Here is a 144,179-nt window from a genome sequence, read left to right on the forward strand (position 1 = left end):
TGGGCAACCAGAATTTCTTTAGCATTGCTATAAAGAATCGACCCAGCATGGGGTCAAAGCAGGGAAAGCCCACCCAATATCATATGACGGACAACAATGGCAGCCCCCAGGGTCTGCAGATAAAGGACGTTTATTGAAGCAAATAATAATACATTTCTTTAATACTGTATACAGCACTATAATGCTCAATTCCCCTTTGAAATGCCTCACATGATATAGAGTGCAAAGTCTTGTTCCTAGCATTGATGCTTAATATAGTACAGGGTGTGATAAATCTCAAGGCAATGACTGCCTGTTCATGTAGAAAATATGTAAATGGCAGAATATCATTAGAATGAGAAAAGTTAGATAGGGAAAACAAAGATCTAATATATCCAAGCATGCATTGAATAGGAATCCTTATTCACAGGTGTTATTTCACCTTCTCTGCTGATTTTACAATAAATAACTAAATGTAGCAATAGAAACATCATTCCTACTGCTGTTCGACGTCCAACCCTCCCCCAGAAACAGCTCTGTATGGCTGCTATTCCGCCAACTCTTTTAAATTTAGAAGCCTGTTCCTAGAATTTAAAGCAGCAGGTTCTCCTTAAGGTAAGCCCTAACCCCCCCCCCCCCCTAAGGTTTAGAAAATGTTAAAGTATAAACGAAGTTCTTTAACATGCATTGTTCACTGGGGCTGCATGAGACACTGGATTGTCCCCTTATCAAAAAAAAATACACTCAGCTATCATAATGTTTAGAGGAGAAGTCTTGTGGAAAATATACAGTGCTGTATGCAGTGATGCAGGTTAGCACTGACATAAACTTATTTTGTTCCAATAAACTTCGTGTCAGGGTTGGGTGAACAGAGCACAGCGCAGAGAGACGCTTTAAATGAGGACTGGCCAGACAGGGAAACAAATCTCCCAGAAGAGTATTTATTCCAATAGGTTCAGGCAGGTAGTAAATGAACACGCCCCCCCCCCCCCCGCCAGCACTCACTCTCCGCACCTTACTAGAGGCCGGGGATGCAGCCTACACCGCATACACAAGACGCCGAACAGAGGATCTGGCGAATGGCTGGAGTTGTAGGGGAATGGATCTCCCGGGCTGGCGGTATTTTAGGTGACCTTCTCTACTCAACCACCACACTGAGTGGATTCTTTATGGCAATACTGATTCATTCTGTTCCTCAACAGACTTTCATTATTCAGGGTGTTCGACGTGATGATTAAGACTGAGTCATTCTATTATTTACCACAGGTAGTACGATAAGAAGTCAAGGTGTTTGTCCAGTAGAATGAGTTAAGAACAGAGAGCTAGAACACATACAAATGCCTAATATGAATCTGTCTGAAAACTAGAATTGCTAGAACAAAAACAAACAAAAAAACACAATGCTTTTGAAAATATATACTTGGTTTACTATTCAGAGATTAGTAATGCATGCTGAGAGTTTCCCTTTAAAGTGTATGAGGGATGGGGTGCACCTTTAAATACACTCCAGTAAAGTTTTAAAGAGATGCTTTTAGGATTAGAAAAAGATTACCAAGTATTGATTTGTAGAATCAAAAAAGTAGCAGTGAAGCTTGATAAATGGTTCTGCTGGAGATGATACAAGAATGTAAGAGCCTAATAAATAATGGACACGAGAGAACGACTGACTATTTCAAAAGCTATATACATTACTTATCTGTCGGGTTTTGTCCATAAAGACATAGCAACAACTTTTGGTGACACATTTCTGTAATTAATCTCAACCTGTTTTACCTTGTTCTACAAAGAACTCTATCAGATATTTCAAACACAGTCTGGAGGCGTGATGTAGAAGAATCACGAAGACACAAAATTACACAAAAACAATGTCCTGGCTGTGTTGGTTTCTTTTCTGAGCACAAATCTTACAACCGGGACCAGTTTTATGTCCCTGTCCATAACATATGCTTAAATATGAAATAGCTAACTGGCCTATGTATAGCTCTATGGTATAGTGTGCACAACAGTAACAAAAATTATTTAAAAAAAAAAAATAAAATACTTATGGCTGGGTCCTCCCTCTATGTCACAATATGCACTTGTGTAATTACATCCTTTTCAGGTCCTTACTGGCTCTGCTAATCCCATGCCCCTGTCTGTTTTAAGGGTACACACTTCCTATGCGATATCGGTTTATGGTAATCCAGAACACCAGTCTATATTCATATTATTTTCACCGTAACTGGACATGTTATATTTTAGTAAATGTGCAAAGACAATTTTATTTTAAGCCAGGACCCACTTCAATCACCAGTAGACATGTCACATAAAACGAGCATAAGAGTTGATTACATTTTTATAAAAGATTATATAAACTCCTTTAAAATTCTGTAAAGTTATCGGAAATTTGCCTTGAAAATAAGTCGTGTTTGTAAATACATTAAATACTCTTTAGATTCTAAATTAACCCCAAACCTCAAGTAGTATATCCATGGTTATGGAGATCATTGTGCCATTAGCAAAAAAATTTACTGAGTATACGATGCATCCAAATAATAAACCTCTTAGCTTAACACATCGTATATTCAGTACATTTTTTGCTGATGGCACGATGATCTCCATAACACCATGGATATACTACTTGATCACATATCACAGAAATAAGATATTCAATATATAATTTCTGAAAATTAAAGGTCATGAAGCAAAATGCATTCAGATTTGCAAAGGATGATTATTCTTTAACCTCTTGTGTGGCTTCACATTTTAGTATATAACATTCCTCTGTTCCTTAGCAGGTCTAAAAAATAGGTAAATACAACCTCAGATGAACAACACATGACATATTACACCGTATCACGATTTATTAAAGTAAAGCCAAAATGAAGAAGCCATGTGTGAAAAACTAAGTACACCTTATGATTCAATAGCTTGTACAACCACTTTCAACAGCAATAACTTGAAGTAATCCATTTCTGTATTACTTTATCAGTCTCTAACATCGTTGTGGAGGAATTTGGTCGACTCGTCTTTACAACGTTGCTTCAGTTCATTGAGGTTTGCAGGCATTTGGTTATGTACAGGTCTCTTAGGGTCCCTAATTGGTTTGAGAACTGGACTTTTACTGGGCCATTACAACACCTTGATTGTTTTCTTTTTCAGCCGTTCTGTTGTAGATTTACTGGTGTGCTTGGGATCACTGTCCCGTGGTATGTCCCAATTTTGGGCAAGCTTTAACTGTTGGATAGATTGCCTCACATTTAACTACTACTATTAGAATACTTTGGTATACAGAGGAGTTCAAGGGTCCCAGGTCCTGTGGCTGCAAAACAAGCCAAATGATCACCACTCTACCACCATGCATGACAGTTGCTATGCGATGTTTGTGGCTATATGCTGTGTTTAGTTTTCGCCAAACATGGCGCTGTGCATAATGGTCAAACAACTCCACTTTGGTCTCGTCTATCCAAAGGACATTGTTCCAAAAGTCTTGTGGGTTGTTCAGATGCAACCTTACAAACCTAACCTTTTTAGGGACATAGGATGGGTTGCCATGAGAAAGCCTAACAAACCATACTTGATCAGTCTTTTTCTAATTGTACTGTGATGAAATCTTATAGTTAACATGCTAACTAAAGCCTGTAGAACCTGAGATGTAACTCTTGGGTTTTTTTGCAATTTCTCTGAGCATTGCATGGTTTGACCTTGGGGTGAATTTACAGGGACGGCCACCCGTTTTCCACTTTTGAATAATCTCACTGTAGAACGATGGACTTTAAATTGTTTGGCAATGGCCTTATAACCCTTCCCAGATTGATGGGCAACAACAACTGCTTCTCATTGCCGAGGTCTTTCCTCCTTGGCATTGTGTTAACACACAACTTAATTCTCCCACCAGCAAACTGTTAAAACTTTGGCTTTTATAAGGGCGGTCACACTTGCTGTAATGTTTAGACGTGCTAAGGAACAGATAATTGTTATGTCCTGAAATGTAAAAATATTGAATTCAAAGAGGGTGTACTTTTTTCACAAGACTGTAATTCCCACTAGTTTACAATTTGCCTTTACAAGTTTGTAAAATGTTCATGTTTATATTATAGACGCCAGATCCTGTCAAGCTCAATTACTTCAACTTTTAGCAACTGTACTTTAATCCTACCGTATCTGCATTTATCGCCAACACACCGCTAATACAGTACTTGTATTATATTAGCTCATATTATCTTTTATTCACAGTCCCACACAATATTTCACCGTCCTTGTAGCTTTATTGTGCACCTAGGGTGTCAAAGAAATTATACTGCGTACATTTTGATGTGTGAGTGAATACATGAAATAGAACAAAGATAAAGACACATTGCACATTAAGTTTGTAAAGGAAATAAATCAAATTATAAGTTATGATTATATTCACAACGGCAAAAAACTTTAAAATATAAAATAGGAATAAGTAAAAGCTTGTTGACTGCTAAATATTCCTGATTTAAAGAAGAGGGGAAACACACAATGGGAAACGTACAGAACATTTCTGGGATATGAGTGACGTTGTGTACATTGTGGGAGTGCAGGAGGGCAGAAAACAGCGAAATTCGCCTGCGGGATTGTACAGAATCCCTCCCTGCATTCGCAAGGAGGACCGCATGAACGGCCCACACAGATACCATATGCATCAAGGTCTCTTTAAGAGTTGTAGATTGACAGTTGCTGTTGTTGAGCCCTGCTTAAAGGGTTCCTGGTGCCAGATCATATTGCAGATATCACCCAGTAACAATAAACATGCCTTTCAGGCCTCATCTAAATCAGCAAATATCCACACTTAATATTTGTAACGGGCCTGTTTTGACCATGCTAGACAAGACGAATTTGTTCTTTGTACAATGACTACCTTTGCTATAAACTAATGATAGCAACGCGAGGAAAGGATAATCGCTTCCTTTCCTGACATCAAACAATCTATACACCAGCAAAGAAATGTTAAGCTGTTTGATGTGTAGAACACAGGCAGAAACTGCAAAAACCTTTTGCAGGCTCTAGAGAGGTGAATCGGCTTCAAAGTGAACTGGCATCAAACCAGAAAACATTAGCATTAGAAAAAAAAAAACAATTGCTATGGAAGGTTATATGCAAATGTAGAACTGGCATGTCTAGGTAGGAGGAAAGCCACTTGACATGCACAGTAAGAAATTCCCTGGGACTAGCTGTAAGCTGTACCATGTATAAATCTAGAAAACATTACTTCATGCCCCGGTGGCTGCTGGCACAGAAAATAGACCTGTCTGTCTCCCTTTCACGCATAGAATTGACAGAATGGCAGCATAGGTGCAACTGCAAGCAGCAAATCATTGGTGCAAAGGTAACCGGTGCTCTCGGGGACAAGTCTCAAAACGCAAGTAAACAGCAATACATTCGCTGCCGTTCCTAAAGAACACTGCATTCCTACGAAAATGACTGCATGCGCACTAATCCACTTTGACTTTCTTTTGAAGTGCGAATAATGACTAATCGCTCTGGTTTCAGTCTTGTGTCTTGGTTGCAAACCTGTTATTTTCTTTGTCAACTCCATCAAACGTCATGAAAAATTTTAGTAGTTAAGCTCAGCACGAATGAGACACGATACACAATTCTGGCTTCTGCAGCATTGTAAATTAAATATAGATTCATAGGCCAAGTAAAAGGCATCAACGCACAACAGCCTGCTGTTAGGTGCTGAAAGCAACCTCTAGGAGAGAAAGCTTTAGTAGGGTGCCAACCACTGCAGATAACCTGCCCTGCTAACAGGTGTAACAATGTATGTGAATGAGCAGTGTCTTAACATTCTCTTAACATGCTCTCTCTCAATGTCCCCATCTCCTCTTCCATCTGCTTCTTGTCTTGCCTGTTCTTGTTGTTCTGTCTTCTTCATTCTATTTTGGTCCTCTTTTCCCCGCTGCATTACCCAGGCCTCTCGGAGTGCATCCTCAAATGGGTGCAGCCTCCACGCACACTCTCTCACCAACTGGAGGAATAGGGGATAGACTGTCCACCTGGGGCATGCCTTTTCCGGAAGTACTCTAATAGGGCAGAGTAATGCAGGTGGATAAGTGTAGAACGAGAAGGAGCGGCAACGAATTTAGCTCCTGAGTGGAAAATCCCTCCGAATTTCATCTTAACCCAAAACAAATGGACCAAAATGAAATGAAAAATGTGTCTGAATCATTTCCATGTACATGTCTACTGGGTTATGGCATAAAATAAAAAGGAACTCACTATACTATATATACACGTAGTGTGACAGCTGTGGATAGTAACCTTGACCAAGTTAATGGGCAGTAGCCCCTCTGCTGAGAAACTGTAGGCAGACGGCAGGGCAAAGATTTTTCTCAGCTCACTTACACTACGGAGGTGTCTGCCTAGCCAGCACAGCACAGCCTCTATAAGTGCACCAGTTAATATAAATATATACATCTTTTTCACAGAACTGGTCAGACATTTTCAAGCATTGAATTCAGCAAGTTAAGCAGGATGATGACATATAAAACTTAATTCTGACATCATCTGTGATGCACGAGTAAGGAGAATGTGACGGTCAAACTGAATATGCATAGATATGGTGCCCTCTTTTTCTTTTCTAGTTGAAAGCATGCAGAGAAATAGATCTCTGTGAGTGCAGAGGGTTTTACAATAGGCCAAACGCCCAATTCCAATCACAAAACATCTTACCATCTGTATGCTATATCACTCTGGAAAACAAGCACTGTCAGGGTAAGTACTTGCTCAGTTTGAGGGTGGAGGTGGCCATTGCTGAACGCTTGGGTACAACCAGCAACAGCCAACGTCTGTTAGTTCTGTGCATGTACTCGCTCATACAGCAAGCCACGCATGCAGCAAGCAGCATCTGACAAAGACAATGTCAATCTATTCCATGAGAGTGAGGCAGAGGCTTTTCCGCAAGGACCATGTCACCTCCATGCAGTGATCACACGTACTGTTATCAGGAAAGCAGGTCTGCAGAGCCCTGCTTCTTCATCGGCATATGAGTGTCAGGCAAGAATTGACAATAGGGGAAATGTTCTATTTCTAAAGAAATTAAACTAATAATAAAATACATCATATCATCAGGTGTGTCCTATTTTGTGCGTGTTTTAATCGCACTACATCATACAGCCATAGTGATATGTACCATAACAAAATCTTTATTTGCATGAATGGATCATTTCTGTACTTATTTTATGGCTTTCCTATACAGTTTCTTTGAAGGAGAAGTGCTCACTGATCATATTGATTCTAAGCAACACTAACCGGGAAAAAACTAAAATTATATATACACACACACACAATCATGGTCTCACAATTGTTTAGGCTGTAAAATAAGTCTCTAAATATAAATAACAGACCAGTGAAAAATATAGAGCTTTGTGAGCATGTTCAATCATGTGAAGCAATAAATTATGTGTTTGGTTATATAGAATGAGGGTATGGTGCCACGTTACAACCTAAAAGACCATTGGTAAAGCTTCCTGATTCACAGTATTTTGCACCCACAGCTGTAACCCTGGCAACATGTGGGTAGGTGTTAAAGAATCTATTCTTAGGCTATTTCATTTACATTGTGTAGTTTTTAGTCTTTATACTTAGACTTCTGCAGTTACTTCTTTGTGGGGATGCCGGCAAGTAAGTTAGATCGTCTTTGACGATTAATGTTGAATTCATATTATTCTGGGTGTTGACTTGAGCTGTTTCTTTCTTTAAAGGAATGTCTACCTAACCCAAGCATCCTTTTAGTTATATGTAGTGGTGTATATTTCAAGAAAAGTACCAAATGAAGAAAGATGAAAGTAGAGATAAGTGATAAATCATTTCATGATAGCAGATCTTCTGTAAAGCTCTTCCTGCTTACTCTGTGAAGAGCTAATGGGGGCTTGTGCTTTCAATTAGAATGCCAACAAAAAAGCAGCAACAAAACATTCATCCCTAACATTAGAAACGGAGAATTGTTGTGATGTAGTAAAAGTATGGCATCAATGAATATTTTACTGGAAACCATCAGGGGAACAAGTCAAATGCTATGAAGGAGTCCCAAGAGAATACAAGAAACTAATAGTAAGTTCCAAAGCGTTTGCATCATTACTTCCATATTTACTTCCAACTATTGGAGCCTTTGGTAAATATGAGCAAAGAAGGCTGTAAAAAAAAAAAAAAAGGATCAAAAATATTCTGCTCTCATGGATATCAAAGAATTGCAAACACAACACGTTTATAAAAAAAAAATGAAATTATTCCATTTATGTGTGGCACAATTATTGGCACTCCTATGAATTAATTTGAGAAAAATAGAGTTAAAGTATATTCCGAGTGATATTTTACATTTTTAGTACACCTGGGTGACTAGGAACAGGAAATTGTTCAACCATGACTTTCTGTTTAACAGGTATATAAACATTAGGTAACACATAGGCCAAGATCCCATAGACTTATATCACAATAGTTAAGACCAAGGAATATAGCTGTCATGTGTGGCAAAAAAGGTTGTTGAGCTTCACAAAATGTAAAGTGGCTATAAAATAGCAAAAGCATTGAAAAATGCCCATTTCTACCATAAGGGCAATTATTAAGCAGTTCCAGTCAACTGGAAATGTTATAAATGAACCTGGAAGAGGACATGTGTCTGTGTTGTCTCAACATGGTGGTGGCTCCTTAATGTTTTGGGGCTGTTTTTCTGCCAGAGGAACTGGGCATTTTGTTAGGATACATAGAATCATGGACTCAACAGATATTAAATACAGACCTGACTGCCTCTGCCAGAAAGCTTAAATCGGACCGTGGTTGGATCTTCCAGCAGGGCAATAATCCAGAACATATCAACACAAAATTTGTTTACTGACCATAAAATTCAGGTCCTTCCATGGCCATTCCAATCCCCTAGCTTGAAGCCCATAGAAAATGTGGTGTCTACAAGCGTCGACCTTTTAAGGATCTGGAGAGATTCTGTATAGAGGAATAATGGTCTTAGATCCCTGGCCATGTATTCTCCAACCTCATCAGGCATTGCAGGGAGGTAGCATAAAATATTGATAATAATTTTGGCACACATATTTAATTTTATTTTGGATAAACCTTTGTTGTGTTTGCAATTGTTTCATATCCATGAGAACAGAGTATTTTTGTGTACTGTTTGAAGAAAAGATCAAAAGTTTAAATACAATTCTTTGCTCGTATTTATCGAGGGTGCCATTTTTTTTTTTTTTTTATAAATGTGCACGGAAAGGTAACCAATATAATAAATTTGAAAGGTTGAATAGCCTGTCCAAACAAGAAAGGCCATTGACAACCATATTGAATATTCTACACACTTACGTAATCCATCTAATGCTTTTTTGCAGAAGCACCTGCTACCTCTTGTTTCAAGCAGATACTCGGAAACACATTTCCAAAAACTCTTGGTCCACTGAGAAACTGCAGAACACAGAATCAGTCCCACCGAATCCTGGATGGCTGGATGTTTTTATTGGGAAGGACTAAATGCCCCTTTGGGCTAATATTATTAGAACACAAGCTGGTTTTTTTAATTTTTGGAATGCCTCACATTCTTAAAAGGTCTTTCATTTTACTCCCAGGGGATGCAGGAGACCTTGAAACATAGCCTTCTGGCAATGGTCCACGAAGCTAAATGTTTTCTACATAAAGATTTACTCTAGCCATGCCTTGGCCCTTAGTGAATCAGGCTCCTTGCGTCTCTGGAAACTTTGCATGATGTACGCTATGCATGCTATAAGCCTGACTACGTTCAGTTACTGCCGATTTCCACGGCCCTGTAAAATGAGCACTGTTCTGCTTCTCAATCGTCAGGGTAGGGTTTGCCTTTAAGGCACTCGTGAAATTTTACTTGCGTGTTTTAATGAACTGCTGAAGTCCCCCGAGCACCCATATATCCTGCAGAGCAGTTCTATTTTAAACACTCTGTGTCGATGGCCTCTTCGTCCTTCTAGCAGGCTAGATTACCAATGACACAGACAAGAAGACACTAGAGATTAATGCAGTGGGACGGCATGCCCACAGTGCCCATCTACAACCTGCAGAAACAAGATAAACATTTGCCATTTCTGCCTCTTTCATCTGATAATATGTTTGAGTGTAACTGTTTTCACTATTATCTGGTAGTCAACTATGAAATACAGAGAAGCAATTCATCCTATTAGCATTTTATCTGAGCTGTAAATGAAATACAAAGTAAATATTGATCGCAGACCAACAACCGGACCCCTTATTAGAGGATATTTGATAAATAACTATATTTACTACACGTAACTTGACTTAGCACTCTAGAAGGTGTGGTTATCTTATCTAGTACATATGTAATACATAAGCAATTACTCATTCAGCTATGGAAAGTAATGGACAAACAATACCATTGCAGGCTACGATACATAATAAGCTAAAGGTCTACAAAAAACGCATAAACTGAAATCCCAGTCACAAATAAACTACGTTAGTAGGGAATAAACCTGCTAGAAAAAAAGATTGTAATATTAGGTCAACGGGAAAACAGGACGCAATCTACAGAGGTATCGGAGCAGACACAGCATTGGTTCTTTAACAAAGTGCCTTGAGAGTCACAAATTCAACTATTTGGGGGACATATTTAAATGGCAGTCTATCTACAACAAGTGCATCAACACAATTTGGAAAACATTAGTATATGAGGAAGATGGGCACTAGCAGAATCAATGCACGCAATTCCAGTTTCCGACATGGGGGGGGGGATCACTTGGAATTTAAGTTAGTTCAAGCATTCTGAGAATTTCAATTAGTATGTTACATGACACATATATATTTATAGAGAATGCAAACAAGGACTCATACGTACCATGCTCATTAACCTCAATAAGGCTGAAATTGCTTAAAAGGTCAGCTGACTCAAACATAACCATAACTCCTAGCGCTAGCAGAATAAGAGATGCACATTCATGTAGAAAGCAGTTGTGTGCCAGCCACCTTTGCACAGGGATCGCTTCATAGCAGAATGTCAATTCTAATGTGTTGGGAGCAGATGCAGAAACCGAAAAGCAACTCCTCGTTCTTGTGATAGAACACAATCTGTCCCTCCCACATTTATAAGCACTGATGGCAGGACTTTGTAACTAAACATGCATCCGTAACATGTGTAATTATATATACGGTATATATACATAAAGAGAGAGAGAGAGATATTTGTACAGCGCTACCAATGGTGCTATATAAAACAATAATCCTTCTTCTAATTCATTAAGTAAACTAAATTATCGTGAATTAAGTGAGTTTCCAAACATTTACCTACAGTCTACTCTAGAAACAAGTAGTACGCGGGTATTGGTCCAGGGGCCGTCATCTGGTCACAGACCAAACTCATACAATCCTCTAGGCTAACAATGCACAAGGATGCGGCCGGAGAAGAGAAAAGGGACAGGTGGGGGTGGGTGATGGAGAAAGGGGATCGGATTGCTTTAATCAGATACCAGCGCTAGTCTCTGACACAGCACTATTTATATTCTGGGCACACACCTTGCCTGCGCACACAGGGAAATGCAGGTTGATGTTTGCAGTCAATGATGTCATACGCCTTACATATACAGGATGTTTGTATAATTTCAAACAGAATAAACAGGGTGCTTGAATGCGAAATTAAACAAAGTGACACCAAGAGTCATGGTGGGACACACAAGCTATAAATACCATGCTTTAAATAAAGCACAGCAAAGTAAAAATCACAAACATGGTTAGAAGAATAATATTTAGGGGGACATTACAATGTCAATGTTTTGTGTTAATCATTTTAAAAGATTACCGTTTTCACCTTGAATTTATTAGCCTTATTGGCAAAGGAAGACATATCCATCTTAAACGGTGTGACAGTTCAGTGAAACACAAACACACATTACAGGGAACAAACAACACATTATCAATGCTGCACCGCCAGGTCTCATATAGATATATATAATATAATATATATATATATATATATATATATATATATAGATCTATTTATATATAGAGATAGATCTAATATATATATATATATATATATATATATATATATATATATATATAGCTTGTTTCTACTAAATACTTTATTCTTCTTAACAGATCAGAGAGAACCATGCAGAACCATAGCAATGAATCAATATTCATCATATGTTACAAAATGACAAAAAGCATATAAATTCGAACTAGTAGTATGCGTGTGGCCTGTGTAGAGGACAAAATGTTGCTCAATGACCATTAGTCTATATATCCTCTCATTAGCAAGAACGAGGACACCTTTTAGACAGCACATCCTGAGCAATCTGCGTGACAATACTACACTGAAATACACATGAAATATACAAATAATGTGTTCTCTTCTGCGAGAGAAAAGCAGAAATTTCAATTTCTTACACATACTGTTGAATAGCGCTGGATGTATCTATAGCAGCCTTTCCTTTATGCTGATTTCCAAGCAATGCAAATCAGGTATTCTGGCTTTCACGCACGCACCTGTCATAAGTCTAAAGATCATAAGCAGCCTTCGATTGTTATTTTATTGAACTCCTATTGATAAATCTAGATAACTGAGCACACGGCATGGGAAAGAGATCCGGTGCCTAACACGATCCTGTTTCTAGATGTATATTTTTCAGGTATTCATTGGATAACCGCCTTTGCTGACAGATCAAGGACTGCCATTTCGGATTAAAATCCTGCTCGTGCCTCGTAGAACGGCACTGAACCGCTGGAAGTTACACCTACGGACAGCATCCACCCCCTAGATATACACATTAGAATGTAAGCTCCTAGGGCGCAATTGTCTCCAAATTATCAGGCATGCCTTTACATATAGATGTTCTGTCCATTGATATGTTGCGTGTGTGCTATATAACATGCAAATGCAAAAGCCATAGACAGGCGCATACATACACACAGGGATGAATGAAGCTCTCCTCAGCGCTGAGTGCAGCTCATCCTCTGCCTCTCTCACGGGGTACTCGCTCACTCCGTACGTCTCTTATTATTAGTATTATTTTTTTTTTATTAATATTATTATTATTGTGACCGTTTAGCTGCGCCTCACATCCCTGGGCCCGTTGTCAAGCAGCGTTCGGAAAACAAGGACAACACACCGAAGCAGAAACAAGAGCCTGAGCCGCTCGCCTGCCCTGCAGCAAGAGCTTGTGATGGGAGAAGGGGCGGGAACAGGTCAACAATGGGAGGAAGGGGGAGGAGGGCAATCTTCTCATCTCACTGTGTCCCATGCGAACACCAAGCCCCCTCCCTGGGATAACGTGTAATTTGATGGCGCTGGATTTTACGTTTGCCGCATTACGATGCCCTGCTTGTGGAATTTGGATACATACAGAATAATATTGACGAGACTTGGTATCTTCCTCGCCCCCCAAAGCTTCCTGTTGGTTGGTACAACCCACCTATCCGCGGCTGACTTCGGTAGATTCTTTTTTTTTGAAACGCTCTATAATCAGGTTGAAGGGGAGGAAGCTCGCCATGTGACGTCACTGCCGACCCGGTTTCAACCATATTTCATTTAAGGGGTTAAAGTTAGGAAAAAACCACAGTAGGTGTACTTGGCCAATTATGTAACGTGGAAGTTTTTACGATGAGCCTTGTGTAATTGGTGTGTATGTACTATGAACTGAACATATGCATTCCTCTACATAACTCGGTGGGTCTCAATACGAAGCAAAGGTATACAAACCACTTTTTTTTCTCTCCAAACTTTATTTAAAAGTGTATGAACGGACAAACAGTGGTGCGTTTCATGCACTCTTCGTCTCCCAAGCTGCTGCGCGGCGAAGCTTTCTTGACGTACTTCCTGGGAAATAATGGCGGCAGCAAGCGCTCTTGTTTCGTACAGCAGCGGTTCCGAGTCAGAACCAGAGGCTGAGGAGCAAGAAAGCGGTATTCATCTTAAACCGTTGCCGCCAGGAGCTGGTGCTTTAAAGATAGTGGATTCTGCACCCGAGGTGGCAGTAAAGGTGAGTCCAGAGGGGCCGGAGACATGCTGGAAGAGGGTTAGCTGAGTGTAACTCTACAGAACGCTATCCACGTTTTTTAATGTAAAATCAGATCTTGTCTCGTACAAACGTCGTTCCCGGGCTATATATATATATATATATATATATACATACATACATACATACACACACTTTTCATGTTGTTCTTGAATTGGACCTCATGGCCTGTTTTGTACTGTAGACCAGTTAAATTTTTTACCAGTATCCTAGTGCCTGTATGTAGGGGATGAAAAATAACCATTTGCGGCAGGTTCTGAGAGAAAAACAAGGGAGTTCAAAACTTTACTTAGTGCAAGCTTCCATGTCTGTACTCGATAAGTCCTCCCCAGCCTCCCTCACAGCGCTTAGTCTCTTGGGGCATTGGTGTGGCTCTGATGGCTGCACTCTTCTACAGTCATTCAGTAGGTAACTGTAAGCTTTATCAGATAATGTTAAAATGCACCCCATCATTCAGTCATAATATGCCCTGCCAGGAAGAGTTGTTATGAATTATACATTATTATTATTATTATTTTATATAGCACCATCAAATTCTGTAGTGCTGTACAATGGGTAGACAGGACATAACAAGTAGTATGTGACATAACAATTTGAGGAGGGCCCTGCTCAAATCGGCCTACGATCTAGAGGGATTTAGGGCAGGGCTTGACAAATTTGTTGGGAATCTAGGAGCCAGCTAAAAAAGGTAGGAGTCAGGTGTGATTTGATCATCATCAGCCCACTTACTAAACTCACAGCATGTGACCTGGAAGCACCCTGGACTTCCAGGTCAGTGCTGTTTTTTTTTTTTCTTTTACATTTTTTTGATAATTTTTTTTAACTCTTTCAATGCTGATGTTCCATTGGAGCACAGTATAGACTGATATTTAGTCCCCACAAGCTTGTGGGGACAAATGTTAACCCCTGCAATGCCACAAATGTGATAACCCCTTCAATGCCACAATTGTGTAACGCTGCACTGTCACGCTCATGGAGCAATCAGGCAGCAGGGGAGGGTTGGGGCTGGTCTCCACACTCATGTGGAGACCGAAGAACCCTCTCCCCCTGTCCCTGAAGCTGTCTCTGGCAGCTGGGACGCAATTGTTGGTCTATAGACCAGCCATTGCAGGGAGGAGTCTATTTGATGACTCCTGTAGGCTTCCATGCCTACAGGAGTCATCAAAGGGCTTGTGGGGGCTCTTTTTGCTGTTGCTGGTCTGCCTGGTCAAATTTGACCGGGCTCATAGAGCCCTTAGACCGCGATCGGATGACACACAACCGCCTTGCGACATCATTTGCCGGATGCATGACTTCCCTGTCAAAGAATCCATCTTGGCACGCTATCGGCCAATGAATTCAGTCTCCTGGGAAGGCCATAAAATTTAGCTCTTTCCTGACCTATCGCCGCAAACGCTGCAGTTTAGGCGCTATCTGCGTCCCATTACTGACCTACTCCGTATCAGTGGGGATTCCCAGCGGCTCTGTTGGTCAGGAGGGATGGCCGTACTTTCTCTATTCGGCAGGCGTCCGATGTACCGGACTTTCTTGATCGCCTGGACCTCCCTCAGGTACTTGTGGAGGATTGGGAGTACAGCTTTGCAGCACCACCGCGCTTGTCTGATCCTGCCCGGGCCTGGACTCCGGGTCCACAGCGCCGTAAGCGTCAGCGCCATTCGAAGGCTCAGTCACCTGCCTGAATGTCCACGCTCCCATCATCCCATCGGTGAAGCTTCAAGATGTCTCCACAAGCTCCTACCTCATTGACACCGGCATTGCTCGTCTCCTCCTCTCGCCTAACTCTTTGTGCCCAGTGTCTGGATCTGGACTGTCCCCGCGTCGCCATGTTTCTACGGTCTTACCTTATTGAGACGTTTTGCTTTTCAGTTTCGTCCGGGTGCATCGACCGGGTCCCGACTGTCCACCCCTGAGAGGGCAAGTTATGGTTTATGTCGCTGTGGAGGTCTTTTTGTCCTCACCCTTTACGTTGCCTTTTTTTTTCCTTTAATATTTTTTTAATTTTTTTTGGCTTGTTTCCGTGGTTGCGTCATGTCGTACACGTGTCTCATTCTCCACTATAGTTGTTTCTCCTTATTTCTCCTGTTCGGTGGTCTTCATCACCTCTATTACATACCAATGAGGGTATCTGCTCTGAATTTGTTTCTCGTTTTTTGTTTGTTTGTTTTTTTTTTTTTTGTTTGTTTTTTTTGGGGGGGTATGCTTGTTGGCCTCTGCTGCCCTGCCGGAGCCCGCCGTCCCCAGGCGCCCTGCCTGGCGGTCCTGGTCTTAGATCGTATTTTCGATCTACTGGCTCATTCTTCAATGCTATTGCATTTGACGATTGCTTCGTCTTGGTTTGGTTATTTGTTATATTGTTTTGGTTTACTCTTTTTCTTTTTTTTGTTGAGCGGTGTCGACGTCACTACTGAAGGGACCCTGCCGATCTCTCCATGTCTCCTGAGTTGATACGTTTTACCTCTCTCAATGTTAGGGGGCTTAATAAGCCACAGCAGCGCTTCAAATTGTTATATGTCTTACGCTCCCTGAAAACTAAGGTCGCTTACATTCAAGAAACACATTTTCTGGCCTCCAAACAATTTAAGTTGTGTGATAGATATTTCCATTCGGTCTACTATGCCAGTAGTCCGGACTCCAAAACCAAAGGGGTCGCCATCTTGATTCACAAAGACATTCCCTTTAAGGAGCTGGAGGTTTGGCGGGACCCTGAGGGACGCTGTCTCTTTATTAAATGTTTTATTGGTCAACAAAAGGTCACTATGGCTAACCTGTATGCCCCAAATAAGAATCAAGCTGCGTTTATAGTGCAATTCTTAAATAAGTTGTCTACCTTTCAAGAGGGCCTCACCATCCTTGGTGGAGACTTTAATATGGTCCTGAATCCTGCCTTGGACTGCTCGGCCTCGACTTCTCACATTTCCTTTTCTAGCATTAACAAGGTTAAGAGGCACTTGCACCTCAACCAGTTGGTTGATGTGTGGAGGGCGCAGCACCCTAGGGATCGTGACTATACTTACTTTTCGGCTCTCCATAAACGTTACACCAGAATTGATATGTTTTTTTCTCTCCCACCACCACCTGTCTCTTCTTTTTAAGACAGATATTGGGATTCAATCTTTAAGTGGTCATGCCCCTGTCTGTCTGTCCCTCTCCCTCCCCAGCCTGCCTACGAGACTATGGTCTTGGCGCCTAAGTGACAACCTTCTGGGGAATCCTCGGGATGTTGCTGACCTGTCCAGTCACCTTCGCAATTACTTCCAGGAGAACATCTCTCCTGACACCCCCTTCCCTCCTGTCTGGGAGGCCCATAAATCGGTCATCCGGGGCCACCTGATGAAATTGGGTTCTCGAAACAAATAATTGGAATTAGCTTCTATTTTAAGTTTTAACCAACGCATTGCTCAATTGGAAATGCGCCATAAGCGCACTGGTGATGGGGCTCTCCTTCTCCAATTGCAGACATTACGTGATCACCTGGCTTCCCTTTTAAATGATAAAGTTAAGCGCAACTTCCTGCCTGAAACACTTTTATGAGCTGGGGGATAAGCCTGGAAAGTCTCTGGCCAGGGCACTCCGACATAAACGTTCGACCACATACATACCTAAAATACGTGACATGCAAGGGACCCTCCACTATCACTCTGAGAAAATCGCGCAATGCTTTCAGTCCTTTTACCAAAAGTTGTACAATCTGCCATCCTCTTCAGATGGCTCCATACAGGCTGCCATAGACTCATATCTATCCAACTATCAGAAAATTCGTATTTCCAGGGATGATAGGGCGGCATTGGATGCCCCTATTACCTTGGAGGAGCTGGATCAGGCCCTGAAGCTGCTGCCGCGGGGCAAATGCCCGGGGCCGGATGGTTTCACCCTGGTATATTATAGGAAATTCTTCCCTGTGCTGGGCCATCATTTGTTGAAGCTCTTTGGAGTCCTTTCTGATGGCTCACCCTTACACCCTTCTTCTAATACTGCTGTAATCACTGTGGTCCCCAAGCCCGGCAGGGATAATGAATGCTGTGGCAGTTACCAGCCAATTTCGCTCATAAATACCGATCTGAAATTGTTGGCTAAGATACTGGCGCTTAGGCTTCAGCTCCTGATTCCCTCCCTTGTCCACCTTGACCAGGTGGGCTTTGTTCCTGGTAGGGAGGCACGGGATAATACGATTCATCTACTTAATCTCATTGCGCACTCTCAATACCACAAAACTCCCTCTGTCTTACTGCCTATGGACGCGGAGAAGGCCTTTGACAGGGTGGCCTGGCCCTTCTTATTTGCGGTGTTGGCTAAAGTAGTTCTTGGGCCCGTTTTATTTGTCCCTAATTAGGTCTCTGTACACCACTCCGTCGTCAGGGTGAATGGTGTCCTGTCGGGCCGGGTCGCCCTGTCGAATGGCACTTGTCAGGGGTGCCCCCTCTCCCCTTTATTGTTCATCTTGTCCATGGAGCCATTGCTTACTGCTATTCGTCTGAATCCCAACATCTGGGGCTTACGGATAGGGGGCGTGGATCATAAAGTTATGGCCTATGCAGATGATGTGCTCTGCTTCTTTCAAGATCCACCTGCATCCATCTCCCACCTGCTCGCTGAATTGCGTGCATTCCGGACCCTTTCTAATTAAAAGATAAACCTCCAAAAATCCAACGTCCTTGGGCTTAATGTAGACGAATCGCTCCGCGCCCGCTGTATTACTTCCTTTCCCTTTCATTGGCGTGCCGATAACATTAAATACCTTGGTCTTTTTATTTCCCCTGACCTTTCCGACCTCGCCTCTCCATTTCACCAGACTTCTCCGCTCCATTGACTCCGACTTGAGGAGATGGTCGTTCCCCCATCTCTCCTGGTATGGTAGAATGGGTGTCCTTAAAATGAATGTCCTCCCTAGATTGCTTTATCCCATTCAGACCCTCCCCATTTTCTTACCGAGGTTGTTCTTTAGGGCCTGTCATAGGATTTTTACTGGTTATGTTTGGAGAGGTAGGGCCCCTAGGCTCTCTTATTCTCATTTGACTAGACCAAAATTGTCAGGTGGTATGGGGCTCCCTAATATTGAGCTTTATTGGATGGCCTCCCATCTTCGGCGGCTTGTCGAGTGGTCCATCTTTACGCCTAAACTCTGGATCAGTATGGAACATTCGATTTTTGACCAACATATCTCCGTTATACCTTGGGTCCCTGAGCCACTACGCCTCCCGCTCATCCCACATCACCCTACCATTTCACCTACCTTGAAGGTTCTTAAGAGAGTCCTCTCCAGGGGTCATCTCCTTACACATCCTGGCCCCCTCACGCCCATCTCACATAATCCGGCTTTTGTCCCAGGTCTGTCTCTTGCACACCTGAGGGCATTGTTGCCAGCCGGGACCTGTGTGCTCCGGCTGCATCATGTCCTCGCGGGTTCCTCTTTGCGCCCACTTCTTGATCTTTGCAAACTCCGTCCTGTTCCCAAACACTTTAATTTCTTTTATATCCAACTTAGACATTTTGTTTCAGGCTTGCTCAGAGATCCCCGGGTGCTGCGTCCTCTCACGGCCTTTGAATCCCTATGTGATGTTGGCAAGGAGACCCCTCACCTCCTGTCTCTCTTATATTTAGCCCTGCTGGACACCACTTGTAAGACCAAACCGTATTATTATAGTTTCTGGGAGAACGAGCTGGGGGTCCAATTCTCGGACCAGGAGTGGAGTAACATTGCGTACCTTACTCACAAGGGGTCCATTTCTAGTAAAACGCAAGAACTGGCATTTAAGATACTCACCAGATGGTACGGGGTACCAGCGGAACTCCACAAGTTCTTGCCTCAGGTTTCGGCGCAGTGTTGGTGCTGTGAGTCGCACACAGGTTCCTATGTTCACATTTGGCGGGATTGTCCCTTGGTACGTCCATTCTGGTCTACTGTGTTTGCGGTTATCAAAGAGGTTTGTGACCCTGACTACCAGTTGACGCCTCAGCTGCTTCTGCTACAGGCCCCTCCTATTCCGATTGGTCGGTATAAGCGTTCCCTGACCCTACACTTTTTGAACGCAGCCAGGGCCCTAATTCCTCAGCTCTGGAAATCCCATTCCACACCTCCGATTAGGCTCTGGCTACAGAAGATTAACTTTATTTGTCACATGGAGTCCCTGGTTATGGCTTCTAAGGGCTTGTCGCATAAACACGAACTGCGTTGGTTTCGTTGGAAGACCTTCCTCCTGTCTTCGCAGTTCCCTACCATAGTGGGTGTAGATGCTCCACCGTCTCTCTGAGAGCTCAGCTCTCCCTACCTCGCGCACACACACACTCCCCTATACTCTTGGTTACTTATTGCTTTCGACTTTTTCTTTCATTTTTTATATTGCTGTCGATGCCGCTCACGTTTGACGGTGTTGTTTTCTTATTATTTTGTTTCTGGGTCATTTTCGTTTGTTTTATTTTTCACCTCGCTTTTTGTGATTCCACACGCTGAGGCGGTATGCACACGATTACTGCCAGTGCTTATTCGATCCTCACAGACCTTTGCATACACTACTTTTGTTTTCTCTATCGGACCTCATACTGTGCTGCTTACCTGGTGACGCTCTGTCGCTATGGATATGGGTAATTTGTCATGTATGCCTTTTTGCCTATTGTCTTTTGATTTTGTTTCAAGTCATGTATCGTTCACCTCTGTATGATTGTACCTATGTTCCTGGTACGCTCATTCACTTTGTGACTGTGCCGTTGTGGTTCAATAAACGGAATTGAAAAAAAAAAATCTCTGTGGATGGACTGAAATTTGTGAATTAAATATTTTTTATTATTGCTACGAGGTGAATTATTAGGGATATATAAATTAGACAGATATGTGTGCGTGTATAATAAACTGTTCTTGGTGAAGCTGCTTGTAAGTGTGATTTAGAAACACTTACTTTGTATTACATTGCTATTCGGGTTCATGCCATTTTAAAGCTCATGTCATGTTTTTGTGTGTCCATGTTTTGTGTATATTGATACCCTTAACATTTCTTAAAATAACAATGACTGCCATCCTATAAAAGAATAGAATAAAAAATCAAGGTGATGTAGTAAGGAAAAAAGCAATCTTTTAAGACATGACTTTTATTAACAAAAGTTAATCAGCCAGTGTCTTACTGTTCCAGCCAGTGTGCCCAAATATCTACCAATTCACAAGCAGGGACACCGCCGTAATATAAATTCCCTGTTACTGGTAACAGGAATGGGATAAAACCGAAAAGCCTGACTGGGAGAAAAAAGGCCTGGTTGATGTGCTTCCTTGTACCGGACCGGCTTCCGAAAAGTCACCTAACACGCGTTTTGGCGGGAAACGGGATTACATTACTTTGAAATCCAATTATGTTCAGTAAATGGGGGGGGGGGTCATTATTGAAGCGTTGCATCCGAACCATGGCTACCTAATACTTGGGATTTGTCCATTTCTTTTATTTATTATAATTGGTAACTACTGGTTTATGTATCACCAAATAAAGAGCAGCCTAGTGGATTTGTACAATATGGATTCTTGCACCAAGTGGATTAAAATGAAATGCAGTCCAAAGTGCATCTAATAAAATGTAATTTTAAGTTCATTTATTAACCACACTAGTTTAAGAGCTGTTCACATCATACGTGGTCACTAAACTGGCTTCTATGAAGTGTTAGGAACAGCATTTTGTTTTCATGTATGTGGCTTTTGTCCTTGCAGGGAGATTTTGCTAAGGCATGAATTGTTTCAGTATATAGTGCGTGGAAGTTGAGAGAGCGCTCTAGTGTTTTTTATCCTTTGTGCTCGAGGGGGGCCGAGCATTTAGTTTCTCACGACCCCGGCACTCGGAGGTGGAAATGCAAGGCAGCAGGTATTGCTTGACAACCTTTTCCCGCGGCTGCTCCCTGAATTCAGGCTCTTATGTGCCGATACGGACGGGGTTTGTGTTGCGCCGCTAGAGTACTGTGCCCTAGTCGCTGTGCTGTCACCTTAAATTCCCATTCTGAGCTATTTATATAGAGCACTTTTCACTTTACACTATTTTTAAAAAATGTGGATAAATACACTTTAAAAGCCTCTTTACATGTTACCGGAAAATCTATTTTATATAAATATATTATTTCCCGAAGTTCTTTTAAACGTGTCACCTTGGCAACGTGCTGCTAACTTGAAAGCTTGTCTGTTCTCTCCCACGCTTGGCAGTTCACATCTTTCCATTTTGTTGAGGCTGATTTTATTTTTTTACTTCCCTTTTCAGAACATTTAATGTCAATCGGATTTTTCAATAAAGCCTGATTTCTGTTATTGACCTGGGAAAAGAGTAACCGTTGTTAGTGGCATAATGGCCATAAGGTTGTTTTCTCCCGTTAGTCTAGTGAGTAAGATTTCTGAAAGTGATGTGTAAACTGTTGTTAATGTAGGGCCTTTTTCAGTAAATATTCAGGCGTGTGCTTTTATCCACCATGAGCATTATTTGAATGATTGTGTTCCTTATTTCCTGAACCCACACAAACTATACATCCTTTTGCTCGGAAGTTCTTTTAAAATCATAGAAATACATAAAACAACAATTATTGGTGATAATAGATTTAAAAAAAACAAACTCTATACTAACATACAAAAAAATATATATGAAATTTTGCTTAATTCTATTCTGTAGGTGCCACAGCTAAACAGTGACCCACCTCGGGATTGTAAACTTTCAAGCAGGGCCTCTCCACCTAATGTATCAGTTTGTCTTAATCTGTCAATTCTAGTCTTGTCATACCCCTTGAATGTAAGAATAAGTTCAACAACATCTACTGATTACGTTCCAGAGGGCCACATGCATGCTTACAATACAAATTACCCTATATTACATACTTTTTAATACTATTGGCTCAAGTGATGTGTGTGTGTGTGTGTGTGTGTATATATATATATATATATATATATATATACACATATATATATATATATATATATAATTTTTGTTTTTATTTTATTAGCGCTAAAGGGGCAATTAGGGAACAAAATGTATGTATGTCTTTGTTTTTATTTTTGCACTGTTGAGTATGGCTCTCATCTACTTTTTTGATGCCATGGTGACATCACTGTCCCAATAAATATTTTTTAATTATATTTACATTTCGTTTGTTTTTTTCTACAATGTGGGGAAAAGAAGCCAAAAATATGTAATTGTTTAAAGAAACTTGTGAATTGTCTGGTGTACACTCAGCTATATATTTAAAATCCAAAGGACTGCACATATTAATGCATAGTTTGTGTTGCTTTTCAGATGGATCAATAAGCTTGATATGGTTAATGTCACACATTATTTCTGTAAAGCACCAGATGTTGCTTACAAGAACTACTCATTACATGTCATTTTATTTACCAGTCTTTTCCTTCTAGTCTGAGAACACCATAGATATCTTACTACAGGTGTTTATTTGGATCTCTTTCTACACCTCCAGCACCATTCAAAACTCTGTGCCTGGAAATTATAGACCTGTGAGTTTAACTTCTGTGGTTGGGAAAGTATATTAAGGGATAATATTCAGGAATTCATAGGGAAGAACAGTATTGGCAAAAATCAGCATGGTTTTATGAAACATAGGTCCTGTCAAACTAATTTAATTGCATTCCATGAAGAAGTAAGTAGAAGTGTCGATCAGGGGGTTGCAGTGGATGTAATCTACTTGGATTTTGCCAAGGCGTTTGACACGGTTCCACACAATAGGTTAGTATTCAAACTGAAGGAAATTGGTCTAGATGCAAATTCTTGTTCTTGGGTAGAACATTGGCTTAGAGATAGAGAACAGAGAGTTGTTATAAATGGTAAATTTTCAAGCTGGTCAAAAGTGGTAAGTGGTGTCCCTCAGGGTTCTGTTCTGGGACCAATTTTATTCAACATATTTATAGGCGTTGAAAGTCATGTTTCTGTGTTTGCAGATGACACTAAACTAGGTAAAGTTATACAGGGCGAGCAGGATATTACTGTGCTGCAGAGGGATCTAGATAGACTGGGGGACTGGGCACACAAATGGCAGATGAAATTCAATGTAGATAAATGTAACGGAACACACAAGCAACCGACACCCTAATTAGGGGTAACGACAAATGAGAAGGATTTTGGATTTGTTATAGACAACAAACTAGGCAACAATGTGCAATGTCAGTCTGCGGTTGCTAAGGCCAGTATAAATCAATGGTAAGAACACACCTCGAATATGCTGTGCAATTTTGGGCACCTATTCTAAAGAAGGATATCATAGCACTAGAAAGGGTGCAGCGGCTACAAAATTAATAAAAGGAATGGAGTACTATAGTTATGAAGAGAGGTTAAATTTAAATCTATTTAGTTTAGAAAAATGTCGCCTCAGAGGGGATACGATAACATTATATAAATATATTCGGGGCCAATACAAACCATTGTGTGGAAATCTGTTCATAAACAGGACTATGCATAGGACACGTGGTCATGCGTTCAGATTGGAAGAAAGGAGATTTAGTCTAAAGCAGAGGAAAGGGTTTTTTACAGTAAGGACAATAAGGATGTGGAATTCTCTGCCTGCAGAGGTAGTTTTATCGGAGTCTGTACAGACGTTTAAACCGCAACTGGATGGATACTTGGAAAAACATAATATTCAGGGATATAATTTGTCATTATGGGGAAACAGCTTATTGATCCAAGGAGAAATCTGACTGCCATTTTGGGATCAAGAAGGAATTTTTTTTCCCTGGTTAGTGCAAAATTGGAAAGAGCGAAACCAGGGTTTATCGCCTTCTTCAACAGCAACAAATTAACAGATATAGGAAAGGCTGAACATGATGGACGCATGTCTTTTTTCAGCCCATATAACTATGTAACTATATTAACCTCATTACTCTGGGAGAGGGATTTATGTGTTTGTGACATCAGAGTCTCTTATCATCGTGACACTTAATTTAACGGGAACATTACGCAATGACAACTTACAAAACATATTTTTTTAGATAAGAATAACCATTAGTGTATAAGCTGATGACTTGATTTGGTCAGCCAAGTGACCATTTTGAAATTGGCGTCAGTCTTACAATTATGGCTCCTCAAGCCCACAGAATAAAGGCAAGTACAGTATGTACGCAGTGCCAAGTATATCTCTATTTGCATCATAGATTAGTGAAGGGAGAGTAAATCAGCTGCATTGGATCCTTTTCCTATAAGTCCCCAGGAAGCTACTTTTGTATGTGTGTGTGTGGGGGGTGACGTGACATCACATCACGTGACCCTGCAGTAGACGAGGAGTGGGAGATGTGTCCAGTTTGGTCGACCAAGGTATTTTTTTGTGCGTGCGCATTATTTTTGGCAATGAATGTATGATGGTGTGACTGAGAGTGATTTGCATTAGTGACATTTGCATTAGTAGTGACAAAAATATACTTTATACTAGTAAACATAGTTTGCATGCTTTAGACATTACCAGCTGTAATGAGATTCAAGCTAGGGCTGCAACTAACGATTATTTTCATAATCGATTAGTTGGCCGATTATTTTGTCGATTAATCGGATAAAAAAAATGTAAATTTTTCATTTATTTAAAATAATTTAATAAACAAATGATGTTAAATAAAAACAGCAGAATTAAAAAAAACTTTGATAAAATGCATTTCTTGTCTTTATTTCCCAACCAGCCCCCCCAATTGATGCACATTTGAGCCCAGGCTTGCCACGCTGCCTCCCAGACATGCCACGCTGCCTCCCACATATGCCACTCCACGCTGCCTCCCACATATGCCACTCCACGCTGCCTCCCACATATGCCACTCCACGCTGCCTCCCACATATGCCACGCCACGCTGCCTCCCACATATGCCACTCCACGCTGCCTCCCACATATGCCACGCCACGCTGCCTCCGTGGCACGCTCCGTGCCACGCTGGGTCACAGACCCGTTCACAGCACACTGACACCATACTTTTATAAATAAGTACTGGGTGAATCTTCACTGCCCCCAGGATTTAGATTCCCCTTAGTCTGCCCCCCTTTACCTCTAACTGCGCCTTAAGTTAACTTTATTAAATTAATCAAATTAACCCTCAGTCCTCATCATTGAATTAACCCTAAACACCCCATTAACCATAACTACCCCTAAATTAACTCTAAATACCCCATCAAAACAACTACCCTAAATACACCATTAACCACAACTGCCTCAAATTAACCCCAAACACCCCATTAACCACAGCTGCTCCTAAATTAACCCTAAACACCCCATTAACCATAGCTGCCCCTAAACACCCCATTAACCATAACTGCCCCTAAATTAACCCTAAACACTCCATTAACCATAACTGCCCCTAAATTAACCCCTACCTCCCCTAACTTTCAGCAGCCCAAATATTAATGTTATACTTACAGTTAGATGAGTGTCACAGCCATGTGGTTCTGGCCTTCTGGGATAAGGAAGGGGGCGGGGCCAGTTGTCACAGTGATTACAGGGAGGGGCTGGTAAGTAGGAGCTGCTGCTGTGAGTCACTGAAACGGTTTATATAATGAGGGGTATTTTTCAGAGCGTTTGCTCTGAAAAAACCCTCATTTTATAATCAATAAAAATCGATTCAACTAATCGATAATGAAATTCGTTGGCAACGATTTTCATTATCGATTTTATCGATTAGTTGTTGCAGCCCTAATTCAAGCCAAATAGGTCAGTACTCTTGATTTAATGAGCTCAGAAAGACAGGACAACTATTTTCTGTCTAATTTTAGGAGTGCAAGGAAACCAGGAATTAAATTTGCGGATCGTGTGTGTGTCCGTGTGTCCGACCCGCAGAACAGGCTGCTAGTGCGTTGGTCCGTATGGCCGTGACTACCTTAATGGGCAGAGTAACAAAATCCCATGTGTAGTAATGGTTTAGATGATATGTATTTGTTTGTTACGTTCAGCTTTGCTTTACCCTTCATTCTTTATTTTCAGTATTATCATGGCATATATCTTTAGAAAGCCAAATGTTTATTTTCATTGAACAATTTATTTTTTATATATAAAGGCTAACACAATACACACCCCATACTTAGACGGTAGTAAAGAGCACTGTCTAATTGCTGTAACTGGAACCCAAGCTATAATAACCTTTCTCGACAGTACTAATTATGTGCTTCAGTGTTAAATTCACAAACGAAAATGGAGAAATTACTATTTTATTTTTTTCCCCCCTCTGACTTTTCAGACCTCTAGTTTACAGGAGGAAACACATCTTATATCACAATGGAATCACAGAATATAGCCTTCCTTAACCTACTGTTAATGTACAGTATTTTTTTTTTTTTATGTTGATAATGGTGTCCCTTTTTGGCAAGCAGAGTGTAAATAATTGAATGTGTGTGCGCTATTTTGCAGGAAGATGTGGAAGCTGGCGTTCATCTGGACCCTTCCATCAAGGAAGTCCAGTTTAATCCTACCTATGAAACCATGTTTGCACCCGAGGTAAGCCTGTATTACTTTCTTTTTTTGCTGTTTTATCTCTATGCAAACCATCCTTTCCTGGCTCCTAAAAAAAAAAAAAAGCTGTCTTCTAAGATCTCCATATTTTTTGTGCTAAATGAAGTCCCCAGAGTGGTGGTTTCTTGCTAGAATACTTGGTAACCATCCTTCAGAATATAGTGTAACCATCCTTCAGAATTCATGTTTGAGGTGAGCAGTACTACATTCATTAATGCAATGAATACTGATATTTTATATCGTTCTAAATGCAGTTTGGACCCAATAATCCTTTCAAAACACAGCAGATGGCTGCACCAAGAAACATGCTCTCTGGGTACGCGGAACCAGCTCACGTCAATGACTTCATGTTTGAACAGCAGAGGCGAACGTTTGCAACTTATGGTATGAAACAGACGTGTTTAAGTATATGTGTATAGACGTGTGCCTGTGGTTAGGGTTTGTGGGGTGGATTTTAGATTGGTATGTATTCTTACCCAACTTCTAATGAAATCCGCTGAGCTTTTTTTAGTGTCTTTTGTCTTAGTCTAATAAATTTGAAGCAAGCAATATATATTTAAAAAGACTAATTCTGTGAAATTGTCATATTTAGTTAAATCCCAGGCTTGACATCTTATGTGTTGACGTCCACAAGGCGGCTCTTTTTCCCCAGTCAACTTTGTGCTTATACAAAAGTCCTTTGTAGTCTGGATGGCTAGAGTATCATTCTATCGGCATATTGTCCACATTTGTTGTGGAAAAATTGCAAGCAAAGAATGTACTGTTGTGGGCTGCTTCCACTTTTCCATAGTTTCACAGAACAGTTTAATACTGAGGGCCACTTTATTGTTGGACTTCAGTAACATAACATGTTTACTGTCGCAATTGTAAAAATGTAACAACCATGTCTTCTGTTGTAGGCTATGCCCTCGATCCCACGATAGATACTCAAGAAACGGCCAATAAATATATTGGTTCAGTGGATGATGCGGAAAAGAATCAAGGTGACAGTCATGCTTCCCATTTTTTTTCTCTCTGTCAACCGACGCGTGCATCTATACACCTTAAATTGCTCTTACATCATCGCATATCCGTGCTTCTTTGAGTCGAACAAGAGCAGGCTTAATAAACTTTGACATTTCCTGCATACAAATATGTAATTATTCATTGTCCCGCATTGTGAGAATGTCCCAGTCATCTTCAAAGATCTGGCACTGGCCCTATTGTGTGATGTAATATTCTTGCATATCCATTGTCTATAAGAGGACATCTCTTATCTACCCTTCGCTGTGTACATTGTATTACATCTTGCAAGTTTTACTTACATATAAAGCACTTGTCTGAACTTCGGGTCACCTACCACAAGCCTGTAACATTTTGAAGTTAAATAAGCAAAGCATGAGAATGTAATCCAGCAGTTTTTACACAAAGTACTGTCACTGTTGTGCTTGGGGGGGGAAAGGAAATGATTGAGGTTAATTATGTGAACTGAATGTAACATTAGATTAGAATTCCATATTTAGGCCTAAAGATCTCTCATCTAAATTAAGTAATTATCTCTCGTACGTAGCCCTACTTATTCCTTATTGTATTGATTTCTGTAAACTCATGCTTTACGGTCTTTTACTCCTAGGATTAACGGTGTTTGAAACCAATCTGAAGAAATCAGAAAAACGGAAAAAAGTAAAAGGAAGTGATGCGTCAGACATAGATGGCTTCCTTGGTCCTTGGGCTAAATATATCGATGAGAAGGATGTTGCGAAGCCCTCGGAGGTAAATAATGCAAGCGACAACTAATTTGATGTGAAAATCTGTTTACGTGAATTTTTAAAATCAAGGCTTCCGTTGCTTATGGGACGCCATTTATTTTCCCAGTTGATGTTGGGAATCGCGGTTAAATGTCTTATGGGTTATCCAGAAAGCCTTTCGGGTTTTGACTCCTTGATAACAGGTTTGCCCACTCTCTCTTTATTTAAATTTCCAAATTAGGAGCAGCAGAAAGAGCTGGATGAAATCACTGCTAAGAGGCAGAAGAGGGGTAAACAAGAAGAAGAAAAGCCAGCTGACGAGAAGACCATCTTGCATGGTATGGCCACAGTTCTTTGTAACACATTATTCAGTCCAAAACCATCTACCATCTCACATCTGCAAGCGCGTGTCATTCAAAGCTGCTTTTTAATGTGTAAAGTGGGGCTTGGATTTTTTTTCCTACTTTACATTATGAAAGGGATAATACTTGTGATATTATGTAGGGTCAGCTTAGCCCAACTAGCAGGAGAAACGTGTCAGAGCTGGCTCTTCATAATGCATACTGATTTCAGTGAGTTGAAACTGCAACTTCACTACCATGGGTGATATTGTGGTTATGTTTACAAAGTCTTGGCTGCCCTGCATTTCATTACATTTCAAGTCATTATTCATGTTTTTCTGGTCTTCCGTTTATTAGTCAAAGAAATGTATGACTACCAAGGCAGATCTTATATTCATATCCCTCAAGATGTCGACGTCAACTTGCGCTCCACTGAAGCACCTGATAAATGTTATCTTCCTAAGAAACAGATCCATGTTTGGTCTGGACATACTAAGGTTAGTGCACTTCTGTCCCATTGTTGAAAATACTGCTAACCAGGTTGTTATGCATTTATATTTAGTTATTTTGTATAATGCCTAAGAGTTTGCTTGTACATTTAGTGGCTCTTTCAGGTTTATTAATAGTAAATGTTAAGTTATGTTCTAGCTTTAATGCCAGCACTTCTGCCAAGCTAGGAGTTCTAAATCTGATTTTTCAAAGCTGGCCATGCTTCTTTAGTAACAGAAATTTACATTTCTGCTTTGAAGACAAAATGATTATTAAATGTTGGGTCTTTTAAATATTTGTTCTCAGGGTGTTAGTGCTGTGAGATTATTCCCTCATTCTGGACACTTGCTGCTCTCTTGCTCAATGGATTCTAAGATTAAGGTAAGGAACATCTAAATTCCTAAGAGTAAAGGTATGTCAGTAGTAAAATTGTGGTTAGTTTAAAAATGAGATGTTTTATGATACTGCAATTTGGCTGCTAGCTGTGGTATCTGTAATACTCTCTGATCTGGCTGTATTAAGAATATTAGAAGGTAAAGGGTAAGACTTTGAGTATCAAGGGAAGAACCAAGATGTTTGTGGTTTTTTTTTTTTTTTTTTTTTGTTTTGTTTTTTTACAGAAATAAAAATGACTACACAAATTTGTATCCAAAAGGCTGCTTTCATTATACCGAGACTGAGCATAAGAAGCAGCCAGAGAGTTACCTAATGATAACCACAACTGATAGCATTGCTTTCTTCGTTTGAAAAAACAATGCAAATTCTTTTGCCAAATCATTTAGAAATTAGACATCTTAGGTTAGGGCATTGTTTGAAAGGGTGGTTGAGGAGACGGGGGAGAATCCTTAGTAGGATGAGGGAAATACGGAAGAACAACATTTTGAGGTGGATTATTTTACTTTTATTTTCTGTTTCCACAGCTTTGGGAAGTGTACAAAGAACGGAGATGTTTACGGACATTCATAGGTATGGTGCCACATTGAGTCCTTTTGATTGCTTGATTGTTCTTGTTTGCTTTAGTGCACCCAACATTGGAGCAGCCGGGTTTAAAGATTAATAGATAATTTACTTTTTTTTTATTATTTATTAAAGCCTTCTTAAGCCAAATGTTTAGCAGTGATATTAAAAATACCGGCACATTCAATTTATATCCCTCTACAGTATGACTTCTACCCAAATACATCTTTCCTGTTGGCCCACTGCTAAGTTACACAGCATCTTGTGCGTATTAACAATATGCAGATACAAATGTATGCTGTATATTGCTAATTTGTTTCTTTTGATTGTATTATTGCTGTATAAGTTGCATTGCAAACTTATTTTTAATAGCAGTACTATTTTACTAAAATGGATTGATGCATATATGCTCCAAGTTATTTTGGTTTGATTCATAGGTTTCTAACGAATTGCCCCACTTTCAACACAGAGCAAGATAATGTTCCATGCACACTGATCCCCGTGGAGTTTATGCCACGTGTGGAATGTCGACTTTTAGCGTACATTAGCTAGGCTTCTGAAATGTTAATACTGTGCTTAGGATGCCTCTTGGAGAGAGCCGAATTATTTTGATAACATGCCATGTGACTGTGTCACAACAGTAAGTAATTCAGTTGGTTCCTTTTCTTTCTTTGCTCAGGGCACAGTAAAGCCGTTCGAGACATCTGCTTCAACAATGCTGGAACTCAGTTCCTAAGTGCAGCTTACGACCGTTATCTTAAGCTGTGGGATTCTGAAACAGGTAATGTCAAAATCCACTGATCGGAAGCAACATGACGTTCCTGGTATTTTGTGCTCCTGTATCTCGTACGTTTGAGCTTTTCTTGATATCGAATTTTGTGTATTTGTATGCAGTAAGCCACTGTAAATTGCCTTTTTTATCATCTGCTTCCCAATAGACCAAAAACATTGTTCACTGTTATTTGTACTTAGAGCAGGCTTTTCGCTTTCCCCAAATCTTTCATTTTGCAGTTCTATACACCAAGTAAACCCATGCAACTGTTCACAGACTCAAATAATTAACATATTTATGTAATAAATACCATCCCCATATATCTATATAATGGGGATGGCATGATGTTTAACTTAAGCACTCTGAGGCACATATCTATGCGGTGAACTTCTGCACTAATTATCACCAAAACAAGTGCTCTGACTGCCATACAAAAACACAAGGTAGTTTTAATTAATCAGTCTAATTATGATAAAAGTTGTAGTCATGGCATTTTCCCTTTAAGGAGCCTGTTAGGCGTTCATTTATAAGCCTGTGACCGTAAATCTTCTCTTCTGACTTTCCTGCCGTAACACACTTTCTGTGTATAGGATTTAGTCCTTATCTGCTTGGTTCTGCTGTCTGTAGCAACACAGTCTGTTTATTAATGTTATTTTTGAATGATTGCTTGTGTTTAGGTCAATGCATTTCCAGATTTACAAACAGGAAAGTACCTTACTGTGTAAAATTTAACCCGGATGAAGATAAACAGAGTCTGTTTGTGGCTGGCATGTCTGATAAGAAAATAGTGCAGGTGAGTATCTGAATGTCCTACAGTTTTTCCTTTTACATCTTAATTGAAACATCTGTGTAATAAGTATCCTTTTATTTGATAGTGGATCTCAAATAGGGATGAAAGCAATATGTATCCCCTTCCTTTTATAGAGCTTTAACATATTAGTGGCAGGTTGAATACAGAACCTACAAGACCCATTCATTAGAAACACAGCATTGGATTTTAGTTACGGAATGGTTCAGTACCATGGTGACTCTTTGGGGGCAATCCCTGTCAACGGTGCACAGTAGCACACACACACACAGCCCTTGTATGTTGACTGGATCCGTGCCTAAATGAATAGTGAATGGTAGTATACATCAAAAGCAGGAAGTTATTGCAAGTGAATCAAAAATGAGGACCAGGCCAGAGAGCAGATTCAGTCTATCCCCTGAAACTGCTACTGAAATTAGGTACTGTGGCAATAATAGCTGAGAGATAATGGAACATCATCAGTTGAACTGATAAAAACCTCAATGAGCAGCTTAACCATTTACATTCATGTTTTCTTTTATGCAAAGTAGTTTACATTTTTAAAATTTCAAAGATCTGTCTGGCATACCCGGTCATATAGATAATAGCACTGACCGACCCGTTTGTACCATCACTATGCAGACTTGTGATATTACCAATGCCCTTTCATGCCAATGAACATAAGGACAGCTCAGTGAATGAATAGTAATGTACCCTTTAGACCTGATCTAGTCTTTGCTTTAAAATTTCAGTGGGACGTTCGAAGCGGGGAGATCGTTCAGGAATATGACAGGCATCTGGGAGCTGTCAACACCATTACGTTTGTGGATGAGAACAGGCGCTTTGTGAGCACCTCTGATGATAAGAGTTTGAGAGTCTGGGAGTGGTAAGTTACCCGCTGCCACATAAATCATTGGATTTCCTGGTACATGTGTGTGGTTTTTAACATCTCTATCGTGGGGAGAACAGGTTTGTTTTTCATGTTTGTCCTGCAGAAAACCACCTATCTTTCCACTTAACATATGGTCTTATTTAGCAGATGGAAGAATAATTTCATCTTGCAAGCTTTTCTTTTTTTTGCATCCCGGCTCGGCATTTGCATCTTCAATTAAGCTTTAGCAGTTTCAGCCAATTTTGTTGACTGCTTATTTTTATAGCACAATGATTTCTATAGTTCCCATATGAATCTGCTGTTTGCAGAAGTGCTCTTATTTTTGTTATGATTGAGTGAGAGAGCCAAGTGGCTCTGTTGTATTCTATAAAAAGTGATTTCAGATTGATTTTTTTTTTTTATTAAAAACATTTATTCTTATAGAATTTCCTCATTTTTATTATGAAAAAGCATCTTAAGATTTGAAATCTAATTTAAAAAAACAAGTTTAGAACTATTTTATATTAGCCACAGTACATGAAACCTGTAATATTTACTTACCATGCTGCACTTCTGATTTATAGTTCTTTCACCAAACACACACCTCTACCTGCAGTGTTCATAAAGTTCACTTTGGGGGTAATAGACTCCTAAAAGGGGAAAACCCACTTTACTTTTCAACTTTCTAAATTTGGTGTGACCTGACTGACATGCGATTTTCTTTGGAAGGGATATTCCTGTGGACTTTAAGTACATTGCAGAGCCAAGCATGCACTCGATGCCTGCTGTGACCTTGTCACCTAACGGTGAGTAAACAAATAGCCCCGACTGCATATAACAACGTCTCTTTATTGGCTTGCTAATTTGTTCTCTTTGCCATTCATATCTTTTGTTCCAAGCATTCCATCCAAAGAAGTCCCACTGTGACAGAAAATTAAATGTCATGTAGAAGCAGAGACTAAAGGGCTTGCTGTTCTCATGTTGGCCTCCTGAATTCCTTGAGACCTTTTTATCCACAGAAGTGCTAAGGGAGACCTTAAGAGTTTTTGTTTGCATAACAGGGGACTTTTGTGGGAAAATAATGTTTTTCACCATTTTACTTCTTTCATTCCCAGGTAAATGGCTTGCATGCCAATCAATGGACAACCAAATTTTAATATTTGGAGCTCAGAACAGATTCAGACTGAATAAAAAGAAAATTTTCAAAGGTCATATGGTAGCAGGCTATGCTTGCCAGGTTGACTTTTCTCCGGATATGAGGTTAGTAGAAACTTTTGTGGATATTCTTTGTTTCTGAGTTGCTGTTTAGTTATATTTCATGGCGAATTGTCTCCTTACTAATTTGTTTTCTAAAAAAAAAATTGTGACCTAAGTGGTTTGCAGTGGTACCCTGTGATGTTTCTAAAGCAGAAACACATTTTGTATATACAAGTTCAAATGTGATGCATGTTTAACCCCTTCAGTACTGGCGTCCCTTGAAGACCGCAGTTTTATTTAAATATTTTAATTCCGTGCTTGTGATTCGCTTCAAAGCGATCACGTGCACGCAATTGAGGGGGAGTGGCTGCTACGGATCACTGGGGACACCCAGCGGTCAGTTGCAGCTGCCCCTCGCGATCCCAGCATCCATAGCGACGCTGGATCTCCCATCATCGATGACATGCCTGGTACAACCAGGAAGTACCAGGTACGTCACCGGTACGGAAGGGGTTAAATTCCTCCACTACATCTTGGAGACGGTTCCATTTATCTGCTACTCTTTGTAAAGTAGAACTTCCTTACATTACATCTAAGTATCTGACCCTCTAGTTTTAGACCATGGCCTCTTGTTCCAACATTGTTCCTCCTCTGAAATAAGCTTGCCTCCTGTACTTTGTTAAATCGATTTTAAGTATTTAAATGTTTCAATTGCTTCTCCCCTCACTCTTCTTTCATCCAAGCTATACATGCACATCTTTTAGTCTCTATCCTGATCACTTTATCTTGCACACCACTTTCCATTTTTTGTAGCTCTCCTCTGATATCTCTCTAATGTATCAATATCCTTCTGGTGATGGAGGTCTCCAGAACTGTACACAATAGTCTAAGTGAGGCCTGACCAGATCAGAACTGTTTTACATGTCTTCCTATTTCTTTTTGCTCCTTATATATAAAGAAAAAAGATACTGGACAATTTAAGCTACATTACAGAAATATATATATATTTTGTTCTTTCCAGCTATGTGGTCTCTGGTGATGCTGATGGGAAGCTGAACATCTGGGACTGGAAAACCACAAAGCTGTACAGCAGACTGAAGGCTCATGATAAAGTCTGCATCAGTGCTGTTTGGCACCCTCATGAAACATCCAAAGTTATTACATGCGGATGGGATGGTCTTATCAAACTATGGGACTGACGACATCAATCCAGGAGCTGTGTGCTTGTAATCGGATATATAATTACCTGCTCTTAAAGTGACATTGTGGCTGGTTTTCCCAAAATCTATCTGATCTGTGATATTTAAAAATATCATATGACCAAATCTTCATTGTGTATTCAGTTTTATAATCTGCCTACCAGATACCAAACATGGCTGACCAGCTGAAATTAGCATTTAGTGTATCTGTTCTAAATGGTATTAAGAGCTACGCGGTCACAGAATAGCTATTTTCATGGTATTTTTTTACCAATATTTTGTGGGGAGGAAAATGTAAAAATATTTATATGTTCTTTGGAGGCAAAAGGTATATTTGACAGCTGATATTTGCGCCGGTATTTGTTTATTTTTTATTATGTAAATGACTCGTTCTGTTTTGGTCATTTACATAAAACTGTGTGAAATTGTGTATATATGCTTGGACTGGCGCATTACATAATGTAAGTCATCTATGAGCTCTGTGTATAGCTATATTGTCCTTTTTATAAGTACAAATAAACTTTTAATTTTCTTTTTAAAGTATTGTGTAGTACCCATTATATTACTTAAAAATATAAACAAAAAACATAGGCATGCTTTCTATGTAAAGTTTGACTTGGATACTAAATGTGGCCAAGGTTTAGTAGAATGGCTAGTGTGCACACATCTTATTAACCAATCTCACCTGTGTTAGAAATGCTGCTCTTATCGTCTCAACTTGCTGTCTGACAAAAGGAGGCAAACAAGACTTTCTCAGTCACCGTACTACCTAAGGACCAAAGTTTCCATGTACACAGCAATAAGAGGTGGGCATGAGCTCAAACTACAAACTTCTCACTTGTGTTTGACAAGAACACATATTCTGTGAAATTAGCAATGTCACCAATGAATACAAAAATGTTTTTTTTAAAGTTTACTTTAATTTGTACCACCCTGTTGAGTTGCTAAACTGCTGATTAATTTATTAAATACTATATAAAAGCAACCTTTTATTTTAGTATACGCTCGGTCAAGCAAGTAAATAGTATATATTCACATTTTCTGCATGTATGTATGTAAAAAAAAAAAACACAATCCAGTTGTGTTTTTGCATTACCAAATAGAAAATATTACATCAATTTTTAGAATTTTATTAGTGAATTGATCATCAAGGATACTTACCATGCTAACCTATCCTGTAAATAAGGCAAATGTGCCATATTTATCTAAAGGAACAAGGAGTTCGACTGATGGTTTAATTTGTGACACCTCAATTTAGGAATTGATAAATAATGGTGATTCTATTACCTTCTATTTTTCATTATACATAATATAAATGTACCAAATGAAAACCAGTATTGAAAAATGTTCCTTGTCATAAAACATCACTTGAATGCCAAGCTGTGAGGACATTATAGGTCGTGGATACGGTCTGTGATCACACTTCGATATGTTTCCATTATAAATATATATTTCAATGTTCTGTGTGTAATAAATATATCCCTTCACTGTAGGGCCATCTTAATTATCCAGGTTATGTAGACTTGATACTTGATGGTATAATATTGTCTTCACACCAATAAAATGATGAAAAGTGGCTTTTTTTTTCCCTCTAGGCAGACAGTTTCTATGCAGCACACCTCTGTGGTGGTGTCTCATGTCCACCTTGTATTTATCCAACTCAGTATATAGCTGCTGCTTGCATTGAACAGGTCCTTTTTTAATAGCATCTGTGGTTTCATCAAGTCCTTGTAGGTGTAGAAAAGTTTGAAGTCCTTGTGTTCCAGTTCTTTGAACAAGCTGTACCAGTATCTGACAACGGTGCTGTCGTTTCCACTGACCTCAAACCCAGGCCAGTGAAGGTGAATCTCCAGGACCAGCTGCCCTATCTGTTCCACAATGCCTTCTAGAATCAGATTTTCCAAAATCTTCCACTCTGCGCTTTCCATGTCTGCCTTCAGAACATCAACCTGTAAATAGAGGGGAGTTACTTAGGTAAATAGCTATAGCTATCTGTTCACCAACCTAATCTTAACCTAATCTTAAAATTGAAGATATGAATTTAGGATGCCCAAAGTAGTATGTACACAGTACATATGCCATTGCCCTGCATATTGTTAATTCTAGTACACAAACACTTATTTTGGAAGTTAATAGAAATACTTAAGAACAGGCGGCTATGTTCTGTAAGTAAGGAGTCTTGTTTTGAAATGAAAATGGAAATACGATACAATAAGAAACCCTTTGATCTTTACCTTCTTGGGATAGAGCGTCCCAGAAGGGAAAACAAAAACTCAGACATGAAGGCAACAGAGCTCTCTCTGTACTTCCAAGATATGTCCCAGATACCTTTAAGTTCTTGGTATTTCTTCTAAAGACTTAGATTTGAGGGATTTGGAAGTAACTCTTGTTGGGGCAGGACATTATAAAGCTAGTATCTAGGAGAAAGGGGAAGGAGTAATGTGAACAACCAGTAGGTAGAAGAAAATACCTACAGGTAAAGTGACCTAAGTATTTAATAAATACTAGGTTCTCTAAGTACGAGTGTATGGGGTGGGGGAGACAGTTCTACTAATTGAAATAAATTGTGTAAAAATGTCATTTCTATACAGTTTATTTTGTTTTGAGTATTTTCAGTAACCGTACCCCATCTTCCAAAGTAGAAATCCAAAGTCCAAAATATAAAACCAGAAGATTGATCTGACTTGCATACACTTCTTGGATTTGCTACAAACCATATGGTAATTATTATTCACATCCTCCTCATTTGGAACAGTTGATTTTGGCTGCATAAAGTTATAAACAATTATACACTCTGCAAAAATCATGAATCTGCAACATTCTGCTGCAATTTGATTAAACATAAAATTTGTTAATGGTTTTATTTGTTACATATTTTCTGTAATCATATTGTTAGACCTAGGATCATCTACATATTACAATTTCAGCATTCTGGAGTGCTGTTTTCAATTAAAACGAATGTTCTACTAATACCTATTTCTCAATGTTTATGCAACAGTTGAATCCATGAAAAATATTATAGCAACCAAGTAATAATCAGTGTGGACTTCTATGGACGGGTCTGACCATCTGGAAAACTGGGCAAATGCCTTGCAATGCAGTGCCAGAAGGTACAGGTCAAATCTTTAATCCCAGGACCAGGACCAGGACCAGGACCAGAACCTGGTCTACCGTTCCACCACTGTCACATGTACATAAGGACTCAACAGTGTTTATTTACTAAAGAGAAAATACACAGGAGAGTTGCGGTTTTCTCTCTGACTTCAGTTTACATTATAAAGAGTCTGCACCAGCGAGCATCTGCTCCAAGAATAACTTGGATAAAGCGTATTTAAATCGGTGAGAGTTCTTCAAAGCCACCTCACTGACTGAACTATGCATTATGCAGAGCAGATTGTCTAGATGGCCCTTTATAATGCATAATGAATTCATGAAGTTGAAGCCACAACTGACCTGCAAACACCTCTTCCTACTCACACTGCAGTGAGCCAGAGTTTTTGCAAATTTCTTTCAATGTTTATAAAAATGCTAATTAAGTTAAAATGCATGATAAAATTAAGAGAACAGGAAGTTTTGTTTTCTTGCTTGAGAAACTACTATCTCAACTTTAATAACTGTGTACCAACCTGAGAAAGTTACATTTAAAGAGGGGAGTCAAACCTGTTTTTCTTTAAGCATTAAACAGTGCTGTGTATTGTGGTGCAGTTTAGCACTAGAGCTCAGTAGCATACCTAGCGGGGGGCGGGCGGTCCGCACCGGGTGCCGCTCATCAGGGGATGCCAACTTGCTGGCACCGGGCACCCCTCCAGAGACGGACAGTTATGTCTGCCACTGGAGGAGCAGCTCGGTTGGGGAGATCACGGATCTCCCTTTAACCGGCTTAAAATCACTCAAGGGAGCCGGAGGTCTGTTAAAGACATCCAATACCGCTCCCTTGCGATGCGCGCTCAACTGCTGCTGTGTGCCGGGGTTTGTTGTCAAATCCCGGCGCACAGGGGCGGGATGGGCAGGGTAGCGTACCTGGCGGGGGACGGTCCGCCGGGGTGCCGCTCACTGAGGGGTGCCGGCATGTCTCCAAAAACGATGCGCGCAGCAACTGTGTCTGTGTGCCGGGACTTGATGTCAAATCCCAGCGCACAACACTGAAGCCACGCCCACCGTCTTCCGCGCACCGGAAGGACAGGACACAGAAGAAGATGAGGAAGAATGAAGAGGAAGAATGAAGAGGAGGAAAAGTTACAGTGACAGAGGAAAGGTAGGAAAATAGCGGGTTATTAAGTGTGAGAGTGATGGGTGTTATGCTGAATGTTTGTGAATGAGGGTTTCAGATAGCATGGATGTGTAAGTGTGGGGGGGATAGCATGGCATAAGGAGGCTGTAATCACATTCTTATCATGCCCAGATTCCATCATGTACTGGCTGCCTAGGCATTATAGGAGTGTGATTGCTGTTATCAGTTATGTTTTTTGTCCAACTTTGGTGTGTTATCAACACTTTTATTAAAAGTAAATTACACACCAAAATTGGACAGAAAAATGAAATAACACTATTAATATATATATATATATATAATTGCAAACAGCAATCACCTATCATGCTAAGTCAGCCAGCACATGCTAGAACCTGGGCATGATAGGATTGTGATTGCTGTTAATTATATATATGTGTGTGTGTGTGTGTGTGTGTGTGTATATATATATATATATATATTAGTGTTATTGACTTTTTTTGTCCAATTTTGGTGTGTTACTTTTAATAAAGTTTTTTTTGTTTTTGTTTTTTTTTCAGTTTTGGCCAAGTGAATGCTGAATTTTCATTTCGGTGCATCCCTACTATATACTAAGCCAGTCACTGACATGGTAGGCCTACACCACATCAATGTTTGGCTTAGTATATAGTGATAGGGGTTGTACTGCAGTATTGTCTGGCTCAATGTATAGGCACACATTGACGGTGGTACAGCGTAATCCATAAGTCTATAATGAAAACAATTATGTTGTACCCCTGTCAATGTTTGCCTAACCATATAAACTATGCAGTTTTGAAGTGTGTGTGTGGGGTGGGGTGCCACATACAGGATCTGCCATAGGTGCCAAATACTCTAGGTACGCCCCTGCGTTGTGCAGCCATGCCTCAGCTCTTCGTCCCACGTCTTAAAAGGGGTGGGATGAAGAGCTGAGGCACGGCCATTGGGCGGCGTGGTGCGTGCACGTGGAATGACTGCCACACGACGGCCGCTTTCAATGTCTCTCGCAGCCGCTTTGGTGGTGCAATGGGCCACTTGACTAGACTTGCCCCCCAGGCCTTAGGCTGCAAGCCCTCCCCTGCCGGCGCACAACACCGAAGCTGCGCCCACCGCCGTCCGTGCCCCCTGAACCAGAAGGAGACAGAAGAAGAGCGAAGAGGAGGAAAAGAAGCTGACTGCTGTAAGGAGAAAAGTGACAAGAGGAAAGGTAGGAAAGCGTTAAGTGAGAGTGAGGGGGGTAGAAAGTATATTGGAATAAAAAGTGAGAATGAGTGAGAGAATAAATGAATGTGTGGATCCATTGTGAGAGAATGGATGAATTGTCTCAATGAGGGATATAATTAATGAGTTTGTGAGAATGCATTAATGTTAGCAATCATACTCCTATCATGCCAAGTCAGCTAGTACATGCTGGAATCTGGGTATGCCTGGGCATGATAGGAGTGTGATTGCTGTTAACAATCATATGGTGTGTTACTTACTTTTATTTAAAGTGTGAGATTTTTTTTTTATGGTGGGGGGTCATATTTAGTTTCGGACAGGTAAATGCGGCATTTTCGGTTTCAGTCCAGAATTTGTTTCGGTGCATCCCTACTACTAAGCCAGACAATGAAGTGGTAGGCCTACACCACATCAATGTTTGGCTTAGTATATAGTGATAGGAGTTATGCTGCACTATTGTCAATGTCTGGCTCAATGTATAGTGATAGGGATTACGCTGTACCACTGTCAATGTGTGCCTCAGTATATAGTGATAGGTGTTATGCTGTACCCTCGTCAATGTCTGCCTCATTATATAGTGATAGGTGTTATGCTGTACCACCGTCATTGTCTGCCTCAGTATATAGTGATAGGTGTTATGCTGTACCACCGTCATTGTCTGCCTCAGTATATAGTGGTAGGTGTAATGCTGTACCCCCGTCAATGTCTGCCTCAGTATATAGTGATAGGTGTTATGCTGTACCACCTTCAATGTCTGCGCCAGTATATAACAATAGAAGCTATGCAGTTTTAAAGTGTGTGAGGGGGGTGCCACATACAGGATCCGCCCCAGATGCCAAATATTCTAGGTACGCCCCTGCTAGAGCTATATTTTGTTCTAATATATTACATTTATCTGCAGACCTGGTGGTTAGTAAGGTAGACGGTCGTATATACCCCAAATCGGGAACACTTGTTGGGGGGCAGGAAAGAGGGGCAGCTGGGGGTGTGGTTAGAGGTGAGGCGGGGCAGGGCCACCTTTCATTAGTCAGGGTGTCTGGCATTGTTTAAGACTGAGTCTATTCTATCAGGCAATATGATAAGGAATCAGATAGAGCTGAGATAACTGAGCTAGAACGCATACAAAGGACTTATACGCAGCCACCTGACATGATATTATATAAAATCTAGACCTGTTTTAAAAAGGAAAACAGCTCAATATTTACGAAAACTAATTTTTAAAAAAACAAACTATAAATAAAAATGTTGGTTGCCATTCCCCTTTAATTCCTTTACTACCAACACCCTGTACATTTCTCTTGGTGACCAAGATCTCAATAAGATATTTACCACCACTCATCTGCAAATACTGAGACGGAGAAGGGAATATCAACAATGGGACTTAAGCACATTTTGTGAATGGTTTAGATTATCACAGTGGTCGTGACCAGGCCTAACATAAAAATATAGGCATCAGCAAGCTGTTCAGGGTCTGATTTCCATGTTGCTTTACATCATTAATTGTTCGATGGCTACTGTTTCTGCTTTCTTTCAAGTGTTCTATTACCTAAGTGAGCCTCTTAACTCCCAATTATTACAAAACTGTTGGAACATATGCTGACGTTTGGAAAAATAGTGAAAAAGCTACCTAATTGTGTATCATCTGTACCATCAGCAATTGCCTAATGGCAAAACACAACACTTCCGAATATCTGAAAACAAGGTGGCAGAGGATCCAGTCACTTTATGCTTCATGTCAGAGAGTAAAGGAACTGGGTTGTCTGATGGGTTAAAATGCTCCAGTGACATTTAGTTCCAAGTATATCTCAGTGGACAAACAGACATCCAGGCAGTCAAGGTAGGTTGTGATTCATGAAGTTTTCACAGATTACCGCCATGCTGTCATTGTGATTAAAGCGAACAGACATACATCTCACATGAAGTCACAAAATGTAAAAGCCAAGTGCAATAATGGGGTAAATACTGATAGATCTCAAATGTCTTCTTCCAAATAAGCACATTCAGCTCAGAGGTACAAGGTCCTTGGTCCTAGATGACCGTCCTCATGTTCCATAATTCTGCAGGATGTTATGAATGTATTGTAATACTTATAGCTCAGCTCCTACAGATGTCGGCTGTGCTACATATTTCTGAGGCTACAGATAACGTGTGCGTTTTGTGAGCTAAGACTTTCCACTCTTCTGTACACAGCCTGTCAAGTAAAATCTATTTATATCTTATTACAATCCTTTTAAACGTGCAGAGAACTGCTCTGTGCACAATAAATTCCCAATTTATCTGTAACACGTAATTTGTAGAGCTCCAGTATATTGGGTATAAATAATTATGGTATGTTACAGTAAAAAAATAATATTGTTGTAAATATATATTTTCCACTTTCATGCTATTTATATGGTACAAATCATGCGGTGTTCACTTTGTTTGACAGTGTTTTAGCAGTCTTCTGCTACATAGTATATACTTACTACTCCTTTCTATGCAGACAAGTGGATCTGCTCACCAACCGGCATTAAATGTACTAACTTTGTACTATTATTGTCTCAATAACAGTAAAAAGAACATATCTGTCTTTTATCAGCAGTTGTATTAGCTGTTTTAGCACTGTGCTTCTATGGAAAGTACATTTAACGATATACTATGATCATTTCCTATATCCCATCATCAAACTATTTTAGCCTTCCTACATGTTATCTACACGCCTGCTTCTTCTTTACACCTCCACCCAGGACCTTTAAGTGATCAGCTAGCGTGGAGCACAAGATCCCTAAGGGATATTAGGATAAGGAATGTCAGAGGGTAAATTATAGCAAGCATTCCCCATCCTCTGTCACAAGAAACCTTCAGTAGTGTGTAATGTGGAGAAGAGGGCATAGCTCCCTTTTCTGTCATTCTCTCATCCATACAATAGGCCTGCTATTCAATTTATCACGTTTATTAAATAAAACAACGGATGCTCTAGCAACACTTACCTTCCAATGGCCAAACTCATTGATAATGGTGCCCAGTTTCTTAGTATTGCTCTGTAGTTTATGTGTGGCAATGGCAGGATTGGGATCCCTCCAATCAACAGATAAGCGATGGTGCCAAAGACGCTCCCCTTCATGAATATGAGCAGATCTAATACTTGGATCAAACCGATGGACCTCACATCCTCCATTGGCCATGTTGGCTTCAAATATGTAGTCTTCTTCTCCTAGTCTGCAAAAAAACAGCACCTACCTCAATATTACTACCAAAATGATAATATTTCAAAACGCTTAGATAAGAAATGAAAGCTGAGATGTTTTATGATGTTTCTGCTGCTGCATGCTGGGCGGGTTATGGATTGTTATTTTGTTGTTAAAGACTACATATAAATTAATTCTAAGAGACTTCTTAGAGGAAATTTCATTCCAGCTGTTACTTTATGGTCTCACGTGGATTTTTGAGGCCTCCTCTGTATAGTAACAGACAACCACATTATGGATATTTTCCTTATTTATATTTTGTTTTTCTTTCAATGAATACAGTTTCGAGAATAAGATATCTACTATGGTGCCTGGTATATACATAGTGATAGTTGGTCATATAATAACGTTCTTCGGGACTAGATTCTGACGCTTCTACTGTCTTTTCTAGCAAATTAGGTAACAGTGGGATGACTGAATCAAAAGGCTAATATTCTAGGTCCTTGCGCATTTATACGAAAGTATTGTCCAAGCAGCAGAAAGAGCAGCATCCTAAATAAATGCAAACAGTCAAAATAATTATATGTTTCTCAAGTAGCCAAACAACTTTAATAATATGCAACGTTGACACAACCAGTAAATTGGTTATGCCAAGAATTGAGCATCGTAAGAACATATGTTTTCAATAACGTGAAAAATAGGTTACGTAAACTGTCTGTTAGGAGACAGCCAAGTCAGAGAGCAGTGACAGTGCGTACTGAATGGTGCATTCACCCCAAAGATAATGAATGTGCAGCTTGTGTGGTGTAAAGAATGTTGTCATAGTGACACAAAATCTCCGCAGAATTACAAAGTGGAATGTAAGGATTATTAGCACAGTTTTTTTTTTTACAGTTAGGTCTGGAAATATTTGTACACTGATGCAATTTTCATAATTTTGTCTCTGTACACCACAATGGATTTGAAATGAAACAACTGAGATGCAATTGAAGTGCAGACGTTCAGCTTTAATTCAAGGGGTTGGACAAAAATATCCTATGAAACTAAATTATTTGGGAATTGCAACCATTTTTATACACAGTCCCCTTATTCAAGGGGCTTAAATGTAGTTGGACAAATCAACACAATAATAAATAAAGTACCGTATTTGCTCGATTATAAGACAAGGTTTTCTCTGAAAAATATCCCTCGTCTTATATTCAAGGTCGTCTATTAATCAGACCTCAAATAGAGGTCTGACTACAAGACTAAGATCCAGATCCCCCGCAGTATGCAGGGGACTTGCAGCTGAGGGCTGGGATATGACATCATATCCTGGCACTGAAGCAGATGTCTGAAGAAACAGATCTTGCCCCCCCCCCTAACCAGCCCATCGCCCAGCCCCCACAACTGATGATTTCCCAGTACATGTCGGGGGAAAAATGAGACAGTTGGCCACTATGCCTGAACCCGTATGTCACACAAAAGGACACACATTTTTTATTTCTGGTAGCATACTAAACAAACTTTTACCAAAGTGATCCAACAAAAATACTACAGTATGTCTTCAATTTAAGATCCATTAGTAATCACTGAGTTGCAGTTCATTTGATGTTGCTGCACTCTAAAAGAGAAAGGTAAAAAATATATTTATTTCTTCCATGATTTGCATTTACATAAAATACATTTGGATCTGGAATTTCCAAACAAAGGTTTTTGCCAAGTATGAAGACTGGCTGCCAATAAGTAAGTGTGCCAAGCTGCTAGAAGGATAGGACAAAGCCTACAGGGAATTACAACTGCCAGCGAGAAGGAACCTACGGTGCAAGCTTGCTCCACTTTCTGCAGAATCATGCTAGAGACCTCTACAACTTTCATTCTGATTCTGGGGGTATACATGAGGGGAACGTAGAAAGCTAAACATAGAATGTATAATTCAAACACATTGCTGCTTCTTTTATATCCATCCACTGCGACAACATTAACACGCATTAAAATACTGGAATGGAAACAGAAGAGGGACCTGCTCTTGTAAGCTTACAATATTACTGTAAATGTCAATTATTACTATAATAACATTTTTTTACAACTGTATGAATATAGTTTATTTTTTTAATGGAATATGAATAGCCTCATTAAAAAGCCAACAACTTTAAAGGATGTGTCCCACACTGAAAACAAGAATACAATAGCAGAGTCAAGCATTTTTCTCCTTGTCAGAGCAAGACCCTTCTTCTAAAAGCTCCAGTAGAATGTAAAATTGCCTCTTCCATTAATAGGTTTACAAGGGATAAATATGATTCTATCAAAGTAGAAACAAAATTTTCAATTACAGCGCCAGGATTTTTTTCCTTATATTTTACCCTATGACTTGCACCCTTGGGTTATTCAATGTCAATGAGCTGTCAATGTTTAGAACTCTACCTTTGTTCAGTTTGCCCTGCTGGAGGCTTTTTCATAAAGAACAATTAGCGTGACAAGTGCTAAATGCGGCGCAATCAGCAGGAAAAATCTATTAGTTTCCATGGTGGCTGATCTACTTTTAACAATTTGTCCAGAACTGCTCTTATTAAGTATGGCCCATTAACTTCATAGACACCAACAAATGTGAATTGGTCAAGGTTGCCTGCATTTAATTTGTTTGGTACTGTTAGCAAAGTTTCAGGTGCCATGGTTATTTTGTGTTGAAATGGGTGCTGTGCCAGCTCAACATTGTTTAAAGAAATTAAAAAAATAATCAATTACCAAGATATCACACTACTTTACAGCGACGTAACCTATATAATGTAAGTAGATAGTGATACCCACGGGTTTTTTTAGAAGTCAGTGAAGCAAAATTAGTTTGCTTTACTGATTTTTGTTTTTCTACCAATGAGAGATGTTTTGGATACAACAGAAAGCACCAATGCATTCCCCATTAGAGACGTACTGACAGGGGAGAATCACATACGCATACTAACATGCAAACTAACTCTAACACCATACACATGCACACACTATATCCTTCCTCTCCCTTGCACCACTAACATACACTTACGTGGACATAGGTACTGACACTAGTGTAAATAGTAATACAGACTCATGCTAACTCCATACAAATATGTTGACGCATAGACTCATGGTGACACCATACAGTAGCATGCACATGCTAACACAATACACTCATACACACTAACACATGCACACTCTAATGCCATAAAGTAACACACGCTAACACCATGAGCTCACATGCATGTGCTAGTAACATTTAGTAACACACACTGTACTGACATACAGTACCACATACTCATTCTGACGCCATACACACAATCTTCAACACCACACACTAACACACATTAATTTACAATAACACAATACACTTACACATACATACGCACACGCTCTCTCCCATCATTAGTACAGCGTGCCAATTCAACCTCCCATATGCTCTGCTGGCGCCCTCAGTGTCAGGTATGTGACCCTGCTGGGCACCTTGGTTTAAGGGGAGCCTGAGTGCTGCCGAATATATGGCGCTATATAAATCAATAAATAATAAACAATAATACTCATCAGACATTTAGAGCTCCAATACAAAGTCACTTGGAAAGTATGACATTTTATACACAAACCTATTAGATTTATTACAATTCTATGAAATTCTCGGAAAAAACCCTTATAAAGCAGCATAGCTGTAGAAATGTTACTGCAGGAAAATATGTGGAATAACATATTGATGACGTAATAGTGATGGGTCAACGAGTAACAACAACTATTGTTTTACAGGTCCAACTAAAACAGATTACAAAATATTAACCTTTTATAACTGTATAACTTTTAATAATTCCAGTTTAAACTACTTGCCACTTATTGGACATGATTTAACTATTTTAGAAGGCTCTTGCACCCAAGTAGTATTACAGAATAAGGTGTTAGTTACCCCAGTGAGTAAACCCGACATTGCTTGCTTCTGATCTGATGAGATAAATCAAATTTAGCATCCAGGCAGAGGGTCCATGGCTTGATGGTGTTATCCAACTGCTCTGTTATGCCATTTCTTATGATATGAGAACAAGATATCTGTGAGTGGAGAAAAACAATTTAAGAGTTAAGGACGATATAAAGATTATAATTATAATACCATAATCCTCCATGTCAAAAAGATGACAGCATTGCAAAGGTTATTTTTAAAAACCCTAAAATTGATTTGTGTGATGTTGGGTGCCAAATTACAACAAAGTTAGCATGTGAAGGAATCACATCAAAACCCCTTAAAGTGCATAACTACAATATTGTATCCTAGTACAAGATGGTTTCATCGATGAAGATTGACTGAATTCCAGCATGACTGACAACCACATCTTCATAACTGGTGAAAACCCTCTTGTACTTTACATGGATACACTGCATGCAAATATCCTAAATATCAATTATAATGGAAATGCTAAAAAAAAAGATTCTAACACAGTACAATGGTTATAAAAATAACCCCAGCAATTCTGGCACCCTTTTATAGTTTATACATTACATATACTGTATATATATCGAAGTTACTGCTCATACATGTAAGCAGAACATTTTTAAAATCAATGTGATGATGATAATGTGTAGGGTTTTAAATTTCAAATGAATTAACAGATCATTTATCTTAATTAAACCTAATGGTTTGCTTTGATCTGTGGTGATGTTAAAGAGAAAATAGTGTTTGTTAAGAGGTTATTAAGACCTTACTTACCTGAGGTGTTGTGATGTAGCGAAGAAACCTTGTGGCCTCATCATTGAGTGAGTGTGAATAACTAGCCCAGGGCTGCATGTCTATATGCCAACGTACAATCTAAATGACAGAAAAAGAAAGTGTTACAAACAAAAACATGTACGTCCCCTGTATTATCCTCTCTGTGCCAACGATGCTACACGATATGCAACTACACATTGTGATTGGATGACATTATCAATTTTTAGCACACTTTGGAACTTCCCAGCAGGCCTGGATTGGCCATCTGGTGCTACTCCTACACGAGCATAAAAATGTAGCGTGCCGCGGGGCGTATGCAGATGTTGGCCGCCCCATCCTCCCGGTCTGGCCCTACTTCCCAAAGATGGCCCCCAAAGCCCTCCCTCTCATACTCCTTGTTTGATGCAGGAGAGCAGTGCGGAGTTAACATGACTTTCCGGTGCTCCACCATAGAAGCCCCGGCAGCAGTGGAGGTTGTCTGAGCGCATCACGCAGACTTCCCCCGGCTGCCAGAGATGAGAATCCCCTTGCAGGGGACCTGTATGCCCCTCCCTGGCAGCCGGGGAAGGTCTGCACGATGCACCAGGAGCACCGGCATAGAAGCCCTGGCAGATGTGACGAGCAGCAGCAAAGGTTGTCTACGCGCATCGCGCAGATGTACATCAGCTGCCCCCACTAGGCACCAGGGAGTTTGGGGGTGCATTGGTAAGTCAGGGAGGGTCAGAGTGGCATATCTAGTGGGGCAAAAAGCATATCAGGGGAGTAGAGTGGCATATCTAGGGGGGTATAAAGCATATCTGCGGGACAGGGTGTCATATCTGGGGGCATAGTGGCATATCTGGGTGGCAGAGTGGCATATCTATGGGGCATAAAGCATATCAGGGGCAGAGTGGCATATCTAGGGGAGCAGAGTGGCATATCAGGGGAGCATAAAGCATATCTGGAGGGCATAAAGCATATCTGGGGGGGCATAAAGCATATCTGGGGGGCAGAGGGTGATATCTGGGGGGCAGAGTGGCACACTTGTATGTGCTTTTTATGGATGGAAAGACTACCAGGGAAGTTGCAAATATATTTCATTATATTTTAAATTTAATAATAATAGAAGTAAAATGCACAATAAATGTAATGCACTTGGATCAAACCCAAAACACCTGGCCCGCGGTCCGGGGAAAATTGACTTCCACAAAACCGGTCCCTGGTGCGAAAAAGGTTGGGGACCGCTGTTGTAAAGAACTATTTTTTAATGGAACATCTTCATAGGTGTACAGAGGCCCTTTACCAGCAAGCATCACCCCTGTGTTCCAATGGAGCGTTGTGTTCGCTAATTCAAGTATAACCTTAAAAGGCAAATTGATCATTAGAAAACCCTTTAGCAATTATGTTACACAGCTAGAAATTTCCTTGTTTTCCATTAAAACAGCTAAGTGACCTCAAACATTTGAACGGTAGTCTATAGTAATCAAACAAATGAAACTGATAGTTGTATTAAAGATATGCTCCCCTATATCTAATTTGTGACAAGACCTATAAGAAAATGTTCAGCATTCTATATGAAATGATGGTAGGGGGCCATTGAATTTATTCAAAAGCAATGGATTTAGACAAATCTGGATAGGCTGTACAGGCACATGATGGAGGTGAAATTATACTAAGCCAAATTCAATGCTGAACCAATTGTAAGCTTGCGAGCAGGGCCCTATCCACCTAATGTATCGTTTGTCTTAGTCTATCAATTCTCATCTAGTCATACCCCTTTAATATAAGTATTGTGTTAAACGCTGCGTAAATTATTTGAGCTATATAAATAAAACATAATAATAATGGTAAATTGGGCCCCCTCTTTGGCTGATAACCCTCACACGGACATTCTGGTCTACTGAGGGGTTTGGCTCTGCTTGCATCCTGCCTTCGCTGAAACAAAAAAGGCACAGATATGCCTAGATTTATTAAAATCACCATTTTATGGATCTTGTTGACAGAATGCAAAATAATTACATTTGCAACTATAAAGTTACAGATATGGGATTAAAGTGAAATATTTTTATGCAACTGCTAATTATATTTATTGAACGCTACGATCATCAGAGGTTTCCAATGAGAAAAACATTGCATTCGTCACGTCTCATTAAACGCATAGCAATCTTACTGCAAAAGCATTTGCACAAGATATCATCCCACTCATTTACTCTCACAATGAGCCACAGGAATTCAGACTTCAAACACACTAAAGTCCTCTTGCTCCGCTTAAAACATCAGAACCAAGTAAACTAAGTGAATGTCCCCACCTCACTCGCATACCTGAAACCTTCTCCAGCATGTTTGCTCTTAGAACCTTGCAGGTTCACACTCATGCTCTTTCCTATTGAGTTATACTCAGGGTGCATGACCTTGGCCGGAACATATCTGCATCCAAAATAAAAAATCAGAAGGATGTATGTGAAGGTAGAAAATTAGGATATTTCCCTGTTGTCAATAATAATCTTAAAGGAAAGGGTTACTAAAGAGATATGGAACTCTGTATCCAAGCCTGTGTTTCATGCACTCTTTATGGGGTTCACAATAAAGAGTCACAGGTAGGGTTTACTCATTAAAAGGCAAAATGTATAAAAAAAAAACCTCCTGTCTCAAATGGCAAATTGCAATAATTAGGAGCAAATGCTCTGAAAAATACCCCTCGTCTTCGAGGTCGTCTTCTAATCAGACCTCAAAATGTCCGCTGGGGCCAGGCTGCTTACCGATGCTTTGGTCGCGAGCAGCAGAACAGGAAGCTAGAAGAGTGTCACATAACCCCTCCTCCCCCCTCCTTCCTCTGGGGGCGGGGCCAGGGAAGTTGCTCGCACAGCCGGGCCCCTGCAGAAGTCTTGGAGTGAGAGATCTGCAGTTCAGATAAGGGGGTGGGGAGGGTTTTTGTGATTAATGTGTGAAGTATGTGTGATTAATGGAATGAATTAGTATTTAAATGTTTGTGAATGAGTGTGTGTTAGTATGGATGTGTAAGGGGGGTAGTGGTGGTAGCATGGCATAGGGAGGCTGTACTCACACTCCTATCATCCCTAGGTTCCAGCATGTACTGGCTGCCTTGGCTTGATAGGAGTGTGATTGCTGTTAGCAGTTATATATATATATATATACCTCCAGAAATGCCTTTTAACCCCCTATATGCCACTCTGCCCCATGATATGCCTTTTAACCACCTATATGCCACTCTGGCATATAGGGGATTAAAAGGCATATCATGGGGCAGAGTGGCATATAGGAGGGTATAAGGCATTTCTGGGGGCAGAGTGACAACCCTGGGGGCAGATGTGCATAACTGGGTGGGCAGGTTGGCAAATAAAAGGAAATACAAAAATATATATTTTTCTCAATCATAGCTTTTATTAAATATGAAAATATTGTTTACATGAATTAATATTTACTGGTAAAACTTTTTTTCCTATAGGGTCGTCTTATATTCAGGCTTTTTGTTTTTTCCTAAATTAATATTTAGATTTTGGGGGGTCGTCTTATAATCAGGGTTGTCTTATAATCGAGCAAATACGGTAATACTTAGGGACACTTAGCACCAGTTTCATTACAAAGTATAATACTATTGAATAGTAAACAATATGAGGTGCTTGATTAAAGAAATGTATGATTAGCAGCCTCTGTAATTAGTATATATTGAACATATAGAATATATACTGTATGTCCCCTTCAGCATGCCAAAATGTTTTGGACAATGTTATGCTTCTAACTTTGTGGGATCAGTTTGGGGAAGGTCCTTTTCTATACCAACATGATTTTGTGCCCCATAAAAACATGTCTGAATTTGGTGTGGAAGAACCTCAACCCCATCGAACACCTTTGGGATGAACTGGAACAGAGATTGCGAGCCAGCCCTTCTCATCCAACATCAGTGCCTGGCCCCACAAATGCTCTACTGGATGAATGGGCAAAGATTCCCTCAGAAACACTAAAATTTGGTGGAAAGGTGTAATAGCTGCAAAGGGGGGACCACCTACATATTAATGTCTCTGTATTTAGAATGTGATGTCTTACATAAAAGCCTCTGTTTTTGTAATGGTCATGTGCCCCAATACTTTTGTCCATACAGTGTACTTATTAACAATGTATTTGATGCTCTTATATTGAAGCTTTTAAATATCACACTACACAGCTAAATACGAATACAAACTATTTCATTTTATATTTAAGGCAAAATGGGCAAATTCAATCTTCTAATCGAGTGACACATATCAGTTATGATATCTTCTGCAATTTTCTAAATTTAAAGAATTATTCATTAAATAGGCTGGTGACAAATGATACATATACTTGAAATGTAATTGTAACTTGACATTTTCATTGTGTGATGCTGTCATGGTAATGATGGCCTCCACTTGCAGCTATACATCACCGGGGTATATATCTCTTGCAATGTGACAAAGTCTCTTTGTTCTCCGCTGACTCATGACAAACTTCCCGGCATGCAACACCTTGAGCTTATTGCTCTCAAGATGCTTTTGTACCTACAATAGTATTGTGGAGTATAGATTTTTCAAGTTATAAATAGCTTCTTAAACTGTAAGCTGAATTTAAAGAGGATCTGTCACCTTCAACATAACTTAATTCAGTTATTAATAAAATCTATACCTTGTGCATTTTGCTTTGCTATCAGTGTGACTATAGACATTTGGTTTACATGTCAGGGGTTCTATCGCTATAGAAACGGTAAATGCCATGGCTAGAGGTAGAAGTGTTAAATGGTTAATATATGTAGTCTCCAGTAAGGGGTAGTGGTGTTTTGTAACACCTACTCACTGTCCAGGTCCTTTATGTCAATAATCATTTCTTTTTGTGATCATTCGCTAATAACCATACCAGTGAACTTGTCAGTGTTGACTCCTCTGAAGTTTTCTGAGAGGGGAGCCATAGTGCAGGTGAGTGGGCAACTGGTTAAGGGTAATGGAGCCAAATACAACCTCTGCACATCAAGGACTGTTATGCCGCTGCATGAGCAAACTTGGGCTTGGAACAGAATGGGTCAAGGAATTTGACTGCATGGCTCAGTTAATTAACATTTGTTCAGACCTTCCCCTTTGGAGCAAGAGCCCAATATAAATCTTCATTACACATGCTGGGTATTGTCACCTTCGACAAGAAGATGTTATCTGCAGAAGGATGAAGAGCCAGACATCCTGGCTTAATCTCCCTGGTAGGTGGATACAGAGTATCAATGGAAACAGGGTAAAATTATTGAAGATATAATGTCCAAAATATGATGGGTCTATAACTTCTGGTGCCCATCATACATTATATCACTATGCTTGCGATGTGCTGGTTTGAGGGAGACCAAACACAACATGCAGGTATGATAATAACAGGACTTATGGAGGTGTGGAGTTTGGTATGAAAATGGTCACCGGGACCAGAGAATGATGATGGTTCCGGATGTCACAATTATTCCAAGCTCAGCTGGCATCTCATTGCATATTTTGTGATCCGAGGCAAAAGTAGGGCAAACATGAGGCCGTCTTTGGGAAGTCATAATCTGCTGAACCCCCTACTCCCATAGGTCAGGTGACAAGTAAACAGCTGTCTTGAGGGTAAATAGGTGGGTAATTGGTAATCAGAGAAAGCCTATTTTACCATAGAAAAGACGCAACATCAAGGCTCCAAGGATCACAAATATGGTATGATACTTTGTGTTGTGCTTTTTATTTTGAAACGGTTTATGTACTTGCATCTATGTCTTTATCTTTTTATATGCATTTTTGGTGTAACAGCACTGTTACTTATTTTATACTTAGATTTAATACTTTTAATCAGTTCTAGATAATCACCTGTGATAACCAGAGCCTCCAGACCAAACCTATAGTTTCCAGGTATACTAACAACTAAATGAATAAATGGCAATGTGGAATACGGTTAATGTTCCAAACTATGGTAAATACATGGTGCCATCTCTTACATAGAATACATTGGGTTTAAGAATGCAGAATGGGAACATTTTACCCATCCACTATTGGAGAACTACAGCTTCTTTAAGCATCAGCCACTCTTTAGATAGTGGAGATCATGTGTCTTGAATTTCTTACTGATCATAACAACACAGAACATAATAAAACAAATATTATATTTATAAATCTCCACTTCAAAACAACGTTTATGCTTAGTTGCCATGGCAGGGTTTGCAAATAGTACAGACTTTGACAGCATATTGCAGATGTACATGTGAAACAAATACATGAGCCAAAGCGCAAAAGCACCAGTTCATTAAATGATTTCACACATAAATCTCTTGCAAGTTCTTTTCTTTGCCTTGTCCTTTTTATGGTAAACAAGGGACAATTGTGTAAACACTCTTTGCAACATGCAACTTGACATTTCAGTCTGCGGCAACCTAAATGCAGTGTGGACTCTTATCAAAGTCCCTTTCCTTTAACTTATGCCACGGTACGGAAAGGGAACCGTAGCCTTTGTCTTTTTCGTGTTTCAGGAGCGTATGCTGTGATCTATTTAATTTAGTTATTATATAAGGCATGAGTGTGTTATAGGTAAAAATTGTGGTTTTTCATATGAACTAGCTTTATGACAATGGGTTGGGTCAGCACTATTTATTAGACCTGGGCGCCAGCCAAGTCTTCGTGTCCATCTTCGGGGAAAAAACCCTTCGTATTCCAAGAATGTTCACCCGTCCGCATGTTCGTTTTGGGCAAATACTTGTATACATTCTTTGTATTCGTTTTTCCCTTCATTTTCTGACGGTTTTATAGCAGGGGTTAAGATTAAGTTAAATTAACAGTTAGCAGCTGGTTTGCCCTCAGGATTTTATAGGTCCGTAAGAGCGATTCTACTGGCCGGCGGCAGGGGGCTCCTCTGGCATCAACCAATAAAGGGCACCTTCAATCCAGGACAATCGGGGGAGAGCCTGCCTATGTGATACAAGAAGGCTCCACCTTTATGCAGAAGCGTCCTGGAAGGCCTGGTCAACAGAGCTGATACCGAGCAGAAGTGGACAAAGAAATAAAGCAGAAGAAGAAGAGACAAGAGACTGAGAGCATGTGGTTGATTCAGAGATAGCAGCATTTAAATGGTTAATTTGATTATTTATTCACTAAGGGTTGGTTTTTTTTTTTGCATATTACTGACAGCTATTGTTGCTAGAACATGAATGCTAAAATGAGTCATTAGGTTCAGAGACATGCAGAGTTGTTATTTAGACCTGAACATAAATTGTTTAATGCTGTGAAGCTAATTATTATAGGAACTATTGTCAATCAACCAGATGCAAAATGTGTGATAATATATTTTAAAATTCATTCATTCAATAAAAAAACTACATTGGCATGACACGCTTGATGTCAAACACAAGAACATGAAAAGATGTTTTTAAATATTCCACAGGCAAAAGAATGAGTTTAATCCTTTCCGCTGTGTTTATGAACATATAGTTGTGTTGCAATCCCCAAATGATCTGAAAATTCTATCACTTACCACTCCTGACAGCAAGTTGTACACCTGAGGTAGCAAGAGATTAAGGGGGGTTAAAAGGCGTATCATGGGGCATTTAGAGGGTATAAGGCATTTCTGGGGCAGAGTGGCAAACCTGGGGCAGATGTGCATAACTGGGGGGGCAGGTTGAAAAAAATAAAAACAAAAACAACATTTTTCTCAATCATAGCTTTTATTAACAAACAATTGTTCACATAGTTTACATGAACTAACATTTACTGGTAAAACTTTTTTCCTATAGGGTCGTCTTATATTCAGGCTTTTTCTATTTTTCATTAATTAATATTCTGATTTTGGGGGGTCGTCTTATAATCGAGCAAATACGGTATAAGGTAGTGTTTTTGTTGTGATAATATGGGACCTGCTAAACATATTTCTAAAGTGTTCTAAAGTGTTATTATGAGAACAATATTTACCATAGCACTGGAAAAAACTAGAGGAATTTCATAGAGGAAAGCTGATAAAGAACAAAGAAAAGGATAGGATAATCTGCTGGATTTGGAGAATTTGTGAAGAATACAGAAAACAATTTATATGGAAATGCTATAGTTCCAAGAAAAGCAGATTTTTTTGTGAGATCAATAAAATCCAAGAGATAACATTCAAGTGAATATATCAAATATGTCAGTGAAAGATTTTTGAGCCAGCTCCTAGAACTCGGAATTAAAACCAAATGTATAAGAATGCAACGTAATGCTAGTCGCTTAAAACTAGGCTTGTTCAAACTTCACAGAGTTACAGTTTCTGAAATGATTTTAGGGGACAGTTTTTCAAGGAGCTTTAATTACATGTGTAATTTGTCTCATCTTCTGTGCACTAATATTGTGTTAAGTCATATTCTATTAAAAAATAAAAAGGATGCACATCTAAAAAAAACGTGTCCCTCAGCCTATCCCTATAAATTTGTATTGAGAGTCACTTAGAAAATAGATTACTAGTCAACATTTATAACAAGGATGCAAGGATTTTCCCCATTAGCCTCTGCTTCACTCGTTACACATAGTAATTATTTGGGGTGCCGGGTGTAGAAAGGTACGTTTAATTCTATAACATGGTTGGCAAAGAAAAGTAGGATCTACACACTACCACACACTGACAACCAGGAAACATGATGGCAGTTGGACCTCTAAACGTCAATATGATCCTGTCACAAACTGGTGTTAACATTAAACTATGCAGAGGCCTACTATGTTAAAGTGAAGACTACTGCAGCAATTCACATGGCTACTTTGGCCTTTGATATTCACATTGAGTAATATGTGCAACGTAAAAAGAAATTGAAAGAAGGGAACTTAAACTAACTATAGAAAAAGAATATCTGCCCTGCACCATCTGCAGCACAGACAGCACACAAATAATGCCAATTTTGTTACTGCTTCCTTTCAATATTTGCAACAACAGTATTATATCAAATTATGGAAAAAAATGTAACTGTACTTCCTTTAAAGTTCAATTTAATGCTTAACAATTTTAGTATTACAGGGAAATAATAGCAGCATTGGGAACCAAGTCTTACCACCATGACCTGCTTTATGGGAAAACCATGAAAATAGCAGTAGTGGCATTTAATACACACAAGCCGAGTGGTAAAACAGCCTTCTTCCCAAGTGCATTTATTTGATTATTGGGCAACAAAGGGGTAGAGCCTAGAATAGGTCATCATAGCAACCTTGGCAACATTCATCTTGGAGGATGTGCTCAGCCAAGTGAACCAGTAACATAGTATCTTAACCCCTTGACGACAATTGACGTGCCTGGCAAGTCACATAAACGCATCCCATTAACGACAACTGACGTGTCTGGTATATCATGGGGTTAAGCTACCTTTGGTTAGTACAGTATAGTCAAGGTATAGATGCTATCTAAGGTCCTTGTTACTAAACAACATGGTCAGTACGTCTGAAATAAACCAAAAGGCTTCTATCGCCAGATACATCAAACCAGTCATGCTCCCCTTACCAGATCCTCTCTGACATCCATACAAACCAGCACACCATCTGCGTGGCTTAATTTACATGTTATCTGCCACTGCTTCATTAAAGGGACACCCCACCCCTCAAATGCACTTTAAAGCATATGGTGGTTAAGTATCCAATTCAAAGCAACACTTTTCGCCTTTGTAAATGCATGGAGGAATACAGGAGATACAGTCATCTGAACACATTTCTTGTTTGTCAGTGCACATGTTGGCTTCATTGAGAGTTCTATGGGGTCCATCGAGGTGAGGGGTTCTGGAGCTGCAGGTAAGTCTGTTTTCCTATTTCTAGGGTTTGCACAGGGGAACCGGAGTGTCACTTTAACATGCTGTACGCGACTCTTAGCTTGTCCTTCAAGGTCTTAGCTTGTCACAGCTTTTATGAAGGATCTGTACGATGATAAATCATCTAAATTCCTGTTCCCTTTAGATTGTCCAGGTATGGGTTAATAAGAACCACAGGAGGAGCCAATGAGGTCAGAATAAGTACTTTCTAGGTACTGATTAACTCGCTATATTGCACACAAACTGTGTAACTCTGACACCTTGCCATGTTTATTCTAGTGTTAACTTGTTATCTGCCACAATGCATTGAAAGCACTCCCTGCCTTGAAAGCACTGATGTGAGTGCAGGCTTATTTTTAACACCATGCCACTCGGTTATTTATCAAAAGTATAAAAATCCTTAAAGAATCAGCAATCAGCCCTTTACTCATTGCATTCTTGCTATACGGAAATCCAAAGTTGTGAGACATTTTGTCAACTTGACCTTTAAGAAAAAGTAAAGTGTGCAAACGTGAAGTTTTTGATAATAGTACACTATGGACAATATGACTGAACTAAAGCTTCACAATTTTAAAGGCTCATTTGGGCACATGAACTATGAAATCACATGTGTGGGCACTTTCAGCCTTTACAACACTGAATAATGTGAAAACAGGCTGTACATTGTGTTAAAAGATTAACAGGGCTAAGAAAGTGTTTGCTGCATCCCTTATTATTGCAGTATATTTTATTTATAGAGAGCGAGCTGATTCCTAAGTGCTATTTCAATAGGGGACAGTGAGCATTAACAATATTATTAAAATTTAATTGACAATAACATTAATGCATGTTAATAAACACTGGTGCATAAAGAAAAGAGGGCCCTGGTATATCTCAAAATATAACATTTCTTCTGCACAAAGGATAGTTAAACCTGTGAGATCATATTACCATTATACAGGATTTACTCAGCCCTTCTTGTAGGAAAAGAGTCATCAGGGCTGGCTCTTATTGTTTCATCTTGTCTGACATTTTCATGTAATGAATAAGTTCTAATATATAAAAGCAGTGTGTAGAATCCATTCTACTAATACTGCCTTTCTAAGGTCCCACCAGCTTTAACCATTAACTCCTAATCTATTTTTATATAAATAACTCAAAATTCCAGTCCAAATATGTACCTAGTACTGCTTTCCAGTTTTATCAGATTCTTTTAAACATTAGGGAGTATATTTTAGAACTGACTCAGTCTTGTCAGTCAGCCACAATTATGAGCTATCAGTATATTCTCTGTGTTATCATAATGATTGTAAAACTATACTTCCTTTCCAGAAGCATTCTATCCTGGCCCATATGTCCACCATTGGCACAGAAGGTAAGTGAGACCCTTGTGGCAAACTACATGATGAAATTTGGGCATGGGGCCCTGTGATGCTAAGCAGGCTCTCGAATCTATGTTGGATGATGATGCTATTGGGAAAAGACAACCATCACAATGATTATATTTAATAAATATATAAAACCATCACTTGTTTATTAATCATTTATTAATGTTTATAGCCTATTAGCTTACTAGGTTTTACACCCCTCTATTTCAGAACTGAACTTTTAAATTCCAAAGTCAAATTCCAATCCCCACACGTTTCGTCATATATCCAAAAGACCATTAATCCACAATCGTCACATTGATACTAGTCCGGTATTCACAGGTATTCGATTTACAGATTTAGAAATCAACAGTATCTTAGCCTTGTCAATTTGCTAGAAGTTCATCTCTTGGTTGGTATTAATGATGCACATAGAATTGTTTCTGGCTAGGATATATAGTGCTAATTGTGCCAAGATAGTCATGCCAGTTAGGAATAATCCCCAGTAGTAACCCACAAAGCATCTTTCTCATATTGTACATCATCAAAATTGTATTCCAAATATAGGATTCCAAATAATATTCATGTAATAGGCAGAAAGCACATAAACTGATTATAAAGAGGATTTTGGCTTTGTTTTCCTGTCCCCTCTTGTTTACTAGACACCATTGTTATATTTCATGAGGTTAAATGACTGCATAGTGATGCAAATGCTGTGTGTTAACAAACAATTATATTTCAAAAAATATAACGGGATCTAAAAAAAAATAATAATGGGGCAGAGGACATCAAAGAGTATTCTTTGCCAGAGGTGCTATCTGGTCTAAGACCAGCCCTGCTTAATATTCCATGACTTTGCCCTTTTACTTCTGAATTTAGCTAATAAATGTCACAGGTACAAAAATGGAAACCAGTAAATGTGGATATTTATCAGCGTGTTTGATAAACGTGTGTCACAAAGACTTACAGTGAGACAATGACAGGCAGATGGTCTTCCTGCTACAAGCAACATAGGACAGGTTCCATAATATGTTGAAATGGTTAGGAAGAACACACACTTGATCATACACATCATTCAAACTCATCACAGACAATCACAAACCCATCTTCTGTTAGATTATGTACTTCTCCAGCACTCAGGTGCCTCACTAAATATTGGGATCACTAGCGTCACATTTGTACTCCTTCCATGTATTTAGGAGGGACAGTCCCTCTGTGTCACCTGAATCCTTCTGTTCTGGTTTCCTCACCTCATGTCTCTGAGTTTATGACAATATTCTAGAATATAAATCCTAGCATCTGAACATATATATATATATATATATATATATATATATATATATATATATATATATATATATGTGTGTGTATATATATAAGCATCATAATAAATATTTTTCTAATTAAATTAATATAAAACAGATTAAACCCCTGCTTGATTTAATCCAAATAAATCTTCACCTCCTGATGTTTTTTTTTTTTAATTGTTAATACTTACAAATGTAAAGAAGCTGTTGCACTGAGCATTCCTGCTCTATACCTTAGATGACTGTATTTCAACTGGGCAAGGTCAGAGGTAGCATTCTACATCCAGAAGCAGAGGGATGCACAAGGAGCCACAGCGGGCCCCTTGCCCCAAGTTATGACCCTGAAGCATTACACAGCTGGGGTCATGTTTTTTTTTTTTAATATAATCTATTAATCAGTGGTAATGTTTGGTTAGAAATGTTGCAAAATGCTGAGCAATAAACTGGATTTGGTATAAATATTTGCTTTTCAGCCCTTGTTTTCTATACACATTTCCTTGCTAGATAAAACTTATTTGTACACTGAAATGGTGGCCAGCTGTGGCATCTTGTCTATGTTCAGAAAAGATAAGCTATATTGGGACAGTGACTTAGCCTTGTAATCCTTGTAAATATTGTTCTCCTGAAATAAAAAATATACCAATTTGTTCTGTTTTTGATGGTATGAATACAAATATCTACATACTATGATAGCAGTAAACAAGCTCTGCCTCCTCCGTGATATAAAAAAGTATGATAGACTACTGCATATGTGTATAAATATATACATTTCCTACTCATTTGGTTTGGACGAAAATCAGAGAGCATTTTTAATTTGTTGCCTGAAGCCCACATTCACTCTTATTCACTTTCGGCAAAAGTGCAAGTGGTGAGCAGAAGCTGTAAGTGTGATGGTAGGGAGGCATTTAGAGAGTGTGAGAGAGTGAACGAGAATGTGAGGGAGTGTGAGTGAATGGGTCTGCAAATTTTAGACAAAACTCAGAGCTTTTTGCTTCATTTTCCTCCGCTTTCTGGGGGGGGGGTCTTGCCTCATTTTCGTGGCTTCGTACCAATTGCTGAAATTGCCAAAGTTTGGTAAATTTGCAATTCGCACAAATCTAAATGCACAGGTCTAATATATAGTAACTCAATGCACCAACACACGAACAGCTGATATTCTTCCTTTTGGTACAACTAAATATCAGTCCACACTGTTAACCAAATTACTGGCACATGTATACATTTTTCTCTCTTTTGTTATGCACACCCTTTATCTTTTCCGTGTAGTGCACAAATACATAGTTTAGAACTCTATGCCCTACACCGCTTGCTTATAAAAGACATGGTAACTGTTTTCTATAACGGTTTTCTATAACTACAATTTGAAATGCAGTGATTCTGGTTAAAAATTAACAATTTAGATTCTTCCCATGACTTCAAAGCCTGTGAAAATTCAATCGGATTACAAGAAGATTAGTTATTGGCTGTAATCTGGGTAAAAATAGTTCAGTAACATATTTTAACTAAGGTATGCCTTTTGTTACTGAGATGCCATAATTCTGACTTCTTCTGTGACATCGGTCTAACCCCTGTGAAAGCTGCACCCGAAAGCTGAAAACCCAGAAACAGTGGGACATGTAAACCAGTTTGGCATTTCCCTGCATTGCAGGTGAATTTGTGATATTGTCAGTACTCGTAATTTCTAAATAAGAAATAAGTAAGTACCTATTAAGTAATTAAATGTGTGCAAATTTGGTAAAGATGATACCTTTATTGGCTAGCTGTATTCTATTTCATTGTTACGGCCTCTTCTTAAGGCATATTATACCTATAAATAAATGATCAGCCAGTCACTATTTGGTAACTAGAATTCTACCTATAAGCACACCATTAAATCTTAGGGTATACATTTGAATTTGTACATACTGTACTTGCTCGATTATAAGACGACCCTGATTATAAGACGACTCCCCAAAATCTGAATATTAATTTAGGAAAAAAAGAAAAAGCCTGAATATAAGTTGACCCTATAGGAAAAAAATATTGTTTTTAATAAAAGCTATGATTGAGAAAAATATTTTGTTTTTAATTCCTTTTATTTTCCAACCTGCCCCTCCCCCCATTATGCACATCTGCCCCCAGGCTTGTCACTCTGCCCCATAAATGCCTTAAACCCCCTATATGCCACTGTGCCCCATGATTTGTCTTTTAACCCTCTAAATGCCACTGTGTCCCATGATATGCCTTTTAACCCTCTATATGCCACTGTGCCCCATGATATGCCTTTTGACCCCCTATGTCTTGCACACGACCTTGTCTAAAGTATATTTTATACATCAAATGTTGATAATAACAGTAGAAATGAAGGTCATTATTGAGACATGAGTCGCAACCCGATGCTGTTAAGGGATAAGTACCGTATTTGCTCGATTATAAGACGACCCTGATTATAAGACGACCCCCCAAATCTTAATATTATTTTAGGAAAAAAAGAAAAAGCCTGAATATATGACGACCCTATAGGAAAAAAGTTTTACCAGTAAATGTTAATTCATTTAAGCTATTTTTTTAATAAAAGCTATGATTGAGAAAAATATTTTGGTTTTATTTCCTTCTATTTTCCAAACTGCCCCCAGTTATGCACATCTGCCCCAGAAATGCCTTATACCCCCTATATGCCACTGTGCCCCATGATATGCCTTTTAACCCTCTAAATGCCACTGTGCCCCATGATATGCCTTTTAACCCTATATGCCACTGTGCCCCATGATATGCCTTTTAACCCTATATGCCACTCTGGCACTTAGAGGGTTAAAAGGCATATTATGGGGAAGAGTGGCATATAGGGAGGTTTAAGGCATTTCAGGAGGCAGAGTGGCATATAGAGGTTTAAAAAGGCATTTCTGGAGGCAGAGTGGCATTAAGGGGGTTAAAAGGCATTTCACAGAGCACCCTGCCTCCAGAAATGCCTTATGCCCCCCATTTAACACTCCCCCCCCGCCCCACTTACCGGTACTTCTGAGTCTCCTGTCATGTAGCTGGGGCAGCGTGTAGACTCACTCTGCAGCCGGAAGGAGGCGTGGCTAGCAGCGGGGGTTGTCTGCGTGCATCGCGCAGACATTCCCCGGCTGTCAGATATCAGAGTTCCCCGTACCGGTGCGGGGAACTCTGATCTTTGACAGCCGGGGAATGTCTGCGCAATGCACGCACACAACCCCTGCTGCTAGCCACGCCTCCTTCCGGCTGCAGCGTGAGTCTACACGCTGCCCCAGCTACATGACAGCTGCACACCGGGGACTCTGAAGTACCGGTAAGTGGAGCGGGGGGGGGGGGTTGAGACAGGAGGATCCAGGTCCCCTGCAGACGACCCCGATTATAAAACCTAATCCTATAATCGAGCAAATACGGTAATACAAAAGGTCATGCTGCTAATTCTCCTAACAGTATCAGTATATCTTTTCTAAAGAGGTGATGTCCACGAACTCCAGCATACAATTGTGGTTCATTGAGCTATTCAGAAGACACAGGCATCAACGTGTTAAAACAACAGCAGGGTGTTTTCACCAACAATAAACGTGCTATTACACTTAAACAAAACATTACCCCCCTAGGATATTAAGTTAAGAAACCACAGCAGATCTGTAATTTTATTGTTTCATATTACAGTTTCATAACACACAAAATGACATACCGTATAAACACGTAAGAAGACGTTACTGATTCTGTGTTCCTGATTTTAAGTCAAAATAGGGAGACTTTTTGTACACAATAAATTTGTGAACCACAACATCTTTGCCTTAGAAACCACTTAATGAGAAACTATTTGAAATATTTCTTGGGGCGATTTCATTGAACCTTCCTTGATAAACTAAAACCTGAGAACGGATGAATTCCGTCTTGAAATAATAAATCATCTACAGACTGGAAATCAGATCAATCCATCTTTTCCAATGAGAGATTGTCTTTCACAGCAGGATTACTTGTAACTAAAGCCACATGGCAGAATTTTACATATATTACTTGTTACACCCGTATTGGAGCAAAATATTTTTTCTCTCACATAAAAGAAGCTCGGGAAGTGGTCGAGTTGAGAGAGATTCTAACAGAAATGTTTTACAAAGCAGAGCAACTGAAAGTAAATAACAAAAAAAAATTTATTTTATTAATTTAAATAGTTGTCTCTTGAATCTGCTAAATGGAATAATATAATTGAGTTCCATTAGTTTACGAAACCAAAATAATATTGATATGTTTATCTCATACCCCAACATTGCAGGTGTCATATCAGACACCATCGTTGGGTGAGTGCGGCCAAAGGCATGGAGGAGTGAGGCTCGAGGTGGGTAGGCAGAGGCAGAAGTGGGAAGGCAGTTGTTGGAGGCAGGGTGGGACCAGAAGAAAAATGTGTCAGTTGGGAGGTATGCTGTCTTTATATTTGACACACTGCTGGAGAATATGATGGTGCTAAATAATAATACTTTATAGAAACCCCAAACACTTCAGGTGCCCTGAGAAACATTTCATGGGATGTAGCCAGAGGCATTTGGTTGACATGGCTAGAGGCAGGGCCAGTGACAGGACAATCCAGGACAATCCATTTTCCATACACTTGGAATGCCAGAATATGATGTCATATTACAGAGCTCTGCTTCACTAAATTTTGAGAGGGCCATGCAGAACCTAAAGCACAGACCTAAATCAATTGACAAACAGCACATAACAAATAACACACAACATCATTTGGGCATACAGAACAAGGAGAACGCTACTTAAACTCACTTATAATCTATTCAAAGCAAATCCTACAACTCAGTTTTGAACACTAAGTAAACCTATGTAATGGTTAATGTCAGGACCGAATTTTTCACTGCCTGAACCATGGCTTTTTTATACCTGTGGCGTTTACATCTGCGACCACTAGTGGCCACCCTCCGCCCTCTGGAGCACTCAGAACTCAGGTGTGCCTTGTTACCTGGGTTGAGCCCTAGTCCATACATCCAGCTGGGCCTTGTTATCTGGATTGCCCTGCCTTTATGAACCTGCCCTGCCCTTCAGTGAGGGCCTTTGTATTGAAGTCTATGGACCTTCCTGCTGTGGCTCTGCACCTGTACTGTTCCTGGTTCCCTGCTATTGTGTCCTTCCAAGTGGACTCCCTGCTATTGTGTCCTTCCAAGTGGACTCCCTGCTATTGTGTCCTTCCAAGTGGACTCCCTGCTATTGTGTCCTTCCAAGTGGACTCCCTGCTATTGTGTCCTTCCAAGTGGACTCCCTGTTATTGTGTCCTTCCAAGCGGACTGCGTGCCTTTTGTACCCTTCCAAGCGGGCTGCGTGCCTTTTGTACCCTTCCAAGCGGGCTGCGTGCCTTTTGTACCCTTCCAAGCGGGCTGTGTGCCTTTTGTGCCCTTCCAAGCGGGCTCTCTGTCTGTCGTGCCCTTCCAAGCGGGCTCTCTGTCTGTCGTGCCCTTCCAAGCGGGCTCTCTGTCTGTCGTGCCCTTCCAAGCGGGCTCTCTGTCTGTCGTGCCCTTCCAAGTGGGCTCTCTGTCTATCGTGCCCTTCCAAGCGGGCTCTCTGTCGTGCCCTTCCAAGCGGGCTCCCTGCCAAAAGACTTATTACCTGTATTTTATTTTGCCATACGTCCGGTTACTTGCTTAGACTATATTACCCTTATTTGCTGGTCCTGTTATATACATGAAATACACTGCATTACCTGGATTTCTGTTTGTGGTGTCTTTGTTTGCATAATCATGCACCGTGGGTTACATACTGAACCCCAAGTATCCCCTGCGCATGGGCTCCTACCTGACCTGATCACCCGAGTCCTGACAGTTAAACATAAACAATATATCTATAGTAGAAACCCATCATAATGTGTACCATTGACACAGACATCTCAGCTGCCGGTTCTGCATGGTTATTGTCTCACACCGATCGTTGCATTGATGATTGGTTTGCACAGCCTTTAAGAACAGGTGGGCCTTCAGGACGGAAGATTGCTAATCCATTACTTTTAAACTAATTATTTCGAAAACAATTACATTGATTGCCAAAACGAAAAGCACAAGCTACTGATACTTTTCACAAAGTTAATTCGTTATACTGAGACATCTAACAATCAACAGCTTGTAAGCACACATGCAGTTTTAGCAAATGCATCAATCCGTCTTAAATATATAGAACACCAAATATATATTATGAGCTTCTTGTGGGATACTGTAGTCTAGAGTTGTATTTATCAATGAAAAAAAAGGCATTTAATGAATTCTTTAGTAATAACTAGCTCTAGAAAACTTAACATGGAAAAAGCTCCATTGCTGCCAGTATGGAGTTACTGAATCTCAACATTTCTTTAGTTCATGCCAAGATACTCTATTTAATAGTGTGCTGGTGATAAATGGGGATCTTATGCCAAGCGTAATGTTGTTAACTATTTGTGTCGGAGGAGTTAGTAATACATTCCAATGTCACCCCTCTGGCATGTTTTGTTTCTAAAGACCAACACATGTGTAGGCTTTTTTTTGACCTTGGCTATTATTATGTCTGTGTTCTGATATAACTGTCGGGTATGTGGAGATATTTCCAGCTAAACATCCAGCTGAATAGACAAAACTGCCATACCTTTGATAAATAGGATTTTGTATGTTAATTCTTAAAGATTGATATCATACAATTTAATATTTTTTTTCTTTTTGTTACCAATATTTTCTAAAAAGGTATATAACATTCGTATTACATACTCTTCATACACTATATGACCAAAAATGGACATCCCTCATAATTACTGACTTTCATCCACACCCATTGCAAACAGGAGCATAAAATCAAGCACATTGACAGCCACAAACATTGGCAGTAGAATGGGTCGCACTGAAGAGCTCAGTGACTTTAAACATGGCATTGTCATAAGATGTCACGTTTGCCACGAGTCAGTTCGTGAAATTTCTGCCCTCCAAGATCTGCCCAACCACTGTGAGTGTTATTATTGCGGAGTGGAAGCATATAGGAGTAATAACAGCTCAGCCACGAAGCAGTAGGCCGTGCACACTCACACAGTGGGGCAGCTGAGTCCTGAAGCGTGTAGCATGTGAAAATCGCCTGTCCTGTGCAGCATCACTAAGTACAAACTGCTTCTGAAAGCAACATCACCGCAAGCACTGTCTGTCGGGAGTTTCCATGGCAGCTACATACAAGCTGAAGATCAGTATGCACAATACCAAGCGTCGGCTGCAGTGGTGTAAAGCACATCGCCACCAGAAAAGGTGTTCTGTGGAGTGATGAGTCTGGAAGTCTGATGGACGTATCTGGGTTTGGCGGATGCCAGGAGAACGTTACCTACCCGAGTGCATAGTGTCTACTGTAAAGTTTAGTGGAGGAAGGATAATGGTCTGGGGCTGTTTTTCAGGGTTTGGACTAGACCCCTTAGTTTCAGTTTACATTTAATGATGGTGCTATAGCATACAAAGAAATTTTTAGACAATTTAATGCTTCCAACTTAATGACAACAGTTTGAGGAAGACCTTTTCCTCCTTTAGTAGGACTGTGTCCCTGTGCACAAAGCAAGATCCATTAAAGACAAGGTCTGACAAGTCTGATCGACTGATCTTCACAGAACTGAATGGGCAAAAAATTCCACAGACACACTCCAAAGTTCTGTGGGGTCAATTTTGCATAGACTCTAATGTATTCTGCACTCAGATCAGTGCTTCAATCCCTGCCTACTAGCAAGGAGCATACTTAGGTACATTTCCTGCAAATGCATTATAACACGCACATTGAGCGCCCGCTGAAATTAATGGCTATTCAACTCACATACTGAGTGACACTCACAAGTTCAGCTAGAATACATGTGGTTTGACTCAAAAGCGTACACGCTGCTCCTGTAGAAGCAGACTGGGGAAAGAAAAGTAAGACAGAAGTCTCATTTTCTTACTCCCAGAAAAACACAATGCCTTGCACTAAAGGCAAGGAAAATGGACTTCAATATGCACTTAAAAAACACAAATAGGGAATGAAGTGTACTTTGAATTCATTTGTCCGTGGCCTGAGGGCAAAGCATTATTGAGAGTTGAGCGGCGGTGCCCTCTCCCCAGGCACCATTTTTTTTAAAACAGACTAGAGAACAGATTAGAATCTGGAAGTATGTGTGTCTTTGCTCAAAACCTGTCACCATTTTTCTTTTGTATTTAATGCAAGAAGATACTGAGATGTCATTAAACATGTAGATTTTTACTTTTTACTATTTTTTGATGGGAACTGCACAGTACATCCTAAGAGCTGAAAATAATCCTTATTAAAATAAGTTATAGGGACCAAATGGCTCAAGATAAAATCTTGGCTTATATTCAGTCACTCATTGTATCATATTAAAAAAAATATATTGGTTTGAACACGTTCTTAGTTGTATTTTATCCATTTTTTTGTAAAGCTGGCAAAAGTGAGGTGCCCTTTTGTAATTCTTTTTTTACGGGTGCTGTTCCACTTAGACAAAGCATTATTTGTGCTCTCCTGTGTGTTTAGCAAATAACCATAGCGTATTTGTCATGTAATTCTTCCGAGCTGAATGTTTACTCATAGGAACAGAGAAACTTTTAGGATGCTTCTTCCCGTTTCTATGGCAACAACCTTTCAGTTCATGACAAGTTGGTGTTGTCAGGCAAACATTTTCCTTGATTATAGAATAAATACTGGAGTCAAGCTATCAGACAGTTTCAAATCAGTGGTCATGCCATCAGACGCTTTTTCTTAAGATTAGCAAAATGTGCCTTAGACCTGGAAATGTGATAATAATCATATAATGTTACAATTTTTAGTGGATTTTGCAGAGTTCTTACACAAATATATCTCCCTGCAAAATTAGATACGTTTATTAAACAAATTAAAGGTAAATATCCGCTCATTTCTAGCAAATTACCTTTTATAACATTTCTGCATATATTACAAAATTCCACCGTTGGACCAACACATTTACACTGCACATATCTCACACACACACCCCTATATAATATCTTACAATATGGTGCATTTTTACTGTGGCAATTTAAAGATATAGCACCCCAAATAGCAGTGCAGTACTTGATAAATGTCATATTTCAACATTCTACATGGAATTAAAAAAAATTCCCCCATTGGACCAATACAGTTACACTGCAGATATCTCAAACACAACCCCCTCTATTATTTCTGAGAATATGGTGCATTTTTACTGTGGAAATTTAAAGCTATAGCGCCCCAAATATCATCCCAGTACACAGCAACTGGCATTTTTCAGCATTCTACAGAGGGTTAAAAAAAAATTCCCCATTGGACCAATACAGTTACACTGCACATATCTCAAACACAACCCCCTCTATTATTTCTGAGAATATGGTGCATTTTTACTGTGGAAATTTAAAGCTATAGCGCCCCAAATATCATCCCAGTAGACAGCAACTGGCATTTTTCAGCATTCTACAGAGGGTTAAAAAAAATTCCCCCATTGGACCAATACAGTTACACTGCAGATATCTCAAACACATGCCCCTCTATTATTTCTGAGAATATGGTGCATTTTTACTGTGGAAATTTAAAGCTATAGCTCCCCAAATATCATCCCAGGAGACAGCAACTGGCATTTTTCAGCATTCTATAGAGGGTTAAAAAAAAAATCCCCATTGGACCAATACAGTTACACTGCACATATCTCAAACACATGCCCCTCTATTATTTCTGAGAATATGGTGCATTTTTACTGTGGAAATTTAAAGCTATAGCGCCCCAAATATCCTCCCAGTAGACAGCAACTGGCATTTTTCAGCATTCTACAGAGGGTTAAAAAAAAATTCCCCATTGGACCAATACAGTTACACTGCACATATCTCAAACACAACCCCCTCTATTATTTCTGAGAATATGGTGCATTTTTACTGTGGAAATTTAAAGCTATAGCGCCCCAAATATCATCCCAGTAGACAGCAACTGGCATTTTTCAGCATTCTACAGAGGGTTAAAAAAAATTCCCCCATTGGACCAATACAGTTACACTGCAGATATCTCAAACACATGCCCCTCTATTATTTCTGAGAATATGGTGCATTTTTACTGTGGAAATTTAAAGCTATAGCACCCCAAATATCATCCCAGTAGACAGCAACTGGCATTTTTCAGCATTCTACAGAGGGTTAAAAAAAAATTCCCCATTGGACCAATACAGTTACACTGCAGATATCTCAAACACATGCCCCTCTATTATTTCTAAGAATATGGTGCATGTTTACTGTGGAAATTTAAAGCTATAGCGCCCCAAATATCCCAGGAGAAAGCAACTGGCATTTTTCAGCATTCTATAGAAGGTTAAAAAAAAAATCCCCATTGGACCAATACAGTTACACTGCACATATCTCAAACACATGCCCCTCTATTATTTCTGAGAATATGGTGCATTTTTACTGTGGAAATTTAAAGCTATAGCGCCCCAAATATCATCCCAGTAGACAGCAACTGGCATTTTTCAGCATTCTACAGAGGGTTAAAAAAAATTCCCCCATTGGACCAATACAGTTACACTGCACATATCTCAAACACAACCCCCTCTATTATTTCTGAGAATATGGTGCATTTTTACTGTGGAAATTTAAAGCTATAGTGCCCAAAATATCATCCCAGTAGACAGCAACTGGCATTTTTCAGCATTCTACAGAGGGTTAAAAAAAATTCCCCCATTGGACCAATACAGTTACACTGCAGATATCTCATACACATGCCCCTCTATTATTTCTGAGAATATGGTGCATTTTTACTGTGGAAATTTAAAGCTATAGCGCCCCAAATATCATCCCAGTAGACAGCAACTGGCATTTTTCAGCATTCTACAGAGGGTTAAAAAAAATTCCCCCATTGGACCAATACAGTTACACTGCAGATATCTCAAACACATTCCCCTCTATTATTTCTGAGAATATGATGCATTTTTACTGTGGAAATTTAAAGCTATAGTGCCCCAAATATCATCCCAGTAGACAGCAACTGGCATTTTTCAGCATTCTACAGAGGGTTAAAAAAAATTCCCCCATTGGACCAATACAGTTACACTGCAGATATCTCAAACACATTCCCCTCTATTATTTCTGAGAATATGATGCATTTTTACTGTGGAAATTTAAAGCTATAGTGCCCCAAATATCATCCCAGTACACAGCAACTGGCATTTTTCAGCATTCTACAGAGGGTTAAAAAAAAATTCCCCATTGGACCACTACAGTTACACTGCAGATATCTCAAACACAACCCCCTCTATTATTTCTGAGAATATGGTGCATTTTTACTGTGGAAATTTAAAGCTATAGTGCCCCAAATATCATCCCAGTAGACAGCAACTGGCATTTTTCAGCATTCTACAGAGGGTTAAAAAAAATTCCCCCATTGGACCAATACAGTTACACTGCAGATATCACAAACACATGACCCTCTATTATTTCTGAGAATATGGTGCATTTTTACTGTGGAAATTTAAAGCTATAGCGCCCCAAATATCATCCCAGTAGACAGCAACTGGCATTTTTCAGCATTCTACAGAGGGTTAAAAAAAATTCCCCCATTGGACCAATACAGTTACACTGCAGATATCTCAAACACATGCCCCTCTATTATTTCTGAGAATATGGTGCAATTTTACTGTGGAAATTTAAAGCTATAGTGCCCCAAATATCATCCCAGTACACAGCAACTGGCATTTTTCAGCATTCTACAGAGGGTTAAAAAAAATTTCCCCATTGGACCAATACAGTTACACTGCACATATCTCAAACACAACCCCCTCTATTATTTCTGAGAATATGGTGCATTTTTACTGTGGAAATTTAAAGCTATAGCGCCCCAAATATCATCCCAGTAGACAGCAACTGGCATTTTTCAGCATTCTACAGAGGGTTAAAAAAAAATTCCCCATTGGACCAATAGAGTTACACTGCAGATATCTCAAACACATGCCCCTCTATTATTTCTGAGAATATGGTGCATTTTTACTGTGGAAATTTAAAGCTATAGCGCCCCAAATATTAGCCCAATTCATAGCAAATGGGATTTTTCTAAAATCTACAGAGGGTTAAAAAAAATTCCTCCATTGGACCAATTTAGTTACAGTGCAAATATCTCAAACACACCATTCTCTATGATTTCTGAGAATATGGTGCATTTTTACTGTGAAAATTTAAAGCTATGGCGCCCCAAATATCATCCCAGTGGACAGCTAATGGGATTTTTCAACATTCTACAGAGGGTTAAAAAAAAATCCCCCATTGTACCAATACAGTTACACTGCAGATATCTCAAACACATGCCCCTCTATTATTTCTGAGAATATGGTGCATTTTTACTGTGGAAATATAAAGCTATAGTGTAATTTAGTTATAAATATAAAGGTCCTGGTATATGTCACTGTCAAACAACCCCCCAATATGTGTTCAGCAACATCTCCTGAGTATGGTGATACCCCACATGTATAGGTTTGCCAGATTGTTTGGCTGGTAAAAGGCTACTTTTGGGACATGCGTAATTCAGGTAGTCTTTTGGTCATTCTGCCTCTATATCCTCTTTGGATCATCTTTGAAGCAGACTACTTCAATTTACCCCATCAAACCATATATTTTTGAAAACTAGACACCACAAAGTATTTCAAATGCTGGTATTTTAACCCTTTTATGCATGAGATTCTACTACCTGTCTTTCCCAAAATTTTATTTTGTATTTTTTTCCACACACATTGTACTTCAGGAATGAATTCATAGCTCCTGGTATGCGTCACTATCAAACAACCCCCCAATGTGTGTTCAGCAACATCTCCCGAGTGCAGTGATACCCCACATGCATGGGTTTGTCGGGTTGTTTGAGATTTAAAATCCCACATTTGGGAAGTGCGCTTTTTTTCTCTATTTTGGTCAGTCTGTACCTATGCCCTATTTTTGAGACAGGCCACTCCAATTTACCCCATCAAGCCATTTTTTATTAAATTAGACACCCCTTGGTTATTTGAAGTGCTTTTATTTTAACTCTTTGTATGTTGAGATTTTAGGACTTGCTCAAAATAATAAACTTTTTATTTTTTTATTTTTATTTATTTATTTTTTTTACACATTTTGCTGGTACTGGATGGTTCCTCTGGTGACATCACTGCATAATTATTTTTAAATGTTTTTTTTAAGCTTTTATTTTCCTTTTTTTTTTATATTTTACTAATCACATTGTGATTAGAAAGCTGGGCTCCATTGACTTGCATGGTTGAGTGCAGTACCTGTATTCAACCTGCAAGTGGAGCCAGAGTTCTCTAGAGGGTCTGGAGACCATCTAGCGAAATTTTTCGTCTTTATTATTTTTTTTTCAGGACGGTCGCCATCTTGCCGATGGTGAAGATCACCGGCAGCGGCGGCTGTGACCGCTCTCCTGAGCGGTCACAGTCCATCCCAGGGTAAGTGTTTGGTGTCCCTGAATGCCTCCTGATCGAGGCATTCTGGCGACACCATTGAAGTTTAGGAGGTGGACCGTCAAAGGTCGTTAAGTGACCGTCTTTCCGTGACGGTCCTGAACCGGCAAAGGTCGTTAATGGGTTAAATAATATAAATATTTTTTTTAACCCTCCGTAGAATGCTGAAAAATGCCAGTTGCTGTCTACTGGGATGATATTTGGGGCACTATAGCTTTAAATTTCCACAGTAAAAATGCACCATATTCTCAGAAATAATAGAGGATTGTGTGTTTGAGATATTTGTACTGTAACTGAATTGGTCCAATGGAGGAATTTTTTTTAACCGTCTAGATTTTTTAAAAATCCCATTTTCTATATATTGGGCTAATATTTGGGGCACTATAGCTTTAAATTTCCACAGTAAAAATGCACCATATTCTCAGAAATAATAGAGGGGCATGTGTTTGAGATATCTGCAGTGTAACTGTATTGGTCCAATGGGGAAATTTTTTTTAACCCCCTGTAGAATGTTGAAAAATGACGGTTGCTGTCTACTGGGCTGATATTTGGGGCCCTATAAGCTTTAAATTTCCACAGTAAAAATGCACCATATTCTCAGAAATAATAGAGGGGCATGTGTTTGAGATATCTGCAGTGTAACTGTATTGGTCCAATGGGGAATTTTTTTTTAACCCCTTGTAGAATGTTGAAAAATGACGGTTGCTGTCTACTGGGCCGATATTTGGGGCCCTATAGCTTTAAATTTCCACAGTAAAAATGCACCCTATTCTCAGAAATAATAGAGGGGAATGTGTTTGAGATATCTGCAGTGTAACTGTATTGGTCCAATGGGGACATTTTTTTTAACCCCCTGTAGAATGTTGAAAAATGACGGTTCCTGTGTACTGGGCTGATATTTGGGGCACTATAGCTTTAAATTTCCACAGTAAAAATGCACCATATTCTCAGAAATAATAGAGGGGCATGTGTTTGAGATATCTGCAGTGTAACTGTATTGGTCCAATGGGGAATTTTTTTTTAACCCCATGTAGAATGTTGAAAAATGACGGTTGCTGTCTACTGGGCTGATATTTGGGGCCCTATAGCTTTAAATTTCCACAGTAAAAATGCACCATATTCTCAGAAATAATAGAGGGTTATGTGTTTGAGATATATACAGTGTAACTGTATTGTTCCAATGGGGGAATTTTTTTTAACCCCATGTAGAATGTTGAAAAATTACGGTTGCTGTGTACTGGGCTGATATTTGGGGCCCTATAGCTTTAAATTTCCACAGTAAAAATGCACCATATTCTCAGAAATAATAGAGGGGCATGTGTTTGAGATATCTGCAGTGTAACTGTATTGGTCCAATGGGGACATTTTTTTTAACCCTCTGTAGAATGCTGAAAAATGCCAGTTGCTGTCTACTGGGATGATATTTGGGGCGCTATAGCTTTAAATTTCCACAGTAAAAATGCACCATATTCTCAGAAATAATAGAGGGGCATGTGTTTGAGATATCTGCAGTGTAACTGTATTGGTCCAATGGGGGAATTTTTTTTAACCCTCTGTAGAATGCTGAAAAATGCCAGTTGCTGTCTACTGGGATGATATTTGGGGCGTTATAGCTTTAAATTTCCACAGTAAAAATGCACCATATTCTCATAAATAATAGAGGGGGTTGTGTTTGAGATATCTACAGTGTAACTGTATTGGTCCAATGGGGGAATTTTTTTTAACCCTCTGTAGAATGCTGAAAAATGCCAGTTGCTGTCTACTGGGATGATATTTGGGGCGCTATAGCTTTAAATTTCCACAGTAAAAATGCACCATATTCTCAGAAATAATAGAGGGGCATGTGTTTGAGATATGTGCAGTGTAACTGTATTGGTCCAATGGGGAATTTTTTTTTAACCCTCTGTAGAATGCTGAAAAATGCCAGTTGCTGTCTACTGGGATGATATTTGGGGCACTATAGCTTTAAATTTCCACAGTAAAAATGCACCATATTCTCAGAAATAATATAGGGGGTTGTGTTTGAGATATGTGCAGTGTAACTGTATTGGTCCAATGGGGAATTTTTTTTTAACCCTCTGTAGAATGCTGAAAAATGCCAGTTGCTGTCTACTGGGATGATATTTGGGGCGCTATAGCTTTAAATTTCCACAGTAAAAATGCACCATATTCTCAGAAATAATAGAGGGGCATGTGTTTGAGATATCTGCAGTGTAACTGTATTGGTCCAATGGGGAAATTATTTTTAACCCCCTGTAGAATGTTGAAAAATGACGGTTGCTGTCTACTGGGCTGATATTTGGGGCCCTATAGCTTTAAATTTCCACAGTAAAAATGCACCATATTCTCAGAAATAATAGAGGGGCATGTGTTTGAGATATCTGCAGTGTAACTGTATTGGTCCAATGGGGAATTTTTTTTTAACCCCCTGTAGAATGTTGAAAAATGACGGTTCCTGTGTACTGGGCTGATATTTGGGGCACTAAAGCTTTAAATTTCCACAGTAAAAATGCACCATATTCTCAGAAATAATAGAGGGTTATGTGTTTGAGATATATACAGTGTAACTGTATTGGTCCAATGGGGGAATTTTTTTTAACCCCATGTAGAATGTTGAAAAATTACGGTTGCTGTGTACTGGGCTGATATTTGGGGCCCTATAGCTTTAAATTTCCACAGTAAAAATGCACCATATTCTCAGAAATAATAGAGGGGGTTGTGTTTGAGATATGTGCAGTGTAACTGTATTGGTCCAATGGGGGGAATTTTTTTTAACCCTCTGTAGAATGCTGAAAAATGCCAGTTGCTGTCTACTGGGATGATATTTGGGGCGCTATAGCTTTAAATTTCCACAGTAAAAATGCACCATATTCTCAGAAATAATAGAGGGGGTTGTGTTTGAGATATGTGCAGTGTAACTGTATTGGTCCAATGGGGAATTTTTTTTTAACCCTCTGTAGAATGCTGAAAAATGCCAGTTGCTGTCTACTGGGAGGATATTTGGGGCGCTATAGCTTTAAATTTCCACAGTAAAAATGCACCATAGTCTCAGAAATAATAGAGGGGCATGTGTTTGAGATATGTGCAGTGTAACTGTATTGGTCCAATGGGGAATTTTTTTTTAACCCTCTATAGAATGCTGAAAAATGCCAGTTGCTGTTTCCTGGGATGATATTTGGGGAGCTATAGCTTTAAATTTCCACAGTAAAAATGCACCATATTCTCAGAAATAATAGAGGGGCATGTGTTTGAGATATCTGCAGTGTAACTGTATTGGTCCAATGGGGGAATTTTTTTTAACCCTCTGTAGAATGCTGAAAAATGCCAGTTGCTGTCTACTGGGATGATATTTGGGGCGCTATAGCTTTACATTTCCACAGTAAAAATGCACCATATTCTCAGAAATAATAGAGGGGGTTGTGTTTGAGATATGTGCAGTGTAACTGTATTGGTCCAAATGGGAATTTTTTTTTAACCCTCTGTAGAATGCTGAAAAATGCCAGTTGCTGTGTACTGGGATGATATTTGGGGCGCTATAGCTTTAAATTTCCACAGTAAAAATGCACCATATTCTCAGAAATAATAGAGGGGGTTGTGTTTGAGATATCTGCAGTGTAACTGTATTGGTCCAATGGGGGAATTTTTTTTAATTCCATGTAGAATGTTGAAATATGACATTTATCAAGTACTGCACTGCTATTTGGGGTGCTATATCTTGAAATTTCCACAGTAAAAATGCACCATATTGTAAGATATTATATAGGGGTGTGTGTGTGAGATATGTGCAGTGTAAATGTGTTGGTCCAACGGTGGAATTTTGTAATATATGCAGAAATGTTATAAAAGGTAATTTGCTAGAAATGAGCGGATATTTACCTTTAATTTGTTTAATAAACGTATCTAATTTTGCAGGGAGATATATTTGTGTGAGAACTCTGCAAAATCCACTAAAAATTGTAACATTATATGATTATTATCACATTTCCAGGTCTAAGGCACATTTTGCTAATCTTAAGAAAAAGCGTCTGATGGCATGACCACTGATTTGAAACTGTCTGATAGCTTGACTCCAGTGAATAAATGATGGGTTACTATAATAGTATTATAATGCTGTTTTGAATGCTGCTGTTAAAATCAACAAATGCTTTATTTATTTATTCATTTATTTTTGGAAGACCTAGTCCAGACTTTACCACCCACATTTAAGATTGCCAATATTGGTCCCCACACCCATATACTTTATGGTGTTCGGCCCATTTCAACATCTTCCAGGTTATATGCAATCTACAAGAATATCAACAATTAAAGAAGCTGGGCCACTATTTTACTAAATGATGATTATTATTTTTTTATTATTACCTTTTTTTTATTAAGAGTCAACAAATTATATCCAAGGCACAAATGCAATAATGAATAAAAAATTTACCAATGGCCTAGGAGAGAATTTGTAAAGATACATATATTTTTGGGGAAAACAATACCTTATTATTTTACGCTTTAGGTTGGCTAAATTCTTAGCCCAAACACTAATCCAGTAGCATGAAGGTGATGAGTAAACCATTGGACACATGAGAACATGGAAATTGGCTCCATGTAACACAAAACTAGGTGTTGGCACCCAGAGGAGATGACGAGCAAACCTGCATTGCCTACCTTCCAGGCATGTTATAAATATGTGCCAGCCTCACCTACTGGGAAATTCAACCCTGAACAGAGGTGAGTCAGAGTTACTGATTAAACCGCAGACTGACTCACCTACCTTCAAGCATGTATATCCTCAAGCCCTGGCCTGCTAAGATTGCTTGAAGACACACAGGTAATCTTCCCCACATGCACCAGACGCTGTTTGCCGCTGTCTACCCTGTCTGTGCCAACTCTAACAGCCAATGCGAATGCTAAGTATAAGGAATAGGTCCTCATGGCGCATACATTCATTTCACTAAAGTAGAGGTTTTTCATACATAAGTGATCAATTATCTAGTTTTTACACCAGTGACGTTAAGGAGACTGTTCCACTGGGTGCTGGCTCCTTGTAAGTACTACTGACCTTTTTGGTGTCTCTTCTGTGCACCACAGAGCTGTCAGCCTGTCTTCCTTTTCTGCTTCTCCTCACATAAATCACTTGCCTCCTGCTGGGTACTTCTTCTACTATCCTGCTTTGTTCTTCTCCCAAGGGCTCCTTAAAGGTGGTCTGTACCTGCACTGGCACCTCGGCCAGGAGCCATGACCTACGCTTCAGCTCTGCAGTCAGGTGAGTGCAGAGGAAGGCAGCCAGGCAAAGGGCGAGCAGCCGGAGGGTACAGCCTCTCCAGCGCAGCCTGAAGTCCCTCCTTAGCATCCTCTGGCCAGGACCTGGGTCTGTCCGAGGGAAGAAGGGAGTCGCTGCATGGACCGAGCTCGCTCAGGGTCCCAGACAGCTGCTGAAAAAGTGTCCCAAAGCCTGTGCCGCAGCCGCAGCTTCCCCCTTCCAGTTAATGAGTGATGAGAAGAGCAGCCATGCATGCAGGGCAGGAGGGCTGCATATCTTAGAGGTGACACCAGTCTGGGGCTGGAGTTAAAAGTTACCAAGGAGAGTAGTGTTATGCAGCTGATTAGGGTGTAGGAGCCTCCCCCTCTCTGCTAACTCTCCTCCCCGTGCCGTTCTCCGGCTGCTCCTCCAGTCCCATGTAACCCTATCTCCAGCTCTGTGTCCTTCACAGCCCGGGCCTTAAGAGCAGACAATAAAAAAAACATTACAGCCTATAGTCATATATACTAGAGAGATAGATACTGTATACATATATATATAAATTGTTTTATATAGCGCCATCAGTAGCACTGTATGTCTCTTCATTAATGTTTAGTGTGTATGAGTGTATTACAGCAATAAACATATTTAAAGGGCATGAAATGTATTTATAAATGAGTTTCTTAAAACTAAATATTTAGAATTTTAACCAACAATTGCATTAATAGCTATTGACAGGTCATGGACTCGTAATTTTATCTGTGTCTCCAGAAATGCGGCACAAAACAAAAGTGTTAGGGGTTGCGCAATACCAGGAAAGCCACATAGCTTAAAACAAATTATTAAATGAAAAATGTAAACATATTCCGCTTATATTTATGTGAATGTATATATTTGCCCTGATAGTCTGCCTTAACTTTTGTGTTGGAGACATAGATTGGCACACAAATGGGGGGTCGGGAGTGTTAGATGTTATTGGAGGAGCGATGGTTCGGTACAGGGCCGAACTGGCGATGATGGGGAAGTCCTGGCACATTAATTCTGCATATGCGCAGCCACATGCTAGGTTTTAGAACTAATGTAGCATGTGGCAGCACACTCCAGTACCCAATTAGTGAGTGTGTGGCGCTGTTGGCTAGTGGCCCGCTGGATTTTTGCCCAGTGTGCCAGATGGCCGGTTCTGGCCTGGTTTGGTAGGCTACCCCTTGATAATGTTCCTGCTGCATGTTGTAGAAACGTGACAGTCCGGTGACAAGTATACTGTGTGCCTGCATCTTTTCCGAAACTGCCTGCCATCGGCATTTTCAGCTCCAGACTCCCAAAATAACATAACTCAGCACTGTCACTAATTACTTAAACAGAAAAATCCGCTTTTTAAATAAATCACTTATTTTACAGTTGAACGTGAAACCAAGTGAAAAAAAAAAATAGCATACTCTTCTGCAAAACATAATATACATATGAAGAGACCCCACAGTATACAAGCATTGGCATGCAGCGTGTCAGCAAAGTGCACATAGTCTGCTTATTCGCTCACTATATGTCATCTCTGAGCTAATCTGTCACGGATTGATGCGCCCCCAAGACCTCTAAAGCCCTGACACAGGTCAGGGGCAAACATTTTAGGGACATGTAGCCTGAGTTTCTCATTACTGAATTTTTCATCTATAGCAATATCACTTTTCTCTACAAATGCATATTTTATATGGAATACTAAAAACACACAAACAACCTTATCTTAAGGTTTTGGAGAAAAAAATAAAGATTTTATTTACCGGTAATTCAGCAAATATTAATTTGAGCTCCATAAAAGTTAAGAATGTGAAAAATACAAATTTCCTTTGACTTGAGATATTTGCTATTTTTATAGTGCTTTGTGGCATTTCCCTTTTATAGAGCAGGGAATTGCAGGGCTCTTTCACATATGAGGGACTGCTAATTATATGTTGTTGAGTTATGATCGGAATTTATGGAATTGATGGGTAAGCACCCTCTGTTGAATGGATAGAAATTGTCAAAAGATAGGCAAACTAGATTTTGAAATGTCTAGATTCTGCCTAGCCTCACTGCACTGACCTCTAGTTAATGCATACCTGTCTGTAATACCAATTCACGCAGTCTGATCAATAGTATTAAGTTACTAACACGTAGAATTAGCATTCAAAAGTGGGATTCGGCTTAGACTACACTAAATGGCGAAAGAGTTTTTGGTTTCAGCCCGGCCCATGATTTGTCTTAAAAAAATACAGCAATTTTGTACGTATAGTGTGTGCCCCAGGCATCTGTACACAAAGGACACCTGTAGTGTGGGAATATAAGGGTCAGGAGTAATTCTGTCTTTCCTAAACCTGTCTACTCTATGCTTAAGTATACAAAACAAAGATAGCATTACTCCGGGGACTTTCTAATGAACAGATCTGTTTTTGTCTGGTCCCATAAGTGAAAGAATTCCACCTGTTGGAAGAACCAGATTCCAGAGCTGCCTATACTAACAAAGGCCTTTTCAAGATATTACTCGCAGTAGCGAACCTTAAAAAAAAATGTAGCATGTTAATTAGTGGTTGTTTCCCACAACTCCTTTAATTTAATTAATGTAATGAATTTCTTAATGGTTGCACAAGTCAGATTGTTATATACTATTTGTTATCGTCTATCTACTCATTGTACAGCGCTACGGAATATGGTGGCGCTATATAAAACAAAAATATTAATAGGATTAAATATTTCTCTCTAATCAACTAGTCACTATTCAAAACAGGGTCTGAATTCCTAACGTTCAACATTTCAGTTGTTGGAATAGATCTGTCTTCTGCAAAAACACTTTTTCTGGGATCAACAGAGCACATATTTTAAATATATTTTGATGGCAGATAAGAGCTATTCAGTGCATTTAGTCTGCAGTTTTATCCTGACCATAATCAGTCTTTGGTCTTGTTTTTCAGAATGTCTTATGCGTATCCCAAGCATGTTTAAATTCTCTTGCTGTATTAGCCTCTGCTACTACTGCGGAGAGGCTGTTCCCACCATTTCTCTACCACCCTCTCAGTAAAAAAAACTTCCTTACATTAAATCTAAAACTGACCCTAGTTTTAAATTATGACATATTTTTGCAAAATGACTCCTAATTTTAGGCTTACTTCTCTACTAAACTTTGTTAAAATTATTTCTGCTGCATCTCCCTTCCTCTGAGTTATACACACTGACATCTCTTGATCATTTTTATCCTGCAAACCATTTACTATGTTTGTAGCCTTCCAATGAACTCTCTCCAAAATGTCAATATCCTTCTGCAGATGAGGTTTCCAGAGTTGTACACAATACTCTAGGTGAGGCAAAGTGGTATAGCTACCTCCATTCTTGCTACTAATGCCCTTATATAACCCAGAAGCCTGCTTCATGTTTCCTACGTTTTAAATTATTGCATGCTCACATTTAAATCCTCGGAAATAATTACTCCTTGCTTCTGTTGCCACTGACAGAAAAGTCATTGCCATATTCAGCCTTGCAATTTTTATGTCCCAAATCTTACATTTATCACTGTTAAAACAGCAGTTGCCACATTCTTGACCTTTTATTTGCATGTCAGTTTAAGCTCTCTGAAAACTAGATCAGCTCTTCATTGGTACCACGGGATTGACACTGCTCCCTTGGGATCACCCTGAAATAGTGACTCTTTGTCAGGTGGGCATTGCTGGCCATAGAACTGTATGGAGGTGCCGGGCTGTCTGGTAGTTGATGGGATTAAACCCCTAATCCTATCATGTTTGGTGTATAAATATCTGTTATGTTTTATATAAACTGAGTTCTGTTTTATTCCTACACTAAGTCTCGGCTAGTGCTTGGTGGGATATAAAGGGTTAATCCCTTGAGCATTTAAGCATTTAGGGCAAGGAGGATTTCTACTCAGTCTGAGTACGGTTCTCAATCACATTTGGTGGAAGAAGTGGGATGTCCTTCCTTGCCAAGGTAAATTCAAACCACCACCAGGATACCTTCCTCATCCTCCTGTGAGTTACAGCTGATGGAAAGACTTTATGTCTTATGCGTATCCCAAGCATGTTTAAATTCTCTTGCTGTATTAGCCTCTGCTACTACTGCAGAGAGGCTGTTCCCACCATTTCTCTACCACCCTCTCAGTAAAGGGACACATATTCAAATGGTTTATGTAGAAAATTAAATAAATATTTGTATGGTTGTAGAGCTGAATCTGGATATAGTTCTGTACTAAGACTCCCACTAGTGGTTATTCTCTTTTATTATTATTATTATTATTATTTATTGTTTTATATAGCGCCATCAAATTCCGTAGCACTGTACAATGGGTGGACAGGACAAAACAAGTAGTATGTAACATATCAATTTGACTTACAGAGACAACAGGTGAGGAGGGCCCTGCTTAAACAATACAATAGGAAAGAGTGCCGTCATTAGGGATGGACCAGTCACACTAGTAAAAGCATTGCAAGAGAGGGACTAGGAAAGGTGAGCTAAAGGAATATGGGAGGGCGTTAATGTCCAATGTTGTAAGCATCCTTAAAGAAGTAGGTATTGAGGGATTTTTTTTAAGGAATAAAGGCACAGAGAAAGGCGGATAGACTGGGGGAGAGCATTCCAGTGGATAGGGGCAGCCCTTGAGAAATCTTGTAAGCGCGCATGAGAGCTAAAAATCAAAGGAGAGGATAGAAGGAGATCATTGGATGAGCAGAGAGACCGGTGTAGAGTGTATTTAGAGATGAGTGATGAGATGTAGGTAGAGGGACTGCTGTGAAGGGCTTTGAAAGTAAGAGTAAGGATTTCGAAATGAATCCTGAAGCGCACAGGCAGCCAGTGAAGAGACTGACAGAGGGGAGAGGTGTTAGTGAAGCGATGGGAGAGGAAGATAAGTCTGGCAGCAGCATTCATGGTGGATTGTAGAGGGGTGAGACGGTTAAGAGGGAGACCAGCTAAGACAGAGTTACAATAATCAAGGCGGGAGATAATAAGGGCATGGACGAGAGCCTTAGTGGCATGGTGTGTTAAGAAGGGACGGATGTGGGCAATGTTTTTAAGATGGAGACTGAATGTGGGCGGTAAGTTTTTAGAGACAGACTGAATGTGGGGGTGAACAAAAGGTCAGAGTCAAGGGTGACACCAAGACAGCGGAAGTGAACAAGGAGAGAGCAGTGAGCATGAAGAGTTTGAAGGAGAAGAGCAGAAGAGGGTGATCCACAGTGTCAAAAGCAGGAGAATGGTCCAGTAGGATTAGCATGAAGTAGTGGCCCTTGGATTTGGCAGTTAGTAGGTCATTTGTAACTTTGGTAAGGGCTGTCTCAGTAAAGCGTTGAGGGCAAAAACCAGATTAAAGAGGGTCAAGTAGGGAGTAAGAATCAAGAAATTTAGTTCATTGTGTTTAAACAATTCTTTCAAGAAGCTTAGAGGTAAGAGGAAGTAGAGAGATGGGACGGTAATTGGAAAGATCAGTCGGGTCAAGGGAGGGCTTTTTCAAGATTGGAGTAATAGTAGCATGCTTGAAGGAAGATGGGACAGATCCAGTAGTGAGCGAGAGGTTGAAAATGTGAGCTAGAGTAGGGACAAGAGTAGATGAAAGAGACTGGGTGAAATGGGAAGAGATCGGGTCAAGGGGGCATGTGGTTGGACAAGAGGAAAGAAGAAGAGAACGTACCTCCTCTTCAGTGACAGAAGAGAATTGATGTAATGTAGTGAAGGGAGAAGAGGTCAGTGGGTAGAAGGGCGCATAGTCAGAGGGAGGGTGAGGGCAGGGTGGTGACTGTACAGAAATGTCATATCTGATATTATCAATTTTATTATTGAAGAATGTGGCAAAGTCAGAGGCATTAAGGTTAGTGGAAGGGGTAGTAGGTTGAAGAAGGCAATTGAAAGTGCCAAAGAGTCGTTTAGGGTTATGAGACAGGGAGGAGATGAGGGAGGTGAAGTAGGTTTCTTTAGCAAGGTTGAGAGCAGAGTAGTAGGAACGTAGCATAAATTTGTACTGCAGAAAGTCAGCCATGTAATGAGACTTTAACCAACTACACTCAGCAGTGCGGGAACAACGTCAAAGGTGTCGTGTTACAGTCGTGTGCCAGGGTTGGAAACGTGAGCGTTGTGAGGAGCGAGTAGAAACTGGGGCTACATCCTCAAGATGTGAGAGTGGAGTTATAAAGGAAGGTAGTGTTGTTAGGGCACGGTATGTTAGATATAGGATAGAGGAGAGGGAGTAAAGTGGTTGAGAACTTCTGAAGGTTAATAGAGCTGAGGTCTGGTTAGGCGAGGATAGGGTGCAGGGGAGTGAGTAGGAGGCAAGGTTAGAGAGCAGGAAAGGAAGTGGTGTTCAGAGAGGGGGAAGGGGAATTAGAGAAGTTAGTGAGAGCACATGCTAGAAAAAATAAGGTCCAGGGTGTGACCATCATCATGAGAAGGGGAGTTAATATGTTTTGTGAGATCGGAAGAGGAGGTAATAGAAATACATTTTGAAGCCATGGGACTTAATGTGGTGTCAACTGGGATGTTGAAGTCCCCAAGGATTAGAAGAAATATCAGAAGAGCGAAAGAGAGGCAGCCATGAGGAGAAGTGGTCAAGAAAGATGTTAGCCAGGCCAGGGGGACAGTATATAACAGCTATGCGTAAGGAGATGGGATTGGATATTCGGATAGCATGGACTTCAAATGAGGAGATGGAGCAGAGGGAACAGGTTGACAAGTACAGGTTGAGGAGAGTAGGAGGCCTACCCCACTACCCTTCCTGTCATCAGATCGAGGAGTGTGAGGTGGAGGCCACCATAGGAGAGAGCAGCAGGAGAAGCGGGGTTACAAGAGGTTAGCCAGGTTTCAGTTGGGGTATGTGGACCAAATTATTGAAGTTTCTGAAATTTTGAATGTTAGAGGATGGGAAAGATAGCACCACAGGAGGGCCAGGATTTGGGAAAATATGCCCAGCTGCTAAAAGAAGCAGAAGATAGAGTGAGAGGAGGTGGGAATGGGACTTGTGTGAGCAGAGAGATTGCTGGGAGTGAGGGGAGGTGGGAGAAAGGGAGAAGGTGAAATTGAGAAGTGCTTGGGATGAGAGAAGGGGAGAAGAAAGTAATGATGGTGCAATACAGACATAGTGTGGAGGTGCTGGTGGCTGGAGAGAGATAACTGTTTTACTTATAATAGAGGAAAGTGAAAAGAGGAACAAGAGGATTGTGAGCATGGTAACTGGAGACAGATGATGATGGGAATGGAGTGGTGGTGGAGCAAACACAATAAGCAGTAGGCAGCACTTGATGACAATTTAGTGGCATATTGATTGCAGGGAGCCTCCAGGTTCCTCTTTGTCCTTCCTTGTTGTCCTCCTTGGTGAACTCCCAAAACAGTGGCACTTAGGAAAATTGCCAATTGGGTGAAAAGTGGCACACATATGGAAGGTGGCCTGTGCCTCTGAGACCTTTGTCATTTTGTAAGTAATTAGCCTCCATTAAGCTTGGCCATCGTGCATAGTCAGCATTCAATTGGTATATACCGTATTTGCTTGATTATTAGACAAGGTTTTTTTTTTTTTGAGCAAATGCTCTGAAAAATACCCCTCGTCTTATAATCAGACCTCAAATAGGTCTGACTATGAGACGACTAAGATCCAGTTCCCCCGCAGCTGCAGGGGACCTGGATCCTCCTGTCTCCCCTGTCATGCTGGCACCGGTGCGGGGAATTTTCTCTGACAGTTGGGGAAGGTCTGCGCGATGGACGCAGACAACCCCCGCTGCTAGCCACACCTCCTTCCGGCTGCAGCGTAAGTTGTCTACACGCTGCCCCGGCTGCATGACAGGGGAGTCAGAAGCACTGGTAAGTTTGGGGGGGGGGCGGGGGATTGTTAAATGGGGGGCATAAGGCATTTCTGGAGGCAGAGTGTTCTATGAAATGCCTTTTAACCCCCTTAATGCCACTTTTTTTAAAAAAAGGAAATAAAAACAAAATATTTTTCTCCACTGTAGCTTTTATTAACAAACAATTGTTCACATAGTTTACTTGAATTAACATTTACTGGTAAAACTTTTTTTTTATAGGGTCCTCTTATATTCAGGCTTTTTCTTTTTTTCATAAATTATTATTCAGATTTTGGGGGGTCGTCTTATAATCGAGCAAATGTGGTAATTATAATGTATATTGAAAGGTGGTCAATAATAATGAAATACCAGCAACATTACAGTGGGGTTTTTTTTATGAAGAAAACAATGCCCCCAACCTTTTTCTAATTATAGGGAAGGCATGTTTATTGGCTTTAAGGCATCTAAATGTCTCAGACAACATATAGAGCCTCAATGTTAAAAAGCAAATGTCTAGTACATGAAAGTAAGGCTCGACATTCTTTTTATGCAGAAAAATCAACTTGTTGCCCCTAAAATAAGAATATTTTTCCGTTCAGCTGGGGATCACAGATAGGTTATCCACCTAAACATTTACAAATACTTCCATTGACACATATGTAAAACATATTCGAGAGACAACATAAGTAATACATACTATTCACTACAGTCAAATGCATATTCACTAAAAGTGACTGCATAGAAAACCTACACATTGAGAACAGAAAAGATCCAGTCATGGTGATTATGCTACCTAAAGCATTTCTATCTTCAGACACACCTTGGGTGTATGTAGGATTACAAGTAAAACATATATAGAGAGAAAATATAGTTGTGGACCTAAATCTTCATGTTAGCGTTGTTGCTCCTTCTCCTATTTGCATATGTTTTTTTTCTGGAAAATACTGAAATATATTCAGGAGCAATGGCCTCTGCATGGGAGAGATGATATATATGATATGATAAAATTGACAGTGCTTCCACCCAGAGTCATTATTTAAAGAGAATATTCCCTCAACCCAAAGTATGGAAAACACACAGCTAGGACAAAGGACGCACACAACAAATTCACCAACAGTTCATTTAATAAACACAATTTATCACTCTGAAGCATATAAATCTTAGCTCAAAAGCAAAAAGGCTATAGCCAAAATTACATATACTACTGTTCAAAAGTTTAGGGTAACTTTTCATGGAAAATAAACAAATTTCTAGCTGTAACATAATTGAGAAAGGATTTCCTAATGATTAGCCCTTTAAATGTAAACTTGGATTAGCGAACACAACGTGCCATTGGAATACAGTGATGGTTGCTGCTAAAGGACAGCTGTACACCTAAGAAGATGTTCTATTAAAAAGCTTTTCCAGCTACAATAGTCATCACATCTAAGAGCCTTTACCAGTAGTGTATACGTACGGTATATATATATATATATATATATATATATATACATATATATACACACCTTATAACATAATGAATACATAAAACTGTGGTACATTCTCTCCCCTCCATGGCATGTCGATTCCTGTCACTGAGTGGCTGCTTGATTTCAATGGAAGCACTTTCTGTGCATCTGAACAGACCCCATCCACAGCATTCCCAATGCCAGCAACTGAAGGTGAGTATATCACATGCATTGTGTTTAGCTGATCACTGTGACGGAAAACGACCTGTACCCCGACTGGAAACATAGCTCTTTGGGAACCTCAGCAGCACTGTAGTACACAGAAGCATAGCAATACAGTGCTTTACCACCCTGACATGGGCAGCACTGAGGCTTACCCCAATAACAAGACAGGACTCGTATAAGGAACTACCTTTATTAAGGAAACAATCACCACCAGCCTCCAAGAGACTTTCAAAAGGCTGGAGGTGAGTTATGACCAGCATGCATCACACCATATGTAAAGTGTAATATGCAGATCATATGCAAATTAGTTATAACAGAAAACCACACCAACTTAAACAATCCTGCTATCAGAACCAATAATATTGGTCAGACAGGCAGGAGGAAGTGGGAAACTGGGATCTAAAGTGCTAAATACAGGGCTCAACCGTCTATAATGGGAAATACAGCCTCCAGGCGCCCCCCAACTCACGGAGGCTTCCGTGACAATCTTGTGCATGCAAGATAAGTGGGAGGAGAAAGTACATATGGGGGGATGCTACAAATCCCCCCATGCATTTGCAGGGGAACACTACACATTAAGTTCCCTTTAAGAAGCACCAATAAGAAACTGTTTTCATTTTAAGTAAGCAAATTTATACTTTCTTCTCTGGCAATGTCTCCCTTTTGACTGATCTGTCATCTTTAAGAAGTGCAACAGCATCTTGGCGGTTCTCATTTACTTTGCAAAGATCTCATATTTTCTCTCTGTTGTGGAGTCCTGGTTTTTCGGTGTCAGGATTTATAGCCACAAATAGTTCGGCTTGATTTTGTTATGCTATAACCACTGGGCAGAACTGTAACTGTGATATCAGTGATCTCAATTTAACCAGCTCATAGAGAAGTTACCATGGACCAGTTAGAAAAAAATCTGCTAATACACATATATAGATAATGTACCTCAAATACATTTTTGTGCATACAGACAAAATGTTAATGTCAAAATGTAAGATGAAGAAAGAATGTGTAATTAACTTCATATTTCTGAATTCTGAAATACGAGGCAGATTTAGTCACATCTGTTTGGCATCACATATGCAAACTAATTAATTCAGAGAGAACAGAAGGTAAAAAATTAAAGAATGTGCCCAAAATGTCTGAAATGTAGCAAGGGCGAAAAAAATATCTTCTCATATTAAATATAGAATTGAAACCTATTAACGTGATTAATATAAGGGGTATTTAGAAATAGTTTAAAATAAATATATATGTATATATAACTCGACAATATTTTTATATTTGATGATATGATGAATCCTGAAATGTAACTTGTCTCCTACCTCCTGATTTACTTGTCTTTTTGTTTTCAATTTTTAAAATTTCCTAACAAGTTGTCGAACTGGACCATAATCAGGAATCAGGAGGAGTCAATTTCAAGATCTACAGAAATTGACAACATGCCAAAGGTAATGTTTTTTTTCTTAAACACTTTTTTTAATATTTAAGTTAATCATTGATACACACTTACCAAAATTAATAGACGTGGTTTCTGTGTATGTCCAGGTGGGGTCTCTTTAGACCACTCTTAAGACACTTACTGAAGTCAAACACATCTTCTGCTCAGCAAATAGCTGGAGTGTGGAGAAAGGGGCGAACACTTATGGAGCCATACAAATCTCCTGTACAGCAAATAGGGAGGTTAGGGAAAAGGGGCTAATGCATATGGGGGGATTATGGGTCATTCTACAATCAAGATTGGAAAATTTGAGGTCTGCAACTTCTAGGTCAGTTGACGTATAAGTCAGGAGGTAGATCTTGAGGTCAAGCACCAGACAAAGCGAGAAGCGAAAAGCATAGTGCACATTGACTTCACGGGAAGGAGGAGAAAGAGTTACAGAAGTTTGCTGGAGATCAGTCACGGCTTTTATCGTAGTAGCGCTGCTATGGACTATTCTGTCAGTGGACTCAGATTGCATTGAAGATAAGAAATTTGCTTTTAACATTAAAGCTATTTTCGTAAACCCACCTTCCTTTTTTCTGCCTTCTGATCGATGCTCGAACGTTTTAAGTCTCTGTATGTGATCCGTTGAAGTGGCTTTTGTGTGATTTAAGAAGATGGTTTATGCCCCTTTTACTGTAAAGGTCTCTCTTCTTACTAGTTAAATCTATATGCCTTATATTAACATACTATACTATATGTGTTTTTTGTTCCTCTTCTGAGCTTTTTTGTTCCTTTTATGAGCTTGTTGGGACCTTGATATACATATTATGATTTATTCAAGGGGATTTTTATAGTTTTTATTACTTCGATTTTTTGGTTTTATTGTTTATTCATTATCTGTGGGTGCGCAGACACTATTTTTTATTGTTGGATTGTCTTTTTGGGCTATTGGGGAGTTTGTTCTTGTGTTTTTGCAGCACCACTCCACACAAGTGTGTTGCTCGATTTTGACACACATATTGGGTGTTACCTGTTTCTGTTTTGGAAGTACATTTTCAGAATTGATAAAAAAAACATCTTCTACCCTATGTTGATACAATGGTATCTACTAAGTGCTATAAGATAAAGGAACACACAAATGCATAAGAAAAGTATATTTAACTGTAAAGCATTAGGTGTCTTATGCACTCAAATATGAGGGGTTCATAAGAACCCTCTAGGCATCCTCTTGACAGGATTTGCGGAGGTCAAAGTGAGTATTTTATCAAAGTAAGTAGCTCTTTTCTGCCCAAATTAAGAAATACATAGTGAAGCACTTGCCAAGTACTTTAACACACATTCACCATTGGTGAGGCTGTTTGTAGACAAAGATTGTGCCTTTAACCATCCGAAGAAGGAATTATTGGAAAAAAAGATTTTATCTTGGTTATAAAGTGTTTTAAAATATAACCCTTTTAATGCTGGCACATGTTTAATTAATATAATAAATTAACTCTAGGCACCTCCTGCATCACATAAATTGTACTAATCTGTATAATTAAACTTTTATTTCTGACTATTTCTTATCACTGGTTAAACACAATTAGATTTCAACACATTTTGTTATAGTAAATCTAACTTTAGCAACCGCCATTACAACCAATTCTGGTGCTCCTTTATGAGCAGGGCCGGCCCAAGACAAAATACCGCCTATCCCTCCGTCCCTGCCGCCCCCCCATTATCTACCCCCCTTGTACTTACCTTTCAGCAGTCCTGCGGCGAGTCCCCTTGTTTGGTCTCGGTGCCGGCTTGTAATGCCGAGCGCCGGAAATGACGTCATCTTCTGGCGCTCATCATTACAAGCCGGCACCGAGACCGAGCTAGAGGGCTCGCAGTGGAGAGAGAGAGGGGCGCCGAGCGGGTACTGACAACTTGGTAAGCGAAAACTACTCGGCGCCCCTCTCTCTCTCTTCCGCTTTAAAAAAAAAAAAAAAAAAAAGGACCGCCCCTTCAAAAGTGCCGCCTGGAGCAGTTGCCCCACTCTGCTCCATTGTCGGGCCGGCCCTGTTTATGAGGCAAAGTGGAAAGGGACTGTGTGTAGGATATAAACTATATAAACGACTGATAAGTAGTAGTAGCCAGTAATCAAGGGGTGGGCTCATTCATGATTATGGCTGTGATTGATGGGTCCAACAACCTGTGTTTTTTTTCTTTTATTGACCTGGCCAATCAACAGTTTCAAGGGAAAGGGACAAGCATTAGATTGATTGTGGATCAGTCAATGACAATGACAGCTTAACAGAGGCTGAGATTGATGTTCACTGCTCATCTACTACGCTGCAAGTTCATTAATAATAGTTTACTTTAGTGCAGAAAATGTACTGGTGTGGGGTGGCTTGGAGAAGCTGTAGAGTACATCAGTTAAATACACTTATAGAGGGACTGCAGCAGACATCTTTTTCCCAATTTATTTTTAAGTCAACACAAAACAAAAATATTTGTGGCAAAATTAGGCATTTGCCTATGCTTGCAAACAGTGTGTTTTAGTTGTTTATTAAATACTATTATGTTTCTGAGTATACTTTAGTAGATTTAGAAAGTTGCCCATTTCCGCTACTAGTCAAACCACCAAAACATAAATTATCTTATCATATTTGTTGATAAATATTGGTCACAGATTCTGGCATTTTACTGGGCTTGTGCACAGTGTTACTGTGTTTCCTTTGTTGTTTAAACATTTAAATCTGTTCCCGAGTAGAGTTGTTTAAGACAGTTGCCCATTTATGCTACCAGCCAATTTCTAATTTGTGGACAACACAATTTATTTTTATTATTATCTTTATCTCATATTCATTGATAAATATTGGTGACACATTCTGGCATTTTACTGGGCCAAACCTATAATTTGTGGATAACTCAAAACATGTTTTATTATCTTTATATCTTATCATAATTGTTGATATATATTAGTGATAAAATCTGGCATTGTCACCTCGACTTCCCTAAGGCAATGGGGTACATTTCTGTTACTTTGTTTTGGTGTTACATGCCTCTGTTCATTTCTCAATATCTCATTTATGTTGTATATGTTTTTTTTTCCATTTGGAAATGTCTGTGGGAAGAGGTGATTTTTTTATGGGTTGGGGGAGAAGTTGCGGCAGGCATGTACAAAAAAGTAGTCAGGTGACACCTCCAGTTATATCACTCCCAAGTACGCAGAAGCCTTCTTGCTGGGACTCAGAAGTTGAACTACCATGAGACGCATTCAGCAGCAGCAGCACCAAACATCCTCAATCTACTACAAGTACTAGAATCTTGTCCAACCCTCCAACCAAGGACTCACTGAGGGGTCATGTGCTGGTGGCCTGCTGGGATCCAATGCGAAGGTAGCTTGTAAGCTATTTTATGGTGGAGCACAGAATAAAACCATGACTACCAGTGCCACCACAACAACCCCTGGTGCTACCTCTACTTTAAGCACTGCCAGCACTCCCTAAAGTAAAAAAAGGAAGGCACTGTCAGTGAACATAGTGAGGAAGAAGAGTAAAGGTCTACTCTTTCAGCAGGTGTGGACCTTACTCAGCCTTGTGCCCAGATGGAAAAGGATATGGTTATCAACGACACAGTTACATTAGAGACAAGCCACACCTATTCCTGTAATAATTTCTCTATTAAATGTTGCTCCTTCCACTCTGCAGCAGCAGTATAGCTATGCCATGGGTTCCTCTACATGTACTGGCAGCACTACCACCATCATCATTACAACCACCACAAAGAATATTGTCATGGGAGGAAAAAAAAATCACCTCCAGTTATATCACTCCCAAGTACGCAGAAGCCTCTTCTCTTCACAACAGTGGCATGTTCTAATATCGGATATCGTAGTTGTGATACATTATACCCAACCTCATGAAAATGTCTAGCAACATATTAATACAAGTAATAGGGTTTGGGGGCACTTTATGTGAGGGTGGATGCAATGAAAAGAGGCAACAGTGTGAAAAGTTTGCATACCAAATTGCTGTTATGCTGCGATAAAGAAGCATTGGTGAATATACACAGACATATGGAGTGCACATTTCTGTTTTCTTTTATATGGATTCCTCAGGCTTCTGCAGCAGAATGTATTCAAAAAACAACATGTCCCAAGCAATGCTCATCTAATGACAGTCATATGTTTAATAATGTTGCCTTGCCAACGACTTTTCCCCAGTAACTAGAGGTTACCCAAGGTTTGGCTCCTATATTGATGATGTCTCTTCTGTAAAAGTATTAGAAATTGTATAATACTGTGTTGAGTACAGGTAGGTAGTCTCCACCTTGATGCTTAATGCCCACAAGGCCCAGACAGTTGAAATATTTTCACAGCAGAAGCAGTTCTTTCATTTAACCCCTTCCGTACTGATGACATACCTGGTACTTCCTGGTTGGGTGTCACCCACAGACCGGGACGTACCAGGTACGTCATCGATGATGTGCAATTCAGTGTCGCTATGGATGCTGGGATCGCGAGGGACGGCTGCTACTGGATCGGTAGCAGCCGCTCCCCCTCAATTCTGTGCACGTGATCACTTTGAAGCGAATCACGAGCACGGAATTAAAATATTTAAATAAAACTGCGGTCTTCAAGTGAAGACGCAGTCCGAGAACGCCAGTACGGAAGGGGTTAATGTTTACTCCTTGTTCATGGTATTAATGAGAGTCCAGGAAAAATAACATCTCCATGGAGAGTATGAGGACTATGGTTGTTAAGCACTTCATACAATACAGTACCATACTACAATAGTTATTATAACCTTTCATAAAGAAAATATATTGACGTACAAGGCTGATACAAAGATGTGCTTCACACACATGAAATGACCAGCTGTACTTGGCACAATTGTGCAACATCTGGATCCCTGTCAAGTTCAAATGTAAAACAATTTACAAAACTCAGGAGAAACACCCCCAAATTTATGGATCAGGGGTGGACTGCTTTCTAGGCTTCAATTATTTGAGGTATTTGGGCAACAGAACATTTTAATAGCTTTCACTCCATGTTTAAGCTCATGGAGATCCAGAATAGGCTTGTGTTATATTTTGGCTGCATATGTAACCTGAATGGATTACTTCTGTGCTATTGGGATAGAACACTTGTAAAATAATCTTGTGCCTTGGGCACAATTCATCAGTTCAGATTTAATATGTTGGTGTTACCAAGCCTGTTCCTGGGTCTTTTCCGTAGTAAGCCATTGTGCTGACCATCTCACCATGCCAAAAAGTTGACACATTGACAATATATTGAGTCAATCCATGAGATCATTAATTTAAAAAACATGCATTTGCAGCAAAATACAAATAATACCCAACGTTATAGTTAAACAAGCTGATAGTATAACAAATGTTAGAGAGCAATGGCTATGGAAAGAGAATGTGAATTAACAAAATATTTGGAATTTTTTTAAGACTGATAAGACCTGCCACATGCATTTACTTTGAAGCAAAGCTCACTACACCATCTAGTGGAAACCTTGCAAATTGCTTAAACTGTATCCAAGGGCGATTAGTAGTTTTTCTTATGGAAAGAGAAAAACAAATAAACAAATTATGTAAAACAAGATTTAATACTGGACAGCATTGTTATAAAAAAAAAACTATTGTAAATCCCTTGTTTGTGTTTTAGAGGTACCCAGAAACTCTAATTATGCCCAATCATAGCCAAAGACAATTAGCTTTAGAAAAGACTTAGGGTGCCACTTACCACAATTTTGTGTGCTCAGTTGTCTGGACATTGGTTTTATAAGATGTAATTTAAGTAGATAATCAGCAACAAAGATAATCTTCATTAGAAGTGTCCTCAGGCTACAAACAGCTTAATCACAGGGGAATTTTGATTGCATAACATGTATATACTTTGCAAAACCAACTGATGCAGAGATTTAAACATCAAACTTCAGAAGTAAAATTGATGCATAATTACACTTATAAATGAAAATTGTTCTGGCAACTTTAATGTCCCAGGGTGGAAAGTGATTTAATACCTTTGAGGTAATCTTTTTCAACTGAAAGGATTAATTTTCTGCAAAGAACTTTTCAAATATTCATTCTCTGTCCAGAAAGTGAAACTGTTCATTTATTGAAACCATTGACACATATTTCAGCACAATTTGTGTTTTTTCCTTGCAAGTCAATGTAATTATTTGGAGTTATTAAGTGTAAATGTTTATCTTATGGTAGCTGAAATAATACAACAAACAATATCCCCTTGAGGACCAATGATGTACCAGGTGCATTAAAAAAAAAATCCCTAGTGGATCAGTGATTTACCTTGTAAATTGTAGTTTAAAATTGATTACAGTGCAAATCCCAGGAAGAGGGCTGACCAATGACAGCCTGGCGTCACTCTCTGTTAGCTGACAGATTCAGTGTTACAGAACTCGGTACTAGAGCCTGTTACACTAAAAGTATTCGAATGCCCAAACCAAGGGCATAACAGTTATAGTTGTAAGGGTTACAATTGCGACTGGGTGTGTCGCCAGTGGTGTAACTACAGGGGTTACAATGGTTGCAACTGCAACAGGCACCTATCTATGGGGCCAGGGGTGACCCCTTGTTTTGTCTCTTCCTACGAGTTCAAAATTGTTCAGAAATTGTTCTCTCCGGTTGGAAGGGCCCTTTCTAAACTATTTTGTACCGGCACAGGGAGACAGGAACGTATTGGGGTCACGTTGAGTCATGTGACCCCGCAGTGAAACCAAGGCTGCTCGCACAGTGTGCCATTGTGTTTGTGAGCAAGTATGTGTGAGCCTGGATATGTAAGAGTGTGTGTGTGCGAACATGGATGTGTAAGTGTGGTCATATACAGTGTGTGTTAGTGAGTATGAGTAAGTGTATGTAATTTGTGTAAGTGTGTCAGAATGTATGTTTGAAGGGTGTGCAAGGGGCAAAGAAGGCACAGACATGCTGTTTAAGGGGCAATGATGGCACAGATAAGCTGTTTGAGGACACTGACCAGCTGTTTGGGTCAAATATGGGCAAACAGGGAAAAGAAAAAATGTCGGTGCGCTAAGCTAGTCACAGGCTCAAATAATACAAATGTATAATATGAGGCCTACCAAACAGGTGTAAGCATGCTGCAAAAACAGTGTATTGGCTGTACAATGTATACAAAAAACAAAAACTGTTTTTGCAGCACCGACATTTTTTCTTTTCTCTGTTTGCACATATTTGAGGTTGTTGGCTCCTCATTAGTCTGGTTGCAGCTTGCTGTCCAGGGGTTAATAGGGAGGAGGTTTAATTGCACCTCCCCCAACACATTAATAAGGTTTTGGTAGCAGTATAAACTGCTTTGTGTGCCCACTATGTAGGAGGTGAGCGTAGGTTCTCACCCTATTGAGAGTGTGCCTTGACGTGGCGGGTGAGCTTAATTATGCTTTGGCCAATTCATATAACCAAAACCTCTCATTTATATTATGTTTATATATTTGTTGCCAACTTTATTAGGGTGAGAAGCGCAGACAGTTTTTGTTTTTTGGGTCAAATATGGCACTGATAAGCTGGAGGCAAAGACACAGGCAGGCTGTTTGGCAGTTAGGTTGGCACTGATAAACTTCTTGGGGCAAAGGTGGCGCTCACAAGCTGTTTAGGGCAAAGGTGGCACTCACAAGCTGTTTAGGGCAAAGGTGGCACTGTGAGACATGCTTGCAGGGGCGTAACTATAAACCATGCAGCCCTGGTGTGAAAATTCGTCCACAGGGCCCCCCCAACTTCAACAGCTAGTCTGTGCCATCATTGCCCCCCCTCCAACATATGTAAACATACATACTCCATCTCACCCCACTTACACATCCATGCTCACACACACAGTAAAGTACACATCCGTTCTCACACACACACACAAGTACACATCTGTGCTCACACACACAACGTCCCGTGATCTCTGATACTTAGAGGAACTGTCATTTTTCAAACAAATTTATTCTTTTGTTCAGCAGTTTTTTGTTTTCTGGCCTTTAATGGGGCCCAACTCTCATTATATAACATTTTAAGAAACTCTTGTTTAGAAACAGTGACTTGGTCATTTATATTTAACCCTGTGACTACCAAAATAACTGAAAATACCAGTCATATGAGAGGTTTCCAAAATCACGAAAAACACCTTAATACATTTTGAAGTTTTATTTCTTTTCCATTTGCGCTATGTATAGTTTTTATAGGTAAAACCGTGAAAATGGGTCTTTCTTAATTTTCCTACATTTTTAGATACGTTTCAAACTAACTGATGGTTTATATATATATATATATATATATATATATATATATATATGTTTAGCTGGAGATCTCTATGCCACTGCAAAATACCAGAGGACTTAATGTTACATTACTGGCACTTAATTGGCAGTTCTGTTGTGCGTAATATGAAACAAATCTTTAACTCTTTTTATAGGTGGTTAAAGTTGTGGACTGATGAATATGTGGTGTAAATAGGTGATTGTGGGCACAATAATTCAAATTCTCTCAGGCAATGTAAATGTATTAATCTGCTTGCCTTTGTATTTTTCTTAAGTAATAAAAAACCTTTTATGTGTTGCAGCAGATGTAAAATCTACCATAGGAGTGTTTTATATATTTCTTCATTATATCCTTTGGCTGCACAGCTGAATAGACTTTATTGATTATTGTGCAGCATCTCTTAGTGGATATAAACACTTTCTATTGGAACAGAAAAGAAAACGGAATACATGTGAAGAAAGTACCGCGTACAAGATTAAAAACGCACATCTATTGTTTATACCATTTTTATATATTTTTTATTCTAAAGATAAGGTACCGACTATGAATTTTTTCTCATGTACATATACAAACTGTATACAAATAGATCCTAAATAAAATATCAGAGAATTTCTAGGCATTCATTAAATGCTTGATGCCAGTGAAGAAAAAGAGACAAGTTTTATCTAAACAAACATTAAATGAACTCTGGACATGTACTCAAAATACCCTTTGTAATCTCTACAGTAGAGCCCTGCACGGGACGGTTTTCTTAATCCCATTCCCGCCCACTCCTGCGGAATTTCTGACCGTTACCGGCCATTCCCGCAACGTGTGTTCCACAAGGCGAAGGCAGCCTTGCGGGAGTGTGCGGGATTACTGAGACCCGCAGGTACACCCGAAAAAATGCCCGCACCTGCAAGTTTTTTGACGGTTCCCGCTGCAGTCCTCTACTCTACAGATATAAAAATAATAGATTTTTTGTCAAAGAAGACAGAATTCTAGATGGTATGCCTGCTCTTTGTATACTTCATCCTGAAAACCCTTTTTTCAATTTTAGGGAATATTGTATACATTTTTGCATGTTTTAAAACAACCTTTACATACAGTCTCACTAATTTACTATGCATTATGCAAAGCCAACTCAGTCCTATTAGCAGTGGAGGCCATCCAGGATTATTTTATCTCATCTCAACACACCTGTCGTTCATGGCTTAGAGAATACATACACTGTGTACAGAGATAAAAACAATAAATTGCAGAGGAAATCAGACCTCAAGTGTAGTAGCACTTTTAGTGCCTTAAACCAGCTAAGCTGTTTTATGTCTTTACAATTTTGACATGAGATTAAATTGTCCTACCAATGGTATCAATTCCTCAACCATTCTGGTGGCTTGTTTGGCTGTACCTATATGCACAGAGAATCCACCTCCACCATGTCCATAATTATGTACCACAGGAAGTTGCTGACCATTCTTGGAAAATATCTCCTTTTCAAGTCTTATTGCTGATCTTGTAGGTCTCAAACCAACCTTCTCTCGTATAATACTGACACCCCGTAGAGAAGGTTCAAGATCACAACACCTATCCAAGATCTCCTTGCTGATTTTAGCATCAGCCGAGAGAGTCCAGTCATCTTTTTGTCTTGTGCCACCAAGAGTTGTGCCAGTTATTCCAGGGTAGATGTATGTGTTCCCATTACCCTCTCTAATGAAGTGTTTAATCCATGGGGCATGGACCTCCAGTACTTGACCTTTCACAGGATACAGTAATAAGTCACCAATTAATTCTCTTGATCCGATACCCGAGCAGTTCACAACAATATTATATTTTCCATATAGCTGCCAAATACTTTCAACTTTTCCAGTTTGGACAGTTCCACCATTAGTTTTAAACCTATCAGAAAGTACAAGTTTGAAACAGGAAGGCAGTCAGATGCAGGTCATATGCAGCATTTATCCATTAAAATAAAATTAACTAAAATACAGATCAGGCCTTGCTTTCTTCTCCTCTGAAGGCTTCAGACTCCTGCACATCTTAAATACTTAAGCAAAAACTATATACTCTATTTACACGAAAAATAAAAGAATTAGCATACACATAATGAGAGTATTCTGATTAAAGTACTGAACTGTTTGTGTGCAGAAGACTGTGGCAACCTGAACTACCTCTTTCTTTACGGTCAATATTTAGAGCCATTAACCGAGTTTGAATTGTCTGATAACCAGCTAATAGTTGACAGACTAGTAAAATATTGTAAACCACATTGTCTTGAAATATTGTACTTTGCTCATGTCATTAATGTCTTGCTGTGCTCAAAATTATAAAGGTCACACTCCAGCTACAACAAGCAGTGCATTTAGCCTACTTTTCTACAGAGGCAGGCCCGGACTGGCCATCGGGCATTTTCCCGGGGGGCCCAGGGCCGGATTGACGTAGGGGCGGATGGAGCTGCAGCTCCAGGCACCCACCTTAAAATAGGCTCAGTCAGCACCGGACTGACTGGGCCTATGCGGCCGAATTAACGCAGGGCTTTAATTAAGCCCCTTAAGCCCGCAGCAACTGCGACCGTGTCCGCCTCTCTAGGAGGCCGGACAGCCCCCACCAGGGCCGGCCTTAGGGGTGCGAGGCCGCACAGGGCTTAAATTAAAACATCGGGGTTTTGGGTTTTTTTTGTTTACTTTATTTAACATCCTTCATGTTAAATAAAGTTTGTTTAACTTTATTTAACATGGAGGATGTTAAATAAAGTTAAAAAAACAACCCGATGTTTTAATTCAAGCCCTGTGCGGCCGCGCACCCCTAAGGCCGGTCCTGGTGGGGGCTGCCCGGCCTCCTAGAGTGGCGGACCCGGTCGCAGTTGCTGCTTACTCCGGCAACAAGGTAAGTAGGGTAAGGGAGGGGGGTGCAGTGAGAGGGGGGATAGATAGAAAGGGGTAGATAGAGGGGAAAGATAGTGAGAGGGGGTACATATTGATAAATGGGGAAGGGGCAGATAAGAAGGGGATGGGGAGAGGGGGTAGTGTGAAAGCGTACAAGAATGAATGAATTAATGTATGGATGAATTGTGTGAATGCGTATGAGAATGAATGAATTCATGTGTGGATAAATTGCTTGAATGATTTGTGAGACTGCATTAATGAATATGTGTTAATGTTTTGTGTGTATGAGTGAGTAAGTGTTTGTGTCTATCATGAATGTTTAAGTGATTTGGGGAAATGCAAAGATGGTACATGAAGGGTGGGCTTTAAAAATAAATAAATAAATAAAAATGGGCTGCTCAGTCTTAAATGCCCGGGCCTATTTTTTGTCCCAGTCCGGGCCTGTACAGAGGTATGATAACATTCCCAAGTCCATGCATACTGTTGGACAGGTTTTATTAATAAAAAAACAAAAAAAAAAGCCAAGCAATATACTTGGTCTATTGATTAAAAGGGCACTCAAGTCCAATATTTTGAGTGATTGGCGAAGACAACTGTGTTCACCGACCCTGTCTTTCAGTAACATGAGTGTTGTTTCACGTAGAAATGACACACATTTATTTTTACACCAGCTGCTTCCTGAGTTCAGTAAGACACCACTGCCAAGTAAATTTGTACGCATTTTCCCCTAGTGGCTAGGCTCTGGATTGAACCCAACTGTGACATGTTAGCCCCAATGACATGTTAGCCTTCTGGAAAGGCAGGCATCCAGACTATAGAGAGGAAGGAGTTAACTAGTAACACAAAAGTGTTTCATAGAAATAATTTACAGAGCAAAAGGATGGTGCGAAAATTTCAATTTAAAGAAACAAAAAAATAGTAATTAAAAAAGATTGCCTTTCTTTAATGTTTTTTTGAATAACAGATGGATTGCAGATCCATTTACGAGGGCTGTATGATTTTTTTGTATAAATTCCATCTTATTCATGTGTTAATTAGTCCTTATTTAAGTTATTTAGTTTTCTAATTCCTAACTTATTCAGATAATGTGTAGAATTGCCACCACCTTAATATTTCAAATAATGGTCCTTGATCAATTCCTCAATAAATATTTTTATATTCATATATTCATTTAGACACCCGTAATCTCCTTTTAACTCAAGTGTACAAACAATTTCTTTTCTTTAAAAGAAAACAAACCTTCGCTCCATCCACGGAAGGTAAAGTGAAGACTGACACTTGAGTGTTGTAAATGTCTGACCAAATTTATGACAAGGAAATTTTGCAATTTCAGTCGGTGTCATCAACCGAAATCCCAGGACAACATCCCACCAAAAAGGAAAAGCTTCTTCAGGGGGATTCTTATATACCTGCCACCTTTCAAAAATAAAAAAATAAATAACAATGTTTACTGTTCTACATATTTAGGGTGTTTTATACAAAATACAGCCAGTTGCCAGTTTTAACTAAAAGGGTGAAACTAGGGTCTCAGAGCTAGAGAATGGATAGCAATGTGGGCAACATTTGTTTGTTAACTTCCACACTGTTAAATACATAAAAATGTCTTCATTTTGGTCTTGAGAATAAATACAAGGGTCTGGACAAGATCAAGGCATGAGTCCAGTTTTGAACAGTGATTTTTTTCAACAAAAATCTTTCAATGTGATGCAATTCTGTTTTGCAAAAAATGCTGATACACAAAATATTTTAATGATATTATAACCATTAATTGTTGACCCTTCATGACCAAGGACATACTTAAAAACCATACCTAGAGGGCCGAGGACACACTGCTATGCTCTCACCTGTTTTGACGCAGCGATGAAGTCTGATTACAGTCTGAGGTACCCTCTGTCAGCAGAAACTAGCATCACTGGTTCTGAGCCGACAGAGACAACATGATGGTGTTCTGTGTGAGTGCTGTTACACTGGAGTGATTGAATGCTGAAACAGAAGTTCAGGCATTCTCTTCCTGCAGTATCAATGCTTACACCACAGGAAGAATACATTTTTACCTTGTACAGCACTGCGGAATCTGTTGGCGCTTTATAAATAAAGTATAATAATAATAAAGACCTGCTTTGGAGAGTATATACAGTATAGTATTGCTGGATTCAGTATACTGCAACTGGATTTAAAACTGTGTATATCAAGTTCAATTCTGTTTTAAATGTGGGGCATTCACAGAGGTTGCAGAGTCATCATTGATTGTAGCATCAAGTCTCAAAGTTGTTTGAGATAAACTCATAAAAGGCCATTAAATGTTGAGGTCTTCTTACTATAGTGTTTATTGGGCCCAGACTATGAATAACTTTAACACTTCCAGCAACTGAAAGGTTAATAGATACCGGGAGAGTTTTCTTTCTTGGTGCTGGTAGCACTCAAGTAACAAAGGTAATCGAACAGTGACTATAATGTATCCAGGGTACTTATCTTGAGTCTTCTATTGTGTGTCAGTAAATGTGCAGCTTCAGCAATATTCATGTTGCAGGGTTTCCAGCCATGTGGAAGTAATCTCCCAAGAAGGAAAAACAGGTATGCTCCACTCAGAATAGGATAAAAAAATAAAGTTGTATAAAATGTAATAATATACAAAACTACACATCTTCATGTGTGGACAGAATAGCACATCGTGTGCAAGGCTAAAAAACTAAGTGAAAGCCTTAGACAAAAAAATCACCACCAACTGGTTTCAGTGCCTTAGCACCATTGTCAAGGTTTCTAGTGAGTGAATTTGTGAGTGCCTTAAAAGTAAAAAAAAAACACCTCTAATTAGGAAATGTTGACAGGTTAAAAATTAAAGTAACACTGACCAATTAAGTTGTTCAAACCTGCTCAGTGGAGAACATTCAATTCTAGTATCCAATATGCTTCTCTTTTTAGTTAATGGGCTTTGCGATCACCTTCTTGGGTAAATATATTGATCGCTTCTAATCCTATAAATTTCAAAGTGGCTGGAGAGTCATGACCAGCTTCATGATGATGCACAGCCATTGCATTTAGTTTCTCCCTGTCAGCACCCAAAATAGAGTTTATATTGCGAATAGCAGATTCTGTTGCATAGATGTTGGGTAGTACCCCCTATGTAGAATTTGGAACAGGGGCAAATGAGCATATAGACGACAAACTCTGTATTACATGTAATGAACTGATTAATGTACATTTTTCTGCCTGTATAGGGATGATTAAAATATTTGGTATAGTGTGTATTTGAACACTGAACACAATGTCCACATGTATAGTTACCTTTTATTTTTACTTTTAAGTGACTTGCTGTTACGTCACTATGACTTAACACATTTCTAAGATTGGGTAAACATTTACATGTGACATTTGGGTGGGGAGTTATATGGTTAGTAAGTCTGCTTTCATGAGATAGCAGATGCCAGTGTTTTTTAATGATATCGGAAAATCTAGCTGAAATTGGAGAAAAGGAGGTAATGAATCTAACTGGTTGACTAGACACTTTTTTTTTTTATTTACGGGCCCAGACTAGCCACCTGGCACACAAGGCATTGGGTACACCAGGCCCACAGTGCCCTTGCAGCAAGTATAAAGACATAACAGCCACATGTATCTAGCCGGCAGCTGCACTAACGTTATTTGACAGTTGCTGGCCTTAAAGTGCCAGGTCTGCCTAGTCATCCCCAGGCAATGCTTGATGTTTTATTACTATTATTATTATTTTGGGGAGGTTTTCATGTCTACAGGAGCTGAGAACAGAGAGCCACTCTACCCCAGATAAGTGAGCGGTTTCTAATTAATTACATTTGCAAGTGGAGGCGTTATGCACCCTGCTACGTGTCACGTTCTGCCCAGGCTGCGGAGCTGCATATCTGTCTTGCTTCAGTTTCCCTGTTTTGCTTCGATCCATTCCTGGATTTCCTTTTGCTCTGTTCTGATCTTCCATTCCTTGCTTCTGCTTCAGCTCTGTTTCCTTTATAAGGTGTGCCCCACCTGTGTGTTCTGTTTGTCTCAGTGCTCTGTGTTTTGATTACATGTTTGGTTTGTTTCGTACCTCTGTCAGCAGGGCCGCCCCAAGGCAAAATGCCGCCTGGGGCGAATTTTAAAATGCTGCCCCCCCCCATTATCTACCCTTCCTCTCCCTCCGTCCCTGCCGCCCCCCTTGTACTTACCTTTCAGCAGTCCTGCGGCGAGTCTCCCTGTTCGGTCTCGGTGCCGGCTTGTAATGCTGAACGCCGGAAATATTCTGGCACTCAGCATTACAAGCCGGCACCGAGACCGAACACTGAGACTCTCCGCAGAGGAGAGAGAGAGGCGCCGAGCGGGTACTGACAGCTTGGTAAGCGAAAACCACTCGCGCCCCTTTCTCTCTCTTTCGCTTTAAAAAAAAAAAAAAAAAAAGGGGCTTGGGGCGGCAAAGTCCCGCCTGGAGCGGTTGCCCCACTCAGCTCCATTGTCGGGCCGGCCCTGTATGTCAGCAGTGATTAGCGTTAGGACCCACCGTCATTGGAGTACTTTGGCGTAGTGGTGGGCTAAGCATACTATGGCCATATGATGTGACAGAATCTCCAATTGTTATCATATAGTTCTAGGCTGGTTCCTGTATTCATGTTTGTTTGTCTCTTATGTACCTTTGCCCTTCTTCCTTGTATCATCTGAGGATTCTGGTTCCTCTCTCCTCTCCCTTTGTCCTAGTCAATATGGCCTATCCTTGCTTAAAGGAGAAGCGTCCGAGGATTCCGGCTCCTCACTCCTTCCCCTGTGTTCCTTGCCTTGTTCCCTGTCCTTTGTTGTGCCCTGTATCATGTATGTCTTGTCTGGTTATGTTTCGTGCCTGGTCTCCCTGTTCCTTGCTCTGTCCCTTGCTTGTTATGTTTCTGCTATATCCTTTGCTTAGCTTCCATACTTCCAGCCTGCAACATCCGTGCACGTGATTCTAGTGATGTTTCATTTCTGCTCCAGGGTGCCTGCAGGATATCACTTCGTTTCGTTTTGGTATACATCTGCTGCTATGTCAGGGCGCTGGTATGTGGCTGCACGACCCTAGGTGCTCAACACCTGGGTGAGTGTGGTTGCCCTGCAACCAGGCCCTGTCCAACTCCACTACTGCACTGTGACTCCTGCACACAATCTTTGGGCGCACTAGGTCAATGCAGACCTGGTCCGTGACACTACGGAGTTTTGAATTTGGATAGTATTATTTGTTTACTTGTAAAGTATATTTATGTTACACCTCTGAGCAGCCAAGAGACACTACTTACCTGTAAAAGCTTAAAAAAAACCATACCGTGCTACAGCAAGTGCTACTACACTCAGGTATTAGACTGAGGATTAATTTAGTGTTTCTTTTATTCATGGATATAAGAAAAAAAGTTGGACCACCTTAAACTGCTAAAGAGATTAAATGGGATTTTCTCTTTTGTGTGCAGGGTTGAAAGCATGATTTGTTTCATGTAATTATTAGCATTTGAAATACATCTTCTTACCCTGTAAGCAAGTTGATGCCAGCATCCGCACCCTCCGCTGAATTAGCTATTTTAAACAGATGGTCAAAAGTCTCTTGGAACCATTTTTTCTGTTGTTCACACGGAGTATCTGTTCAGGTTAAATATAAATGGATTAAAAGTACCAGTAAAAACTGTTTGGCAGAAAATAACACTTATCAGAATATTTTGTTTCATGGCAACATTTTTTCTATTACTTTGATAGGATATGGCTTTCTGGCATTCATTTACTGTAAAAGTACACCAGCTGCAACTCTTAAAGTGTTACATATACGTACAATATAGGTAGGTACAATATACTGTGTATATATATATGTATATATATATATATATATATATATATATACACACACAAATATATATATATATATATATATATATATATATAAATACATACATATAGGAAGATTGCATGACAAGTATTTTTTTGTTACAGAACCAGTTTAAAGCAAAGTATCATTTATTTTGTGATGTAAGCTGGAATCTGCCTGCTTTGCATAACATCACAATGAAACTCAAGAACAAAAAGATCATAGAGCTGTATAATGATGTCTTATTGAGGCTGATACTAAATCACCATGTTTATGAAGTATCTGTTGTTGACTGCAAGCCACAAAGAACCCCTTTCAAACAAAAAGTCAGAACAACATTTTGCGGCTGTTGACCTACTGCAGCAAGATTGTATGACAAAAAAGGCAAAATAACATTCATGTTCTGTAATAAATCTCAAGTTTTGATGCCAAACTACAGAATCTGAATAAAAATTAAAAGGAAATGTTTCTACTGACTGGACCTAGTGATGTATTAACCTTTGGTGCTGCCCTAGACCCGACTCAATGCAGCACCTTCATAGCTGTCATTCGCAATAACGAGCATCGTAATATAGCATCGTATCCCGACTCTGTGTGTTAAAGCCACATAATGCCTTTTTATTTAGTCTATGAAGGTTGTGATCCTCCCAGTAACCAACCCATTCAACAGCAGCACACAAAGGTACCCGATCTCTCTCTCTCCTGGACCATTGTGGCCTAGGCCAGAATACTTCACTAACTGAGCCATTCTATGAGTTACTTTGGTCAATAAGCCATTTTTTTTCATCTTTGCACCAGAATTACATTTTATTTATAATCCTTTAAGTATTTGACCATTGATACAGGAAATACTAAAGCTTTGGTGTGGTGGTTTTATTTTGAAAAGGAAACAATAGATGACAATTATGCCCAAATAAAGTTGTGCATTTCAGTTACCTGGATAGGTATGAGGAATCAGGCATCCAGCTGCCACATCACCTGTGGTGTTGGGGGAGAAGCTTTCTGAAACCACAGTTACTTCACATTGGGGAAGCGATTCAGAAATGCAAATGGCTGTTGACAAGCCAACCAGTCCTCCTCCAATAACTACTACTTTTATTGTCTTCATTGGCGTAGAGAAGAGGAAATCACCAAATAATTTCTTACATTCCGTGGACAACAGAAATAATAGAAGAGAGCAGTTTTAGAGTCGCATTCAGTATAAAGTAAAATGCAACTCAATTACTAATTGAAGTTATGAAAAAGTGTCCTTCCCCCTTACTGTATCACAAAATACACACACAATGTGGCCTTTAAATTCTTATGACCTCTTCCTTCAGTCTCACACAGTCTATTAACTCCCCCACTCCCTGGACCTTTTTTTCTAACCTGTCCAATTTCAAACTTCTCTAAAACCCCTTAAAAAAAGTCTACCCTGGACCCTACAAGTTCTGTCAAATTACTGTCCTATCCCTACTTCTTCTTGTCTACGAGATTTCTTGATTCTAACTCTTTGCTTGAACCTTTGTATTTTGGATTTCGCTCTCGACTGCTCTTATTAAAGCAATACGTGATTTACCCACTGCTAAATCAAGGGTCACTTCACTAATCCTTCTGGACCCTTCTTACACTGTGGAACACCCTCTACTTCTTCAATTCCTTCACAATCTTGGTCACTATGTTGCTGTTCTTACATGGTTCTCATCCTACTTATCTGATTGCACTTACCGTATTTGCTCGATTATAAGACGAGGTTTTTTTCAGAGCAAATGCTCTGAAAAATACCCCTCGTCTTCTAATCAGACCTCAAATAGAGTCTGATTAGGAGACTAAGATCCAGATCCCCCGCACTGCTGCAGGGGACCTGGATCCTCCTGTCTCACCCCCCCCCCCCATCATACACACACTTACCGGTGCTTCCTGCTGTATTGCCGGGGCAGCGGGTTGACGTCTACGCGATCCGCGTAGACAACGTCCGCTGCAGCCGGAAGGAGGTGTGGCTAGCAGCGGGGGTTGTCTGCGTCCGTCGCGCAAACCTTCCCCGACTGTCAGAGATCAGAGTTCCCCGCACCGGTGCGGGGAACTCTGATCTCTGACAGCCGGGGAAAGTATACGCGACGGACGCAGACAAACCCCCGCTGCCAACTCCACCTCCTTCCGGCTGCAGCAGAAGGCGACGTCAACCCGCTGCCCCGGCTGGAAGCACCGGTAAGAGAGGGCTGAGAGGGGAGGGGAGGGGAGAGTGTGTGTGTGTGTGTGTTAGTTAAATGGGGGTATAGGGTGTGTGTGTGTGTGTGTGTGTGTGTGTGTGTTAAATGGGGGCATAGGGCATTTCTGGAGTGGCGTTAAGGGGGCATTTAATAGAGCACTCTGCCTCCTGAAATGCCTTATACACCTATATGCCACTCTGCCCCATAATATGCATTTTAACCCCCTAAATGCCAGAGTGGCATATAGAGGTATAAGGCATTTCTGGAGGCAGAGTGCTCTATACAATGCCTTTTAACTCCCTTAATGCCACTCTGCCTCCTGAAATGCCTTATACCTCCCTATATGCCACTCTGCCCCATAATATGCATTTTAACCCCCTAAATGCCAGAATGGGATATAGGGGTATAAGGCATTTCTGGAGGCAGAGTGGCATATAGGGGTATAAGGCATTTCTGGAGGCAGAGTGGCACATAGGGGGTCAAAAGGCATACCATGGGGCACAGTGGCATATAGAGGGTTAAAAGGCATATCATGGGCCACAGTGCCATATTGGAGTGGCAAGCCTGGGGGCAGATGTGCGTAACTGGGGGACAGGTTGGAAAATACAAGAAATAAAAACAAAAAAAATATTTTTCTCAATCATAGCTTTTATTAAAAAAAATAGTTTACATGAATTAACATTTACTGGTAAAACTTTTTTCCTTTAGGGTCGTCTTATATTCAGGCTTTTTCTTTTTTTCCTAAGTTAATATTCAGATTTTGGGGGGTCGTCTTATAATCAGGGTCGTCTTATAATCGAGCAAATACGGTAATTATCTCCCATGTTGACTACTGCATCTCAGTCTTAGCAGATCTCCCACAAGCTCTTTTTCTGCCTTGCAATCCAACGCCAATACCAATTAACTAGTGTTACAGCACGTGTCACTTTGAAATACAAAAGGGTCCAGGTGTACAACCTGCATAGAACACATGAGCATTTCTGTACACATTCCATCAGATCAGCATCTTTGTGGGGGGTTAGGCTGGCTGTAGATGGCAGCTTTGGATTTACTTTAATGTCCAGCAATCAGATGTCCCCAGAGGGTGTCCAGGTACTGAGACCTTATGTCATTAACCAGCACCTGGGTTCCCATCAACACATTAGAATTAATTTTTAAACAAATCTGTTATCATGCACAGAAAGTTACCCCAATAAACGTAATCACTAACTGACTCAATATATGAAAACAAATACAGCACAGGGGGAAATTCATTTTATGGAGGTTATGCATAAAACACACACAATTTAGAATGTGACATTTTTAATCTATGAATGGAAACACACAAAATAACACTTTATAATGTGTTGCATCTTATCAATAATGTTGCAATAACACCAGTACGAATATCTAAGCATAGGATGAGCCACAAATTAAGTGCCATATCCTAAGTGGCAGTATCAGATCACTGTACAAAAAGGCTGATAGGTCTGTTTATACATTAGGCATGATATCAATCACACGTTTGCAACACTTTTATATATAACCCTCGTTACTTTGCAGCCCCCACTGCAATTAAGTAGGGTACTTGACTTCATTCCCTCTGACTGTTGTGGAATTGGATGTAACCCTGTGATTCTCCTTAAGGAGTTCCACCTACCATTACCTTGCTCTGTGTCCATGCAGAGGACACAATACAGTATTATAAACTTGGTGCTGTAATAATGCTGTGTATATAGCCTGTATGTTGGCTATTGACAAGCTATTTTATGCTCTGTTTTAAGCTACAATGGTATTTAATCCAACTATATTTTCATATTGTCAATAATAATAAATGTGAGTAAAACAATTTAGTTTATTGGCTGCCCCCTATTTTCAAGGCTGTAAGTACTGATCTACATAACAGGCATTTGTAATTAATGTCTCTTAAATATAAACATCAATGCAATTGTATTCCATTAAGCAGCAGCTTCTTGATTGAGCAAGAAAGGTGATTCTTGCTTTTGCCATTAAGGGATAGGTTTTACAATTGTGATTTGCAAAGGGTTACTTACACACCTTACAAATTGCTGGAAGGAGCACTGCCAGAATCAGCAAGGAGCAGCCTGTAATGTCAGAGTGATCTCATACAGCATCAAGTGTGAGTCATAGAGATGGGCGGGGCTAAGATGAGATCCCTCCCCCAGGTTCTGACTGAGAAGCAATCCTTTGTATCTCGGTTTGCATGGTTGCACTTATAGGATTACCAATGGAGCGTGCTATTGAGGTTAAATGCCTGTACAACTGCCACTTATTAATACATACAGATAGAGTCTGGACTGATGTTCCAAAGATTTGATTCCCTGCATCATGTAAAGTAAACAACGAATGTGTGTAGCCATTGGGAGTTAACTGAAGCAGTCAAAGGTAACTGAGAAAACGGCCGTTTAAGCAACCATACATATGAGGACAAAGTCCTATGTTGGCTATTTTATAGACTGAAAGAGGTATGCACACTTATTTTCAAACATAGCAACCAGCGACAGAGATAGATATATGATATCATAATAAAGTGCTACACAAAATCTAAAGGTGCTAAAGAATGGATTTCTGGCCTTCATGTGGAATTCTCACTTATAACTCTGACTTTAGCTAAAATCTGGGACCTTCTACCTTTTATTAGTAATTATTATGGAATACACTTCACGAAATTAATTAACAAAGTATTTTTTCCAAGACTTGTTTAAACAGCAACTTTGAATGGCACATACACAAACACTTGGTTAATATATTATCAAAGGGAGTATAATAATGCACAAGGTTCTTCATGTGACAAGTTGAATTCTTTGTTTAAGATACTATTTTCATAGTTAACGTTAAACATACAGTTTATTTACCAAAATATTTTTGTAACATTAGATTTATACAAATCCAATAATATCTGGCAAATAAACAAACTCTTAAGTGAACCGCATTGCTTCTTAATTATAGTCCAAGGGCACCCCCAGCTGTGCACATGCAATCAGTGGCCCCTCTCATTTTTCTCGAAAATAGAATTGCAAATTATTTTTTAAATAATAATAAATTCATAAACCTTTACATTAACCCCTTCGTGACAAAGGCTGATTTTACTTTTTGTACCCTTCGTGACAATGGCCGTTTTAACATTTCTGCGCTGCTCGTGTTTAGTTGTAATTTTCTTCTTTCCCGTTTACTGAACCCACACACATTAGATATTGTTTTTTTCAGGACAAGAAGGGCTTTCTTTAGATGACATTGTTTTGATTGTATCATATTATTTACTATTAAAAAAGTATAAAATATGGTGAAAAATGTTGAAAAAAATGACTTTCTAACTTTTAGTTGAAAAATCTTTTACTCATCTATAAAAGGTAATAAAAAACCTGCTAAATAGATTCTACTATTTGTCCTGAGTTTAGAAATACCCAATGTTTTTATGTTTTTTTGCTTTTTTCTGCACGTTATGGAGCAATAAGTACAGGTAGCGTTTTGCTATTTCAAAGCCATTTTTTCCAAATCTGGTAATTCTTCCCCCCATGTGCCATTTCGGGTATCTTTGAAGCCGGCCAATGCAATTTACCCCATCAAATCATATATTTTTGAAAACTAGACAACCCAGGGTATTCGAAATGCTGGTATTTTAACCCTTTCCAAGCACTTATTCTACCATCAGCCTTTGTCAAACTTTATGGTAGTAATTTTTTTGCATTTGTTTTTTCACACACATTTTACTTTAGGTATGAATAAACAGGTTCTGGTATATGTCACTATCAAAAAACACCCCAATATGTGTTTAGCAACATCTCCTGAGTACAGCGATACCTCACATGAATGATTTTGCCTGGCTGTTTGGGAGCAAAAGGGCCACATTTGGGGCATGCACATTTTTCAATGTTGAACTTTGGCATTTGGGGATCCACTGCCCATGCCCTATTTGGTACATCTTTGAGCCGGGCCATTTCAGTGTGCCCAATAAAGCCATATATTTTTGAAAACTAGAGACCCCAGGGTATTTCAAATGCTAGTATTTTAACTCTTTCCATGCACCATATCTACCACCAGTCTTTGTCAAACTTTGTGGTAGTCATTTTTTTGCATTTGTTTTGTCACACACATTTTACTTCAGGTATGAATTAAAAATTTCTCGTATATGTCACTATCACAAAACACCCCAATATGTGTTCAGCAACATCTCCTGAGCACAGTGATACCCCACATGAATGATTTTGCCTGGCTGTTTGGGGGCAAAAGGGCCACATTTGGGGCATGCACATTTTTCAATGTTGAACTTTGGCATTTGGGGATCCACTTCCCATCCCCTATTTGGTACATCTTTGAGCCGGGCCATTTCAGTGTGCCCAACAAAACCATATATTTTTGAAAACTAGACACTACAGGGTATTTCAAAGTTTGCAGTAGTATTTTTGTGTGTGTATTTTTCCCACACACACCTACTTTATGTATGAATTTACAGCTCCTGGTATATGCCGCTGTCACACGACACCCCAATATGTGTTCAGCAACATCTCCTGAGTACAGTGATACCCCACATGCATGGGTTTGTCATTTTTGGGGGGAACTAAAAGGCCACATTTGGTACGTGTGCATTTTTCTAATTGGAAATTAAATGTGTGGCCATCCTTCCCCCCGTGTTAATTGGGACCTTGTTGAACCCGGCCAATTCAATTTACCCCATCAAATCATACATTTTTTAAAAGTAGACACCCCATGGGCATTTAATATGCCAGTATTTTAACTCTTTCCATGCGAGAATTGTTTTAAGCTAATATGCTAATTTTAGGACTTGCTCACAAAAATATATTTTTTATATATATATATATATTTTTTGCCTTTTTTTAAAAAAATTTTTAACATTTTTTTTCAACTTGAAGGTTCCCCTGATAGTGACATCAGTGGGAAATTATTTTTACATTTTACTGTTTTTTTACTATTTTTTTTCTAATTATTATTAATTTTATTTTTAATTTATTTTTTCTAATCACACTGTGATTAGAAAGCTGAGCTCCATTGACTTGCATGGTTGAATGCAGTACCTATATTCAACCTGCAAGTGGAGCCAGAGTTCTCTAGAGGGTCTGGAGACCGTCTAGCGAACTTTTTAGACTTTGTTTTTCTTTATTGAATTTTCCTGGACCGCCGCCATCTTGCTGATGGCGAAGATCACCGGCAGCTGCAGCTGTGACCGCTCTCCGGAGCGGTCACAGTCCATCCCCAGGTAAGTGTTTGGTGTCGCTGGATGCCTCCTGATCGAGGCATTCCAGCGACACCATTTAATTTTAGGAGGCGATCGTTTAGGAGGCGGGGGTCCGCCGCCATACAAAGTATGGCGGATGTTGACGCCCCGGGGAGGGGCCAGAGATGGCCCCTTTGTGCCGATAATGGCGTTGCTGAATGCCTCGAGGTCTAGGCATTACAGCAACGCCGTTTCGGTGCAGAAAGCGAAAATAGATCGCTTTCTGCACCCGTTTAATGACGTGCCGGTCCTGGCACGTCATTTGTCGTTATCGACTTGAATTTCCGTGACCGGCAATTGTCATCAAGGGGTTAAAGAAAATATAATTTTAATGGATGCTATAAAATGTGGAAAGAATAATTATTTACATGTAGACAGCTGATCATGATATAGACATGCTAGTTACTGTGAAAACTTAGTTTTATATTTTGCTGCGTGAGATTCTAATCTCAATGGACCTTTTTCTCCACCTAATTTTCTGGCTTGGTACATGAAATAAAATATTTGTATATGTCATCATTTATCAATATATCTAGTGTTTCGACAACCCAATGCATAATGTAAGAAGGGCTCTATTTTCAAGCTTACCAGATATCAAATACTCTTTCAAAATATATGAGTAAAGATATTGGGGTAGATAAAACATAGCCAGTTAAAGAAGCCATACCAACAGAAAAAAAACAGTCTGCTATTCATACTAACATAGATACTAGGGAAAAATTAGTATTTTTCCTTGCCAGTGCGTTATTAGTGCTGTAGAGGGCATTATTATTTAATGATTTATATAGCACCCTCATATTCCACAGTGCTGTACTATGAATAAATAGAACATAACAATTACAGGGCCCTGACCTCAACCCAATCAAACATCTTTGGGATGAACTGGAACAGAGTTTGCTCTACTAGATGAATGGGCAAAAATTCCCACAAACACTACAAATTTCCACCAAAATCTTGTGAAAATCCTTTCCAGAAGAGTGGAAGCTGTTATAATGCAAAGAGGGACCAACTACATCTTAACCCCTACATGATAATTGATGTGCTAGGCATGTCATTACTTTAAATAGAAGTAGAAATAGTGTAGAAAGCGATGTCAAGGCATTCAGCTGCACCAAGAGAGGCATTCAGCAACATCGAAAACCCACCCCAGGACGCACTGTGACTCTTTAAAAAAATAAACAAGTTTCCAAGAGGGTCTCTCCAGACCCTCCTGAGAACTCTGGGCTCCCCCAGCAGGCTGAATACAGGTACTGCATTCAACCAGGCAAGTCAATGGAGCCCAGCTTTCTAATCACAATATGATTAGTAAAATAAATAAGAAAAAGAATCGGAATAGGTAAAAAATAAAAAAAAAGATAAAAGTAATTCCCCACTGATGTCACCAGTTCCAGTTCCCGTTCCAACAAAATGTAAAAACAAAATAGAAAAATATAAAAAAGCTTATTTTATGAGCAAGTCCTAAAATTAGCACTGTCTAATTTTGAAAAACTATGATGGGTTAAATCGAATTAGCCGTGTTCCAAGATGTCCCAAAAATAGGACATGGGCACAGACTGACCAGATGTCCAAATACCAAAACAATGTACACGTCACAAGGTGGACTTTTACTTCCCAAATAACCTGACAAACCCATGCATTGGGGGCTATCACTGTAGATGTTGCTGAATACATATTGGGTTGTTGACAGTGACATATGCCTGGAGCTGTAAATTCATAACTGAAGTACAATGTGTGTATAAAAAAAAATACCACTACAAGTTTTGAAAGGCTGGTGGTAAAATTAGTCAATGGAAAGGGTTCAAATAAATGGTTTTATGGGGTAAATTGAATTGGCCAGCTTTAATGATGTCCTAAATAAGACATGGGGGCAGGATGACCACATGTGAAAATTTCAATTGGAAAAATGCACATTTCCCAAATGTGGCCTTTTAGCCCTCAAACAACCCACCAAACGCAGAGGGTATCACTATACTCAGGAGATGTTGCTGAACACATATTATGTCAGGGGTGTCCAAGTTTTTTCTGCAGTGGGCCACTTCATCAGAATTGTATACATGCGAGGGCCGCACTCATTTTTCACTGAGAGAAAATATGGCCTTTAATAAAATATGCAGATTAAAATAAAGTAAATGACACAAAACCTTTACTTTTCCTCTCACTGATTTCTGGGATTTCTGGGCCTACAAATTCAGGATTCTGGATAAGTAAAAATAAAATAGTTCTATTTATTTTAGGGATGCACTAAAATGAAAATTCTGGACCAAAACCGAAAATTCAGGGTTCACTTAGCCGAAACTGAAAGTGACCCCCCCACACAGACTTTTAATAAAAGTAAGTTACACACCAAAATTGTACAAAAAAATGATATATTATGATTGTTAACAGCAATCTCAGGCGTACCCAGATTCCAGCATGTACTGGTTGGCTGGGCATTGTATTTTTGGTCCAATTTTAGTGTGTAACCACACTTTTATTAAAAGTAACACAACAATATGACTTGGCATGATAGGAGTGTGATTGCTAACAGCAAACACACTCTTTTTATACCCAGGCAACCAGTGAATGCTGGAACCTAGGCATGATGGGACTGTGATTGCTGTTAGCAGATTGCTGTTAGCAATCACACTCCTATCATCCCAAATCAGCCAATAAATGTTGGTACAGGGTGGCTGTAAGTGCAGACCCCATACTGCTGGCAGCATCAATACACAAGGGGGGCAGCTAGCCAGGTTTCAGCATGTACTGGTTGACCTTGCATGATAGGAGTGTGATTGCTAACAGCAAACACACTCTTTTTATACCCAGGCAACCAGTAAATGCTGGAACCTAGGCATGATGGGACTGTGATTGCTGTTAGAAGATTGCTGTTAGGAATCACACTCCTATCATCCCAAGTCAGCCAATACGTGCTGGTACAGGGTGGCTGTAAGTGCAGACCCCATACTGCTGGCAGCATCAATACACAAGGGGGGCAGCTAGCCAGGTTTCAGCATGTACTGGCTGACTTGGCATGATAGGAGTGTGATTGCTAACAGCAATCACAGTCCCATCATGCCTAGGTTCCAGCACTTACACATCCATGCTATCACACACACAAATTCATTCATTCCCTCAATCAGACATACTCATTCACACAACCTTCCCCACCCCCTTACCTACGCTACAGCTCTCGATGCCAATCACAGGCTTCAGCAGGGGGCGCGGCCTCCCTCGTTCTCCCCACAGAGGAAGCAGGACTGGAGCAGAGAATAGCCCCTCCCACAAGTAAGCAGCAGGGCTCTTGTGATCCTGGCTGCCGATCTCACGCGGGCCGCACCTCGAGGTTCCGCGGGCCGCATTTGGCCCACGGGCCGCATGTTGGACGCCCCTGTATTATGTGTTGTTTGGCTGTGCCATATACCAGTAGCTGTAAATTCATAGCTAATGTAGAATTTGTGTGAAAATACTACTGCAAACTTTGATAAAGGCTGGTGGTAAAGTGTGTGCAGCATTTAATATACCCAGGGGTGTCTAGTTTTCAAAAATATGATTTGATGGGGTAAATTAAACTCATGGGCTTCAAAGATCTCCTTAATAGGATATGTGGGCAGATTTTTTATCAAGTCACAATTCCAATTTGAAAAATGCACACTTCTAGTCTCTAAACAACCCAACAAACCCATGGGTGGGGGTATCACTGTACTAGGAGACGTTGCTGAACACATATTGGGGTGTTGTTTGGCTGTGGCATATACCAGGAGCGGTAAATTCATACCAAAGGTACAATGTGCGTAGAAAAAATCACAAAAAATGACCACTGCAACTTTTGACTATGGCTGGTAGTAGAATTAGTGTATTTGAAATACCCTGGGGTGTCTAGTTTTCAAACATATATGGCTTGATGGGGTAAATTGAAAGGGCGGGCTTCAAAGAGCTCTAAATTCATACCTGAAGTAAAATAAAAAAAATTGCTACCACAAAGTGTGACAAAGACTGGTGGTAGAATTAGTGCATGGAAAAAGTTAAAATGCTAGCATTTGAAATACCCTGGGGTGTCTAGTTTTGAGAAATATATGGTTTAATGGGGTAAATTGCATTGGCCAGCTTCAAAGATGTTAGCAGTTTTTTTCATGAGCTTTTATAAGTAAAAGATTTTTCAAGTAAGAAAAAGTCATTTTTTTCTAAATTTTTCACCATATTTTATAATTTATTTATAGTAATTATATGATACAATCAAAATAATGGCATCTAGAAGCCCTTCTTGTCCTGAAAAAAACAATATGTAATTTGTGTGGGTTCAGTAATGAAAAAAAAAGAAAAGTACAGCTAAACACGAGCACCACAGAAATGTTAAAACTGCCATTATCACGAAGGGTACAAAAAAAAAATATCAGCCATTGTCCTATAGACATTCTAAATATATAGTCTGTGTTTAAAAAAAATCCCTGTTGGTGTAATGGTCAGGTATCCTAATACTTTTGTCCATGTAGTGCAGCATTATTTTTTATTGTTTTATATATAGCTCCGTCAAATTCTGCAGCACTGTACAAAATGTAGACATGACATAACAAGTAGTAAATAACATGAGGACATACAGAAACAACAGGTAAGGAGGCCCCTGCTCAAATGCGCTTACAAGGGAATTACGAGGGAATTAGAGTGTCTTGTACAAAAGGTAAATGTAAATAGGGACAACACAAGTATAAGTATTGCAGAAAAAGGGACTAGCAAAGGTGAGCTAAGGGTGTGAAGGCATAAGTTTGTAGGCATCCTTAAAAAGTGGGTCTTAATGGCACTCCAGAGCATAGTGGCAGCTCTTGAGAAGTCATTTAAGCATGCACACAAACTAGAAACTATTGGATGAGCGTAGAGACCGGTTAGGAGGTAGTAATGAGTGAGGGGATGTAATTAGGGGAACAGTTATTAAGAGCTTTGAAAGTAAGTGTCAAGAATTTGAAATTAATCCTGAAGCACACAGGCAGCTAGTGAATAGACTGACAGAAGAAAGAAGTGTAAGATCAGCTAAAACAGAATTACAGTTATCGAGGCGGGAGATAAAGAGGGCATGGACAAGACCTTTAGTGGCATCTTGTGTTAGGAAGGGACAGATGAAGGCAGCAGTTTTTTGAAACAGACTAAATGTGGGAGATGAACGATAGGTCAGAATCAAGGATGACACCAAGGCATTGAGATGAGGGGATGAGAGATGATTGCACCATTGACATTCAGGGAAATTGATGAGGGAATGTTAGCACTGAAGGGAGGGAATATGAAGAGATCAGTTTTTAAGAGATTAAGATTTAGGAAATGTGCAGACATCCAGTTAGAGACAGGCAAGGCAGTCAGTTACACAGTCTAAGACAGAGATAAGGAGAGAATAGGTAGATCAGGATGTCATCAGAATACAGGTGGTATTGAAAACCAAAGAATGGGATTTGCCAAGGGAGGTGGTGTAATGAGAGAACAGAAAGGGTCCAAGAACTGAGCCTTGAGGTACCCCAACTGAGAGGGAAGGGGAAGTGTAACTGGAGGGGGAGATGCTGAAGGTACGAATAAAAAGGTAGGATCTGAACCAGGATAGAGCAATGTCACGCAGACCAAGATCGTGAAGAGTTTGAAGGGGAAAGGGTTGGTCAAAAGCAACAGAAAAGTCAAGTAGTATTGGCCCTTCAATTTAACAGTGAGTAGGCTGTTACTTTAGTAAGGGCAGTCTCAGTAGAATGTCGGGAACGAGATCTAGATTGAAGAGGGATCGAGTAAGGAGTTGGAGTCAAGAAACTTGATTAGTTGGGTATAGACATTTTGTTCAAGAAGCTTGGAGGGAAGAGGAAGTAGAAATATGGGACGGTAGTTGTGCGGTTTCGTCGGGTTCAGGGAGGGCTTTTTCAATATAGGAGTTATAGTAGCCATATGTATAGTGATTGTATAGTGCAGGAAGTCAGATGTAAAATGAGACTTCCACAGCTATGTTCAGCAGTACAGGGGCAATGTTGAAGATGTTGAGTTAGCGTGATATGCTGGGGTTGGAAACATGAACATCAAGAAGAGGGAGTAGATCAGTTAAAAATTCCTGGAGATTGAGAGAGCTAAGGTCTCTGGGTGGATGGGAATGAGTAGGAGGCAAATTGAGAGAGCAGGGTAATAGGTGATGTCAGGAAGGGAAAAAAGGGAGTTAAAGAAGTTAGTGAGTAAACATATGCTAGAAAAAACAAGGTCCAGGGTGTGACCATCATCTTGAGTAGGAGAGTTAGAATACTGAATGAGATAAAAATAGGAGGCAAAATAAAATCCAAACATTTGGATCAGAGGGGTGGATACTAAGATATTGAAGTCTCTAAAGATGAGAGAGGGGACATCAGAGGAGAGGAAGTGGGAAGCTATGAAGAGAAATGTTCAAGAAACATATTAGAAGGACCAAATAGCTGGTGGCTGGAGAAAGAGAAATGTTCTACTGATGGAGGAGGATATAGAGGATTGTGGGCATGATGTCAAGAGAACGATGGTGATAGGAGTGGAAGAGAAATGGTAATGGAGAGCAAAGGAAGTGGAATTTCATGCAGAAAAGCACTCAACCAGTATTGTATTGTATTAAGGTGGTGCTTTCAGGTTCCTCCTTTGCCATTTCTTCCTGCACACATTGCCAAACTCTACTCGAGAAATACACTTTTAGTGTAATACCTAAATAATAATACCTAAAGCACGAGAGTCAGTAATGATACAAGTGAAGCAAATGCAAAAAATGTGAAATATCTAAACAATTAAGTAAGCCAGCCAACAATGATGCATTGGCCCTTAAGTAGTTCCACTTCCTGTGACTTTGCCATGCACCCCCTAACATATATAACAAAGCAGTGCATGGTTATTTGATTTACTTAGTAAAGTTTTTTTTGACAACTCAGGCCCACACTTAACTGGTAACAGTGGAGAAAATTACCCTTATTTTGTAAATGTGGAATAGGATTATATATTTATTGATATGCATTTTATATCTGTTTTCTCTTATGATTCTATTGTCTTTTTGGATTTTTCATCTCCAGCAGGCACTTTTAGGATTTAATCTTTTTTTTGTTGTCTCTGGCAGTGGGGGTTGAATAGTTTATTCTAATGTCTAATATGTCTAATAAAGAAGTATACCAGACAGAAACTATTTATCAAGTATCACTTGTCTCCTACTGAATACTTTTTGTTTGTCTATCTGATGAGTGCCCAGTCTAGAGACAATATTGCTGGCTTTCAGTTGACATTGTAAATGTCGTTGACGTTGTAAAATTATATAAATAGTAATAAAGTTTTAGCGCTGATATAAATTGCTATAAACAACACTTAAGGTGTTCCTCTTCAGTACACCCAAAACAGATATAATAAACAATAAATATATAAATACACAATAAATATATAAAGTGAGCATAATATATAATAAAAAATGTACACAGCCTTGGTCCTTAAGTAGTTAATAATATGCATATAACTTTTATTTCTTGCTATTTTATTTTTTGTATTTAATACTTACAACCCCTGTACAGCTGAGTTAGCATGAGGCTGCATATGACTAAACTCACTTGATATCTTATCACCTACTACGGGCAGGGTGTGGATTATTGATATTCTCGGCAGAATTATGGCCATTGTAGTACTTTAAACATATTATTAGACATTGATTGTATCTGTTCATTCATATTATTATGTTATGCCCCAATCTCAGGGTGAAGGGGCAGATTCTCAGGTTCTGACAGTCAGGAGCTGATTCCTTCTTATTCTATACTACTGTGGTCATATATAACACTCCCGATTGGTGTTTTTTCTTTAGGTATGTTGTGGATGATATCCCTGCTTGAATGCAGGTGAGTCAGGTGTATTTTTAGATAACACATCAAGGTTCCCACAAGGACTGGTATTGGAGCCTTTTGGGTGACATATTTGATAAGGATCTTCATGATGAGCTATAAGGGTTAATATTTCAAGAATCTCAGGGTCAGCTCATTTAGAAAGTTCCCAGGTATGGATATGTAGTTGGCCTCCTTGATCTAGCTTGCCTACCATGTATCCCATATGCCATTGGCACTCTAAAGTATAAGATATTCTATGAAATAACCTTTAGTTGCTGAATAAATCAATGCAAATGGGTGGAAATTTTTTTTTGGAGGCGTGAACCAGGGTGAAAATAATAAGACAAAGATAAACAAAGACAAAGTTAAGGATATGCAATGTCCTTACTAACCCAGATAGCAAGGTCTTCACCTACATCAGTTCCATTTGATGGACCTGAAGGTACAAGCTGCATCAGGACTTGCCTACTGGTACACAAGGTACCTTAGGAGTTACAAAGAACCAAAGCCAGAAAGCAAACCAAGGATCGAGAGCCAGGAAAAGGAGATTAAAAATCATCAAGTCAGAAATTGTAGCGTAGTCAGGTCTACACAAAAATCATATGTGGAACAGTGGAAGTGGAACAGAAGACTGTAGGCAGGTCAGGAACAAGCCAATAATTAGCACACATGGCACAGGCTCACCAATTAGTTGTAAAGGCACTGAAAGCATGGGAATTTACGGTTATGTGAGGCTGTTGTACATAATAGTGTTTTATGCAAATATAACCATTTAGACAAGGCTGCCATCAAGTCTGGAGGTAGAACGGAAGGGGAAAACAGGGAAGAATGGATGAAGTTTGTAACTTTACAAACAATCCTTTTGTGACATAGGACTAACAGCATATCATTTTAAAGCATGTAATAAAATATTTCGATGCACATTTTGTGTGAAAATGACATCACACATTCTTGAGCATGCTATATTACAAAATCATGATTATTATAATATATCAACACATGACCTATCCTGATCTAACATCGGCATGTCTACGCATCTATTTAAATTCAAACGTTACAGTTTGTAAATCTCTGGATATTGTTAAGTGATCCATACAACCTACTATACTGTTAATTGATTGTGTGCATAAATCCAATGGTTGCATTTGGCTCAACATTCAACTTTTTTAATTCTTTTTTTTTTTTTTAACAATATTATGTAGCTTTATATTTTTATTCATAAATTACATATTTCCTCATTTATTCAGACTTAATTAAATCATTTGGCTATTGCATATGACACTGACACAGTGAAAACAAATGTGTTGTTTTAGGTTTTTGATGCTCCTTCTAATAGAAGATTAGGTAATCAGTCACACATTCCACTATGTATTATGAACATAGTAAGACTCTACGCATTCAGGTTGTCTGGACTCGTGGGCTCGAGTTTTTCCATTACAGTTCCATTAAGTTCTGTCGTTGCTTTTTTCTTATTGATCCCATTCTTGGCTGCCATTTCTACCGCTTCTTCCATGGAATTACTAAGAGGCCTCCCCAATGTTTCTGGGAGCAACAGGGTTAATATTCCAGTAAGTAAGGCCATGATTCCAACTAACATCTGTAAAGAAGAACAGAAATCATTTAACCAGAGGCGTATCTACTGAAAATAGCGCCTATGGCAAGCACTGAAATTGCGCCCCTGTCCAAATATCTAAAACCCATTTACTAGCCCCTGCTGCCCATATATATATAAATATTAGTCCCTGCTGCCGATAGCGGGTATAGATCAACACACAAACCCAGATCAATTGAAATTCACTTGTGATCTCAACACTGAAGGTATATCTCAAATAAACAGAATCAGACATACAAGTCCTGTATTTGCAGGTATACAATAAATATATGAAACGTAGCATCGCAGGTGTAGATCAACTGAATAAGACATATTAACCCTGTATTTGCAGGTACACATAAATAATGTATGGAAACATAGCATAGCAGATATGGATCTACATAATAACACAAAAACCCAGCTTTGCAGGTAAAGATCAATTAGAATTCACATAAAAACACGGCATTAAAGGTATATTTAAAACCCCCTAAATTACAGGCATAGATCACAGGTTGCACAGCCCAAAGCCAGCCCTGGCGTCCCCACTGCCCACATAGAACCTGACCAGCACCCAGATTACACACATAAGATTTGCAATCTTTGTCCCCAAATAGCCCAGCAGAAGTCAACTTTGTCCCCAAACAGTCCGGCCAGTGCCATCTTTGTCCCATATACACCCTGCCTGTGCCATCTTGGTTCCCAAGGCTCAAACCTCCTGCTAGTGCCATCTTTGCCCTTCCACAATTATACATCTATGATACACAAACACTCAATGCATCCACACATTAACTCATGCTCTCCCTCATTCAGACAATTCATCCACACATTAACTCATGCTCTCCCTCATTCACTCAATGCATCAACACATTAACTCATGCTCTCCCTCATTCACTCAATGCATCCACACATTAACTCATGCTCTCCCTCATTCACTTAATGCATCAACACATTAACTCATGCTCTCACTCATTCAGACAATACATTCACATATTAACTCATGCTCTCCCTCATTCAGACAACTCATCCACACATTAACTCATGCTCTCCCTCATTCAGACAATACATTCACATATTAACTCATGCTCTCTCTCATTCACTCAATGCATCCACACACTCATGCACACTCTTTACTTATATCTACCCCCTCTCCCTCCCCTATCACTTTCTACCCCCCCCCTCTCTCACCTTGAAGTCCAGCGACGGGAGCACGATGCTGCTGTCTTCCTGCACCGCTCGCTGGTGCCCGCTGCTTCACTGCTGAGCGCCGAAATATGACGCCAGCAGTGAAGCAGCGGGCACCAGCGAGCGGATTTTAAACGCTGTCTTCTTTTTTTTGATGCGGGGGAGAACGAGGGGCGCCGAGCGGTTGCTAGGCGCCCCTCTCTCTCCTCCGCATCAGTGTTTAAAAGCCGCTCGCTGGTGCCGGCATTTCATGCTGAGCGCCGCAATATGCCGGCATATTGCGGCGCTCTGCATGAAATGCCGGCACCGGGACGGGGGTAGAGGGCTCGTGGAGGAGAATGAGTGGCGCCGAGCGGTTTCTAGGCACCCCTCTCTCTCCTCCGCATCAAACCCCCCCCCAAAAAAACGGCATTTAAAAGCCGCTCACCGGCGCCCCCCTTGAGATGGCGCCCATGGCATGTGCCATGGCTGCCATACCCTATATACGCCTCTGCATTTAACCCATCTATCTGCACTTTACTTTCACATCACAGCCAGGGCCAGCCTAACAGGTATGCAGCCTTCGCAGTGAGTCACAAAGAGGGGGACATCACATAGTCACTGTCTTTGTATGGTTCCCCCGAGGATCGAGGGGACTCAATTTGATGACCCCTCTAATCATTTATTGGTGTTAGTTGTGGTCGAAAATCTCTGATTTGAAATTCAACTCAACAAAAATATCTGGTTGCAAATTCTAGACTGCAACTGCAGAAAAGTTACAATAAAAAGCATTGGGAAATAGCTTCAACTGATTGAATGAATAACATCATGATGGTCTCTACTAATACAAGACAATATAGATATAACAACACTAACCTACACATGGTTTATGGCATATTAATACATTATTGAGCTCACTTTCAATCTTTTCTAAAAATGTCCATGTATTTCATCAGTTAACGAATATTTTGTGGTTTTGTGTCTTTGGAGTTCAATAGTTTAGTAGTGAGTATGTATTTAGCATGTAACTTGTTTTTGATTAAAAGTACTGCACACAATACACTAGCAAAAATCTGACCACTTCCTCTTTCTTATTCTTGCTATGTAACCTAGCATCCTGCCTTTGCTTAGCACCACTTTGTTACATCCTCTGTCTATCTTGAAATCAATAGAAAAAAAATACTGTGTTTTGCCCACCCTTCTAATACTAGTTCAACTCAACAACCACTGCATCTCATTAACATGTCAGTTTTATTACACATTTTAGAACTGTAGACAGGGCCGGATTAACGTAGGTGCTGATGGAGCTGCAGCTCCAGGCCCCTCCCTGAACATAGGCCCAGTCAGAGCCGGGCTGACTGGGCCTATGCGTGGCCGAAGCGGCCGCCAGAGCCATCTTTAATGCAGGGCAAAAGGGGCAGCTGCCCCTTGAACCAGCAGCAACCACAGGGGCCTGCAAATTACCTGTGCATTGCTCGCAAACGCCTTTTGTACCGTCAAGGGGATGCAGGAAACCAGCAGAGTCGTGTCACGTATGTCACATGACCCTGCTGCACGTCTGCTTCCCCTGTGCGGTAAAACAGAGGTTGTTCACACAGAGTGCGAGGAACACAGAAGGAAGCAGTGGGCCCCTGCAGAAGTCTGTGAGCAGCAGAGAGACATCTGCAGTTCAGGTAAGGGGTGGGGTAGGCTGTATGGATGAATATGTGAGTTTGAGTGAATGAATGAGTTTCTGTGGATGAGTGAATGGACATCTGAATGATTGAATGAATGAGTATCTGTGAATAAGTGAATGAATATTTGTGAGTGAATAAAATGCTCTGAAAAATACCCTTAGTCTTATAATCAAGGACCTGGATCCTCCTGTCTGGTAACTTCAGCTGCTGCCCGCACTTACACCGGGCGTCTATCACTGAGCGCCGGCGAAAGTGCCGGCAGCAGCGGAGGTTGTCTACGCGCATACCTTCCACGGCTGCCAGAGAGGAGAATTCCCCGCAGCGCTGCTGCCACCCGGCGAATTTCCACGCGATGAACGCAGACAACCCTCGCTACTGCTTGTACTTCCACCGTAGCTTCTATGACACAGCACCAGCGCTACATGACCTTCTGGTGCTCATAGAAGTTCCGGCGGAACACCTGCTGCCCCCACCAGAGAGTCAGAAGCACTGGTAAGTCGGAGGGGGCTGTTGTATGGGTGGCATAAGGCTTTTCTGGAGGCAGAATGCTCCATGATAGCCTTTTGACCCCCTGTATGCCAATCTGCCTCCAGAAATGCCCTTTAACCCCCTATATGCTGCTCTGCCTCCAGAAATGCCTGAGAGTGGCATATAGGGGTATAAGGCATTTCTGGAGGCAGAGTGGCATATAGGGGGTTAAAAGGCATTTCTGGAGGCAGAATGGCATAAAGGGGGTAGAAGACATTTCTGGAGGCAGAATGGCATAAAGGGGGTAGAAGACATTTCTGGAGGCAGAGTGGCATATAGGAGGGTATAAGGCATATAAGGGAGGCAGAGTGGCAAGCCTGGGGTAGATGTGCATAACTAGGGGGCAGGTTGGCAAATAAAAGGAAATAAAACATTTTTTTTCCTCAATCATAGCTTTTATTAAATATGAAAAAATAGTTAACATGAATTCATATTTACTAGTAAAACTTTTTTCCTATAGGGCGTCTTATATTCAGGCTTTTTATTTTTTTCCCTAAATTATTATTCAGATTTCAAATACGGTAATATTTGTGTGATATAATGGATGTGTAAGTGGGGAAGCATGCCATAGGGAGGCTGTTTTGGGGGCAAAGATGCCACAGGCAGTCTGTTTTGGGGGGAGATGGAGTGCACTCGCTGGAGTGCACAAATACATGTGGGGGGCTGGCGGCATCAACACACAAGAGAGGCAACTTGGGACATCACAAAAATCAATACCAAAGGGAGGGGCAGGCTGGGGGCATAACTACACAAAGGACTGGCTAGGAGCGATACACAAGGGGGCAAAGCACAAAAAAATATTGTTAGCTTAGCCTGTCCAGATGCGGATGTCAGTGTGGCAGAGCCTGTCCTGTTGTGAGTGTGTTTGGGTGTCGGTGTGGCAGAACCTGTCCTGTTGTGTGTGTTTGGCTGTTGGTGTGGCAGAGCCTGTCCTGTGTGTGTTTGGGTGTCTATGTGGCAGAGCCTGTCCTGGTCTGTGTGTTCAGGTGTCGGTGTGGCAGAGTCTGTCCTAGTCTGGGTGTTAGGGTGTTGGTGTGTCAGAGCCTGTCCTGGGGTGTGTGTTTGGGTTTCGGTGTAGCAGAGCCTGTCCTGGTGTGTGTTTGGGTGTCCGTGTGGCAGAGCCTGTCCTCGTGTGTGTTTTTGGGTGTCGGTGTGGCAGAGTCTGTCCTAGTCTGTGTGTTAGGATTAGGGCTACAACTAACGATTATTTTCATAATCGATTAGTTGGCCGATTATTTTTTCGATTAATCGATTAATCGGATAAAAAAAATGAATGTAAATGTTTCATTTATTTAAAATAATTTAATAAACAAATTATATTAAATACAAACAGCATAATAAAAAAACTTTGATAAAATGCATTTCTTGCCTTTATTTCGCAACCAGCCCCCCCCCAATTTATGCACGTTTGAGCCCAGGCTTGCCACGCTGCCTCCCGGACATGCCACACTGCCTCCCACATATGTCACTCCACGCTGCCCCCCACATATACCACTCCACGCTGCCTCCCACATATGCCACTCCATGCTGCCCCCCACATATGCCACTCCACGCTGCCTCCCACATATGCCACTCCACGCTGCCCCCCACATATGCGTCTCCACGCTGCCCCCCACATATGCCACTCCACACTGCCTCCCACATATGCCACTCCACGCTGCCTCCCAAATATACCACTCCACGCTGCCTCCCACATATGCCACTCCACGCTGCCTCCCACATATGCCACTCCACTCTGCCTCCCACATATGCCGCTCCACGCTGCCTCCCACATATACCGCTCCACGCTGCCTCCCACATATGCCACTCCACGCTGCCTCCCACATATACCGCTCCACGCTGCCTCCCACATATGCCACTCCACGCTGCCTCCCACATATGTCACTCCACTCTACCCCCACATATGCCACTGTGCCTGATACACCTTATACCCCGATACACCACTCCATCCTCCCCAGACATGCCACACTGCCTCCCAGACATGCCACACTGCCTCCCAGACATGCCACACTGCCCTCCCCACATATGCCACTCCACTCTACCCCCAGATAAGCCACTCCACTCTACCCCCAGATATGCCACTGTGGCCCCAGATCTGCCTTATACACCCTGATTCACCACTCTGTCCTCCCCAGACATGCCACGCTGCCCTCCCCACATATGCCTTATATACCCTATATGCCTTATACCCCCAGATATGTCACTCCGTCCTCCCCAGATATGCCTTATACCCCCCAGATATCTCATAGTCCCCTCATAGAGTCACAGACCATACTTTTATAAATAAGTACTGGGTTAATCTTCACTGCCCCCAGGATTTAGATTCCCCTTAGTTTGCCCCCCTTTATCTCTAACTGCACCTTAAGTTAACTTTAATAAATTAATAAAATTAACCCTAAACACCCCATTAGCCATAACTGCCCCTAAATTAACCCTAAAGACCCCATCAACCACAGCATCCCCTAAATTAACTCTAAAGACCCCATGAACCACAACAGCCCCTAAATTAACACTAAACATACCATTAACCAAAACTGCCTCAAATTAACCCCAAACACCCCATTAACCACAGCTGCTCCTAAATTAACCCTAAACACACCATTAACCATAGCTGCCCCTAAATTAACCCTAAACACCCTATTAACCATAGCTGCCCATAAATTAACCCTAAACACCCTATTAACCATAACTGTCCCTAAATTAACCCTAAACACCCCATTAACCATAACTGCCCCTAAATTAACCCTAAACACCCCATTAACCATAACTGCCCCTAAATTAACTCCCACCTCCCCTAACTTTCAGTAGCCCAAATATTAATTTTATACTTACAGTTAGATGAGTGTCACAGCCATGTGGTTCTGGCCTTCTGGGAGAAGGAAGGGGGCGGGGCCAGTTGTCACAGTGATTACAGGGAGGGGTTGGTAAGTAGGAGCTGCTGCTGTGAGTCACTAAAACGGATTATATAATGAGGGGTATTTTTCAGAGCGTTTGCTCTGAAAAAACCCTCATTTAATAATGGATAAAAATCGATTCAACTAATCGATAATGAAATTCGTTGGCAACGATTTTCATTATCGATTATTATCGATTTTATCGATTAGTTGTTGCAGCCCTAGTTAGGATGTTGGTGTGACAGAGCCTGTCCTGTGGTGTGTGTTTGGGTTTCGGTGTAGCAGAGCCTGTCCTGGTGTGTGTTTGGGTGTCCGGTGGCAGAGCCTGTCCTCGTGTGTGTGTTTGGGTGTCTGTGTGGCAGAGCCGCTCCTGGTCTGGGTTAAAGTCCTCCAATAATTTTGTTCAAGCTGAGCTTCCTTTAAAAGTGGCGCCATATGACATCCTAACCAGATTCCCAGTAGAAAGGACAGCGGCGTAGAGAGGATGACAGGCCACTGGGGTATTGGGGTTAAGCATAAGATAAAACATCTGAAGTGTGTGGGGAGGAATCATTAAGTTTATGATGAAAAAATCAACGAAATCTACTTTTGTGTTGAAATGTTGGTTTTACAGAAACTTACTTGTGGCATGAATATCCACACCTCTGTCAGATACACACAGAATGGTGCGACCACGCTACCAATTCGACACATCATGCTACCACTGCCAACTGCAAGTGACCTATATAAACATACAAGCAGATAACAAAACAAATATATGAACAGCAAAATAAATAAATAAAATAGGGTTAAAAAGTCTTAGTCCGCTACCACAATTTAAGCATTTCTGAAAAAATACATTTGTTTAGTAGAATATACAGTATTTCTCAAAGAAAAATACAAAATTTTCAGCAAGAAAGGTAAAAACAGGTTTGTACATTATGAAAATCCAAAAATCTTAATATTTGGCATGATCACCATTTACATTAATGACTTCTTTAACTTTTCTTCTTTAACAAATCATCTTCCATTCAGCCAGAAGAGATCGCATGCCTCAGCAGAACAGAGGAGTACATCTCTTTGGGCAAAGTACAGTTTTTTGGGTGCAAATCACCAAATCCAGAATAGACAAAACCTGAATATTTCCTGCACCATATTTATTTGTAGGTTTTACACACTGTGTAAAACCTACTGCCACTTATGTCTCCCCCTCTTATGATTGACACCAACATTTTTAAATTCAGATTTATCAGTAAACAGTCTCTTTTACTGTGACAATTCTGTATTGTTGGCCTATGCTAAACATTAAGACGTGCTTTCTTTAAAAGGTGGATTAGAAACCACTACTCTCCCATGAAGGCTGCACTTTGCCAGTTGTCTTTTACTTACTGGATTAGAACATTCCTGGTTCAGCTGGGTTTCAATTTTGGATGCACATGCTGTTCTATACTTTAGTTAGCTTGATATACTGGTCTTCTCACACTATGGTCACTTTAGGTCTGCCTGGTCTATGTTTGGATGAAAATGATTTGGTTTCCGAAAATCTCTTCAGCAGGCATTGTATTGCAAACTTATAAATATACGAAGTAGCTGCAGTTTGGTGTTTTTTAATGGACATAACTGCATACCTGGCAACTCTCTGGGTTTAGCCAGGCGTACTCTGGGAGAAGCGCTGCTTCTCCGGGTCAACACCCGAATCCTCCGGGTCGCGGGAGCAGGGTCCTGACATGCCCCACTCCACACTCTTTTAATGTGGATTTTTCCTGTGATGTCAGCAGTAACGCCCACTGGCATGGGCAGGAACATCCACTGATGTCGGAGGTACCACCCACTGATGTCAGTGGTCAGTCCTGGCCGTGTCCTGCAGAGGTAGGCTCCAGGTAGCCGGAGCCCACAAGTTCTCAGGTATGCATAACTGGAGTACTAGTGGAAGCACTAGTAGAAACATACTAACAGAATTAATATCAGGTGTTAATCATTAAAAGACAAAACAAATACAACCTTTATGCATGCTAGGATGTTAACCTTTAATCCCTTCAGGTCTGGGGGTTTTCATAACCAAAGAACCAAAATATTTTTTGTAATAACTCCACTTTTCAATATTTGATGAACTTGCACAAATTATACATCATTTTGTTCAGGAAAAGTAGGACCCTCTTTTTAAATCATAGAAATATGTAAAACATAATAATTATTAGTGATAATATGTCAAAAAAACAAAAAGCAGAAACCTATACCAAATACATAAAATCAATCACAATTTTATAATCTTGCTTAAATTTTCCATACTGTAAGTGCCCCAGCTGAACAATGACCCAATTTATGTTCAGCAACATCTTCTGATTTGGTTTTTCCCAATGCAGTATGGCTCGAGATCATACCTTTCTCATACATTTAATTTTATGAAATAAATTTTATTATTTTTTCCCCTAATTTTCTTTTTCTTTTTGCATTTTATTTGGAAGGGGAGAAACTATTTTTCTCCCTTACCTCCTCCTCATATGTTTGTGCTGATCACAATTTGATCCATAGCTCTGCATTGCTCATTGCAATAACTATGATCAGCCAGCAGGGGTGCTTCCTGCCCTCAAGTGAAGTTAAAGTGAGTATCATCAGTGACACCTACTGGAAAAGATGCCTGAATGTGTGATTGGGCAGTCTTTGAATGAATGCACCAGCATACATGGTAAAGGGGAGTGTGAAGGCTGTTGAAACTGTAGATCTTGTATAGTGGCAGTTATACTTCACTGACGCTTCAACAAAGAAAGCCAGTACCTGTACTTCATAATAGGCTTCTTGCCACAGGTTTTAAGGATGTACAGCTACGTCCTAAGGGGACTGTAGGATTTAATGAAATATATAGTGTCACAAACGTTTTGAAAATGTATACAGTAAGTATGGTGTGTGAAGAGGATATTCATATAAATGCCAATTCTACATAAAGATTTAACAAAAATTATTTCTCTTAGTGTTAATGTATTCCTGAATGATATCAACTGATTATATTTTACTACTTGCTAATACATACAAACAACAGCAATTGATGGTAGACTTTTCAACCCAAATGTGCATAGATTTTACAAGCTAATAGTTTAACATTCATGTAGTGAATGAGCGTAAATAAAAGAATCGTGTAAGAGGAATAACAAATTGTAAAAATTGCAAAAAGCAGTTTGTCTTACCGTACGGTTGTGGGATATAGCTCAGCTGTGTATAAGTATATCAATCCAAACGCAACACCTATTGAAAACTTCCCTGCCATGCTCATGATGATGGTTATGGTACTGAGGTTCTATAGAACACACACAGATGACAGTTTCAAGAGATGCAGGCTCAAACATGGGAGCAAATACATGCATTAATAACAATAACTCTGCCTTAAAGATAATCAGGCAAGGAGACATGCAGTAAATAATGAGGAGGCTTATCTAAGTTCTACTTTATCCTCTCACATGTAAAGAAAGATCACTAATGCTCCCCAGAAAACAAGCTCTCTTTTTTTACAATGTTATAGGTACCATAGCAAACAGTGTTCAATGCTTCAGCTATAAATTCTATATTTCCAACTAAAGCCATAAAAGTGATACACTGGGCCAAAGTTATGAAGACTAATTCTAATGGTGACACAATGAACATGTATCCAATGAAATGTTCCAGTTATTCCATTACTGTTAGACCTAAAATCATAGGAAACTCACTAGTTTTGACTCATAATTTCAGAGCAAAGCCCTGGTTCCCAGAGTCTGAGTGATTTGGCCACTACCATTCCCCACCCAGTAAAAGCTCTCTGGGAAAGCCTCACCCCTACATGTAGCTAGCCCTGCCTCTTCACAAAGCCCAACCAGAATAAGGAGTGCTACACTGGGGAGTTTTAACAAATGCCCGGCTTCTCTGATCCAAATAAAAAGTCCAACACTCCCTAAAAAGCGGCAGGTGCTCAGCAAACCACTGTTTCGGATTCAAACCCCTTCAACAGAAAGCACACAATCCATTTGGAATCAGCAAACAACAAAGCCAATCGACGCCAACGAAGAAAGTATAAATCTCTTATTTTCAATTATCTTTACAAAATGAAATAAAGTCGGACACGCTTAATGCATGTCGAACATAGGTGCTTATTCATAAGCCCCTATGTGCGAAAAGCTTTAAGCGTGTCCAGTTTTATACTTAATTAGCATTGTCTAGCTAAGGGAACGATTATTTTGTTAGTGGTTTAATATTATATATCAAGAATGAAAAGTGAAGTATAACAAAACCTGAGGAATGAGCATTATGACTCCACAGATGATAGCACTCAGTATAAGGAAAGGAGCCAGAGTGTTTCTTCTTCCCAGTTTGTCCATACCAAGGCAGGCAATAATATAAGAAGGAATCTCAACAGCTCCTAAAAAAACACAATGATTAAAGGATGGTTAAAGGATTAACTAGGGGCTCCAGCAAGCTGTGGAAGCAAGGAATTTATATTTATATACTCTGGCTATACATCAGTATTTTTGCTGCCTCTGTGGAGCAATTAATATAATTTGTTAAAGGAAATATGGAGGTACGAATGGATGAAAAACGGTCAGACTGTGTTTGCAAAAACATTGAGAATAGGGAAATTGAATCTGAACAAATTTGTTTTAAGGGGATTTAATAGATGATACCTGCTTGTAGAAAGGCATGTGCTAGCTATTATGATATATATATCCATTAGCTACTGATCATCTTTTCACTATTTACAATTCACAGAAGCCGGGGTGTTATTTCTAAAAGAAAAATATATGTAATGTAATAGTTTTTTCCAAGCTACTTGTAAGGTATGTTGTAGGCGAATTAAGAAAGTTGTTGTGCCATAATGAGTCTTACACTTACAAAATACAAAGCGAGTTTATTATTGTTCCGTATGGTATAAACTATGATGTTTACCTGATAGAAATAGGTTCAAATATTCGTTCCCTCCTAAATTCACTGAACTTAAAGAGAAGACATAATAACCAAAGCTCCCAGTGAACCAGATTAGCCACACGGATATGGTCCTTCTTGCAAAGGTCCAATTGTGAAACAAATCGAAGACGTTGTGAGCCTTTAAAGTTGAAACTTCACTTTCATCAGCCTTTACTGAACACAATTCGGATAGTTTGCAGGGAGCACCTCTCACTTTGTTCCATCTTTCCATTTTGGCAATTATTTTTTCAACTTCTTTGTATTTCCCTTGAGAGTGGAGCCAGAATGGTGTTTCAGGAAGGGTCCAGCAGCAGAATATAAATGGCAGGGTTGTTAGTGAAAGAATTAGCTGGTAAATCCACCAAGTGTGCACCAAAAACCCAACAAGAGCCACCACCATAATACCAACAGCAAAGGCTGCGTGAACATGCATGGAGGCCCACGTGCGACCTTTGATTCCAACATATTCTGTCACATAAACAAATACCACAACTAAATAACCACTGGACACCTGAAAACAAAGACATAAAGGAAAAACAATTAGCATCTTAAAACTTAACTGATGAGCAACAAAAAAAATGCATAAGTGAAAAGCCATTGTTTGATAGATATATTTTTGGTAAGCAACATCTAGCAAGAGATTTTTGTTTACCTGTGTTTTCCCATGGTTCCTGTAAAATACCTCATAGCCAAAGTTTTCAAGCCACATCTTTTAATCATTTGTAAACCAGCTGTAGACAAACTCTTAAACCATGTGACTATGCTACAAGTCCACCATCTCTATATTTTCATAGAGCCTTTCCCAAACACGTTTCTTTTCATACTGACAAAATTCTTTACTGTAATGAATATTCAGGTACAGTATTCTTCGATGTTGAGTTATGGTTTGAATTAGTTGCAGTCTGCTTATTGTTAAATCTGTGTAGGGACCTGTCTGGCTCTTCTAGACCAAGGGTAGCCATATGACAGCTCTCCTGATACTGTAAAATTATAAGTTCTGAGATGTTCAGCCATCACCCTTAAATTAAATGACTGTGGCTACATAATGTTTCTTTTGAGTAATATCAGTGATGGATTAGAAATAGAATGAGAGAAATAAGAAGTTGGGTAAAAGCAGTGCAGTGTGGTCTCAAATGCAGGCAATTTTACAAAATGCACACTGGTCTGCCATTCAGGACCAGTAGCCATGTTGTAGAGAGAATGACCATTTCAAAATAAGATGCTCAGATTTATGTAGGACTTGCATCATATCTATGCCTAGTTGAGTACAAATTAGTTTTCTTTACAACTTTACTACTGTATAATATGTATGTACATATAAGTATGTAGATATCATTTTTATAGTAAGAATAAACATAATGTTCCAACGGATATTAAAGTAAACACACACCATAGCCAGGAAAAAACGAACGATCACAAAGCTGTAGTAGTCGAAGGTAAATGCCACAGCAACACCGAATAAAAATTGACCAGTGCTCGTGAACCACATTATTGGTCGTCTTCCCACTCTGGAGATTAGGAGAAGAATGACAAGCGTTATATGTTTATCAAATTTAGGAGAAAAAAAAAGTTTATTTACAAAAATGCTTTTTAATAAATGGGGGGCAGAATGGCATATCAGGGGGCATAAGGAATATCATGGGGTGAAAGGCATATCAGGGGGGGCAGAGTGGCATATCAGGGGGCACAGTGGCATATAGGGGGATATAAGGCATATCAGGGGCACAGTGGCATATAGGGGCACAGTGGCAAATAGGGGCAGAGTGGCAAGCCTGGGGTCAGATGTGCATAACTGGGGGGCAGGTTCGCAAATAAAAGGAAATAAAAACAAGAAATGCATTTTTCTTAATCATGGTTTTTATTAAATATGAAAAAACACCCAGTTTGTTCATTACATTATTTGAAATAAATGAAAAATGTGCATTTTTTTTTATCTCCTTGATTGATTAATTGAAAAAATAATAGGCCAACTAATCGATTATGAAAATAATCGTTAGTTGCAGCCCTACTCAAGAGATATTTCCACTATTGACTCTTCTATAAGAGCATTGTTCCCTGTCCTTTGCCACCACATATCCTCTGCTTTTACTAGAATTCTTTGGCTATTTTCCATTCTGTCTACCAGTGCTTTATCTGTATTTTCATGGTTACTTGTTGATCTTATATTAATATTAGCCCTTCTCTGTTGACTAGAAATGAGTAAGTGCAGTGGATTTTGGTTAAATGCCATGGGGGCAGACAATAAGAAGTTATAAGTACAAAACACAGGGAAAAAATAGATAGTGATAAAGACTGAATACATTTGGACCATGGCTAGCAGCATCAATATTACTCAACTACATTTTACCTTAAAATACTATGGAGTGAAATGTAGGGCTGCAACAACTAATTGATAAAATCGATAATAATCGATAATGAAAATCGTTGCCAACGAATTTCATTATCGATTAGTTGAATCGATTTTTATCGATTATAAAATGAGGGTTTTTTCAGAGTAAATGCTCTGAAAAATATCCCGTTTTATAATCCGTTTAGTGTCTGACTCACAGCAGCAGCTCCTACTTACAGTTCCTCCCTGCAGTCACTGCCGATTGGCCCGCCCACTTCCTTTTTCCAGTCCCAATCGGCAGTGACTGCAGGGAGGGACAGGGAGCAAGAAAGGGGTGGAGCCAAAGGGCCGATTGGTCCTGCCCATTTCCTATACCGTCGACATGGCTCAAGAGCTCATCTAACTGGTGAGTATAAAATTAATATTTGGGCTGCTGAAAGTTAGGGGCAGTTATAGTTAGTGGGGTGTTTAGGGTTAATTTAGGGGCAGTTATAGTTAGTGGGGTGTTTAGGGTTAATTGTGGTTGATGGGGTCTTCAGGGTTAATTTAGGGGCAGTTGTGGTTGATTGGGTATTTAGGGTTCATTTAAGGGCAGTTGTGGTTGATGGGGTGTTTAGGGTTAATTTAGGGGCAGTTATGGTTAATGGGGTCTTCTCTTCAGGGTTAATTTAATGCTGAGGACTGAGGGTTAATTTAATTAATTCAAGTTACATTAAGGTGCAGTTAAAGGTAAAGGGGGGCAAACTGAGGGGAATCTAAATCCTGACGGCAGTGAAGATTAACCCCGTATTTATTTATAAAAGTATTGCGTCTGTGAACGAGTCTGCAAACCTATGAGTGCCCTATGGCATATCAGGGTCGGTATACGGCATACCTGGGGAGGACGGAGTGACATTTCTGGGGGTATAAGGCATATGTGGGGAGGGCAGTGTGGCATGTCTGGGAGGCAGTGTGGCAAGCCTTGGCTCAAATGTGCATAACTGGGAGGGGGGGCAGGTTGGGAAATAAAAACAAGAAATGCATTTTTATCAAAGTTTTTTTATTTTGCTGTTTGTTTTTTACATCCTACGTTACTTTATTAAATTAATCTAAATAAATGAAAAATTTTAATTTTTTATCCGATTAATCGAAAACATAATCGTCCAACTAATCGATTATGAAAATAATCGTTAGTTGCAGCCCTAGTGAAATGTATACTTAATACCCTATATCAAGAATAAACCTCTAATACTAATACTAATTGTTATTGAACATTTTGATTTATACAAGACAAAATACAATTGTATTACTTTACTGATGAATGATCTTATTATTTATACTGTACCTGTCTGCAATATCACCAAAGATCACGGCGCCCATTAGCACTCCGAACATAAAGGTTGGCTGAACAAGTTTAGCCAACCACTCACGGTCACACACCAAGTCCCACTCAGTAACTACACTGCTAAGAAGATGCGTGTGGTCATAGAGGAAACCACTGGAACATGATAACAAAGTCTTATTTCCTTCATATGCATATGTGAGATTAAAAGCTTCTTCTCGTTTAAACCTACTGCAACGATTAACTTCCCAAACATCTCCATTTTCCAGCTGAATTACAAGATCATCCTTCGAAGAAGTCCACAGTTCCCAAAAATTGTCTGGCCCCGATGTGCTTGTATTTGGAAGTAATACAGTACTTATATTTCCTGGAACATTGCATATGAACTTTGGGGTAACTGTCATGAACACGGAGGCCAAGTAATGGATACCACATGATACTGCTTGGAAGACAGACATGAAATATAAGTATGCCTGGAATCTGTGTGGGGAAAACAAAAAATTGATAATATTTAACAGTTTAAAGGCCACAAACACACTGTTGGTATAAAACAAATGACAACATTGCTATTCATAAAGCTGGACTACATGCATAATTACATAAAATCATGAAGTGTTCTTACAGAGTTTTTTGGAAGGTTATGCATAATTGAAAACCCTCTGTAAGTCAATGGATCAAAACACTCTTGAAAACAAAAGGTAATGCAAATTCAAAAAAAGTTGTTGTGCAGAAGACAGCTATTGTGTAGGAAAACTGTATTGAGTTTCAGATTTTTTTTTCTACTACTGCCTATTGTTTGATTTAAAGGTCAGTATGTCCCTTCCTAAATGTCATCTGTGCAAACGTTGATGACCAAACAATAAATTCGTGCAACAAAGTTGCTAAATACATTTAGTATAAGTTACTACAACTCGTTTTATTATTTCCACAATATAGAAGTTTATAGGCATTGGCACGGACTATATAAAGTGTGAGCTACAAATGGAAAAAACATACTTGATTTCAGTACTGACACATATTAAAAGGACTGACTTCATTTGACTTTCCACTACAGACCTTCATGCTGTACAAACAACCATAGCCAGTGACGTATACAGTTCCCCTTCTACCCCTAATACTACTTCTGAACACAAAAAACATGAAATAGAAACTAGGCTTTTATTCTGGTTCATAGGGATCATCCAGGGCAGCAATGTGCATATGAATACATGCTGTACTAATCTATTAGAATAATGCTTAGTGCACTTCTGGTCAACAATCACCTCCTAAACTTAAACACTGCCACTGAAATCCCTCAATAGCGTGGCATTAAGTGACATGAAAAACCTTCCATAGGACGTACTCAGACAGCTCCAGAGAACGGTTACAAGCACCACTGCGAGAGATTTTGCCTCTAAACAAGTTTTCAAGTAAGAGAAAACTCTGGGCTCTCCTTGGGGGTTGAATACAAGTACTGTATTCAACCATGCAAATCAAGGTAATAAAAAAATAGAAACAATAAAAATAGTTTAAAAAATAAATATGGTTTGATGGGGTAAATTGGTCAGGTTCAAAGATGTCCCAAATAAGACATTGACACAGACTGACCAGATGTCAAAACCTAAAGAAACAAAAAAAAAAACAACCCGATAAACATATGCATGGGTCACTATATTCAGGAGATGTTGCTGAACACATACTGGGGTGTTGTTTTGAACTGACATATACCAAGGGCTGTAAATTCATACCTAAAGTACAATGTATGTAATGTAAGTAAAATTGTCACGGCTAGAGGACCAGCAGTGCAGGAACCTGGTATCATCCACCGGTACGGGAGCAGAGCAGTATATTGGTTGCAGCAGGCAAAAGAGTAGTCGTTACACGGAGCCGAGGTCGGGAGTAGGCAAGGACAGGATAATCAAAAACAAGCCGGGTCAAACACAGGAGATAGACAGGAACGTCAAAAACAAGCCAAGGTCAGAAGCCAAAATCACAAAGTATTTAATAAGCACAGCCAACATGCACAAGGCACTATCACAGGCAATGAGCTAGTGCAACAGCCAGAGGCTTGGAACGCATAGGTGTAGTGTCTATAAGAGGCCACACGGTGGTGCGCGTGTGTACAGAGCCAGAGTTCATGCAGTCTGCGTTCAGGAAACCTGCCAGCGGCTACAGGCGACGAGGGGCTTCAGTAGAACGGCGGTTCGGGGGAACGGATGGTAAGTACCCCGTAGTTACACTACCCCCCCTTAAAAGGGAGCCGTGCCGGCGACCAGGAGCAGGTTTGGTAGGATGACGGTGATGAAAAGCACGAATCAGACGGGGCGCATGGACATCAGCAGCATCAATCCAGGATCGTTCTTCTGGTCCGTATCCCAACCAGTGGACGAGATATTGTAATCTGCGTCTGCATATTCTCGAGTCGATGATGGCCTCAAGCTCATACTCATCAGAACCTTGGATCAAAACGGGTTTCGGTGGAGCCAGCTGACGAGAGAATCGGTTATGAATCACTGGTTTCAACAGTGATATGTGAAAAACATTATGTATATGCATATTGGGTGGAAGCTCCAGGGAGTAAGAGACGTCATTAATCTTTGCCAGAACTTTGAAAGGACCAATGTACTTGGGACCTAGGGTCTTTGTGTTCTGTCTGAGGTGCAAATGCAGTGTGGAAAGCCAGACAGAGTCCCCAGGAGATAATGGCGGTCCTACTGAACGACGTTTGTCTGCAGACCTTTTTTGAAGTATCTTAGCTTTAGTGATAGCCTCTGAAACTTCCTTCCAGTGTTGCTGCAGAGACTTATGATGGGAGTCCGCGGCTGGAACATCAGTAGGGAGACTGTTGGGTGGCCATAAGTTGGGTTCAAATCCCATAGCTGCGCAGAAAGGAGAGGTCTTGAGAACTTCATGATATGAGCAATTGTAGGACAGTTCAGCCACATGGAGTAAAGATGCCCAATTGGACTGATCTTTAGTGACATACATACGAAGGTATTGTTTTAACATTTGATTAGTCCGTTCGGCTTGCCCATTGGTTTCAGGATGATAGGCAGAGGACAATTGTAGACGAATGCCCAGATGAGCACACACAGCCTTCCAAAATCTGGATATAAATTGCGACCCTCTATCAGAGGTGATGCTTTCAGGAATTCCATGAAGCCGAAAAATCTCTTTAAATATTATTGTTGCTAGTTCTGCAGCAGTGGGCAACTTGGCAAGCGCGATAAAATGGGCTTGTTTAGAAAACCGATCAACAACTACTAGGATCGTGGTTCTTCCTTCGGAAGACGGTAAGTCTGTAACAAAGTCCATCGCTAGATGTGTCCAAGGCCGAGTTTGGGTAGGCAAAGGTTGGAGAAGGCCAGCGGGCCTCTTTCTGGGGACCTTGAATCTTGCACAAACGTCGCAGGAATAGACAAAGTCAGCAACGTCTGTGAGCATAGTGGGCCACCAAAAACGTGGTTGTAGGGGGAAACGCACGTTACGGATTCCGCGATGTCCAGCGATGGGGGAATTGTGGGCCCACGACAGAACTTTATTGCGATGCTGAGGTGGTACGTACAGACAACCAGGAGGGACTGCCAGATCTTTGGGTCGGTAGCGCTGAAAACGGGCGATGCTTTGGAGAACGGTAGTTGAAATGTTGGCAACAATACAATCGGACGGAATGATGGTCTCGTCTTTCACAACGGTATGAGGACCCTCAAATTGTCTAGATAATGCGTCAGCCTTAATATTCTTTGACCCCGGGCGGTAGGTAATTCAAAAGTTGAAGCGTGTAAAAAATAAGGCCCAACGTGCTTGGCGAGGGTTGAGTCTTTTGGCCTTTTCTAGATACAGTAAGTTTTTATGGTCAGTAATTATAGTGATTGGAGTCTCAGTCCCTTCCAGGAGGTGTCTCCATTCCTCTAAAGCCATCTTGATGGCCAGCAATTCTCTATTACCCACGTCATAATTAGTCTCCGCAGCTGAGAATTTTTTAGAAAAAAATGAACAAGGATGGATTCTGTTTGTCTTGCAGTCTCTTTGAGACAGGATAGCTCTGGCGCCTGTCTCAGATGCATCCACTTCGAGAATGAAGGGCAAGGAAGGGTCCGGTCTGTGAAGAACTGGAGCAGATAAGAAGACCCTCTTCAGTTTTTCAAAGGCCAATACAGCCTCAGAAGGCCAATTGCCAGGAGTGACTCCCTTACGGGTTAGAGCGGAGATGGGAGACACAATGTGAGAGAAATTGCGAATAAAACGGCGATAATAGTTGGCAAAACCTAAGAATCGTTGTATTCCTTTGAGGTCTGTTGGCCTTTTCCACTCCTTAATGGCTGTGACTTTCTCTGGATCCATCTCCAATCCGGTGTTGGATATTATATATCCTAGAAACTTGATATGACTACGTTCAAACTCACATTTCTCAGCTTTGGCGTACAGGAAATTTTCTCTTAAACGTTGTAGTACTTGACGAACATGGCTCCTATGGTCTTCAAGGTTGGCTGAAAAAATCAGGATGTCGTCTAAATAAATCATGACATGAGACAGGAGCATATCATGAAAGATGTCGTTGACGAAATGTTGGAATACTGCGGGTGCATTACAAAGTCCAAATGGCA

The 144,179-nt window shown here is 40.0% G+C and overlaps 3 protein-coding genes across 3 annotated transcripts; 1 reads left to right on the top strand and 2 right to left on the bottom strand.

The window, feature by feature from the left end:
• The first annotated feature begins 13,787 nt into the window (after positions 1 to 13,787).
• LOC149284620 (pre-mRNA-processing factor 17-like) lies at positions 13,788 to 35,747 on the top strand. The gene is made up of 15 exons (XM_089496438.1): positions 13,788 to 13,940; positions 27,306 to 27,392; positions 27,662 to 27,791; positions 28,307 to 28,390; positions 29,020 to 29,159; positions 29,376 to 29,472; positions 29,833 to 29,972; positions 30,271 to 30,345; positions 30,885 to 30,930; positions 31,601 to 31,702; positions 32,371 to 32,486; positions 33,233 to 33,366; positions 34,081 to 34,157; positions 34,467 to 34,611; positions 35,570 to 35,747. Exons 1-15 carry the CDS (start codon positions 13,788 to 13,790, stop codon positions 35,745 to 35,747), a joined length of 1,704 nt encoding a protein of 567 aa, XP_089352564.1.
• Positions 35,748 to 37,381: 1,634 nt separating this feature from the next.
• LOC149284621 (putative methyltransferase-like protein 24) lies at positions 37,382 to 80,251 on the bottom strand. The gene is made up of 5 exons (XM_089496490.1): positions 79,961 to 80,251; positions 49,072 to 49,170; positions 48,277 to 48,416; positions 44,184 to 44,412; positions 37,382 to 37,696 (listed from the first exon to the last, which is right to left on the bottom strand). Exons 1-5 carry the CDS (start codon positions 80,249 to 80,251, stop codon positions 37,382 to 37,384), a joined length of 1,074 nt encoding a protein of 357 aa, XP_089352616.1.
• A 19,782-nt stretch (positions 80,252 to 100,033) lies between these two features.
• On the bottom strand, positions 100,034 to 109,069 carry LOC149284622 (D-aspartate oxidase-like). Its single transcript, XM_089496467.1, has 5 exons — positions 108,898 to 109,069; positions 107,633 to 107,741; positions 103,383 to 103,559; positions 100,623 to 101,157; positions 100,034 to 100,216 (listed from the first exon to the last, which is right to left on the bottom strand). Exons 1-5 carry the CDS (start codon positions 109,067 to 109,069, stop codon positions 100,034 to 100,036), a joined length of 1,176 nt encoding a protein of 391 aa, XP_089352593.1.
• Between the last annotated feature and the right edge of the window lie 35,110 nt (positions 109,070 to 144,179).

Source organism: Sceloporus occidentalis, unplaced genomic scaffold (assembly GCF_023333645.1).
Source record: "Sceloporus occidentalis isolate IW3139 unplaced genomic scaffold, rSceOcc1.0.p SCAF_90, whole genome shotgun sequence".
NCBI classification, from domain to species: Eukaryota; Metazoa; Chordata; class Lepidosauria; order Squamata; family Phrynosomatidae; genus Sceloporus; species Sceloporus occidentalis.

Bases quoted from the DNA above. Each gene is read 5' to 3' on its own strand.
- LOC149284620 (XM_089496438.1), top strand. From the start codon at position 13,788: ATGGCGGCAGCAAGCGCTCTTGTTTCGTACAGCAGCGGTTCCGAGTCA. The intron at 30,931-31,600 runs GTATGGTGCCAC...TTCTTTGCTCAG, and splicing joins ATGTTTACGGACATTCATAG to GGCACAGTAAAGCCGTTCGA. The intron at 34,612-35,569 runs GTTAGTAGAAAC...TGTTCTTTCCAG, and splicing joins GACTTTTCTCCGGATATGAG to CTATGTGGTCTCTGGTGATG.
- LOC149284622 (XM_089496467.1), bottom strand. From the start codon at position 109,069: ATGAAGACAATAAAAGTAGTAGTTATTGGAGGAGGACTGGTTGGCTTG. The intron at 107,742-108,897 runs GTAACTGAAATG...TAACCTGAACAG, and splicing joins GATTCCTCATACCTATCCAG to ATACTCCGTGTGAACAACAG. The intron at 101,158-103,382 runs GTTTGTTTTCTT...ACTTTCTGATAG, and splicing joins CTTCCGTGGATGGAGCGAAG to GTTTAAAACTAATGGTGGAA.
- LOC149284621 (XM_089496490.1), bottom strand. From the start codon at position 80,251: ATGCTAAGGAGGGACTTCAGGCTGCGCTGGAGAGGCTGTACCCTCCGG. The intron at 49,171-79,960 runs GTCAGTAGTACT...TCTGTCATTTAG, and splicing joins ACAGAAGAGACACCAAAAAG to ATTGTACGTTGGCATATAGA. The intron at 37,697-44,183 runs GTAAGTGTTGCT...CTCTATTTACAG, and splicing joins ATGAGTTTGGCCATTGGAAG to GTTGATGTTCTGAAGGCAGA.